The sequence below is a fragment of the Echeneis naucrates genome, chromosome 19 (genome assembly GCF_900963305.1).
Source record: "Echeneis naucrates chromosome 19, fEcheNa1.1, whole genome shotgun sequence".
NCBI classification, from domain to species: domain Eukaryota; kingdom Metazoa; phylum Chordata; class Actinopteri; order Carangiformes; family Echeneidae; genus Echeneis; species Echeneis naucrates.
Window position 1 is genome coordinate 2177863 of NC_042529.1, and position 114476 is coordinate 2292338.

General features: G+C 44.6%; 1 protein-coding gene across 2 annotated transcripts; it reads left to right on the top strand.

Annotated features, from left to right (window-relative positions):
• The first annotated feature begins 340 nt into the window (after positions 1 to 340).
• thrab (thyroid hormone receptor alpha b) lies at positions 341 to 101550 on the top strand. 2 transcript variants are annotated; one of them, XM_029528544.1, is made up of 11 exons: positions 341 to 470; positions 16048 to 16128; positions 42459 to 42537; positions 75101 to 75562; positions 82493 to 82554; positions 86094 to 86194; positions 87084 to 87231; positions 87430 to 87635; positions 93810 to 93956; positions 95879 to 96137; positions 96858 to 101550. In XM_029528544.1, exons 4-11 carry the CDS (start codon positions 75507 to 75509, stop codon positions 97106 to 97108), a joined length of 1230 nt encoding a protein of 409 aa, XP_029384404.1. In that variant the 5' UTR covers positions 341 to 470; positions 16048 to 16128; positions 42459 to 42537; positions 75101 to 75506; the 3' UTR covers positions 97109 to 101550. The 2 variants fall into 2 exon arrangements, with proteins under 2 accessions (XP_029384404.1, XP_029384405.1); XM_029528545.1 differs by lacking the exons at positions 341 to 470; positions 16048 to 16128; positions 42459 to 42537 and having other exon boundaries at positions 75507 to 75527; positions 82490 to 82550; positions 86091 to 86194.
• The last annotated feature ends 12926 nt before the right edge of the window (positions 101551 to 114476 follow it).

The following is a 114476-nucleotide window of genomic DNA, read 5'->3' on the forward strand; positions in this document are numbered from 1 at the left end:
TTTTTTTTTTTTTAACTGCAAAAGAGAATAAAAATAATAAAACTAAACAAGAATAACACAAAAAGCCGGCTGTAGGCAGGAAAAGGAGAAGGGTCGACTTTTTTATTTTCTTTTCTTTTTTTATTTATTTATTATTATTTTTTTTTTTTTTTTTTTGGGGGGGGGGGGGGGGGGAGGGAAACAGCCGTGTGAGCCCGGAGGAGAAGGATCATTTTGACGGTGCAGCGGCGGAGGAACCGGCGGAGGAACCGGGAGAGACTCCACGGTGGACTCCGGCTGGTCGGTCGGTTCGCTCGGAGAAGAAGCGGGGGTTGGGGGTGGTGGGGGTAAAGGGGGGGTGTCGGATCATCCAGAGCCGCCGCTTGCACTTGTGCACAACCCGGAGAAGCCCCCCCCTCCACCCCACACACAGCTGACTTTCTGCCCCAAATACCCGGCGACCGGAGAGGAGAGAGGGGGAGCAGCCGCCGGTGAGTGTCCGCTCTCCGTGCACAGCCCGATCGGGGCTGCATGCATGTTGTTGTTGTTGTTGTTGTTGTTGTTGCTGTTGTTGTTGTTGTTTGGAGCTGAGGCTCAGGAGTTTTGACAGATGGGACCGGCTGCACGGTCCTGGTGGGTGTGTGTCCACTGTTGTGTCGCCCTGCCGGATGCTCCCGTGCAGCAGTCATCATGGAGCCCTTTGGCTGCTGTTGCGCAGCTCGCAGGCCCCGAACTTGGATTTATTCCTGCTGCACTCCGGAGCGCGCATGGGTCCGCTCGTGCACGCGCACGCCTACAGATCACTGATCGATCGGGATCATTGGCTCCCTCACAGCCATGATGCCCCTCTCTGAGTGTCTCTGCTGCTCACTCTGTCTGACCCCTCCTGCAAAAGTAACTTTGAGATACGTGCCGGTATTCTCATTCCAGCAGCGTTTATCTGAAGGGAAATTAACGTCAACTTGAATTTTCCTGCCTGACAAACGTTTTCAAACAGAATCCGGTGAGTGCAGCAGCTCTCGTGTGTGTCATTAATATTCATAAAAGTCCTGCAGAGGATTATTGGCACTTGGAGGTGATTAGTCTCCGCTCCAGCCCTGTTGGGATGCAGAATGTTTTGGGTCAGGGCTGGATATGTAATCGGCACAGATGCTCTCAGGGAGTTCACCGGACGTGTACGCGCTGATTCTGCAGGAACTGGGATGACACCGGGGATTATAATCCTCATAAGGAGCCACATCACAGAGCTGTAGTGATGAAATGCCCCCCCCCTCAGCCTCCGGGGGCTGAAAACTTTAACCCTCCGAGCTGGGAGACTCCGGACGTTTCAAAGGTTGTTGTCCCTGTAAAGTATTTCCAGAAGAGATTTCTGAAAGTTTTATCGCTTCTTATCATCATTGTGTTATCGTCATTGCTGCAGAGTCTTCAGGTTTTGCTCTGACAGATAATTTGAGTCGGATCAGATGCCCACCGTGTATTAATCATTATCCCTCCGTTCAAACCGTGTTCTCTCCGCGGGTTGATTATTAGCTCAGGACTAACCCACCATTCAAGTATAAACATTTTCCGTCAGCATCCAGTTGGAAAAGCACCCAGTGTGGGACATGGAAGTCATTTTAAAAAACACAACAGCTAACCAAAGGCACATGTGGAGTACTCATCTGAACATTTAGATGCCCCCCCCCAGCATAAATATTGTTCCCATGTATTGAGAGGAAATATTGGCTGCGGTCCTGCCGACTGATGTAACTGCACATGAGTTTTATTCTCTGTCCTCTCCAGTTGGGGCTCCTTCAGGGGGCCAGAGGTGACCTTCTTCAGTCTTTCCCTGCAGCGAGCACCCCAGCGGGCCTCTCTTTTTGTGACCCTGTTTCTGTCTGTCTTTCTTCCTGGCCTCCTCGTCCCTCCCTCCCTCCTCACTAACCCCCGACTCCCACTCCCATCTAACCCTAACCCTCTTGGTCTCTCGGTTAGGCAGCAGCACTGAAGGCTTAGCAACGCGCGGCGTTCACTTATATAACCTCGGCTGTACGGCTGATGTCCTGGTCTCTGTCTGTTGTATAATGATGTCAGAGCTGTCTAGAGAGGCAGAGGGCATGCTGGGTAGGCCAATATGTCAAGAGCTATTCCTGAGCTCACTGTGGTGAGTGGGCTGAGCTGCAGGGTTGCCTCCCATTTCCTCCCTTTTCTTTTTTTTTTTTTTAAGTCATCTTGTGGGGGGGGGGGGGGGGGGGGTGTGACCGACACATCCCACAATAAGGAATGTCTTTGACACAACTGTCCCGAGGCAGCAGCTTCACACTTCGCCCCCATTTGTCAGAGCAGATAACTCAAGACGTCGTCGCTGTGACGTGGCAACTCCCAGGTCAGCGGCGCTGACTTGGGCAGAGGTTAGCATCACGTGTGCTTCCTCCTGCTCCACAACTGCACATCCTACATGTTCTTCAGCCGCCTTTTGACCCGAGCTGACTGCTCATCATTTCGAAGCCGGGCCCCGAAGGGCTTTATCACGTTGTCTGTGTTTTCGTCTATGACTAATTAGATTATAGCGCCCATATGCTATAGACTTGTAGGTTGGGTCGGAATGAATTCAGCCAGGGCAAAACGCAGCCAACCAAAAAATGTTACTTCTTCATTCCGGGTTCCTGCACTGCAGCTGAGCTAATAGATTTTGTGCCGGTTTGAATTATGTCTTGTTTAAACCAACGTTCTGTGTTTGGACGCATCCTGCCGACAAAGCCACCTTCATAAAGGAGCACGTTGAATAGAGATGTTTGAGTAAACAAATTAACTTCTCTGTACATGTAGAGATTGCTCAGATGAGTAACCAAACAACAGACGTCTTTGTCTGTTTATGCCCGAGCATCATTATGAATACTAATTAACTGTCCAAGCATGAAAGAAATCATGATGGATGATCTTCTGAATCGGGGGAACTGTAGAGGAGGCTGCCAGTCACTGATTGAGAGCAGCGGACCGCTCACAAACCTCCTCTTGTTTCGCCATGCTCAGTTTTCGTGGAGAATGTACAGCGTTTACGGCCTGTTGCCTCGACTGAAAGAAACAGAAATGACAGAAATACCAAACGGAGCTCCAATGTAAACAAAGAAACAGTGTCGCTTCCGCAGCGGCTGTCCACAAAAGACTGACAGGTTGACTTTTGCTTTTTATTTTGTTCTTGTTTTGATGAAATCTCTGTGACATTGTGAACTTGACTCTGAAAAGTCGAAAGCAACATGTTTGTTTTTTAATGTTTTCGTTTCATGAAGACAAACACCTGCGGCGCTCAAAGCCACCACTGTGGTGGTAGCTGTTTCAGTAGCTGTTTCCAGGACCACAAAGTTTGCCATGATAACACACACGGACTCACAATCAGAGAGAGTACCAGCCACATGTGTACCATATATATAGGCACATTTACTTTTGTGCGTTTTTCGTTTTTTTTTTTTTTTTTTGGATTATTTCTCACTTAATGTGCTCAGCCTTTCTTCAAAGCGCAAATGTGGACTCGTATGAAGTCTGTTGAGCTGCAGATATTAGTCCTCAAAAAGTAGGTCAAGTCTGCTGATATCTATACACACAAAGACATACACACACACACACACCCACGTATGGGCTTAAAATGGTCGCACACATTTGGCCTCCTGTGTAAATCAGTAAGAATAATAAATGACGTGCATCCTCTGGTCCTGGTCCTGGTCCTCTGATCCATGGAGGAAAGTCACTGCTGTGCCCTGCTGTAAGACCTGGCACGCACGCACGCACACACACACACACACACACACCGGTGGGTCAAACCTTGTTAGCTGAGAAGAATGAAGCTAACTTTGTGCGCCATTGTCGCCCTGCTTGTGTTGCGTTCAAACTCTTGAGGCTCCACTGCTGATAAGCATGCTGTCATGGTGAAACATGACAAGAGATTATCAGGGAGCTCCACACCGGCCTTCCCACAGAGCACTGGGGGGGTCCTGCTGTCTTCAACCCAACCCCTCCCCCCGCCCCCACGACACCACCTTTAGCACACTTGCAGACACATGACATCAGATGTCGAGCAGCCGCTCCCAAGTTTGTGGCTTGTTGTTAGTGTTTTTTTTTTTTTTTTTTTTGCTCTTTGTGTGTTTGATTTCACACGTCTTTGTAGTTTTTTTTTTTTTTTTTTTTTTTTTCCAGTTGTTTCTGTTGAGCGGTGGTTTTCATGCAGATGGCTGCCAGAGGCTCTTCTTTGTCTTTTTTTGTTTCATTTCTTTGCCCCATTGAACTTTTGTGACTCTCTGCTGAGCCAGCTCGAGCTCGATCAGCCTCCAGCTCATCAGGGTAAATAATAACTTGTAAAAATGAACTTTTATTGGCCAAACAGGAGCGGAGCTGGGGTTTTTTTTTTTATGCAGCCACACTTCATTCTTATTAACACCAGCTTGGCTCTTTCTAGGCACAACTGGGGCCACTCACAACTGGCTTCTCATCAACAAGAATACTTGGCAGTGAAGCCCGTCAGGTTTATTTTTGTCAGGGTGAAGCTGAGCACTTTACGAGGAGGAGCCCATCTGACGTTTGCTGACACCGAGCTGCCTCGCTCACTTCACCTCTTCCCGCCTCTGTTTACTCTGCAGTATCAAAATTTAGTCACAACACATTTGCAAACATATTAAACAGGCAGATCCAAAGACAATAAATCCTGTCATAAACACTGAGACATGGAGGGATTTCCTTCATGCGGATTAGATATTAATATCATGACAATAATGACGACAATAAACATGATTTATGGAGCATGTTTCATAGAAGAGGTGTAACTTAAAGTGCTTCACAAAACAAAAAAGGGGGTAGCGGGGGGGTGAAATTGCACATTCAAGCAAGGGCACACGAGGAGATAATAAAATTAGACAATAAAAAGGCAGTAGATAAAACAATAGATTAAACTGGCAATAACATCTCCAGGCTCTGTGGCTCCGAGGCTGAAGATAATCAGTGTGTAGTCGGAGTACCTGAGACGATTTAGTGTGTGATTATGAGTTGGTATAAAAAATAAATAAATAAATAAATAAATAAAGAAGGAATTTACTCAAAATTAACAACTGTTGTTTCAACAGGATTAGCTCTTTCCTGCCTTTGCTCAAGATCTCTGCATTTAAAGAACAAACACCTGCTGGAACTCTAACATTGTTTTCTGCTCTTAATATATGAAATGTCCAGAAATAATAATAATAATAATAATAATAATAAAGAAAACATGCTTATCACAAGCTGCCAGAGCTGCTCCAAACGTAAAGAAAATCTCTGTGTGGTTGCTCTTTTCACTTGCAAAACCAACCGTGATAAGAAACACTTTTGCAAAGCATTTGCGCCCTGACTCACTGTACAGTAGACAGACCAATAAATTTACCACAACCGGCCCCCTCCCAGCTGTTTATGGAGCCAATAGAGTTAAAATAGACGTGATAAGATACAAAAGAATTAATCTGTGACACTTGGAAATTTTCCATTCCTCCTTGTATTGTCTGCTGAGGTAATGAATAACTCCTGTATGCAAAGATGCTTCTCTAAAAGCCCACAATTAGACTTTTGGCTGGAACCCAAGTCCCACTACAGCTGCTCCGCTGTATAAGGGTCAGTATTTTATTACTGCGGGGGCGGGGCAGCGGGGGGGGGCATGAGTATAGAATAGTTTCACCTCTTTTATCTGAAAGATCCCACCAGAGTAAGTTTAACACTTCTCTCCTGCTGTTGTAAATTAAACTTCACCAGGATTTAGTTTAGTTTAGTTTTTAGTTTTTTTTGGGGGGTGAAGCTGGAGTGTTGTTGTTGTTTTGTTTTTTTTTTTATTATTTTTTTCAGAGTTTTGTCTTTTAAAGGCTCCTCTGAATCTGGAGCTGGATAAATGGCCGTGTCGGCTGAAAGAAAGGCCCGAGTTTTATTGCTCCCTGTTTTGTAATCTGTCATGCTTGAGGGAACTTGGATGGACATGCTCCAGTGCCTGACGGTCTGGCAAACGTCTACAAAGCTCCACCTCTCGGTCATTGTATTTTTTTTTTTTCTCTCATTGGGGTTGGAGCTCAGCCCACTAGTGATGCCACACACCTTCAGGAGTTGTCCTACTGTAATTACAAGACTAAAATAAAGACCAATAGCTGTACAATTGGCCTTCAGAATGGAAACATGCAGTTTCTCGTTCGGGCCACGGTTTTACAGTCGAGAACTGAACGAGGCTTGATTGTGCTGATTCTGTGAAATGTTTGTTTGGATTCATTTTAAACTGGGAATAAGTTACTTAATGATCATTGATATTAAAGTTAGATGTACCAGTTTGATTTTATACAACAAGAGGCAGCTTTAGACTGATGGAAGCTCGAAATCACAAACATTATGTGTCTCAATTATCCGTGTTTATCAATTACTTTGAACTGCAGTATTATGATAATAGTATTTGTTGTGGTCTCATGTTTGAATAGAAAAGCACAAAACACACAAAGATAAAGATGAAGCTGACTGATTGCATCCTCACGTTATGATTATTATTGTTTATTTACTTCAAATCTCTAGATCTTGTGATACGTATTGCCGTTGTGAATTCTTTCGGCTACGAATATCTGATGTGATGTGGCGCTGGAAAAAGGTTTTAAAATTTGGGATTTGTGCTTCATCATGGTTTCATACCTCCAGTTACAGAGCACAGCTCTCCTGTTAATTTACAGCGAGGTGCTCCCTCGGCTCAGGAATGCCCCAGATTTCCGTCACATGTCTGGTTTTTGCAGCACTCAGGTCACAACCTTGTCTGACTGGGGCAACAAATGTGTACCTGTGTGTGTGCGACATAGTCATTCCTCTGGCTGAAGAAGTAGACTTTGGTTTATATTATGACTGTCTGTGAGGTTAAAGATCACTGCAGAGTTTAGTTGGACTCTTTTGAAGTGTGACTGACGGTGACCCGCTCCGCTGGCCCCCATCGCCACCGTCCAACAAGAACTCCTCTGTTTTACAGATCCGACGTCACACCCAAATCTGTGCACATATGGTGATATATATATATTTTATTTTTCATGGAGTCAGGGCAGTGCTTTTGTTGAAGGAATCGCCATCAGCTAGGTGTGTGTCTGTGTGTGATTGACAAATGAGTGTGGAAATTGTGTGCCAGTGTGTTACAGCTGCAGGTGGGTGCGTTGGGGTTTTGTGGAGAGGCAAGTTCGGCAACAGGAAACAGGAGTGAGTCACCTTTTTGACAGTTGGTTGATGCCAAAGCCGCTTGTGATTCATCTTTAACTTTCTCTAGTTGCTGCACAAACCGACGTTCTTGCTGTTCTAGACTGTCCCAGTTTTATTATTATAGAATGGAAAACATTAAAGATGATTGATTATTGTGATTAACCTCAGTTTGAGCTTTTTTTGCAGTGAATGTTTGTTGTGGTTTGAGAATATCCAAGTAACCAGTCAAGAAAATAATTATTAGTTGGAAACTTAACCGTTGCATTTTTTTTCACATTTAAAGCTGCTCAAAGGAAAGATGAGAGCATGATTAACTAGAATAAACTGCTATTTAGAGGAAAGCGTGCAATTCAAATGTCCACGGTTATCCTCTTCACGAGAGTCATCACATTTGTTTCAGTCATTAGAGTCCTTGTGCTGGAGTGATGCCTTCAGTGTGCTCAGGAATGGATTCATGTGGAAGGTGTGTGTTGCACTCTTGAAAAGGAAGTTTGTTCTGGTAGAGGTGTGAAAATAGCAAATAATCAAACTAAATAATGGAGTAACTGCCCTTGCGCTGGCAGTCTGCCCATAAAAACAAAACGAGGAAAAAAAAAATCTAACATAATTAAATCCTCATTTCTCAGCAGACGGCTGCACAAGGGCGGTCTGTTGCTCATGAGCTCTGTGATTAAACCTCCGACAGCTTGAAGTATTAGTTGGGGAACAATGTGGGACACAGAAACAAACATCAACTTGACTTTATATGAGCACACAGTCCTGCACACAACCTGAATCTGTTGTGATCCAGTTTGAATCAGGAATTTTTACCCCCCCCCCCCCCCGCCTACTTACTTGGAAAACCTCCAAGGATGTTTTAGGGCTATAAAGTTTGGATGACAGCAGGTGCCACAGAGCCAGGAGTGCTTCATCTCCACCTTCATCGGTGCTGGCCAAGTAGATGGATGGAGAGCTGGGAGGTCCAAACTGCCAACCTAAAGCCAAGTGCCTTGAGGCAGTTGTGTGTTTGTGTACACATGTGTTTTCCTGCATGAGGATGGAGAGACTTGCTGATCTGGCGAGGCGTGCACATTCCTCATCTGAGTCAATCAATCAACAATGGCTGGCATACAGTAGTTAGTGTAATCCAAGTTGATATACTTTCTAGCAGATGTTGAAAGTAAAACCTCTTATTTTTCTTCTTCTTCTTTTTTGCAAACTTGCATGTGTTGGCATGCAGCAACATGCTGTGCTGTACGTGGATATTTGTGTGTGTGTGTGTGTGTTAGCTGTGCAGGACGGGCTCATGTTTCTCTCAGCATAGCTGGCCCAGATAGGAAACTCAGCAGGCGAAGTGTGAGGCAATCATGGCGCACACCACTGACCCGCAGTAGCTCTGGCTTAAAAAAACTGGAATTCAGGGTCACTCCATGCAGCCTCTGGCCCCCCCACCGATACAAGTGATACTGTTTGTTTGGGATGCCCGCCAGGTCCCTCTCCTGCCAATGGAGATTGTGTGTGAAGTCAACCCTCAACAAAGGATCCAAACTTAATCACACATTAAACACACATACGCACACAGTCTTAAAGCAAACATTTCATACGCTTGAGCCATTTTGTTTTTAAATCCCCCTGGAAAAAAAAGAAAAACAACAACAAATCCCTCAGTCTCAAATCAACCACACACGCACACAAAAAAAATATAATCCATTGTGGTTTTTGCTTCTTGACGCAACTCGGTTCAGCTCAGGTCCGTTCAGTTCAGGCCAAGTTTAAAACAACAAAAAGGGATTCTTCTGCCATCAAGTTAGTCGGACCTGTACAGTCCAGTCAGTTAGCGTTCCTGCGACGCCGTCGGACAATGGAGCCTCATATTTACCTTAGAATGCTACTCATTGTTGCGCTTTGTCCTCCGGCTAAAGTAGAAACACGTGAATTGGAAATCAGTGCAGGCCATGCGTTTCTGTCTGGGTGCTCACAAGCACACAACCTCCCGTCATGCTGGCGGAAGCACCTGTAGATATTCTGGGCGAAAGCTCGCCGCAGCTCTCCAAAACTGTCGACGAAAACACGCTGCGGTTGATTGCGTTGGCGGTCGGACTTCCAGTTGGTTTTTCATCCAGCCAGCTCTTTGTTTGTACAGCTCTGTCTAAACTGTCTCCAGCGACTGTTTAATGTTGTGCCCGACAACAGCTGTTTAATGCAAGACGACACTAAGTGGAGCTCGACGCCTGCAACAACCTTGTGTAGCTGGAACAACTTCCTGTATCAGAAGAAATGTTTGTGGAGTTCGACAGCGAAGCGTATTTCATCTAGTTTATTTAATCATTATATAACGAGAATATAATACCATAGCATTGTTTGTCCGCATCTCCCAAAAAGAACAAACATCTGTACGAGACAAAGGAGGCTCTTCAGCTGCTAGACTTTCCACTTCTGATCGTAATTCACTGGAAATGAGTTTGACTCTGCTGTAAATCTGGTAGAAACTTCACAGTGGTGTGAAAATGAACAGCCAGAGGAATCATGTCGGCCTGTGGAAGATTCTGGATGAACGTCCAGGCTGTGGGCCCCGAGAAGTGGCTCCAAAAGCTGCCTGTGCTCTCTCTGCCGTGCCCCTGACCCTTGTCCAGGTTGGACGGACTCCAGCTGGCCCCCACTTCCACATCTGTAGTCCTGCTCTGTGCCAGTGCAGGCAGCACTGACCCCCACTGACCTTGTACTCGAGTCTGCATTTGTGTGTGTGTGTGTGAGAGAGAGAGAGAGCTATAAAGACAGAGCATTAGAGCGAGAGATGGTATACAGATCATGAGTTAATGTATTCAGAGTGTGAAGCTACACTGTTCACACTCCAGTGCTTCCCCTTGTTAGTCCTGCATGTGCATGTGCGCGCGCTTTAATATGCGACGCACGACACACCGGTGTCAGTGGGTCGGGGGGCGGGGCTTCTGTTGACCCTCTGTCCACTTGTTTTTCCAGTTTCTCACCAGAGTAAACTCTGCAGCAGCTACTGTACATCCACTGGGAAGACTCCACCGCCTGCTTTGCATGGCTGAACGCAAATTATGTATTCCCAAACCATATGTTTCCATTTTGATTCGATACGTTCAAGGCAGCCTGGTTTCCTTTATATTTTATTTCAGCGTGTTATTTAAGGATTCGTTTGTCCAAATTAACAAGAAGGCATATTTTCTAGGTCACTGTGCAGTATTTTTTTTCTTTTTTAAGCAATAACCATTGAACATATTTCCTTTGACCAACGACCTTGAGTCCCCAGTTCAGTGTTTTATCCAGCCACACATTAGCTCCACTTTTTTTTTTTTTTTTTTTATTACACACACCATTTTGCACACCGTGCATTAGGTTTCCTGCCTTCAGTGCACCAAAGCTGGTTTCTATTGTGAAATAGTCTTGGTGTTGGCTGTTACCTGCGGGGTTGATTGAACGTGCTGTTACCACGGTAACCACACATGTCTCCTCGTCATCGGGGGATCCACTGAATCCTAGACGATTATGATTTTCAAGTTTTCATTTGTGTCACACAATGTGTGCAAAACTACACTTGACAACACAAACCGGCCACTTCTGTGGAATTTGTGTGTTTGGAGAAATCCATCTCTGACTATTAGACTAAAACAATGGGATGTTATTTGTGTTTTAAAGGGTAAAAAAAAAAGAGAAGAGCTGCAACTTTAAAGGAACTTGCAGGTGCAGATATAAATAAAATGGAGATGCTGGCAGATTATTATGTGACATGAGATCGCTCATCTCCCGATGACATTATGTAATTACGCATTGGTTAAACATCATTTTATGACTCCATTTCATTCTTCAGAAATGGATGAATGAAATAGATTTGTGTCTCTACATTTAACAGCTGCGCCATCAGATTTTATTATTAGAGAGGAGCACCAGTGTACTTCCAGGGCCTGAGTAATTGATTATAAAATTGAGTCTGTTGAAAAACTGGCTCTTCATTACACATATGGATGAACATGTAGACACACACACACACACACACACACATTAAATCCCCCACAGAGAATATCAAACACTTTCTAGCTCAGGCGTAGCTTGTTGTGTTTTATCCTTCCAGTGACTGCAGTGCATTGCTGCAGATCAGGTTTCCATATGTGGGTGTGCACGTTGTTGTGCAGTGTGTGTAGGTTTGAGTCCAGTGGCATTGCCTTTCATAGGAAACGCACAACCTCGTTGCAGCACCACTGAGTCATAGTGCTTCTCTGCTGTAGCTTAGAGGAAGGAAGGAAATTAGAGAGAAAGGAGGAGAGAGGGAAGAGAGCGAAGGCAGAAAATGGGTCAGACATCTGAGAGCCAGACATTCCTATTTCTGCGTTGGGTGTCAAGACATTATCCAATTTCTTTTTCTCACTTTGTCTCTTTTCAAATGCATTTTTAATTTGTTTTTCTTTTTGCTCCCCACTTTTCTTGGCCAAGGTAAAAAGACAAAGACAGTGGAGTTATTATGCACGTCTGCAGAGGACGGTCCTTAATTTGGACACAGCTCAGCTGATCATTGGCTCTGTTACAGTGTGTGCTAGAACGTGTCAGAGGTTGTGTACTGGCAAAGCTTTTAAACTATGCAAACCAGCTGATTACTATAAAAGTAAAAGCGCAGTGGATTGGTTCTGACTTATTCTACACACGGAGGAACAATGAATTGGATTAGAGCTGGAATGAGACTTAATGGAGTACACACTGCACTCATCTGTTACAGTCACAATAAAGGAAATCAAGTTTATTCTCTGAAAGGCAATCGAGGCAGGAGGACCAGCTAAGTGGCTGAAATGGAAATGGAGTCTTCTCGGTGGCACATCTGAAATGAGGATCTCTCTCTCATGTGCTGTGATTTGTATTTAAGTAACTCAGGCTGATTTACATATCCATGAAAAATGGCATGGATCTTAGTCAGCGATGAGGTTTGTAAAGTGTCAACGAGCCTCCAAAGCTTCCTATTCGGAGGTCTCTCTCTGGCCTCCGCAGGATTTAGTCCACACGTGTCTGAAAGTCCCAGTTGTGAGCGTGACAGCGGCTCCGAGAGTCCCCTCGCCGTTCATTCAGCGTTAAACGCCTCACAGCGAGACCTTTAATTAGTGAAGGCAAGAAAAGTCGATCCAGGATCCAGTTTATTTGTACTGCTGCTGTAAAGAGACTGGAGCTGATTATTTTCTTACAGTTCCCCACAGGCCGAAGTGATGGTCCAACAAACAAGACTTAAAGGGACAAAATCATCTAGTGCTTCAGTTGACAGTTATACAAAACAGAGGAAATGCTCATGTTTGAGGTGAAGTTTGGTTTTGATCAATGGTTGCAAATCGGTAAACAAAAATAAACCAAGTTAAAGCTGGTTAAAATGGCATGTCTGATCCCAGAGTTTACGTCTGATGAAGTCTGGAAAAAATGTATAATTGAACTAACAAAAGAAACAGCATTTTCCCTCCCAGTTCTATTTTTCAAAAAGCAAAAGCTTGACGTTACAACATAAACCCCTGGCAAACGGCTCCGTCCCGGAAATCAGATCTGTCGCAAGCGATTAACGAAGGCTGCAGTCTGCTTTTAACAGATGCTGTCACTTTAGATTTAATTTATTGTGAACACTGAGCGTCATTGTCTGCGTGCAAAATTGTCATCTACGGGAATGGGCTCGCGAATTCGCCAGACACGCTCCACAATAACTCACTAAGTGTGATGCTTTCACATGAAAACAAAAAAGCTGAAGTTTCTTATTCTATGTGTGATGGATTCAGCAGACAGCACCAAAGGAAAAAAGACTCTTTCACTAACAGTCACACTGAAAATATGATGATTGATAATTGCACATCAGACAGGCGGGCTTATAGAAACTGAATATAAAAGTACCTCCTTCAAATTTGCGACCAATGAAAGTGTGACTCAACAAGGTGAGCAGTGTGTCATCTGCTTCACTGTGCTCCAGACGTTTGTCAGTTTTAGCTGCAATATAAATCAAGATCTCAGATTCACGTTCAAGAGTGTTTTTGAAAGTTGAGTTGTCCTTCATTCTTTTTTTCAGTCACAGAAAAAAAAACAAAAACCCAACCAAACAAACAAACCTCATTCCTCCTATCCATCAGCAGATAAATGATGTAAATAAATCAGTCGATTTAACTGGCTCAGCATGTAACATTACAGAAAGAGCTCCATTCAAAGCCATCGACTGCTGTGAGGATAATAATGTCCTGAAGCGCAAACATAATTTGCAATACGGATCGTTATCTGTCTTGTACAGTCAGCCTAATGCAGTAATCTGCCAAAAGTCTCTGTTTACATTCAGATGTGGCCATGTGATGGAGGGGAAAGTTTTTCTTTCATTTCTAAAACATCAAGGGTCCACACAATAATCTGCGGTGGCCATCTGCCGACCCTCGAAATCAAACGCTTTTGGCTCTGCTTTGCTGTGAAATTACGTCAAAAGACCAGAAATCGTGTTTCAGGCAAAATGATTCATTCTCTTTGCTATCAAAGCACAGAGGTGAGAAAGAAAGCGACAGTATTTTTTTTTAGTCCATCTATCAAAGCCACGCTGCAGAGTAGATCTGGATCAAACAGCGTAAATATTACACTTTCTGATGGCTGACTTTGGTCTGAACAACAACGATGCCGACTTTCTTTAGTGACTCTCTGTGCTGAATTAAAAGATGCCGTAAAGCTTCTGCACGTGTTTGAATCATTATTCTACTCCTGTTTGGGAAATATTAACCCGGAGCTCTGTCATTCTGGTTAAAATAAAACGGAGCACATATCATAAACGGCTGCGAGCGCTGTCAGGTTTAACCCCGGCCTCTCCTGCACCTCCCCTGGCAGCTGAGATCTGTCTTAGCGTACGGATTAGCTGACGAGCGGGGCCGTGGCTGCTGATGGAAACAAGCTGCTTAAAGAAATGTTCACTTCAGTGCTCGACCTCAGACCTGAGTTGTGAGGGGCTTTCAGCCTCAGTCTCTGGTGAATAATTCTCTAATATATAGCCGTCCTTCGACTGGCGCTACACCATCCCACTGTTTCCGCTGTATCGCTGAAGATGAAGACGTAGTTTGAGCCCTTGAGTGCTTTGTGTTAAAAATTGAAGGCGCTTAATGGACTTCGCAGCTGTTGGAAATGTGAAGGAGCATATACAACGGAAATCTGAGTTGAATTGTTTGTATAGGCACCGCTGTCACCACAGTAAATAAAAAAATTAGCTGCTGAGCTGGAATAAATAAAAGAAAATTGTGATTAAATGGTTGCTGTGGCTAAAAGTGTGCGATGCTTAGCTACATAATTTGCCTGAGGGGAAATAGAAAAACAATGCTGCTGTAATAATGTCCAAAAATCATCAAGTATGTTTTTCAAAAGCAAGTGTGTTTTAAATGTTTAACTCATTATCTGCCACTAAGTTATTTCTGAGTGTTTGCTAACCTAAAAATGGTATCAAAGACTTACCAAATGCTCAGTTCACTGTAACACAATGAGACTGAACAGCTTCTGTGTCATATGTGAGGAAACTGATCTCAAAAGCCCCCCAGTTCAGCTGAACTCGTCCTCCTGACAAAACAATCGGTCACGTTTGTGTGTCCCAGAATGGTTTCATTATCTTCTGGGTGTCAGATAGGGGCTGCCTCGTGTGTGCGCCGCCTGCCAAGGTGGAAAGGTGAGAAGCTTCTTGGCTGAATGTCATCAGATAACAATACAAGCTGAAAAACATTATCTGCTATTCCACAGACTGACTGACTGATATGTTTATGTTTGAACATACCGCTCTTTGCAATTGCTTTTAATGTCAAAAGCATTTATCTTTCATAGATTCACGCATAAAAACACTAAATAAACCTGAAATTGGTTATAATATTAATTTTCAATGAATCTTTTGATAATTTTTAACTGCTGATTGTTTGGATGATTTAAAAAAAAAATAAAAATGTAGTTGTCGCAGATGAATCGCCATCACGGCTCAGCCTTGGGCGACGCTACGTGATCCGGGCCACCCCCTTCTGTCATTGTGATAATATTGAATGTAACATGATGCAGGTTTGGAGATCAGGGAACAATAGTGAGCTGGCAGGAGCTGACACACGGATCGTTACCTGACTGCTGCCAATTCAACGTGCTTTTGCATACGTGGCAGAATGAATGAGATTTACTCTGTTCAGGACAGAACAGCAGTGCAGGTATCTGCAGGTGTGTTAAACGTGTGAGCTTGGCAACATTTCGGAAAATTTACACGCACAAGTGCATTCTCATCTTAAGACAGCCAATTATTCACTTTTGCTGTCAGCGTTGTGACATCCAGAGTTCAGGCATGAGTGATAATAATATTAATTTTGGCCAAGCCAGCTGGTTAATGTGGCCTGAAGCCTTTTTCTTTTACAATGGTTGAACCGCAGGTGTAAATAATAGGCCTTGTTGTGTGGAGAGCAAAGAAGAGCCGGAGAGATGACAGAGCGAGTACCTGCAGTGCATTCCTGAGCCCGTTCAGGGTTTAGCCAGGTTCCTGCTTTGATTCCTTTGGCGGGCCTAAACCTTAAGTCAGACACTTCATTTAACTGAAGGATTAGATTACTAAACCTTTTAGAGGTAAGCTGGTCGCATGAAAATCTAACATTGGTGTGCATAGACGACAAAACCTTGCACCTCCTTTGGGGATTTTCCTCCCTTGAACTCTTTAGACTCCTCCCATGTCATCCCTGACTTGGCAGGACATGCATGCATCAGAGGCCATGTGGATTTCCCTGCGCAACAGTTGCAGGTATCTGTCTCTGTCTCCGAGGGGTCGCCGTCTTTTTTTTTTTTTTTTTTTTTTTTTGTGCTCGAGGATTTTTTTTCTTTATTTGGAAAAAGGAATGTGAAGGAATCAAGGACTGTCTGTTGTGATTGCAGGCTTCCCTGACCAATGTTGGGATGAAAACAAGGATCAGGAGTAGAGACACAACACTGAAGTGAAGGCGACCAAACTCCAAGGTAAGACGTGCCCTCCTTGCTCTGCTGACTCCCTCCAGCCTCTGCATGCTGTTCATTAACCTGTATCAGTGAGATCTGGGAGTGTACAGTTTCACTGATATCTCAGTAGTGTCACAGAGTCAGTGGGTGGGTGGTTTCATTTTTCCCATGCTTGGTATGCTGTAATTTCCACAGGTGCAGATATCAGATCTGATGTCGGCACATATGACATGTTTGTCAGCTTTCCACACTGAGATTGTCCAGCAAATTGGAAAATGATCAAAAATGGATCAGCATCAGCATCCAAATGCCAAGAAGCTGCAGCTCATCTTTCCTCCTTTCTGGCTGAAGTATGAGCTCATCTTTCTCTGTCCCCAGCGCCGGGATGATATATGATGTAACGCTGCAGCTTGGTGTGTTGTATCAGCCTTGACATCAGGAAAAAGGGCTGTAATCTCACACTTTGCCTGACTTCACCTCTGTGCAGCGCGTCCACATCGCTGCACTTTATTTGGATAATGAGGATGAGAAATCACTTCTTGCTGACAAACAGTAAATGGTCGCAGAGGAATTGGCTTGCCACTGGAACGGCGTTTTCCAGGCCACTTTCTCTTTACGATCGCTGGCGACGGGCCAGCGTGGTGTTGCACGGTTCACAGAGTCCGGGCTGCAACAGTCAGCGCTCCTCCTGCAGAGCGATACACTGCTCTCTGTTGAACTTGCACTTTTTCCCCTCTTGCAGCCGCCGCTCCTCTCCACGGCCGGGAAAGCTGCGCCTCACCGATGTCGCTTGGTGGCAGTTTTTCCCGTTCACTGATGATCCTTTTGGTCGTGATTCCTCAGTTCTTCACGGTGTGTGAACACGTGCAGCAGGGCAGAGCGGTTAGTGTGAAGATTGAGTTCCGCCAGCGTTTTAGGAAATGACTCCCGACTCCTTTATGGCCACAACTCTGCTGTGTTTCACTGTTTAATTTGGCTCTGCAGTCACGGGTTTGTTGGCGGAGGAGGCAGAAACACACAGCTTTGAGCAACAGCCAAACGAAAGTCCGCAACTAATATCTGCAAACTGGAAGTGAGATGAAATGCTGATAAATGCTGAAACCGACTGACTTCTGCATATTCTCGCTCCATAAATCAGCACTTTAAATTCAATTTGCTTAATTGGCTGATATTTGTCACATCAGACTGTGAGGCTCGTAAGAGAGAAGTGACACTTCTCTCCCCAACAACAACAAAAAAAAGAAAATCCAATTCTCTCTGGTTTTATTTTAACCCTTTGGCAAGTTTCCCAAAAGGGAGCAGGTGTTCTTAGGAGATCAATATTTAACGTCTAGATGTAAATGAAATCAGCTGGATCAGTTTTTTCCTGTTTCTCTTTGTGGATGGGAATCATCTTCAGTCAAACTAAAACGAATTCGGAGAGTCCTGGAATCAGAAGGAGGGGACTGGAGTCGGAGGGAGGAGACGGTGGGCTGGTCTGTCGCTCACATCCTGCCCTCGGTGTTCTCAGGTGGCAGAGAGAACAAGCCGAGCCCCTCCCTGCCCATCTGTCATGCCCATCAGGGGAATCAGTTTCCCACACACACACACACACACACGTCTCTCCACCCCCATCTGGGCATGCATTCACATTCGCCAACACAAACACAAACACGTACACACACAATCAAATTGACAAATATGCACAGAGCCACAGATAGATACAAACGGATCCACAGACAATCTCTGTGCCACTGTGGGCTCGGTGCCAGCAGTTGAATGACTTTTACTCGCCACAGTTCGACTCACCACCTGGCTGGGTAATCCCACCGCTCGCTTTTGGGCAGCTCCCGTACTAAACCTCAGTTTCAATTTGAGAGATTGAATTTCTCAAGTGGCCGTTTTAGCCGCCACCGCCACCGCCACCACCACCACCGCCCCGGCTCGGACGGGAAGGAGTAAGCTTTATGAGCCTCATAGCAACAGAGGAAGGAGACCCAATGACATTTAAAGTGAAACCAATACAGCCAGACGGATGTACCGCTCAAGCTGTCGCTGCATTTCTGCCCTCTGCTCTCCTGTCTGCGACATTTGAATAAGCTTTTTTTTTTTTTTTTTTTTTAATATGATAATCAATGGATTAACCTAATAACCTGCCCTGAGGCCCTCGGATGTCTAGACAGAACACAGAAGTGGCAATTTGATTTTAGTCAGCAAAGTAGCTGGGGATTAATTTAAAAAGACAATTACCAAGCATGATGCTAAATGTCATTTCCAGGAACTTGGGGGAAACAATGAGTGAAGAATGAATCGGCTTTGTCTTTGTGCTGCCTAATTTCCGGTTGTGTTGATGTTGTTGGTTCGCTGCTTTACCTGCGCTGCCGGCGGCGTGACACTGCGACCTGTCCTTGTTGTGAAGGGCAGAAGGGAGCAGCTGTAATGTCAGGTTGCAGCATCGTGGCGCTGGAGTGGGTGGTATTTCATGAAAGTGTGCGGTTTCTTGGACAGCTCTTTCATTCACTGAAGGGAAGTGGTTTTTGCCTCGTCTCAGCAAAGCACAGAATGTTCCTCTTTTGCAGCTCTTTGTTTGTACTCTGTTATTTCATTCATTCCTGCGAAATCGTATCAAAGCGTGCATTAAATTGAGGCCTGTTCGGGGTCAGAGGGAAGCGGAAAGGCGCAAACCGCATTTGGCAGCGATTAGAAAGTGTTTCTGGTGTAATGTTAGGTAATATTGTTCCAACTTACCTCTCTATTAGCTCTGCTTGTGTTTGCTCCTTTTCAATTGTCTTTTAACTTTGATATGAAGTTTGGACTCAGTAACAGGCCACAGCAGCAGCAGCAGCCAAAAGTAATCTGAGACTTGACATAATGTAGTGGTCATATAGGCTGGCATGTCTCCACCCCACATAGCATTTTTTTAAATTTGATTATGATTGGGTTTGTTGGTCTGAAGTTATGTCAGATTTGATTCATCAGCTTCCTTGTTCCTTAAGCTTTTTATGTAAATATACCCTGTGCAGTTTCCTATAAACAAACTCATGTTTACATTCATTGCTCCTCACCAAAACACGCTCTGTGTATTCTTGGGACCTTAGAAACGTTCTGCATGCATTTTTTTCTGCATGAAACATTTGCAGCAGCGATATTCGGCCATCATCATCACGATCAGTCGGTCAGTGAAACGGCAGGAAACTGTAGCCAGGACTGACTCTTTGAGGCTTGAACTGCTGATAAAACATTAATCAGACGGCAGTTTCTTCATTCATCGTTTTTTTCCTCTGTGTACTTTGTTGCCCTGTAAGAAAAAGAAAAACATCCAGTCTTCACAGTTGAGAAACTGAGCCCAGCATATGTTTGACATTTCTCTAATAATTGATTTGATTTGTTGCGGCCTGCGTCACACACAAGCTTGTTTTCTTGTAATCTAACACCGTCTGAATTGGTTCAAACAATAGACACATTTTGCACCAGTCGAAAACTCCCCACTGTACAACTTTAGAGACTGATGGGCTGAAATACGCTGAAGGAATGAGACGTCACGCTCAGCTCAGAGGACAGGCGGCACACTTTTTTATTGCTGGTCTGCAGATTCTGCTCTTAAAGTATATTTCTCCCGCAGCGAGAGCTTCTGTCTGATAACTCCGATGCCGCCGCGGATTTCAGGCCACGGCGAGATGGCAGATCATCAGATCTGATATGTTGATTCCAGCGTGTATCGTGGCTGCTGAAATGTTTGCTTTGCTGCTGACAAATCTTCCCGCAATTTCCTACGTGAGCGGCAGCACCCTCGGGCCTCCGCTCAGAAAGAGCTACATCCGTGTTGCACATCGATGCGGTTCCTCGTCAGGCTCGGCCGGCCGCTGCAGCAGCGGCTCCTGTCACGCAGCCAACTGGATATCATGGTGCGAAACAGATATGATTGTATCAGCTGCTGTGCAGCTTTCTGACTTACAATGAACGGTTTCTTTTTTGCAAACCAGACTGGATGCATTGTTCACTCTTGTCAGTATGACAGGAATTACAAATATTTGGAGTCCGACATTTCAATACATTTACATACTTGAGCACATTTTCTGAAAGCCCTCCAGCTTTTTAGGGTCCGAATTCTCAATGACCTCCTATTTTTCCAGCTGTGCTGCCGACAGCAGGCTGTTTACAGTGACAGTCGTCGCTGTAAATGAAACCACAGATGTTAAAGCACTACCTGCTCCCGGAGTTATGTGCTGCAGCGCTGTGAGGCTTCTGTGACAGCTGAATGTTGATGTCTTGGACCTGGTGTATCCATTTCTAATTCCAGGGCCTGATAAGACATCTGATATAGCTGGTAATGAAACATGGTAAAGACTCTGTGGTAATCACATCATGGCAGGGCTTGCTGTTAAGACATCAGCTATGTCTAACACCCCTCCGATGACCCCGTCCCCTCCCCCGTCTGACCCTTACACCCCTACTGTTGAGTCACATCATTAAAATGCATATAAACACAGAAATACTCCCACTTTTTGTCTCATGTGGAGAAATGCGTAATATGAAAAGGATTTTAATATGCATAAATAGAAAATGACAAATGAAAACAAACAATGCTTAAAGTTATTATGTGTTAGTACTAAACAAGTTGTTTTCAAACATCCTCCCACGCTGGATTATTGCACATTGTAGATGGAAAGAATCAATATACACAAACACAAACCAACCGATGGCATTGAACTCAGCGCACACTGCAGAAAACTGTACGGGCTATATTGAGTCTTTTTATTGGCCGGCCACGTAAACATTCCTGATGAATCCGTATTTATCTCTGAAAGATTTAAAGCTAAATGTTTCACTGGGGTCACAGATCTGCTGTCAGTGAGTGAGTGTTTATCGCAGCTGCGTGTATGCTCAGAGTATATATGTTCTGAAAGATGCGGCCCAATGCCTTCATTACATTTAGTGCCCCCCCCCCACCATGTACTCTTTCCACACGGTGGTGTCAGTTAAGGCGCCGAACAGGTGCAGCAGCAGGCGATAAGAAGACCCACCACCCCACCACCCCCACCCTCCAGTCTGCAAAGCGCCACCAACATTTGTATCAGGAGGAAAATGGGTTCAAAGTACTCGACCACTCCAAACGCCTTTTCTTCTTCTGCACGTCTGTCCGGACTCACAGAATGTTCACAGTCAAGACTTTCACTGCAGCTCTGACTCTTAACGTGGTTTCAGTCTGCGTCTCAGTGTTGACTAAATACTGACGTCATGATGTTGCCTTTTCATTGAACCCTTTTAGACGTTTGTGGGAAAGTGTGTCATGATTAGCTAATGAATTCTGGAGTTACCGTGCAGTCTGTTCAACTGTGGATCAAAGTTAATGTTTGTATCAGGATCAGAACATCTATCTATCGATCTGTACTCGTGCTGGGCGTTAAATGGATTTATTAATGCATTCAAATGTTGAGTTTCGGATGATTTGTTTTGAATGAAAATGGGGTTCCTGGAGTTCAGAGTGGGCTGAGCTTGTTATCAGCTGCAGTGATGTGCAGTCGGGGTTCCCCATCTCAGACAGCTAATTACGGCAACTCCACCTGGACAAAAATGGCATCAGATCTTTTATACTTTTGCCACTTGAACCCAGAGAGGAATTTTTTTGTTCAAATCCCAGAGCAGAAAATCAAAACTCAAAGCAAAACCCCATTAAAATCGTTAATTGAGATTGTACTCACGATGTCTCTCACCTCGAGTTAAGGACAAAACGAGCTGAGTGTCTGCTTTCAGAGTTTAATAAATAAGATGGCGGTGTGGATAAGCAGCCCTGTGCAGTATCGTGTTTGAAAAGAAAGGTCTGAATGGAGGCAGCGCATGTAAGAACACGTTGGGACATATGGTTCTATATCTGCTGTTTATGACTGCAGATTGTTGTGTGTATATAAGTGCGGTCAGCAGGATCTGATAGTATGCACTATGGTGAGCAGCAGTTTTCACTGAGGCGTGGGCGTAAGGAGTCGGTGTTAATTTCAAAGCTCCCTTCTGCCCAAGAAAGGCTCTCTTTCTCTTCATCCAGGGCACCTCAATGTGACTCAAAACAAAAGCCGGCATATTTATTATGCACGTATTGCGGTAAACACGAGTTCAAAGCTCCCCACACACTGTACATTTCCGTAATGAAGACCAGACCACTCTTAGCCGACCAGCAAATGCACAGGAAGAAATAACATAACACAAAGAACAAAAGAATTTGAGAAAGAGAGGAGGGCAGAAATAGATTCAGAGTGGTGGGCAGCATTAAGCAGTTTAGAGAGGGGCATTCCAGCGCTTTTGTTGTTGGGCCACAAGAATTCCAGTCTTCCCTGCTCGCTCCTACTCCTCTGCCCCACATCTGAAATGAACTTTAGGTGACTCCAATAAAGGCAGAGAAGAGGAAGAGTATTTAATGCCCGGGGTTAGGAACGCTGGCTCAGTTGGATTGAGTGGACGCTTTTTCAGCTACGACACCGACTCGCAGTCTGGATCAAGTTTTACGCAAACATGTGGAAGAGTTTCGGGAAGTTTCTGTCCCCTAATGGTGTCTCTATTAAAGACAGAAGGAACAAACGTGGTGGGGCAGGCGAAAGCGCGCTGCAGATAAAAAAAAAATTAAAAAAAATCTGCCTCATCCGTGCTAAGGTTGAACGTGTGTGTGAATCTCCTCTCAGCAGGTACAGAGGGGATGGGCACAGGAATGCGTCGGTATACCTTTTGTGTTGTGTTTGAATGAGTTCCAGATCGCTGAACTGTGTTCTGCACCTCCTCATTAAAGACGCAGGCTGGTTTCAACATGCCATGACTACTTAAAGCCGTATTGGGACATTTTCCCTCCATAACTGGGAGCTGAGAAGGCGAACAGACAACTATAGATGACATAATTAAAAAGACACGCCAGGTTTTTGTTTTTTGTTTTTTTTTTTAATTTACTTGGTTGGTCGGGCGTTAGCTGAGCGTTGGCTTTGTTTCCTTGCCAGCACGAGTGGGATCATTAATAATATCAGAAGAATACAGAGATAAGACGTATGACTCGTGTTATCCTACAAATTAGTCCCAAATGACTGGAGAGGTCTCGTTGGCTTTCTAATTTTGTTTGGCTTTATTACACTAATTGCTCATGTGGCCTTTTGGAGAAGCACTTCCTGTGTGAAAGCTGTGCCAGCACGGCTTCACACACCTCCCGTCCTGTCTGTGTCTGTGTGTGTGTGTTTGTAATCTAAATGCATTTCATTTAATCTGATGGATTTAAAGCCGTTATCACCCTTGACCTATGACCTCTCTGCACACTGTGTCAATCTGCTCCTTTTCCAGCAGCTTTGGTGAAGTTGGTGCTTTGAGCGCTAAAACCGACCTGACAATTTCCAAAAACTCTCCAAATTTCTTCCGTGCAGCTCAAATTACTGTCACAGCTTTGATTCTGTGTGGCTGCGTTCACGTGTCCTTGTGTGGTCTGTTTGTCCTCAACATCTTCGACTATGTGTGCACGCCAAAGGCCGTGTGAGTCCCTGTCTGTAAACGTGATATTGTGTGAGGCCGCCACCCCCTCCCACCTCCATCCCCCCAGTCTGGATAATCCCAACACTCTCCATACGCTCATGCATGCAGCGGGGGGAGACGAATGCAGAGGCATGCCTGGAGATGTGGTCAGGAGAGGCCTGTGTTTTATGGAACATACTGTACTAAGCTTGCGCCGCTGCAGTGGAGGTGCTATAAATAGAAGGTGCTGATAAAGAGGAAGGGGGAGTAAAAAAAAAACACACACAAAAAAAAAAAAAAAACAACAAAAAAAAAACAAAAAAGGAGGGCTGGGGGGCGTTCAGTGTGAAGCAGACTCACCTAGCCGGTTCCTGCTAGAACGCTGCAAGTCCAGGCTGAACAAAAAACCGACACGAAGGAGCACAAGAGCTTATTTCCAAGAAAAGAATTAAAGGCAGCGGCTTTCTCAGATCCGCTCTTTAATTTATGTGTTTATGTTCACGGTTAGAGTTTCAACGCTTGATGGATTTATGATTTTCATTAGGGAAGTAACCTACGCTCATATACATTCAGCCGCCACGGAGGTCCATTAGAGTCGCCCGTCCACATCTACAGCAGATGTTTATCAGAGTCTAGAAAAACAGCGGCGTAAAATTCATCAGTGTTAAAACACATGACGGAGAGGCTTCAATGGGGTCGGGTTCTTTTCAAATGTACGTGACTGCAGGACCCTGGGGGTCTGAGTCTGGACCTGATCAGAACTCCGGGGTATTTAGACTGGATCCAGAATGAGTCCGACTCTGAGCAGACACAAATACACAAAACTGGTGGAGTATCCATCAATCAGAGAGCAGGTGGTCATTTTTCCTGCCCTTCGCATTCCCACACCGTTTTTTTCCACACACATTTTTGACACACAATATAATCAGAGCTGATAGGAAGCTCGACACCCGTCTAACAGATGTATGTTAGGAATCATAACCTGTATGAAGAGTATGAACAGCAGACGCTGGTGGACTCCAGAGATCTGCTGTACACTTCCAGGACAACCAGCAGTTCAAGTCACCGTATGTTTTCCTGGATTAGCCATTTAGCTGCTTGTCTTGTTGCTATTTTGTAAAGAAGAACAGATCTTGGCTCTTAGTTAGCAGTGCTGATATTAAATAATCAGCTTGATCTAGTTTTGGAATTCTTCAGGAAGCCGCAGCTCGGCTCTCAGGCTTAAAGAATGTTCAAATCAGGAAAATGTGAATGTCCCCGATGTGCTGGCTGGTTTTCTGGAGGTTGAACATCAGGGATGAGATGAGTCTTGACCCCCGTTGGCGGGCAGCCCATTCTCACGAAAGATGGATTTTTTGTGTTCTCAGTGGCTGAGAATGGGACTTGCGTCGATGGCTGAGGACGGGGAGCTTCTTTTGGTTAGCCTCAGATAAAAGTGACATGTATCAGAAGACGAGATAAGAAGCGGAGTCTTTTTCTAGATGTAACATGAAAAAGCTCGCAGATTTTAGGCCTTTAGCAGAGTAAAGAAAAACTTGTTTGTGAAGATTTCTGCAAATGATGAATTCCCTTTGTAAGCCTGTGTGCTCTTCCACAGCGCTAATACATATTGAACACACTCGGCCCCAAGGTTGCACAACATGAGGCTAAAAAAACATGAACGGAAAAGATGGTGTAATTTCCAGCTTTTCCTCGGAACCTTCCACCGCAGCAAGCGTGAATTGGGAAAGAAGCTCAGCGCTCTTTTCATTTCTGTGATTTCACCTTGAGCGTCTTTTACCCATTCGGGTCCTTCAGACTTCTTTCTGCGCCACACGAGCTCGTTACTTCAGCTTGAAGAGGCGAAATCCTCAGCTGACACCTCGGCCTCTTAAACGACACCCTAACCCATTTTTATGACCTTGTTTTTCTGCTATTTTTTCTTTTCTCTCCTCCTCTCTCTCCTTGACCCTCATCTCGTCTCATCCCTTTAATTCTACCTTGGACCTCCATAACTCCATCGTATGAACTGTCTGGTGCACATTGTAACACCAGCGTTCCCATTTGGATTGCTGCCATTCCCTCATTCCCAGAATATTGTTTTACCATAGAAACCCGGCATGTCTGCTCTCTCTCTCTTCTTCTCTCTCACACACTTAGTTCATATTCACCACATTCCCCTTTTCCCTCTCTCTCTTTTTTTTCTTATCCCGCTTTCTTTTTCTTTGTACGCCAATCCTCGGCTGGTTTTTATGGTCGCCCCCCCACAACTCTCTCTCTCTGCTTCTGTGTTCCTTCAGGAATTTTGGCTCGTGTTCAACAATCCTAAATCAACTACAGACCGCTCGAGCACCCTGGGCCCCTTCGCTCCACGTCTGTCACCCCACATGTTGACCCCGGGGAGTGTTTTTTTGTGTGGGGAGAGGGAGCTGACAATCAGCCCGCTGACAACCTGCCCCAAGACGGTTTTAGAGACCGTCAGATCGCCCCTCTTTTGCGGCCCCCTCATTTCGCTCTCTTTCTTCCCTCCGTCTGTCACTTTCCCACTCTTTTACTTCCCGGTTTGCTCCGTCGTGTCGCTACCTGATAAATCGTTCGGTGGTGTTTTACGAACCTCAGTGACCCACATTACTCTACTTCTCCGATGGTCAGCTTCACACCGGCTGCCTCACACTTTAAATCAAACTTTTTTCTCATAAAGATTACGTTTAATGCTTTACATTCATCTCGTAAGTTACATTCCTGCTGCCATTTTCCAAAGAGCTCACACAATAATAGAAATGTGATATTACAGCGGGAGCGATTAAATTAAAGGCCGCCTTTGACCCACTTTGAATAAATGAAGGGAAAATGGACCGAAGGTATAAAATGAGGAGAATAAAACTGTGCAGACTCATAAACCTCAGATACTGTAAGTAGATTTTTACTTGTTCTAAAGAAATTGTGCCTAATTGTGCCAATTGTTGTGTAAAGTAATTTCGCTTTGGGTTGATAAATAATTTTTGCTTTTTGGAGGGAAGAAATGAAGTAAAGTAATATAAAATATCTGGAGACCGTGCAGCCCACAACAGCGTCATTCTTTGCTCCTGCTTCATGTGCATCGCATTTTCATCGTAGTTTTCCTCCAAAGCACACCCCGCTCTGCGATTCCTTTGTGAAGATGAAAAAAACAAAGCAAAAACCCGACAACAAACAAAGTCAAGTGAAAAGAAATTTGTTGTACAGATGTTGTCTGTCCTGGAGCCAAAACCGTAATCTTCCCTTCACCTCTGCGAGCCACTTCACTCCCATTTCCTCATCTTCTGCGTCTTTGTTTTGTTTTGTACTTGTTTTTTTTTGCATCCCATTCAGTGAATGCGAATTAAAATACTCCCTCTAATTGTTTTACTGATGATGTAGTTTAGGGTTAAGATCTGCTAAGCCCCATTAACACAGTGGTTCCTCAGCTCTGTTTTAATGTGGCCTCATGTAAATAAGATGTGGCGTGTACGGGGCTGCTCAAAGCAGCCTGCAAGGTTTTGTTTTTTGTTTTTTTTATGGTGTGAGATGATCAGATGACAAGCCTGCAGCACATTAGTCCAGTGATTTAGTGAGTTTGGCTGCGGCGCCATCCTTATCCCCTCCTGCCTGGACTCCCTCGCTCATTCATCCCTCTATAGTATGCATCTGTGGTCGTCCATTGTATTTGGTCTGGTTCAGATTTCCAGTTTGGTGGCTCCTCAGAGGGGCCGAGAACACATGTGCAGAGCGGATGTGTTGTCTTGCACGCTTGCAGCCAAACTGGCTCCCGTGCATCTTTACCAAGAGACTGGAACATATGTCGCTGCAGAATTTGGTACCGTGCCGATAGATGTAAACACTTTGGCCTCAGTTTCCAGGTACATTTAAAAAACAACACTATTAGAAGTAATCCAAAAATGTGGGCCGAAATGAAGCCAAAGAAAAAAACCACTGAGCCTATAATTTTTAAGACAGTCCTTACGCACATGGAACTTTATAGTCCTGTGGTCATTTAAAAAGCATCAAATTCAGGATTGAGGTATTTTTTGCGAGCGTGCGTGCGCCAGGATAAACTCTGGACACCACCAAGTTCCCTTTAGGTGTTCATCCTTTGTTGATGCTGGTTTCTCTTCTCGATTGGGATAAACGTGTCCTCACTCATCCATCCATCATCTCGCTGTGTTTCCACTCCGTTTACAGTCAATGTAAATTCAAGTGTGTTTATCCAACCTAAGTCCGTGGCGGCCGGCGCTCAGAGCCAAACGCGGTTAACAGAGCGTTCCTAACTTGTTTAGGGATTTAATTTTTTCAGTCTTATTACATTAGAACTTGTCCATTTTGATCTAAGGAGTCAACACATGAGCGGCTCAGAAGAAACTGCCTATAGTGTTCTGTTTCTAGGCCATTTCACACAGAGCTGGTCTGTTTCACATCCCCAATGTATTCAGCTCTTCAAATACTCACGGGCTTGTTGTTGTGCTCATCGCAACTGTTCGTGAGACAATTGACAAATCAGAGCTTTGTCGGAGCGATTAAGAACGGGGGACATCATCCTCCCGCCTATCCACTTAAATCTATCCACTGAAAATGAATTTATTTATTGCATTATTTTATTTATGGTGTGGATTGATTGTGTTAACCACTGTTACAAACCAACGCCTCCCCTCGGCTCTGCATCCACATTCATCAAAAATAGCGACCACAAAATGGCAACATGTGTGAATCTTTCCACATGTTTCGACAGTCATCGTGCAAAACTGTAGTTACGGCGACTTCAACCGCAACTTCGTTGTTGACTTTAGAACAGCGTGGACGCCAACTGAGATGAAGAAAACTAACAACCCCCACTCACCTGAAATCATCGCAGCGCCTGATGGCACAAAGTAATTCACCTCTGCGTTTATGTGCTCCTGAAATCTTGTGACAAATCTGGATATTTGCATCTAACTAGCAATCAGCAAACAAGCTAACTGGCCCTCGGTGTTCTGACACTGAAACTTAAACTGCTTATCTGCGCCCACGACCAACAGTGACTGCTGTTACATCTCAACGGTCTTCATTTCTTTGATTAACCTCCCAGACGCTGCGTCCCTGACCGTTTTCATAAAGGGACACAGCACACCTTCTGTTAATTAGTTCGAGCAAAACTAAATAAAGATAACCTTTCCAAAACAGGAAATTGTGTAACTACACAAACGGCTCTTACAGAGCAGTAGAAGCTGTTGCATCGGGTGCTTAAAAGTCTTCTTTTAAACGCAAACGCTCCAGTCCAGCAGACTTCTGAGTATTTCAGGTGTGTTGTGGTCACTTTTGAATGTTTTTGTCTCTCCAACTCTTAATCAACAACAAGCCTGTCTCTCTTTAATGTCACTCAGCTGGCAACGGCTCTAAATTAAAATAATTATCTGACATCACCAGATGAGCGGATCGGTTTTCAACATTTCAGGAACTGCTGTCAGATGTCGTTGACAAAAGCCGGCAGGATTTTTTTGATCCTGGGTTCACAGAAAATATTTCCACTTTATCGTGGATTTGATCACAGATCATGTAGCTGTCACATCTCCGGTTCTCTGAGCACAAAGGGCAAGCCTACAGTTACTCCTGGAGGAGTGCCTCTCTGTCGGAGACACCCGACCCAACCAAAACACGGCAGCTCATATGTTGAGCCATCAATTATGCACTGTGCGATCGGCATCACATATTCTGTAATTGAGGCTGGACGGTTTTTATAAATTCAGATTTGGCTCTGAGGGTGCTCCACCTTCAGTAGCTGGTATTAAACAGGGGAAGGATGATGTTAGCAGAATTTCATATATCATGTGATCCACCAGCTCCATTGAGCTCAGCTCTAAAATACTTCTAATGCCTTCACGGTAGATTTCCACCAACTTAAGCTGTTAAATAATAATAATGAAAAGGGAAAAGTATCTCCCAGGACGACTGTGTGACAGCAGTAATCCACAGGCTCATGGGAAATGAGTTTTCTCTGCTGCGGCTGCTGCAGGTGTGCAGTATTGGATGCATACCTGCGGGAAATTGTTGGCTAGCTGCTGCTCGGCCGTTTGCACGACACCGTTCGGTATCTGTGCGGCGCCTCACAACGCTTTTGTTGTTGCTCTGGCTTAAAAAAGCAAAAAGCAACACAGCACATGCACACGATCAGAACTTGGCAGAGCTGTCAGTCAGAGTGCAAGCCAGTACTGACGCCTTTTCCTGCTGCCTGTCAGGCGCCCGTCTGTTCCCCCGCCAGGCCTCTACTCCAGTGTTGTTGTGCTTATCTGGCCCAGAGAGCAAGGGAGGTGGGAACTGGCTTGAACTGATGACAAAGTCAAAGTTAGTCCAGATCAGCTGGGAGACTTTGGCTGCTGTGCGTTCATCAAGCTGCAGCTGAGCCCCTGAATATCTTTCACTGGGAAACTGGAGACCCGACACTGCAGGGCGTACTATGGCGGAGTTTATTTACCGCGCTTGTTTTTGTTTTGATTCCTCCCAGCCTTGATTTCAAATTGTATTCCTGCTGTAGAGAATGTGACTGGAAAAGCCTGAGAAGTTAATCTGAGCGATTTAATTTCCCCTTTGACAACAACCTGAGATTCACATGCATCTGAAATTGCCCTAATTTTGCATATTTCCTGGCAAGAACATGTAGCATGCATAATGCACTGGAACGCTTTCAAACCAGATACAGATATATGAAAATGTGAAAACAGGATTTTTGTCATTTAAAGATGACTTCATAAAATTTTTTAAAATGCAGTAATTATGTTTTAATTCTGAAATTAACAAATTAAAGTGTCGCTGGTCTTTTATTCTGACATTCTGTACTCTTGATATTTGACACATTTTGTCACCATTGATCTTCTGCTTTAATACCTTGGCTCTACTCATCTGCAGTCCCTTTCACTTCAAGGTTAGGAGTAGCCTGTTGTGCAGGCTGGTGGGGTTTGTGTTGTATGACATGTGCAGCATGTTGTTAGTCCCGGGGGAGGCACCGCCCCGACCTCATCCACACATGAGGAGCTGCTGGAGGACTCTGAATCCAGGGTTCACGGGAGCAATGTCAGCGGGGGGGGGGGGAAACGCTCCCATGAAATCAGCTTCCGTCCTCCCATCGCCTTTCATAAACAGAAGCATTAGTCAAAAATTCACCTGACCTCGTGTCAGCCTACATTCAGCAGCTTGTCTGTCTCCCAGAGTGCTTTATGGATTGACAGTGGCCTTTCCGCTGGAAGACGGGAGGTAGGACGTGGAGGTCAGGTGGCTTCGGGCTGGGTAATAATTTTTCTGCTGCAGCTGGCAACCGTCCCACTGTGCCTTCTTCTTCACACCCCACTCTCCCTCCAAACCCTTGTTGACCTGCAAAAATGGTATCTATGTTTATTGTGTTAGCTGCAATTTTCCTCCGGTGTTGTGGGCATGAATTCTACTTCACATCTTGAACCAAATCACTGACAGTGAAATCATTTCACAACAGAAGGAGGGGGCGGGGTGTCTGTGAGTCATAATTAAAGCAAACACCACTTTGGTTATTGCAGCTTTCACATATCTGTTATTGTGTTGATGCAGGTTTTGAAAAAAATGTGACATTTGCTTGGCGTGTCTTTCTTTTCTTTTTTTCAAACATCCACAGCGTTGGGGCTGCGAAAAAGGCGCATTAATGCTTGTGTGTGTGTGCGTGAATGAATGGGATTCACAGCGTAGGGTGGGACAACACCCCCCCACACACACACTAACGCTGCCCACTGCCATGGTCACGTACGTACTGTGGTGTACAGCAGGGTAGCAATAAAAGCTAAAACAAATACGGGTGTGTCTGCTCCATGTCCTGTCACAGAATTCAGCTTTTCTTGCACAACTATGAAATGAAAGTGTTTTATCAGAAAGCAAAACAGTGTGTTATATTTAGACAGGCCAGGAGGGGCGCGCTGTTTGAGATATCATCAACGAACTGGGGCACGGTGTCAACATGTACGCAGCGCGCTGGAGGAGGTTGTTAAGGTGGAATGACGCATTCGCTGATGTGATTTGTCAGTTGGTCTCTGGCTCCTTTATGGATGCCTTTTCTTGCAGCTAGCTGATTATTGGCTGATTAAATGCTCTGAGCACCAGGTGACGTCTCTGAATGGCTTGCTTTGTCTAAAACATTTAGATAAAAATGTAGGAAGTGTTTTTTCCTTTGATACTGAGAGACAGAATTACTTCACATCTTTGGCAGTTTTTCGTTTTAGATGAACCTGTTTTGAAACAAACGCATCCTGTTGCATTGTCAATTGTGAAAAATGATGACATTATTCAACACAAAGATAGGCAGGAGCTGCGCACGACATCCAACCAGGCTGTGCAGACACCACAGTGACTGCGCTTGGTTTTCCTCAGTCGCTTTTGTTTTTCCAGCACCAACCTTTCTCTGAGCTGCTGCTGTTGCTGCTCTGTATCCGTTTGACGTTGATTGTGAGAACAGACTGGAGGCGCCTACGGCAAAGCAATGGCAATATCTCGTCCCAGAAGTGCAGCATAATATGGCGTCTCCTCTTACAGTCACTCAAAATCACTTTTACATTCAGAGTAATGCAAATTACCAGAAACCGGCCTCAGGGCGTAACCATGTTTAATAGTACGTCCTTCAGATCACCCAAGCTGTCGAAATATGGATATTAAATTTTTAAAAACCAAAAGCAAAGTAGTGTTGGTGTGAAATTTTGATTTCTGCTTGCCTGGTCGTTAAATATAAAGCTCCAGGCAGGACACGCTGAGCTTGGCTTAGCTTACTTTAGCTTTAAGGGCTTGGCTCTGTCTGAAAATAAAATTTAAATCACCTATCAGCATGTTAATATAAAATTGCTCTAAAACGGCACACAACCTGCAAAACCACATAAATGAGCTAATTAGGCAGATTAATGTGTGCTTGTGTGCTAAGCTAACAGGCTAAAAGCGATTAGCACAACAGGGAATCCAGTTAAAGTTGTGAAGAATAAAACTTAACACTTCTTCATGTGAGCTGCGGTTCATTTTTAATGCTCCCCGTGAATCCTGACTTCATTTTATTGCATTAATCGTGCCCCCATCAAACCTGCTGTTGCTCTCTGACACCCCTGGAATTTGTTTTTTGGTTTCTGATGCTCTAAATTTGCTCTCGTCCTCATCCGTCTGTGCTGCTGAGTCGTCGTATCCACAGAGCTGAGGGAGGCACGTGCACAGCTAGAAAAAGAGAGAGAAGGGAGAAGCCTCAGAGGCCTTGTATGATTTTGTACTGTGTGTTTCACAATGCAGAGGAGAATGGAAAATCCAGGCAGCGAGATACAAGAGCCCAGAAGAGAATAAAGGAAGATGCAGAATATAAGAGGTTTGAAGCTTGAAAGCGTTTGCCAAAGAGCGCCGTTCCCGTGACAGTGTGAAATCTATATCATCCTCTGCCGTCGCAGATTTTCAGGGAAATGAAGGTTTTCTGTGAGGTGAAGGGCTTTTGTTTGAATACATTTATTGGCCATCCTCTGAGAAAATAAGGACGATGTTATGATCCAGGATTTGTCTCTTCAAACAACACAGTTATAAAATCACCGACTGCTCTGCACTTTCTAATAATAACCACAAATATTTCTGTTGTTAGCCACCATTGGCAGTGATCCCTCCTCATGTCAACTTAGAAAAAAAAAAAAAACTCCTTAAGTAACTTATGTTGTGAATTGGCACAGAAGTTTATACACCAATAAGATATCACATAATTTATCGATAGACTTTATCGCGTCACGCCCGAATACAACGGCAGTTTCACTGGAAATCGATTCTTCTGTGTTGCTTTAAAACAGTAAGCCCAGACGATAAGCGGAGCTGTGCAGCCTCAGTTTTTAAAGAAGAAAGCAGAATTGATTTCCTGTTATGCTGGAAAGTGTTTGAGATTTATTTACCGTTTTTATGGCAGTGAAGTTGGATTCTAAAGATTTTTTTTTATACTGTTGATAAAGATCTTAACCAAAAAAAGAATTATTTTGTGCCGTGTCCTGACATTGAGCTTTAAATCATGTAATTCTGATTAGAAATGTTTAATGTGTCTATAGATTCAATCTCAGGGGTGCGTGAGGGAAATATCGGCTGCAGTGAGCTGGAAAATTGTACAGTCTAAAATAAAGTATTAAAATAAAATGTGAATCCGTAAAGTTGGCGCTTGTGTCTTCGCAAAATATTCTACCACATGACTAAGACTGAAAAATTGACTTTTTTTAAGAATGCACGCTGAGTTTGGGACAAATAATCAATACGACCAGAAAGCTCCGTCTTTCTCTCATGACATTCTTGACGGAGAAATGATGGTGCTGTTGTTTTGCAGCTCCGTCTTTGTGTGTATATGGATTAAAATTTCATCTTTGACGCATCTGCTGATGCTGCTGCATGATGTCGCTTGTCTCGTGTCCGGTTCTGGGCTCGTCGTTGGGGCTGGTTCCTGTTTTAGCGCTCATTTCTTATCTTTGCAGCTGCACACGTGATGATTTATCACAGCCTTGTGTCTGTGGCTGTGGCAAGATACCATCTTCAACCAAATATCATGTTAATACCTTATCAAGGGGTTCTTTTGATTCATAGACACATCAGGGTGACTGCTGCTCTGATGGCCAGTGACAGATCAACTCTGCAGCAAACTGTGTGATTCTGTTCACTTCCATGCCCCTTTTGTTTTTAGTATTTGTGCAGCGGAGAGGAGGGAAAGTTTCAATTTGAAACAAAAGGCAGTAAAAAACGGTTGCAGATGGGGCAGAAACAGATACAGGCCGACAGATAAAAGACGCGTAGCCACATGTGGCAACATTTAGTGGTGTCACACAGTTTATGGGGTTGATACTTTCAACCACAATCCGTTTTATTATGTGTTGAAACCACCATAGTTTTAAAAACTTTATTTATTTATTGATATGTTTATTTATGGGCGTGCTTGTGATTGCTACCTGTTCAGATCAGTAAGCCAAACCAAACCAAGCCAAAAAAAAAAAAAAAAAAAGACAGCCGATAAAGTTTTGAACGCCAAACACGTGATGTGCTGGAATCTGCTCGTCTCTCATCACGTATGTTCTGAAGCCACTAACTAAGGAGCTGAGCAGCAGTGGCCCCTGCAGTGTGCTGGGTTATGTTAATGACACGGCTGCACAAAGGAACTGTCTGCTTTAATTATGGAAGAGTGTCGGGCTCATGGCTCCTGCTCCCCTTTCTGTTTCTTTGATATTATTTCCTCTCCTTGCACGCAGTTCCTTCCTTTTTTTTCCCCCCCGCAGCTCCTCTAATGTTGCCACTTTGATTTCCCCTCTCCTCTCCCCACTCTGAGCAGAGGTGGACTAATCCTGTGAATCAGATGTGTCACCTGCTCTGAGCAGGAATGAATAGGCCCTAGATTACCGCCGGACACTAATCGCATTTAGCCTCCTCGATGATAGCTTCTGTCCCAGGCCGGGCTCTGCGGCCGAGGCGATTTAATACATCTCTTCAGCTCTGTTTGGGCCCAGCTGTTGCTGGCATGCACCTGTGGAGTTTCCTCCTTCCTTTTACTTCCCAGATTGTGCAGTGGGAAGCTTGTTGCGTGGTCATAAACAAATTTAGGATTTGCACAAAGGGGGAGGAGTCAAGTTTGTTTTTAAAACACAACTGCAGGCCAAGAATAGCCTGCAGGTCAGAAACACCAATGTCACTTACACAACACAAGAAGTGTGACAGGCAAGACAAACACAAACCACCCGCTGTGCCGGCAGCTCTGAGAGCTCACTAATCATCGCATTTTATCCTGTTCGTTTAATCCACTGAAGTGATACTAGAGCATGACAACGGAAGACAGAGGCCATGAGATCCAAAGACCTATTAGAAAACAGAAGTCAGACATTTAAATAATCAGAAAATGCATTTAGTGTCACACAAGGTTTGCAATTCTTCTTCCTCATGTCGGTTTGTGTCCTGCGGGATTTGAGCCGGCGTAGCTGCTGGTGGCGCCAGTCTTGGATTTACATTTCCTCATTAGTGCTTTTATCTCACATGTGAGGGACATCAGTGAGGTTTCAGTGCAGTTAACTGTGAAGTGCATTAGATCTTATGAGTAACTATCAGCTGCGCAGTCACGGTTGCTTTGATTCTGAAGATCTGAAGCATCCTCCTCGGCAAGAAGATGGGAAGAATCGTCGGGGGGGGGGCGGGGCAAGGTGATGAAGAACTTCCTGTTCATCGCATACACACCAGTGCAGCACCTCCAGTATTAACAGCACATGTGAAACAGTAAATTAAATTAGGCAGCTCCGCTCAGAACTTGATAAGTGGAACCGGTGACTAGAGACCGAAGACAATGCGAAATTATTTGTGTAGCAAATTTCATTAACAGAAGTCATTAAAAGTGTAGCTTGAAGCATGTTTGATATATGATAATTATATGGACTGGCAACGCATCTGGGACATACATGATAATGTGCTAATTATCCGTGGGACCCAGCAGAGACCATATTTTATGCCTATCTGACCTCCCTGCTGGTTTATAAGACTCAAATGAGAAAATTGCAGATGTGAGTGATCAGGAGAGTAAAAGCAAACGGAATTTAAGGAAATTAAACCTGTTTTTAAAATCCAATTGTAAGCAGCAGTAATTAAGCCCCCCTCCCCCCCCCCCCCTTTTAGTCCCTCACTCCTTTTCTTAACGCATTAATCATGCAAATAGTGTGGAGGGCACGGGAGGAAAGCTATCTGCATCTTCACCAACAGTAAATTTTCACTTTGACAGGCCTTGTTGTATTGTCTTCTTCCTGTTCACTGTGACGCCTCCGCCTCTGCCTCCACCCCCCAACACCACGACCACCACCACCCTTCTGTTTCCTTGAATCATCCAGCTATGCAGCCCCTTATCAACGAGGCCTTGTGCTCCTCGGCCTTTCAGTCTCGGTGCCTGTGTATCTTCGGCCCCCTTCGTTGCTATCATCCTCCTCATCTCTCTGCGCGTTATGACTCCTCCCCGTATAGTTAATTCAGTTTCACGCCGGAACAAGATGGCCACCCTTGGAGTGACACTGTGAACATGTCGCAGTTGCTCACCCCCTTCGCCCCTCCCAACCTGCAGATACTGAGGCCCAGATGGCCTGAAGGACGTTTACTGTAGTTAGTGTGTGAGGGTTCGGGTCACGCATACTGAGGTACGTGTGAATAACACTCCTCACACATGGCACAAGAATCAGTCCCTGACGTTTGAGCTTCCATCTTAAGGTTTGTAATTTGAAGAATACAATAAAACCCAGAACATGTTTTGTTTGGAGCTTTGTGAAGCGACCAGAGTGCGCCGCTGTGATGCCGAAGTTGATGAAGTGAGATCCAGTTTGACTGAAAGTACAACCAAGAAACTGTCAATTACTGTAAATTCATCCTATTAGTTCAATAAAATATTCAGTCCTCCATTCGTTGTGTCTCTGCAAATACGAAGTGGCATGTTTATTCAATTACTGACTGTATGGCCGTAAGATGCACATAATTTGCCCTTGGAATTAACAATAAAGCTCAGACTGATCTTTAATTAATTCAATGATTATTTTTAGCCAGAGGAGGTTCAACAGCAGCCGCTGGGCTCCTTTGAACAAAATGAATGGAATAAGATAGACTTGATGCTTAAAAGAAGCGTTTTGTGGTTGGCTGTACATGAAGTGTGAGTGAAATATGAGCCATTTAAGTGGCCTGACAACTACTTGGCTCCGTCCGGCTGCGATGGAACAAAAGCCGTTTTGTTTGTCGAACTAACGTTCATCTTTTTAAAGTGTCGCAGTGTTTGCCGGAGTCGCATTAAATGGGGCAGCACCCTCTCAGCTCGGGAGGTTCAGTTGGTTGATCAATTGGATCCCCCATTTTCTCCGATTCTCTTCCAACCATGAGCAGTTTTGTCTTTTCAGTTTCCTGCTCACCCTCCGCTGCCAGAAAACTTCGCGCTCCCTTCGGCTGCTGGCACTGATGCTCACAAACCTCTGCCATTGTTTGATATTATTTTTCCTTCATGCCCCCGCTCTGTGTGGGTTGAGTTGTTGCTGCTTTGGCTTCCACACAAGAAGAGGGGGGGGGGTTGAATCCAACTACGTATTTTGGTTGGTTTAGTGTGAAGTGCCATGTGAGGAGGTGATATGGTGTGAAGGTGGTGATGAAAGGGATGCAAGTACCGTTAAAGAACCCCATTTTGATGTGAACGCTTTACACCAGATTGGTTTCAAACTCTTTACCACAAAAACAAAACAAAACAAAAGCCATGATGCAATGTGCTGCGCCTAAGTGGACGAGGGGTCTCTTTGCTGGCGTTTTGCTGTGAATGCTCTCCACACAGCACAGATAAGTAGATAATCTACCCTCCTGCGATGCACACTTCAAACATTTCATTAGCAGATCACCTCCACTAATTTCTGGAGACATCTGTTTCTCAGACTTCCTGCCAATCTATTATAAAGTCTTTTGCTGACATAACTGGGGCAATTTGGGGCTTTGCATGTTAAAACGACATTTTAGCCTTGCAAGGCTCGGTCTGCATCGTCAGAAAATTATCTCCCTGAAGGCAGAACAGCAGGGCAGGATCTGATCTTTTCCATCCACCATCCGTCATAGTCCTGACAGCCCAGTGAATCCCCCCCCAACTCCTCCCAGCCAGCAGTTCAAAGCCTTACATTTACCATCAGAGAGGGAGGAGGGGGGGGGGCGGGGGTGTACTGGTGAACTTGGGGGCCCACTGACAGAATTTACCCTCAAGATGTTTCCAGTTGGATGTTCTCTGAAGTGGGAAAGTCTTTCTCTGCCTCTGTTTCAGACTTCCTCACGTCCACTGTGGGTGTTTTATCTGCTGAGATCTTACTGGCATTCTTTAAGTCACTGGGAGGAAGCGGCTGAAGCACACATGGCAGAAAACAGCAGTCTCTCTGAGCGCTCAGCAAAGACGTCTCAAATGTAGAACTTTGCCACGAGGCTTCTAATCGAGATGCCTCTGCTGTCGCTTTTTTTTTTTTTTCTCAACTGATTTTTTTCGGTGTAGCGGGGGAAAGACTCGGTTCCATAAGAGCCTCAGAAGTGTTTCATTGGCCTTCCTGAATGTGTCTGAATGAGAGCTGGCGGTCAGATTGTTAAAACGTCATCTTACTATATTTACAGTTAAGTTTGTTTTTTGTTTTTTTTTACAGCTTCCCGTTGAAAAGGCGAGGATGTAGTGGTGACGTGGCAGACATGGTCAGATAGGCATCGAACAAGCAGCCGCGGCAGGAGACTCGGCCTTTGATGGATCTTATCAAAGCCTCTCCTTTTGTTTTTCTGGAATCCTTCCAGGCCGGTATGGTTAATTTGAAACGATCAGACAATTATTCCCGTTGAGAGGATTCTTCGTGGCATCGTGCGCTCCGGTGAAATGAAACACATTCTGACAGCAGCAGAGCCCCCAAACACCTCCTGCACCTTCGTGTTGCGGTCTGGCATCTGTTGTGTCTCTGTTACGCTGCTTATTTTCTGTTTGTGTGTTTTTAAGCCCGACAAGGAACGCCACAACCGAAGATGTGCTTTGTCCTGCTTATTTTAATCAGATAAATAAATCACGTTGCGTTGTCACAGAGGTGGATTTGGTGATCAAAAGTCGGGGGACTCCTACAACACTTTTTTTATCCCAAAGGTCAAAGGTCAACGTTAGTCTGACGTCAAAATGCTCTGCACAACACCGTGCAGAGCACCTGTGGATCTTCAGGGCAGCTGTGTGTGATGCTTCCAGCCTTTCACATCATATACACAACACACGCAACCAATTAATAAGAGGTAATCACTATCATATCACGGTGCGTTAACCTCGCAACCTCATATGCTTTACTGTGTTTGCTCAGTTGACAGGAAATAGGAAGTTGCCTGTTTACATCTTAGTCTGTTGTGGCTTTATTGTCAATGCATCTGCACCTTCTAAACTTGCTTGAAGTGTTGGTATCAAGTTATTATTAGGCTGCACATCCTCAAGTGATGTTGTGTATGTTGCTCAGAGGTTTTTGTAAGTTCAAGTCAGTTCACTTTGGAAAAGTCTGCTCTCACCAAAAAGGATAAAAACACGTAATTTGATGCAATCTGTCTTTCATTAGAGCTTCATGCTGCTGCTTTTCTGTCCAGCTTTTGTAGCCTCACCCCCCTAACTCAAAGCAATCATCTGGGTTTTGTTCTCCCTCCAGAATAAAACGCTCCTTCGAGAGTAATTTGACCTTTATGTGTAAAATGAGCGGAGCGCCCCTTTAAAGTCACATTATTGATGAACCTTCATCTGACATTCAGCCGTTCCCCAGATATAGACCAACAGGATGATTACCTTCTTGTAGGTCAGCCCCTCCCCAGCAATCTAGTGTAAGCACCACCTGGAGGATTCATACTCACAGTTCTGGTTAACCACCGGTTAGGTTTCTGCTGTGAAAACCAACACAACATGGCAGCTGAGAAATTCTCTCTCACTCCCACATCTTTTTTTTCTTCCCCCATCTCCTTAGTTCAGAGCACTCAAATTATATTATTAGTTAGTTTTAGGCCCAGCAGGAGGGCTTCTGCATTGAGCTTCCTTATTGTTTGCCCAGTTCCCCCCACCACACGGCCTGCAGAAGAAGAAGAGCCCTCCAGCTAATTCAAAACTTGCCAGTGGAATTTCACTGTGACAAAGGGAGCCATACATGGTGGCAGGATGGCGAAAAGGCCGCGCTGGCGGCAGCGATAGCGTTGCTCAGAGGAGTTAGCAAAGTGAGCTTCACTTTGAAGCTCGCCTTCATCGCAAAGACATCGAAAAGCCTTCGGCCCGATGCGACGCTGCCGCTCTGCTGTCAGTGCCCCCTCGCTCCGCCTCTGTTTGGTCCTCTTCTTCAATCTGAGCAGGCTGTCAGCACAGGGGCTAAATAGTTGACCTCCCATCTCAACATGTTGTCTTCAGTGGGTTGATTTAGTCTCTCAAACTCTCCTTCTCACTTCCTCACTGTATATCTGCTGTGACTGGTACATAGATCCCCAGTGTATATGACCTTTGACCTCATCTATTAGTAAAATTATTTATACTTTGTGGCTCCTGCGCTACTTTGCACTTACATCCATTAAACCACCCATTCCTCCCATCCTCTTGTCCTTCCTGCACTATTTCTGGAGGAAAATTGATTCTTTATGTTCAGCCGGAGGGGAGTTCCCCTCATCTGGCCTGCCGAGTGCAGCTCGTCCTTTTCTTTTCCTCCACTAGGGCGAGGAGAACATTTATACAAACATACAACATTAATACGTCAGGATGTGGGGGATTTTCTGGATTGTCCCTTCAGAAACATGACTGTGGAAGCTTCATCTTGACTTTGGAAACAACAGCTGACCAGAAATAAAAAAGAAAAAAAAATTCCTGACAGGATCTTTGGAAAATCTAGTAATTGAAATAATTGAGCTTCACTTTCTGCTGCAGCCTGTGATGGTCTTCAGCAGGCATTAGCAGCTTCTTCTTTCCCCTCTCGTCTCAAAGCACTTTAGGTGGTTTCCTTTCCTTCCTCTTTCTCAGATTTTTCTGTTTATGGATTCCATCTCATGAAATTTCTCTTGTCGTCGCTGCTGAGCGGCTGTCTGCTGTGACCAGCATGCCATCTAACGCTCACGGGTTTCCTTCTCCATGCTGAATTTTTATGGTGACATGCACTATAATGAGTTGTAGCAAAGATAAATTTCCTGTAAAAGCTTAGATACAGTTTGTCAGCACCATGTCATCTGCTAATAGATTCATCATTAAGCTGTAATTATTCAACCTCACTCGAGAATAGACACATTGTTCGGCCCCGATCTGCTTTTCGTTTCGCGTTTAACGGAAACTGTCTGACGGGAACTTAAGCCACAAGTTGGGTCGGCTCAGAACAACAAGGTAACGGCTATCATTGCACTGAACCGTCACGCGTTGTGTTACTTTTTGGATTAAAAAAAAAAAAAAAGAGAAGAAGCTTCCTTGCTGCGAATAACGCGGGCAATTTGACAGCACTGATGTATAAAGGCTTTGCTTCTTACTGAGAAGATGAGAATATCTTCACCGCTCTCATATCTGTCTGTAAAATCACTCCACGAGCATCCAAAAACAGGAAAGTGTTGCGTGGGTGGATCAACTATTGTTCTTAAGGATGGAGTTCACATTACAGAGAACATGAGTTATAACATTTATTTACTGGCAGTCTGTTTCAGCCAGTCGAGTGATATTCATGTCGGCCTCTTCATCTCACTCTGTCAAAGAAAATGCTAAATGTTCCATATTTCTTACCTCATTACGACATTTGAAGCAGCTTTAGAATAAGAGTGCTGCAGAACTTCGTATGTCAGTCGGTGGGTTCGTCAACATCAGTCACATCGGGGTGGTGGAAGTCTGTAGCATGTGTGCTCATATCTATCTGATGCCGATTCTGCAGGAGTCGGGGTGACATTAGAACCTGCAGAGGCGGCAGTGGGAGGTTGTTTCTGCACCAATTATGGCGTGACTGTGACGCAGTCCCATAGATAAATGTTTGGCTTTCATGTCTGTCCGCGAGGTAAACAAGCTGAGGCTCCCGAGGCCAGAGTTACACTTTCACACAAGGATGGAGTGGAGAGAGAGACGCGAGGAGAGGAAATCAATGGAGAGGAAGAGGAGCGGAGGATAGGCGGACAGAAGGGAGAGTGCAAAACGGTGTCAGAGAGGAAAAAGTGTTCAAAGGGAGAAGAAATAGGAGACAAAGGTGAGGACGTGAACAGATGAAGGGGAGGAAGAAAAGCACGAGGGTTCAGGGCAGATTTCAGCAGGAGGGTGGGCGGGTGTCCTGGCTGGCCTTTGTACTGTATGGCCCTGTTTGTTTTCTATATGCTATTTCCCTCCCTCTCTCTCCTCCTCCTGCCCTCCACCCTTCGGTCTCAGCTGCTCACCCACCCTAACAATCCTCTTTTTATTCCAGGGCGGAGACAAGGCGGCCCACACAACGCAGGAGGCCTGGGGAAATCATTAACCGCACACAAACTCACACAATATGGCTGGTAGGTTACGTTCTGCCCATCTGCCCTGAGTTCAGTGCATATGTGTTTATTATTCGGGAGGAATTTCCACAGACTGCTTTGGTGCTGCTGCTGTTTGTGTAATGATTCATTATCTTTGTCTTGATTGTGTGGTGTGATCCGTCATGTGCGCTGCTTCTTCCAATTACTCTTCTCTAATTTATAACCAGGAAGATAACATTGCTCCGTTTGATGAGCTGCCACAGGTATCAGATCGGCAGCGTCGTCTCTTAACTTTTGCAAATCGCATTTAGGAACTTTTAGAGTCGGATTTTCTCCCTGAAATTGCTCCAAACCGCGTCAGCCATTGAACTTAAAAAAGGAGCGCTTTCCTTTGTGCTGACAAGAAGTAAAAGTGTGTTGTGAATATTTTGTTAACAGAGCAGTGTGCGACTCCAGCCAAACAGAAAACATCGGCTGGTTAACGTGGTGCAACGTTTTGCAGCTAAGGAAGTTTGTGTCGCCTCTTGAGTTTGTACTGGGAAGAAAAAAAAAAAAACAGAACTAAAGGAGAGAGGTGTTAAGAAACGTGGGAGTAAATGTTGAGCAGAATTTTTCCGGTTGTTGTTTTGTGGTTAGAGATGAGAACACGTCTTATCTCACTTTCAGTTCTCCATTAATAAAGCTAAATGTCGATCAAGTCTCACTAAAGGAGAAACAGAGACCTTTTTAACAGAGTGACAGTGTGTTCACACACACAGATATATATATGTAATATAATATATATATATATATATATATCATATATTTTCCGGAGTGTTGATGCTGGAAAATGCGTGACATTGATATATGCTTATATCTTTTGCAGAGTGCTGGTGTTTTCCAGACTCAACATTTTTTTCCCAACAGCAGACTGACTGTGTGTTGAGATTAATGCTGAATCTGAGTCTTAATATCTATGTCAGCTGCAGCGACTGGGCCAAAGAGGAAATGATAAATCTTTCATTACAAGTCTTTGACGCTGTGTCACAGTGAAGCCTTGTGCAGCCTCATGTTACATAATGAATCGCAGCAGTATTATTAAGAGGAGCGCACAGAGTGATTGATTGCTGTAGCTTTTTGATTGTGATCCTCTTCATTTATCAGATGGATGAGAGGTCTGAGCTCATATTTGAAACCAGACCCTGTGATTTATTTGGCAGTTGGACACTGATTGCTTTATCTCTGATAGTGAGTTCACTCCTTATCTATTTCATAGCGCAACTTAGCACATCTGACCTGCCTAAGAAAGTGTATTTGTTGTGTTCATGTGCTGATATTTGGGCTCATTTTGAGCGTGATGTAGAAATATAGGAAAGAACAATATTTCATGTTTTGTAAAATATAAGAAACAAAAGTAAAACCTTGCACAGATTAGATATAAATGCATTTCAGATTATTATTACTATTATTATAATTTTTTTTTTTTACCTCGCAAGATTTGATGCTGTGCTTACTGCAGATGTAGCCTCACACCTACAGTATATAATGAACATAATGGCTTTAAAGGCTTCATGTGTCATTATGTATTGTGAGGTTTTAATGGCCTCTGAAGACAAGGCCACCGAAGTAAAAAATTTTCCTCAGCAGAAAAGGCAGGAAATTGAAATAAATGTGTTGTCGCTTGAGTGATGGAGCCATGCGGCCATCTTAAATTTAGAGGAAAAGACTCGCTTCGCCGCTCCACTCCATGCACAGCTGGAGAAAATGGGGAAGTGCATAAATGAGGTTTAATCCCGCTCTAAGTCCCCACAGCATTAGTGAAGCAGCAGAGGCAGATAATGCATCGCCGCTCGGGCAGAGTCCAATGGAATAACCCCCAGAGTTGTTTGGACAGATGTTTGGTGAGAAAGGTTTTAATGGTGGAGAGCTCACGGCGGACCAAAGGGGGCTGGCGTCAGTCGCAGGCTCCACTTGTACTCATGGGAACCGGGCACAGGTGATACTGAACTGAGCCATATGTGAATGCTGCCATGACTCAGAAGGGGAACATCACGTTAATTAATCGTCGGAGGGTTGAGGGAGTCTGTGTGTATCTGCCTGTCAATCCACAAATCAGCACCTCCATGTGTGTCAATATTTGCACATCAGATTTGTTTGTGTTTCTGCTTTAAAAAACACTTGCCCGTATTGTTGATGGTTTTGATGCTATTGTAAATAAATGGCAGTGAGGTGGTTTGAGCGCTTTGAGGTCGGCGGGGGATTCGTGGTCTGACTGAAGGTTCATATTTTGCAAGCGTTCTTCATCCAGTATGATACTGAAGTGAATACACGACTGTTGACAGACACCCAAGGACTGTTAAATAATTAATTTATAATCAGATATGTGGAGTGCAGCAGTTGATTAAATCCATCCAGAACAACTCAGGATGCTGTAAAACCTAAAAAGACTGCACGTCATCTCCGCTCTCATCTTCGCTCTTAAGCTGAAGGCCACAACATGTGTGATTCCTCCACAGGAAGAGTAGTTGGAGGCAGTGGGGATATTTTAGAAGGTGCATTTCTTCCCAGGAAGTGAGTGTTTCAGTTCAGGGATGGAAACGGAGCAGGCACTTCAAAGTTCAGGGGTTGTCGTGCACATGTGGAGGGGGCTCGGAGGGTTCCTGGCTGTGTGTGCGCTGTTTAGTGCCTGTGTGTGTCGTTAAGCAGGAGCCAGGCGGGGTGGGATCAGTCTCCCATCACTGGGCTACAGGCAAGCATTCTTAACACCTCATAAATATCACCTGGTGCTATAGGAGCGCCGCTGACATAGCTGTGTGTGCGAAACGTACAGCATGCACATTTATTAGTGGGTGCCATGTCCACTTATATATTTATAATGTATATATATATACAGTACAGGCCAAAAGTTTGGACGCACTTTGTCATTCGACTGAATAGGAAAGTGTAAATATAAAAGTATGTTAAATTGCACATGCACAGTAAAGCCAGAGGCCAAGCGCCAGTCACGTCAACATCAGCGCTGGAATTGGGAAAAACACGGTGATGCATAATCTGTCTTTCAGAACAGAGCCGCTTATTGAAAATGATTTCTGTTTGAACAAAGAGGAGGAATAACTCCAACTAAAAATAAGACAATCCGGCTTTGTTGCATCTGAGTTACACTAACAGAAGCCTCCTGTGTCTCGTGGCTTTATGTTGGGATTTGATGTTCTCCTCCCTCTACAGGTGCTGCAGTGAAAGAACATCTGTACTCAAATCTGGGTTAGAAAGTGCTGTTGTATTTTTGTTCGTTGCAGCATTAAGGAAGAAGTTACACTCTGAGGAGAGTGTTTCTTTCTGATGTTGCTATCATGTTTAAGACGGGGCAGTAAGAGGCTGATGCTAATATAGAAGGAACACAGACTAATCCCCATGAATTTGGAAGTCATTGTTTTCCACTGTGGCTAAAATAATTTGCCACTCTGAAACAGTCATTTCAGTTTTACCCATCTTCTGTTTTGACGTGCAAAAGTGGAGTGAAGTTAATCTTTGGCAGCGAGCGCGCAGAATCCACCCTCTTTGAATTAATCTGCTCCACAGTAGCCCGAGTAAAACTAATCCCTCCTCTGATTTCTCCTGTTTCTCATCACAATCCATCGATTCAGGGTTATTTTTTTTTTTTTTTGTCCAAACTTAGTTTAAAGTCTTGACGTTATGCAAAACAGTAGAGCCCCTTTTTCACGCTGAATATTATTCTGTGGATTTTCACATTATGCCTGCTGTGACAGTCTGTCAACTCACATTCTCGATACACTGAGCCAGGCGATGACTTATCCCAAAAAAAAAAAAACAGGGCAGAGTTGTCAACTCACTGCTGGCATGGTGTTGAAGTGTTGAATAGAAATGAGCTTTTGTTTGGCTTAATTGTGTCTTGTATTTCTCTGTGATACTTTTAATAACTCCGATTTGATATTTGGTGGGATTTTTTGAACTATGAAACTGAATTCTTCCCAGATTAATGTTTTGGGTTTTTTTTTTTTTTTTGGTCGATTATGTTTTCTGTAAACACAGCCCAGGTGCGCTCTGCACAGGAGCAGAAAAATATCAGTTTCCATTTGGTTTTGCATGAAGAAAATGACATTTAATTATTTGTGCTTTCTCATTTTCTCATCAGCCTAAAAGCTGGATGTAATTACCGTGCGTGGCGCAGCGTGCGGGGTGTTTGGTTTATCTCTGCGGTTGTTGAGGACGTGTGCTCTCAGCGAACTGCTGTCCAGGACGGATTCACTGCGTTACAGCCAGAGTCTATCGTTTACTCCCCGACTTGTGTACTTTTCTATCAGGATCCACAGGTGGACCTCGAGGTTTTGTCACTTTATTGTACTCCACTAAAAGGATTCCTGAAGGGAGCGGGGAGCATTCTGCTTTGATTTCAGAAGCGGTAAAACTTTTCTTCAGGAATCAGTAACGCCTGGACGAGAGTTCAGGGAAAGAAAAAAGCTTTCTTCTCCTCCGGAGCACCTGCTGTGTCTTTATAAAAGCAAGAAAATTAACGAGGACTGATGTTCCCACTCAGCGCAGCTCCGACTCAAACAAACAAACAGTGACTTTAATTAACACAAGACACACAGCTGGGTTCCATAGAATCTGTTTTTGGGAAAGTTTGACAGGTAAGCCTCCTTTAAAGGAAAACTCAGTCTGCCTGCCTGAGGCATCATGGGAACTGTCGAGCATTCTTCCAATTTACCTCAGCCAGCTCACCTCTGACTGAGGAGCTGTTTATTCGCCAGGACTTGACTTTGTGTGTGTGTGTGTTTTTAGAGATGACCAGTTTTGTGTTTGGTTTTTATTTTGGAGAGGCACAATGTGACCAAATGTTATATCCAAATCTCAGGAGCTCCAAGTTTTTAGATGACATTGTCACAGTGCTAAAAAGTGAGTCACATCATCATGAGTGACTTTTTTTTTTTTTTTTTTTTTTCAGTGAAAACAAACTGAAATCGTCTAAAGTAGTTTCGAGGTCATTGACATCAGCGCTGACTTTCTTGCCTCGTCACGCTGGCTCAGCGCAGCAGCGTTGAGAGGACAACACGCTGCGCTGCGGCCACTTCCTCTTTTTCACATGGCTGTGCTTGACGCACACCGGCCTGCGAAGGTTTGCACAGAAAGCAGAAGCCAGTTGCTCACAAGAAAAATGAACAGTTTGACTAGAATGATGTCACTGTGGTGTTAAATCTGTTGACATTTAGGACTTCAGCTATTAGAGCCGTTATTGTTTCATTTGGTGAACGTTTGCGTTCTATGAAAAAGCTCATTTAAAGACATAAAACCTGCACTTCCTTAGTGAAGATTAAAGGAATAAGAAGAACTTCATTTTTTCAGATTTTTACTTTTTTTTTTTTTTCTTGTGAAATACTGGGTGCTTTTTTATGTTTGTAGTCTCGAAAAGCCCTTCAGATGAATTAACAAGGACAAGGAATAATCAGGCTTTGGTTGAACGGCTCGGATGACATCAAGGTCACACTCCATTGTGAGGAACCACGAGGAGAATATGAATAATTTTAAGGGAATTACAACTCCGACTCTGATTGTTTAATGTCACTGACATTAAATAAATTCAGGACAGCTCATTTTAAGTAGTGCCTTGTATAACTTTTATGTGTGTGTGTGTGTGTGTGTGTGTGTGTGTGTGGCTGCATGCACAGGCACACACATTGCTAAAAATACAGTGTAGAGCTCTGCCAAAATTAAGAATAACACAACACGTAAACACACACACAGGCAGGCAGGCAGCGGGGCTTATGGCTGACAGCAGTGGCTCAGTGGCAGTGTGTTTGAACCGTGACACACACACGCACACACACACACACACACACGCACACACACACACACACACACACACACACTGATAGGGGGGATCTTGGCTTCGTCAGCCTGAATCCATCTTTGCTGGTCTCCTTCAGAGAATTATCAGCTGAACTAACTAGCTGTCTGATGCCATCCTGTCCGCGGCTCATTGATCACCGGCTCCCTCCCCCGGCCCCCGACCCCCTGTCGGCCCCCCCGTTGCTGCTCGGTGGGGGCTATTTGCTGGCAGCTCAGAGGGAACGGTTTCCTGGCAAACAGGAGTGAGTCTGGGCAGGGATAGAGTGTGTTCTGTGTGGCCGGGCCCGGGCGCTTGCGGCGACTGAAGCGAGCAAATGTTCAAACTTAAAGGAGAGATGGCATACATTAGGGCAGAAAATATACGGCGCTGACCTCGCAGCTGACCGCCGCACTTTACTGCCGCCGCCGATGTTTTTGAGTGAGTGTGGTTATTTGCAGCTGTCAGGCACAAGTGAGGCCCTATTTTGTGGCGGCTGAAGACCAGACTCATTCATTTCTCCTGTGGCATTTTGATTTGTATTTGAGGATGTCAGCTCCCCTCCAGCTCCGCCTCTACGTTCAGTTCAGGAAGGGGGGGGGGGCTCTCTGCCTTCTATTCCCAGACCTGGTTAGCATTAATGAGCTGTTATGTTAGCCACTTGCAGCGGTGCCTTAACCACAGCTCTTCTCTCTGAGGCATCGTGTGGAGCGACCCTGACGGTTCTATATTTCATGTGCTGCTGCTGGAATCTGCTCAGGGGCAGCATCATACAGGGGCTTTTGCTCTAATTCATCCAGCATTAAAGGATAAGGCCGCTGTTATTCCTTCTTATTTATCCTCAATAAATCTCACCGAAAGACCAAAACCAACAATCAAAGTCCACTTACCAAATTCCCCATGCTGTCTGCGGCACTCACCCTACAGCCCGTTTGGTTGCTGTTGAAGATTAATACGCGTTCAGATGCTCGTGATTATTTCCAGTTTGTTTTCATAGTAATGGAGATACACGACCCACCAGCGCAACGATGTGACGCCATGATGTGTTTTCAGCAGACTTTGGTCAATAAAGGAGCTGTGTGACACAGTTGTATTTTCTTCTTTCCACGTCATTGGATAAAAATTTGAAAAACATCCTCTGGTTGCTAGTTGCGTAGAGCATCGTTGTGTTGCACCTCAGCATGCCTGAGGTGTGCTAGCACAGTGGTCCCTGCCACTAATTGGACAACAATTTGTCTGCCATAATTGCAAACAGATTATTTCTGTTCTGTCTGCTGCAGTTTCCTGCCAGGATGTATCAGCAGAACCAGAGGAGGCTTCGTGCTGTTTTGCATCAGCGTTTGTTCAGCGCTATGTGAGGATTTGCAGCCGGCCGGAATCCTGACTGATCATTCATCTTTCAGAAATAATTGTTTTGTTTTGCTTTTTCATTAGAAATCCCCTTTGAGGTCAGAGGCCCAGACTCTCTTTTCTCTTTTTAAGCCCACTGACATCAGATAATGTACCAGAACAATCAAACCTCCCCCTCCTCTCCCGCCTCCTCCCTGTTTCTCTCTCCCTCTCTCTCCTGCTGCGGTAGTGTCAAGTGTAATGACTCGTCCACGCCGTCTCGCTGCTTATCTTTTGGCTCATCTCGCTGCTCCTCACATGCCTGCTGTCATCTCGCTCGCTTCTCAAGCAGAGACACAGCGATGCTGTTCACCAAGAGTGCCATCTTATTAGGAGCCCCAGACTTGGAGAGGTCCCAGAAAAGTGTGTGTGCGTGCGTGCAGCCTGCTACACAACTGTTTTTCGACATGCTTGCGTGTGTTCCTTTTCCCGTTTACGGTCCCCAACAGGACTTCAAAATGTGACAGAAGGTAAATATTCACACGCTGTAATTTATCCCGAAACCGCATCTGCATTGGAGGAGCCAACATTGTGTGTTTAAAAACATCTGGAGTCACGGCATAAAGAAAACCTTGTCACAGCTTCCTCCCTCTATTGGAGCAGCCAGCAGAAAGGTATCCAGACTTGTCAACATGTATTTCGTGCTTTTCCATGTGCTGTATTTCGTCTGCTCCGATGACATCAGAGCCTGTACGGGGGGCGGGGCTTAGGCCGATCAAACGTCCCCGCCAGAACACCAACGGCTGCCTGGCCACTGTCCCATCAGTCAGCTCGTAACTGTCATCAAGGGGACGGGGGATGTGGCGGCTTCGTGGACAGAAACACGTTGAGAGGACTTTTATCCTGCTCAGTGGGATCCAGTGGGAGGTAAAAGTTTACTCCCGGTCTGGGACGGTTATATAAGTTAGCGCCTGGTTTCTTTAACTAGCAGCTGGGGCCCGGTGTGGTCGACAGGCCTACATCTGGCCGGAGTGTACACGACGGTAAACTTGGATTTCACGCTCAGAAATGTCTTTCTTTCCGCGCTGTAAAGTTGTAAGACTACAGGAGCTGGTGACTATGTGCTTTGGGATTCCAGGAAAAAAAAAAAAACAAAAATAAAAAACCAATCTGGATAGTTCTAGAAAATGTACAAAAGTGTGTATGAAATTATGGAAATCACAAGTATTTTCATAATTAATCAGCTGCTCGTGGCTGCTCAGGGTCGTGATGCGTCCCGCGGTTTTTGGGTGAGGCATTACAAACTCCGGCTGCACAACCAAACAACGTTCAACCCTGTAGAAGTCCAAATAAGTAAAAACATCAGACTCAGTCTTCAGGAACTGCTTGTTGTCTGAAGCTGCTTAAAGGAAATTCAATTACACTTAAAGGTCCATTTGGAACGGAGTCATCGGGCAGTAATATCAACCTTGTCATAGATGGAGGGATTGCTCAAAACAAAGGACTCTGTCTGCACTCAAGCGACAGCAACTCATTTAATTCCCCGTTTCCAGGGCTTTCTGAGGGGGTGGCGGTTTGAAACAGCGAAAGGCAGCAAGACATAAATAAGCAGAAGCAGAGACTGTTATGTGAAAGTCTTTTTGATAACGAGAAGCTGCTGAGAAATCTCCCAGAATTTGAAATAGTTAATCGATTTTTGTCTTGCCAGGAACGTACGGAGTTAAAACAACATCACAGTAAATGGCTGATTAGTGTTCAGTGGTGGCTCGAGTACAGCGCACACACACACACACACACACACACACACACACACACACACACACACACACACACTCATAAGAGAGACATATAAACCAAATACCTAATGATGTGGATTATTAGAGCCCACCCACAGCACGAGCTGGACCAAAGTCTTATCTGTTTGATCAGATAATTACCTCTATTATGCACACACACTGCCACACACTACCCATGAGACCAGATTTATGCAGTTAGCCGCTGGGCCCCCGCCCCTTTCCCTCTTTACTGTCCCTTTTCCTCGCTTCTTCCTCACGTCTTTATTCCTGACCTCAGAGCAGCCTTGGCAGCTTGTGACTTATAGAAATAAAACAAGGTCTGGAAACTATTTAAAAAAAATTGGATAAGTGGCCTTGTGACTTGTTAAATTTATATCAGTCCTCTCCGTGGCACACTACAGGACGCTCCCCGGCACATTTAATGAAGAGGGTGAGGTAGGAAATGTGCGATTTTTGCTGTGTGGAAATTGTTCATTTACAGCAGCGTTATTTAAGTGCTGCTCCTGGGCACTAAGGTTTCCTCAAGTATTTGGCTTTGGACTTCCCCCTGAATCAACGTCTGAGCTTTGACTCAGCGACTCATGTCTGAGTGATATAATTCGAAACCGACCGGATGGAATGTCATTATGTTCATGGATTTACCTTCAGCGTTGCCGGAGGGACGTTGGAAGCGTCTCCACGTGTATTAAATAGATTTTTGCTAATATCTATGGCTCTCAGGCAACAAAGCCAATTTATTTTAGCAGCCACATTTCCCTCTAGCACCAACAGCAGCAGTCTACATCATCAAATTGCCCGTTAACCAGGTGTACTTTGGTCGTTTCAACATTACAAAGAGCCCTAAATCCAAACTAACATGATATTTTATAATATTACATCATAATGAGCATGTTAGCATGTGGCTAAACTGTGAAAATGGTAATTTTCTGACTTCACATCTCCCCCCTGGTTTTCTCTTTTCCTCTCTCCTTCACCCCTCCTTTGTGACTCTGCAGAAGGAATCGCACACACTTCCTCCCTGTTAATTGGGGTAATCGATGACGAGCCTGTCAGTGCATTACCCATAATGCTGTAGGTTACCGAGTGCACGCTCTCCCACGTCCGGAGCGGCTGCTGCCGGGAAAGATGATGGTTATTACCCAGCAGTGGTGCCTGGAGTTCTGCTCAGTGCCTAATGGCTTCAACTTTAACCTATATTAAGTAACTGCAATGCACAAAGACAACAACCTGAGCCATTAGCAGCTTCTATGGGTATTGTATTCTGGACCAGAGGGAGCGAGATTATTACAGCAGAGACTCTCTGTGCCAACAAATACATCTAATACCTTTTATGACTTTGACTATGGATTTCTTTGGGTAGGTTGATGATATTTTACATACTTGGTTTATGTATTTTGGTACTTTATAGTCGTCGGTCAGAAAAGGCTGAGCTGGAATTCCCCCTATGCGAGCCATGTGCCGTTTGCAGGCCCCTGTTTACTCATCTCGCAACACTGCAGTTTTACATTTCCATAATTTAATTCGGGCCCTTATAAAAGCCAGCTAAGCAGAACGAGCTGGATCACATCCCCAAACCGCACGGTAAGATTTCTAATTTTAGCAGATCATTAGAAAATATTTATTTTGCCCCCTGCCCCCCTCCCTTGCCAACCTCTTTCTCTCTCCACAAGCTTTTGAATGTCATTCAATATTGTGTCCACAGTCATACATCAGTGGCCGTGCGGTGTGTAGATGGAAAAGCTCTTATAGGTGGTCTGAGATGAGGTTTCCACTATGGGATAAGTGTGTGGTTTAACGGGCGGGCTCTTGGAAAAGCCACATAAAAAATGAAAAAATCTTCCAAGTCCACGACCAGAAGAACGTCTCGGACTCAAATGGACAAACTCAGAACTTAAACATTTCTTCTCCGCGTTGTTATTGCTTAGAAGAGAAGCTCTTCTTTGGGTGGCTGTCACCTCGCCTCCCCTCATGAAGTAGCTCACCAAGATCTTATCAATGAAACATAAATGTAGGTGTGAGCGCTGTGTTTTCACACAGATACACTCTTGGCAGCTGTCGTCTGCAGTCCTCAGTCCAGCACCGGTATGTGTGTATTTGTCTTTACGTGTATGTGGGCATGTTTGTGTGTCTGTGTGTTCGTGGGGGCGGGTGTACAGTCACATTACAGACATGCAAACCTCTAATTGCCCGGTCAGGAAGGCTGGGAACTTGTGCCAGAAGCCTCAGTAAGCGTTTCAAAGAGGGCGTGTCGTGGGTATGTGCCGCTTTTGTCCAATTGTCTTGCAGCTCTGTCAGGAAGTTGCGGTTTGATCACGTGGTACTGCGGCGACAAGGGAACTGAAAGTATAACGCACAGAGAGGAGACGGGCTGTTTGGTGCAGCCTCTGTAATTGATTTAATACTTTTCTTTAATTATAGATGCTGTGGCATAAAATGAGGCAGATAGCTTTACACATGTTTGTAGTAATTGCAGGGGTGTGAGACCACGTTGGAGAAACGCAAGCGCACAAAAATATGCATGCATGTGCGTGCGCGCGCGCACACACACAGATAAAAAAAAAAAAAGAAAAAAAAAAAGACAAACTTATCTGTGCGGACCGGCTGTGAGAAATGTGTTCTCGTCTTTCAAAGCAGAGCAACGTCGCACACAGAGTGAGTGCTGCTATACTAATGTTCTCCTCACTGTCACAAAATGGACTGACACTTTATGAAGGCGTTTTCCTCACACACCAAGACGCACAAAAGGCATCACAAGCCACCCAGCGTACTCGGCTATCCTGAGAGAAGATTGAATGGCAGCAGCCATTATCTTCCTGCCCAAATAGCTGCACAATGATGCTTTTGCGTGGCGACGGAACGGTATAACAAAAGAATCATAAAACAGCAGCAGAGGAGCGCCGACATTGTCAGGAGAGTATTTTGATACGCAGGTAATGGGTTTGAGTTTCACAGAAATCTCAGCAAAAAGCTGACTGAAATATGTCTCCATCCCTGAGGGAGAAACATACACCCCCTGTGCACCACCTCTGAAATCAACACCAGGTTTTTTAATTTAAAAAACAAAAAAACTACTTGCCTTTGCAGAAGAATTGGCGCTCGGATTAATTAATAAAGATCCCTCGCCACATTAAGACTGAGATGCTGTAATGCCTTCACTTAATTGCATCTTTTTCTTCTTTGTCTTACCACCAAACGCGGCCTCAGCCACTCAAATCACATCAGAACAATGGCTCGATATCAAACAGGCTCCCGATTCGCTGCCAGTTTGGTTTATTCAAAGCAAAAGCAGTAGTGTCTAAACTAGCATTAAGCTCTCCTGTTTTTTCTCTGCAACCTGGCATGCGAGACTGCTTTTTCATCAAACATAACATTCGTCTCATGTGACGAGTCAGAACGCTTTAAATTGAAGCTCTACATCTGCCTCTCCTGTCTTTGCTAAATGTTTCATAACACTTTATCATTTCTATGAAAGTCTTAGCGGCATTGAAAACCGGCGCACAACTGTAGCTGAATAACAGCGGCGGGTTAATATCAGCAGATTTGTCTTCTTACTCATTGCACACCAGCTCTGTGTCCACATCATAACACGACATGCATTAGTATAATATAAGGTGCAAAAGTTCCTGCAGCCAACTGCCCCATGTGTCAGCCTCGTCAGTAATATGTTAATCTGATTGCTGTATTATTCAGGCGCACCTCGTAATGATATGTGTAATTTTCTTTGGAGTCGTGTGCGGCTGCAAAGAAAGGAGAGCAAGCTCTTTGCCCCCAGCAGAGAAGGGAAGAAAAGGCATTTTATTCAATCAGAAATTCAGTTTGCAGCCAGAAGGGCTGGTTTAACCCCCGAGAAGCTCACCGCGTGGCATTTCCTGCTCTGGGATGGTGCTTTCCAGATTCGAGGAAATTGATTTAATGGCTCAAAAGGCTACCTACACTGTGGAGACTTTGCTCTTCCTGTCCCCGATCACCCAGTTCTCATTTGTGCACATCATTTCTTTTATTTTCTCCGCAGCAGGTATAGTCTCGGAATGTTTCGGAAAATACATGCAGATGCTTCAGTTTGCTGCAGCTGCAGGAGATGGCTGAATAAAATGGGTTTTTGTCTGGTCTGATAAAGAGTTGGGCCTGAGATCAATAGCAGTGGTAATCCAACACCTGCCGCCTGAGGCCCAGCAAGGTGTTCAATTAACTGGAGCTGCTGCACACAAACACACATGGGGGTGATTCTACTAAACACCGACGCCGCTCAGCTGCATCAATACAGTTGTCCAAACTGTGCAGGCAGAAGCATCAGCCCAGCTTGACCTGCTCTGGAAAAGAACTCCAGTCCACGTCGTCCTCAGTGTCTCTGATCCGAGAGAACGGTGCTCACACAGGTTCATGTGATTGTTCTGTTAGAGTCCCCGAGACTTCTGGGAGAGCTGACCCCCCGTAGCCACTGAAACAACAAGGTGGACACACAAAATGCAAACTTTCCGCACTCATAGATCAAGCTAGAGGAGGAGTTACGAGGATGCCTAACCTTTGATCCCATTTCATAATATTTAATCATTATTTATATATAGTGCTCACTAGATATCACTGGATTTGGAAAAAAGATTCAGTCATGATTTAACAATATTTGAGATACTGGATCATTTGATCAGTAAGCAAAGCTAAAGATTGCATGTGTTCTGTGTTCTGCAAATAACATTAGATTGATTAGATTAGATGAGATATAATCTAATTTGGCATTACGTCAGAACATCTGTTGACTTTTTTAGTTTATGAAATGAAATTTAATATATGCATTATAAAACTCTATTATATAGTCATTGTTAGTATCAAATGTTACCCTTGAGTCCAAGAATAACGGTTGTACTGTAGAGAAATGCCTTGAGTCTCGTGATCTGAACTGTTTTAAGTTGTGGCACATGTCCTGTTTGTGTGCAGCTGTTGTGTGAGGGTGTGTACCTACAACATGTGAGCATTCAGTTTAATGGACTCCTCTCTCCCAACTGTTAAAGTCCAGCATATAGATGGATCACAGGTGGGAGTCAAACTGCCAACCCTGAGGTCACTTCCAGCCTACATTACAAACAAAGTCATTGTGTACATAAAAACATGTGCAACGAGTCTCATGGCTGAACATGTAATTTAATATTCTTTTGCCTGTTTTTTACTTTTTCCACTTAATTCTTAAAGATCACACAAGCATGCAAACGTTTGGCTAACTCGCCCTCTGTTGGGACTTTTGTTATGTAAAGAGAAAACATCAATGGATGCTGCAGATGACCTCATATTTGTAATCCCACGTGGCCGTTCGGTGACAGACGCTCCCAAGCTGTGAGCTTCCTCGAATGGCACCCCATTTAAAGTGCAATTAATTTAACGCGGACATAACAGTGACATGAGCGGAGACTCCAAAACAGCCTGCGTGACAGTTAATAAAGATAACTCTGAGGTTTTGACTAATGAGGAAGGTAATTATATCGCCACATACAATGTGATTAGCTGTAGCATACAAAGGTCAGAGCAGGGACACGCACACAGACACACACATGCTCCCTTCACCAGTGCTCAGGGACTGTTAGCAAAGGGAAGCAGGATGGCTCCAATCCTCCTTCCTGGTCCCCAAAGGTCCCATGTTTCCTTAATGCTTCCCATCTGACACGTCCACACATGTCTGGCTATGTTATTTAACGGCGTAGAAAAGCCGGCGTCTGCTTCATTACCTCACATGATCTCGTACAGTGTGTGTCTGAGTGTGACACTTGAGGCCGTGCAGCGTGATATCTGGGTTATCTATTTGGACCGCTTGTTAAGTCGTGGAGAAGCCTTGAGGGGGCGGTGATTATGAGTCACCGCGGTCTGAATGCTTCCCCTTCTCGCCTTTACGACACTGAGATGAATAATTGAAAAGCATTGTGTTGCTAATTTAAAGCAACATCGATGCACTTCTGGATTGATGTGCAGGACTGTACACGACTTGCAGAGTGCATTCTTTCAATATTTGTGCACAAAAATATTAAGATCTGGGAGTTGGTCACCTCTTGGAGCCAGAGGGGTTTTCATGCATAATCATCATATCAACTGTGGAGAATGTGACTAATGTGGAATCTTAGAATATCCTCTCTTGTCCTAAATATTCTTTGTTGAGGGGATTAGAGAGTGTATACAGGATTTTTGGCAAAGCTGCTTTGAATGTATCGCAGCTGAACGGTTTCAGCCGCGGTGCAGTTTGTTAGTTGTATGAAGTCACAGTTTGCTGACTTTTCTTTCAATCCCTGGATTAAAACTGGTAATGGGTTATGGTTCATTGCTTATCCAACAGAGGCAACAAGAGGGTACTGGCATCATTATATCAGCTTCACAAATAATGCATCGATGTTCAAAAGCTCAGTAAATAACGTCCCCATAGGGGCACAGCATTCAAAGCGCCGGCTCCAACTTCAGTGAGATCAAAGACAGAGCGTTTGATTTATAGTCCAATTACGCAGCAAAAGATAAAAACTCTCCAGTAAAAACTTTCCACATGCTCTGAAAAAAGTGTATTTTCACCCAAACTGTCGCCAATTGTGTTGATTTATAATTGTTGTGGCTCCCACTCGATCGCTCAGTTAGTTTTTTTTCTCAAAAAGTTTCTGCCAATGCAGGTCCTGGATTTAAAATGATAAATATGTCATGCAGCTCTTAGCATTCGATCAATAATTTTGTGACTTCACCGTAACGCTGCACATCCTCGGAGGCTTTAATACTTCACTGTTTCGCCAAAAGTCCTGAGCTGCAAAACAGCAGTTCTGCAAACATTAAAGGGAATATTTAAAATACAAAAAAATGACTTTGATAAGAGCCGCCTCATTTACTTGCTCAAACAATCCTCACTTATGCATGTTTGCTTCAGGCAACATAGACGGACACTCCGCCCAAATCCGCTCATTGATGTTTTATAATGTTGCTTTCTCGCTTTCTTGAACAAAATCAACAAAGTTTGATTGATCACAGGCAGCTTGTCCTTCAGTTTTCTACACCATGAAAATCGCCGTTCACGTTGAAACCGACCTGTCACAGTAAGATGGAATTTCAGGACAGTGACATTGAACTTACTGGAAATGATTATTTAATACCTGTTCGCTAAATAAAAGTGTCAGATGCAGGCAGGAGTGTGACTCCAAAGATAATGTTGTGTTTGGGTCTTTGTCTCCCTGCTGCCACGTTTTTGTTGACGTGCTGTTTGGGTGAGCTTGTCCCGACTCAACGTTCCGCACGTGCTGCTCCGCGATTCGCTTCTTTGTCGTGAAAATGTTCTTTGGCGCTCGCTGAGACTGAAAATAAAACCAACCTCAGCTAGAAGGAGAAGGTGCCGTAAGTCACACCGGGTATCTGATGATCACTCACAATCGCACCTGTTGCTTTCTCCAAACAATCTCAGGCTGCCTGAAGAAGAAAGGTGTCCTGTGTGCAGATGCTGTGTAAGGTGTTTGTCTTTGGGGCATTAAATCTCCGTGTTGTGAAGAAGGGCACCTGTTGTTGTTGTTGTTGTTGTTGTTGTTCATCCTGCAGCTTTTCCACTAAACGCTCTCGCTCGCTGACATCAAAAGGTGAGCACGATGCCTCGTAGCTGCGTCTCGTACACAGCTCCCCATCACCACCACACCTCTGTGCAGAAGTATCGGACCCCTCCAGGTGTGATATTTTATTCAGCAGAAACTACCTGCTTTCAAATTCCCAATCTTCTTAAGCGGGGATATTGTCGCAGTAGGTAGCTCCTGCCTCTCGACCCGGTGCAGCTCGGCGCTGAAATGGAAGCTTCGGGAAGCTCTTATTGAGAAAGCAGGAGCAGTGAGCTGCAGCTGCTCGCTGCACATTACGGGCACATTGTCCAGCCAATTTCACCAGTTAACAATAGTCTGGGGATTGGAAACATCTTGTTTGGAGAGTTTAGTGTCCAGCAGCTGTGGATGCAAGATAAAAGTTTGCAGGTTTATGGGGATTTACATTAGAGGATACAGCTGAGATAAGATAATAAAAGTGAGGCAGGATGTTGAGAGGGAGCTGAGCTGAGAAGTAAAGCTTTTAATTTGCTGCTCGGTTTGCTTTCAGGCTTCAGGTGTTATTGAAAGCTAACAGGTGAGGACCTGAACAGCTCGGAGCGGCTCCTCTGCTTCTCAGAGCTGGAAGGAGTCGGATGAGGTTGCGTGGGACTCTAATAAATACACTCCCTGGATGCCTCCCAGCGGGCTTCCCAGGAACGCCCAACTGGGACAGACCCAGAAGGTACTACAGCATCGCTATTTCCCATCTAGCCTTGGAATCCCTGAGGCCCCCCCGGAAGAGCTGCAGGATGGATGTAGCTGTAGATAAAGAGGCCTGAGCTGCTGCAGACTACCAGGAGCTGGATCTGGTTCAGGTGGATTTAACCACAAGAAACAGAAACAATAAGACAATGACATGAAAAACAGAATGTGATCAATAACGTGTTCTTTGATTGGACCATGTTCTGCATCATCTGCAAAAATATACACTTTCATGCACCTCAGTGGAGTAACTTATACTCTATGCATGATTTCTGTACATTAAGGGACAACAGGAACATCTTCAGGGCTGATTTGTTCCACTAAGTCACACCGATGAAATCTGATAGGTGTGAAATCATATGAGCTAAATACAGGGTGTGTTATAGATAATGTCATCCCCTTGATTTGTCTTCACACAACACTTGTGTGTATCTTATTTCAGTTTTTCTTTTGGCCATCGGGGAAGAGGAGAGGCAGTATCATGAAACAAAACTAAGATGCTTTGTAAAAGAAGAAAAAGAAGAAGAATCTTGTATCTGCCCCAGATTATCTGAGTCCATGACGTGTAATCACGCAGCACTCGTGACAAAGGAAAAAGGAAGACGAGATCACCACCAGCAGCAAAAGCCTGCCAGTCAACGTTATTATTAATGGCTCTGCAGCGACCTGTACATCTAACCGATATGAGCTCTGCTGGCATGTTAACATTAATCGACTGCCCATTAGTCTAATGACACGTCACATTAGCTCGGGGCAGCCCGCGCAGGCCTGCTGGTTGTGATAAGGCTGCTGAAGCGGCCTGTTTGTCTTTGAGTGCAGCTGTTGGAGGAGGGCTGTGGTCGCAGCATAATGGGCCCTTTTACGGTCTACATGCGAACAGATGCAGAGGCAGCCATCGACAGCACGTGTAGCTGTAGCCGATGTTTATTTGGTTCTCTACGAGTTTTTTAATTACTTATCTAACAGAGGAACTTTGGTGGCGGTTGAATGGCTGTAGACGTTAATTAATCTCTCCCTCTGTGGATGGCGCTGGCGATCGGAACGAAGATAAAGGCAAGGTTATTTTTACTCCGCCATTCGCACATGGAGGCCAATCCTTTACGAGACAAGAAAGAAAAAAAAAAAAGAATCCTGTAATGCATTAAAATGGAATAAAATATTTCATAAAATAAGAAATGCAGGTGTAGCGTCATTCATCGAGATTTGAAATAACCGGACCGACCTCCAGCTTGTGTCGTGGCCTGAGTGACCCAGAATGTGTCGCCATCTCCAGGTCTATATCGTAGAACTGATATTTATCATGAAGTCTTGAGCTTTCACTGATTCTACACAGACCCCCTATAGATCTGTTATCTTATACAATCTCTCTGCATATCTTCTGCATCTTCCGCTGCAAGGCTTCCCCCTCTGTCGCTATCTTCCGCTCTCATCTCTGTTTCTCTTGATTGAATGCTGAGCTATCTGATCTGCAGTGAATAGCATTGTAACACAAAAAAATACTCCCCAGAGTGATCCTTTCTATCCATTTAACGTTTTGTTTGTATGATTTATTCTTTTGAGTGCCAGCTCAGGTGTGTTGCCTTAATAAGTCTTGAATGTGCAAACATCCTGTGGCTGTATGAGCAGTAAATCGAATGTTTCCTGGAATCTTGTTATCTTGTTGCTTGACATTTTAAGAATTTTTCAGGTCCGACGCACCAACAAAAGCTGAGGAGCAGCCTCGAGCGCTCAGAAATTGTACGATAGAAAACCTTCTCCTCTTGTTGGACTGGAGTGTGAGCACATGCCTCTCAGGAAGTGAAGTGCACATCTGGACAGCGTGTAGTCTCCCCATTGAACATTATCTGATATCAGCGCTGCACGTCTGCAGCGAGCTATGAGCTTGATTTCAGCGATCATTGCAAGAAAATCTCCTTTCCAACACGACTCCACACTCAGCTTAAGCAGAGAAAATCCTACATGTGCCCGCTGTAGCTTAGTGTCCCATGGTAACTTATCATCCCCCATCATATCTCTGTCTATGTTGCTGACGGCACATTTAAATCTCGACTATAGATCCCAGCAGCCCCATGTTCCACCGCCAGACTTAATGGAGCTCAGTGGTGGATTTATTTCACCTGGGATCTCTGGGAAGACAGTGAAGAATAACATCTTTTTAGCTTCATTCCCCGAGCGCCCAGCCGAAGTGCTTCAGCCAAACAAAGGCCACGTTTGATCCCAACTATACGAGTCCTTATATCGGCCCCGGTGTCCCTACTTGACTAATGAGAGCTGAGGGATCGGCTGCCGGCTGCGCGCTAGATGCCAGATCACACATCCCACACTGTGTGGGCCTGGAAAAGGCCGTCACTGCAGCTAATTGATTGTACATCGGACTGTTTGTCTTTGATGACTTGGTTGGGGCAAATTGATGAATGAAGGCATTAATATAACAATAGCAGAGAGTATATGATGGCAAGAAATCCGCTCTGCATTTCTATCTATGGCTATAACGGCCTCTGGTATGTTTAGCATCGTTAGCATGTTTTTTTTTTTTTTTCTTCCTCACTTGGTGGCCTTCACTCAGACGTTTGAGGCGATGGTTGGATACAGCTTAAGATAAGTCGAGCGCTGGGTGTTGTGTTGAAAACGATGATATATTATTGGCACTTGTTAATCCAGACTGTTGTTTTTCTGGGATGTTTGGATTCAACCTCATGCGCTGCCACTCAAATGTATACAGATCATGGCTGCTGGCGTGAAGTCGGCCGCACCGCCATTCAGTCTCCGCCTGCTTTGTGTTTCTCCAACAGCCGCCTTCCTTTCTGTCTTCCATACTCAGCTTCCTCTTTTGTCTCCACTTTCTCTTTGATTCAGAGGAGTCTCCGGGGTACGAGCAGGCAGGGGTCGTGGGGCCAAATGAAGGCAGTGCTGAATAGTTATTTTATCTATGAGGTTGGAGGAGAGTGTGTGTTTTGTGTGCATGTTTTGTGTGTGCACTTCTTGGGAATACTTAAACAGCTCAAAGGTCGGCGTTGAACTTGAGTGCACTGGACCCCTCTGACCTTTTGTGTGTCTATACAGTATGTGTTGGCGTGTTTATGCATGCATGTTGTTCTGTGTGTGTTGGCACCTGCACAATTTTGTGTATGTGTGACTGGAATTTTTTTGACGTGTTGTGCTATTTTGACCTGCTGTAGTTTCTTCTCATTTTTATCGATGAGCACATGGGCATCGCTGACTTCGCCTCGGGGGGAGGGGGGAGGGGGGTTCACTGCTCAGATGAGAACTAACCAAGTACACACGATGTTCCATTTGTCCGAGAAGCTTTTCATCCACCCTCCAGGTTAATAGACCGACAAACTGAGCGCTTTCTTATTTGCGGTTTTGTCCAAACACGTTTCTTTTAGCTGCAGACAGCGTTCATGTGTCTCATTAATCCACATTCATCCTTCTTTCTCTCCTTCTTCCATTCATCCACATTTACTGACCTTTTTTCTTTGCACATTTAATGTTAAACTCTCAGGCGAAGTAATCTCCCCCGTTATATTTAATGGAGCGTGCACAGCTATGCTTGATTGTTTGTGCACTCAAGTTTTAATTTGCAGGCGTGAGGACAAAAGGAAATAATATTGTAAAGGAGAAATGCCTATCTTAACTGAAGCCTAAGCTCTTTTTGGTATTCAAAAACATTGTTTGTTTGCTTGTACCTAAAGGGCACACACACACACAAGGACTGACAGGTCTCTGTCCAGGTGCTCTGATTTCAGTTTGTTTCACAGTTTGCAGGACGTTGTGTGTGTGCAGAGCCTTCACACTGATCCGCAGCAGCAGTGTTACTCTCAACTGCAAACCAACATTACAAGTATTGTGACATCACATCGAGTGATAAAAGGATGAAGTGGAAACTGGAACGCCTCCTGTAGTCTTTTTCAGTTAATAAAAATATTTCCATATTTATAGAACGTGTAAATGTCATTTTAGGAAACTCTAACAAGGTAACTGCAAGGTGAGTCTTTTGCAGGCAAACCAAAACAGAATATTATACGCAGAATGTTTATATCTTAAAACGTGCCTGTGGGGATCTTTAGCAGCAGCAGTATAATTTACTTTGTACTCCACAAATCCAGCCAACGCACACTCAGTAGAATACACATCGTTCCCATTTACATGAATTCTGCATATTATAAAGGGAAGAGAGGAAGATCACCCGAGCACACATCCTGTAGCAGCCACAGATAGTCTGCCCTACAGCTCCAACACACCCAATCATTACCGACCCAGGCAGAGACGCCAAGTGGAGGTGGCGGTGACGGGCCCTTCCTCCTACTCCCTCCACCTAAGTACAGAGCGAGCTCCTTCCGTTCCTGCCACATGAAGTTTCCTTCACTTTGGCATTGTGGGCGTGTGGCTGCAGGCTTAATTGGAAAAGTGATAAGTTCAAGGCTTGATTGTGCTTCAGCCACGAGTGGATTCTCTCTGGCTCCGTCCGCTAAACGTGTTCAAAAAGGGGGCCAAACGTTCCACGTGTAAAATGTTTTGTCAGTTGCTAGGCAAAGGGAATTAACTGCAGCGATGACAGATGATAAATCTTCATCAGTTGTAGGAAAACATGTAGCTTGCCCCTGAGGTGAGTGTGAGGCAGGTGGCGCCTGTCTGAACACACATCCTGAAGAAGAACACACTTTTTCCTTCCACTGTGAAATAGACAGGGACAGGTTTGGTTAGCATAAAATCCAACCTGACTCGCAACCTCAAACACGTCTCTATCTTCTTTTTTCATCTCCTCACGCACACAGAGGATGTGACATGTACAGGCAGCCGCAGCGACTCAGTTCTCCTCGGGTTCTTTAGGCTAACACACAATGGCAGCAAGATCTGGACGGACTTAGAAAAATACCCCTCGTGCACGTACGCTGTTGTGTCTGTTGGCCGAGGGCTCGGTGTGCTCTATCTTTGCGTCAGTGTGTGTGTGTGTGTGTGTGTGTGTGCTCCATGAAAAGAAAACACAGAATGCATGGAAAAGATGAAATGATTGAGTAACTGTTTCATTTCATTCCTCTGGGATGTTTACAATGAAAATTCCACCCTCGACTCTGGTCGTATTCTTCCTCTCCGTCTCTGCTCACTTTCTCTTCTCTCACTCTGTTTCTTATCACCAACTCACATTTGTGAGTCAGAAAAAACTTTAAACTGCCCGTCTTCTTTATCTGCTCTGACAGCGTTCAGACAACAGGGGCGGCTCTAAACCGCGAGGTGTGCTTGCCCTTTTGGAACCGCTGCATGTGAGCAGCATGTGTACCGGAGCCTGACTGGCTGTGTTTGTGTTGCTGTGCACATGTGGGCATCTAGACGCTGGGTGTTGTGTATGAGGAGGGCTCGGTGCTAATCAGATCCAGGACCACACAGGCACTGAGGTGGGAGCCGGTGGGAATCGGGGCCCCTGGCCCCCGGTGCCCCAACCCCGACTCTCTGCCAAGAAAATCACCTTCCAGGCTGTTGGCTCCACCTTACAGCCCCAAAGTTCTCCTCCTCATTTACCACCTTCTCCTCTTTCACAGGTTCTGCCGTGTCCAGTCAGGGAAAAAATGGGGATTATAGAGTGTGTGTGTTGGGGGGGGGGGGGGCAGTTATGACTCTGAGGCTGGGGGGCCTCTCACTCATTATGCCCCTGGGTGGGTGAGGGGGACCACATAAAGAAATGTGTTGGTCCTTTGTGAGTGTATCTGTGGTCTCTTTACAGTATGTGTTTTATTGCTCATTACAGAGGTGTCTGAGATGTGGAGATGAATGGAAAAGCTCAGGGTGGGGTGGGGGGTTGGTGGGGGGGGGTACGCAGGTACGTGCACATCTGTGTCTTAAAAACATCTGTATCTCCATTCATGTACAGTTCTCCAGGTTCGTTTCTTTCTCGGAAGAAGTTTGGAGGAGCCATTGTGGACCCATCCCCCCACCCCCACCCCCCCCCCAGACCTCTTCCTGGACCCCCACCAACCTAAAGCTGCACCTCTGGGCCATGCTCTTGGTTTTTCCTGGCTGAAGTCTGCAGCCCGATAGAGACAAAAACAAACATACCTGTTTTAGTGAAGAAACCAGACGAGCTGCAGGCTGCACCTTAATGTCCCCCCCCTCCTCCTCGCAACCCATCGAACAGCCAGCTGCCCCCCCCCGCCGCCCTTCCCCAACAGAAAACCATCCCAATTTGTTGAGGCTTCACTATTTTGCTTGATAAATTTGCACATATTTATTTATATAATTTTATTTGTGCGTCTGACGCGAGGCTGGTTTGTTTTATTTGAGCTGCGGCTGGTTTCCTGGATCCCAGCCCTGTTTGTAAACTCCAAGAAACTGGGCGCACAACACAAGCACACCGAAACAGACACACACATGCACGCAGCAGCCACTGTTGGGCTTCTGCTGTGAACAAAGTGCGCACACAAACACAGGATTTCTGTTGTTTCACCACCACTTTGGGAGACGGGCATCTGTGGGTCCGTGTGTTTCTGAATGTGTTTTCATGTTAAACAAACAGCCCTTTAAAGTTAATGCTCCTGTGTGTTAACTCACCAGAGAAGGCTGCGACATTGCTGTCCAGCTTTCCGTTATAACTGTGAGAGAAAAAGAACACGAAGAAGAACAATAACACGTAATCATGTGCGAAACAGGAAAAAGTCAGACGAAAGAAACACAAAAATCAAACAGGCCAAAAGCACTAAAGTAGAAAACGATTCATCAGTCAGTATTTTCTATTTGAGAACGGATTCACTTCTTGCGGTCTCGTTTTGCAGGACCTTAGTTATTGAATCCAACGTCTGCAGATTGTCCTGTTATTGCAAATGTCATTTTCATTTTGAGAGCCCTTTGAACGGCCAGCTTATTGTGGGTTTGTGTGTGTCGGAAAAAGCGAAGACAAACACACCACTGTTTTTGTTTTGTTTTGTTTTTTTTTTTGTTTCTCAGTAAGTGGGAAACATATGTGGACCATTTTCGATATTCCTCATGAACCTGTCCTTTTGGGGGTTTCCCTGTCTCTCCATCGCTGATCTGGGAAAAGGAGTGCTCTCCTTGGGCTGTTGGCATGGCAACAGCACCTGTGTGGGTGCACCAGAGAGATGAAGCAACAGGAAGGGGAGGGAAGGCCGTGATTGCTCACATTGCTGGCACAGTTGGATAAAGTCACGTAGTCCCAGGCTGTGTGCGTGTGTGTGTGTGTGTGTGTGTGTGTGCGTGCACACACAGTGGTGCTGCAGGTTAGGCTCCGTGCCCACACACATCACACACACAGCTTCTAACTCCGGCCCACTATGTCAGCGCTGCCAACTCAATCTGCCTAATGTCGGACACACACTCGTGTGTACTCTAACACACACATTAATAAAGAAATACACACACACATGCAGTGGAAGTGGAATTCCCTCGTCTCCTACTCTATCTAATTATACCGCCTGCACCTGCTGACACACACAAGTACAACACAAACTCGCACCTTTCCTGCCTTTCCAGAATTAGATTTGGGCTGCCTCTTTCCTCCACACTGGGATTCAGCCAGTGTGTGTGTGTGCACATTAAAGTAACAATCTCTTTAAAACTTTTAAATTAAGTTTTTGCTCCCGCATGTTTCATCATCAGGGATGTTTTAATGCCTCGTATTGAAAGCAAGTATTGTTCCAGAAGTTAATTTGCGAAACCGCAGATGTGCAAACAGACACAGCAAGTGGAAACTGTACAAACCTTCCTTATCAAGTGCCTTTAAGTTAAGCTGTAAATCTTTAACCTGCTACCTTAAAAAAACAAAACAAAACACTGGCCTTGTTAGAATTAGACGTTTCCATTAGCTGTGAGGAAATGAACAAGTGTAGGGAAGCGGACATCTCCGGGAAAATAATCGTGGAAAGCACACACAGACACAGCGTCCAGTTTCAGAGTGCAGTTTTTCTTAAGGTCGTCTGAAGGGAGGAAGGCAGGAAAGGCAGGAACAGAGTGGGGGGGAGGGGAGGGCAGATTATCTGGGTTTTTGAATGCTGCACGTCGAGCTGAACAAAAGGCGGTGATCTGCAGATAGTTTGATCCCTTTAAAGGACAGTAAAGAATGTCAATGTGTCAGGGGACTCTGCAGGACTTGTGGGTCGACCTTAAGGGGAGAAAAAAAAATCTGCAAGTAGAGGAAAAGAGATGAAGTTAAAAAAAAAAAAAAAGAGAGAGAGTGAAGTGAGCTGGATTTGTTTTCCAAATGCAGTCACATTCTTGGCAGCACCTTAACTTGTCCTGGCCAAGGGAGGGTGGGAAGAGGAGGGATGAGTGAGGTAGAGAGAAAAGAGGAGCTGGACGTGGGAGAGAGAAAGAGCAGATTGTTTTTCTCTGCCTCCCCCCTGCTCCCCTCTTTCCTCTCCTCACTGCCTCGTAGATAAAAAGTTAATATTATCTGTGGGTTTCCATCCATCGTCGGCCGACAAGCAGACGCACGTCTTTGTCTTGTGGAGGTATATGTTACCTCATTTAGCCCCCGCTGGCAAAATGTACCATTTCATGTTTACAGTTACACAATCCAGAAACAGAACATCCACGGATATTCCGCTCGCTCCCAGCCGAGCTTGGCTGTCTGTGTATACAGTGACGCTTTAAAAATAAATCCAGCATACTTTTTTTTTCCAGTTCGTGCAGAAAATGCCACCACTGTCTGCATTACGTTCATCTTTTTTTAGAAAAAAAAAATCCCAAAATAGCAGACTGTCGATCACAACCCGTGTGATGAATCTGCGTCATTGTGCACTGACTTTTTTTTTTTGGCATTTGAAGCCACAAAACACAGTTTTGTGAGTGAGCTGAATGTTTTTTCACCCATTTATAGAAAAATTAATGCGCAGTCAGTCATCGAGTAAAAAAGACAAATATTTGCAGGTTGTAGCTTCTCAAATATGAAAAGTTTCTGCACCTCTTTGCTTGACATGATTGGAAATAGGATCTGTTTGAGTTGTGGATGTGTGGTCGAACAAAACAAACAATTTGACCGCATCACTTTGGACTGCCGGAGCTTGTGATTGGTTTTTTCGTTGCTTTTTGACACCTTGAAGGTAAAATTATGGATTTAGCAAATAAAAAAAAAAAAAGAAAGAAAGAAAAGAAAAACTGACAAAAGACTGAGAAGAGACAAATATCTCACATCTTGTATCTCTGCTTGTTTGTGTTTACGTGCTGTCTGCCGCAGAGAGCGAGCTGCTTCGTGTTGGTTTTACTGAGAGGGAGGACGGCCCGGTCTGATGACGTGCAGAGCAAATGTTAAGATGCCATGAGTAAATTTATGTCTTCGCCCGCTCATCGTGCCAGGCGCCAGCCAGCTGTGCCTCGCTGTGCCACTGGTCTTCCCTTCACACCCGCCACCCCCTTCACCAACTGCTGCTGACGAACCCCGGAGTTTCCCGGTGGCTGCGTGCTCTGACAGCCTCTTGTGGCTGGAAAAAGGCCTAAAAGAGCTGCCGCCTGCCCGTTTTGTGTGAGAACTCGTTCGGCTCGCAGCCAGCCTGCTTTGTCGAGTTCCTTCAGACTCCGTCCTTCCTCGGCGTCTTCCCCTCCGTCTGCCTCTGGGGGCCTTGTTGGAATGGTGGATGTTTTATGAGAGAGGCCCCTGGGCTCAGACTTGTAAAAGGCCCCTACCGCTCACAAGACTGAAAGAGATAACTGTGAACGGTGTCTCAGTGTGTACCGATGACCAGCCGTTGTTTTCATATCACTTTGTAGTGATTGTTGTTTTGTGTTTTTTTGTTATGGTTGTTTGGCTGGTGTTTTTGGTCTTTATATTCTCTTCAGGGTCACTTTGTATCTCTGCTCATCTTTCCTAGTCTTTACGTGGACAGTGTCCTGTGGGTCAGTTCGATAACACATCCACAGCTACAGTGTTGCTAATCTGGGATCAAAGCTTGTGTAGCTGTCGCAGAGGTCCAACGTTCCCGGGAGTTTTGTTTTAGAAACCTTATCACGATATTTACCATCAGCGGCATGCAGATAACCCCGAGAGTGGTGACGTGAATAGATTTCTTTGAGAAATCTGTAAAGAGGGCAAAAATAATGATGAAAGACAAATGATTTAGATAATGGGAAACGTTTGGAAGCGGCAGAGAGATTAAGTGAAACAGAAACAGATCTACTGCAGTGTGCTGCCATGTGGCTCTGAGCCCAGTGTGTCCTATGTGCCCTTGGCTGGTGCAGGTTTATCTATAGTCACACTCGAATCAGGCAAACTCTCTGTGCAGGAATAGGAAACATGCTGTTTAAATTAAAAGAATGATTGTTTGGCATCTGAAGTCACGACGCAGAACGTCATGAGCGCTGCTGATCGTAGTTTGAAAGTGAAACTGTGTCAAAGTTCAAACGGCTTGAAAGCAGGGATTTGTGTCTCGCTGTTTTTCTTTTCCTGCATGGAGCGCGACGAGCTGCTGAGTCAGGTGTCGCTGCTCCCACTGCGAATAAGAAACCCGGACAGTTGGCATGTTTTGCCTTTTATCCCACAAGCACAAAACCCCAAATCACCACGTGTGCATACGGACGGACGGAAGGAAGTTGAATATTAACATTTTTTATGAACGTGGGCGTCGGCGTTTGTGCGTACTCAAAACTTCAAGGTGACATCCAGAGAGACGCCTGCACAGGTCACATTTAGTCACTTCTCTTTGCTGTGATCTATTAGCACCTATTAATAATCCCCTGACAGTAATTAGGCTGGCGAGAGAGTGAGCAGAGCCTGAGCATGAAACGTGATCCTTTTGCCTTTGACAGCCTGTGACCCTGGGGTACTAACACCCACCCCCACCCCACCCCCGCCCCCACCTCTTTTCCACCCTCATTTCCTCCATGAGCACACTGCATACGCCACATCCACAACTTGGCCCTGCCTTGCTCCATCACTTAACCACTAATTGCACGGGCCACCTCTGGGAGTCAGGAGCACTGACCTCCACATTTACTGCCACAGTGTGAATTTTAACAAGGGTTCTTCTCAGGAGCTTAAAGGGCTGCAACGTTTTTCACTGCAGTCGGGGAGCATTCTGCTGCAGAATCTTTCCGCCTTTATGGGGATAGTTCACCCAACAATTGTTAATGTGGTTGTTTGAAATGAAAAGAAGTGAACCTTGAACACTTTAGGTTTTATTTTTCTCTGTACATTAAGAAAAATGACACATCCGAGCTGACGTGCTGCTGCAGGTCTGAACATGCCGGCAGCCGCAGCATGGAGCTTTAACTGCTATCTTGGAGACTTAATCCTTTTTGTGTGTGTCTGTGTGTGTGACATTTTCTGTGACATTTTAATGGGTTGCACCTTGAGGAGCGAGGGAAAAGGAGATTGGGCCAAAAGAGCAGGACGTCTTCCTCCAAAGGGAGAATCAGCTGAGCATTTTTCTTCAAGCCATTAGTGAACATAGTTGAGTTTTGTTGAGTTTATTTAGTGTTTTTGCTTTGTTGGAATATTGACCAGACGGTCTTTTTCAGCTCTGATGAATGTCTCCCAAACGGCATCATTTGTTGGAGTATTAGTCAGCTCATATAAGATGAGAAACGACCCTGAACGTCATTGCCTGGGCAACTGTTGAGACGGCTAAGTGGGTTGTAATGCCGTTTTTATGAAGAACCATTGAGTTTGTTGCACTGACTATGAGCTGAACCGGCGAACTTTAAATGACATGAGGCGTCCATGTTTGTTTTGTTTTCAAGCACATCTCCATTCCTGAGAGCTAAGCTGTGTGTGTGTGTGTGTGTGTGTGAGAAAACTGAAAATTTCCCAGCCTGAAAGCAGAAAAATGGGCCCCGCTGGAGGGGAACTCTGAGATACTAATGAGGAAGGGGTGAGCGCTGCTTGTTTGGTTCGGCCACAAGACGAAAAGCAACAAAAATCAGCATCAATCCTCTTCAACTCTTTCAGCTAATGGTGTCAGCAGTACAGCTCACAAACGACCAAAGTGCGCTCAGTTCACTTAATTTTTCTTCTCAGAGGAGAAACCACGTTCCTAAATATTGTTTCAGCACCCTGTCCAAGCACAGCCTAAACATCCCTGAAGTCTAATGATTCCTTCCTGCTGCAGAGCTGCATTTCACACCACCCGGCTCTGTTAAGGCTTTGTTCAGATGAACAGAGGGGATATGGATCTCTTTGGCCTGAAACAGAGGAGAAAGAGGAGTATGTCATATTTAGTTGATTCGCAGCTTCTACGGGCATCAACATGCATTCACTAGTTATTCTTTTGATGCATTTTAAAGTCTGTATTTCAGAGCGCGCAATTAAAGGTGAACCCTGCTCCAGGGAGAATGCCGGTTTTCGCAGGCCCAATTAAAATTTGGAGGCTGTTACTGGGAAGGGAAGAATCTCAAGGTGCATGTGGCTGAGCCATGTGAGTTGTAATGTGTGTGTGTGATGCTCACTATAAAAAGGTAACGTTATTTAAAGCATTTGAGAACTTGTGCTCCTGTGTGTTCTCACAGGAAATGTGACACTTTGCTTGTGAACCACTAGGTTGACTTATTCTCAGTGATTAAGAATCACAAGATGCAAAAATGTAAGCATCAGAAATGTGATGGGTAGATGTGCAATCTGTGGAGGCCGCACACCGGCACGCCTAAATCCGATCCTGCAGCCCTCCTTCAAGCTCTGCAGCGCTGCCAGATGTGTTTAACAATTATTTATTCGACACCGAGTATACAGATGGACAGAAGAGAGGCAGCACTTCTTAACTCTGCCTCTTGGATATGGTTATTGATTAGCATTCGTGCCACAATCCAGAATGTTTGCATAGTGATTTTCATGAACGTGCATTTTCAAATAAACTGGCTTCCCTCTCGATCCTTTATTTCCTGTTTGCCCTTCTGTCAGTCTGTCAGAGTTCTGAAAATGAGGGGATCTCGTGGTCACAAAAGATTTGCTCATACAGCGATCAGCTCGTTGATTATTAACTGATGCAGACAGGACTTTATCTATAAGCATATATATTTATATACTGTCCTTAAAGAGCTGAAACGGTTTAAATTTACCTTTTAACACACCCTGTTCTCTTCCTGTCATTTGTCCCAGAGCTCTGATAACTTGGGTTTATTTTTCCTTCATTCCAACTGCGGCATAATTCAAGTCTCTTTTCTTCCCCCTCTCCTGTATGCACTGTTATCCCACTTTCTTTCTTTCTCCTTTCATCCTTATCTCCTACTTCTCACTTTCCTTCCTCAAACATGCTGTGGACTCTGTCTCTGTGCCCAGACCACTTGACAAACTGACCCTGGAAATAGGGGACGTTAACATTAACATAACTCTCTGGGTGGGAACGAGCAGGAGGGAGCATATGGAAGGACGCAGTGTGAAAGAATATGGCTGCCAGGGAGGTTAATCTGACTTCTATTTTTGTGTACTGTTCTGGAAATATGTCAGTTTCTTCTTATCCTTAAATCATTTCTTTGTTTTCCCGAGATCTAAGAAAAATAGACGATGTGCTGTAAAATGTAATATTTGATGTTAAAGGCATCCAACTAAAACTCAAACTTTAATCTGCAAGAAATGGAATTAGAAGTTTAGATTTTTCTGCTGTGATACATTCATGTATATTTTTGGCTAAGTGATAAATGGATAAAACACAAACTACTAATCATTTCATGTGGAAATTTAAAGCTTCCATTTTCCAGCATGTCAGACATTAAACATTATACAGAAATGGTCATAAATGAGCAGCAACGCACCCCCGATGTGAAGCATCACCCTGAGCTTCTTTTGAACGTCCATGTTTTTCCCAATGAGGCGGGACATTTGCTCATTAATTTGCTCCTACTTGGAATTAATTTCAATTAATCAGCAAATCCATCAATGGGTCCTTTATTCGTATCTGTCCTCTCTGTCCCGCTGTGATAAACAACAAATTGTTTGTGCTGCAAACACAAACAACAGCAGCGAGGCCCTTTAACGATGTGATAGAGAGGAGGCTTCTGATTGGCCACACTCCATGAGGGGGGACACGTTATTCCTGGTTATGTCATCGGCGTCCTGTTTCGCCACAGTCGGTCCTGCCGGGGTCAGAGTCAACTCTCCCTGACCTTTCTCATGACAATGAGCGGAGTCGCCCTGCGGCTCCCTGACAGCAGTTTGTGTTTGTGTGCGACTGTGTGATTGTGTGTTTGCTGTTCTAGTTGTTTTTTTTTTTTTTTTTTTGTTTTTTCATGTGGAGGCAGAGTGAATGGGCTGAGGCCAAATAGCTGGAATTGATCCATATAAAGGAAAACAAATCACACTTTATCTGTTTAATGTGATGCAGCTTTTTATTGCGTCTCCCATATGCGGTAGCTTCTTATCTCCACCTCAGAGAAATGTGCTCTGTCATTGTTATGCCCCTTCAAAGCTTTATACAAACCTTGTTAACACGGATCTGAGTGTACTTGAAGTGCATGTGATAGTCAGTTCCTTAAAGCTCCATAAAGGCTAATGTATAACTAAGGGGCACTCTTGCTTTTCAACCCCTTAAATGCCGTTTCCATAAAGTGTCGTCCATAAAATGTCAGGATTAGAATAATCTGAGTAAAAATGCTTTTAAAGTTTCGACATTGTCGCACATTGAACGTTTTTAGGATGTGGATCAGACGCTTTCCGCTGCAAAGAGAATATGGAGGTGATGAAATGCTGCTTTGCCTCCAGACGGGAAGTTGTTTTGAATGTATGTATAATCTCTCAATTAGGCGTAAAAGCAATAATAATATCAGTCATGTCCGAGGCCATGTTAATGTCCTGGATCCCACTGTTCCGGATTAGAAAGGCATTCAACCACGGATTAGTGGGGGAAGGATAAAGCCTTCCTTGGACAGCAGCAGAGGGAGGCAGGGGCGGACAGATCAGGACCTTTTGAGTACTTATGCATACGCGCACACACACACACACACACACACACACACACACACTTAAGATCGATTCAGCTGCTCATCCTCAGGCTACTTAACCCCGCGTAAGAGGTGTCAGTGCAGGGGCAGATTTCCAGGAAGCATCCAGCCGTAGCAGCAACAATTGAAGGTGACACAGCTTCACCTCCGACCTCCAGGCCACCGAATCTGGTCTTTAACGCTGTGTCTGACTCGGCTAGCGGCAGCGTGACGGGAAAGCCTCCGTTTCACGTGACTGCGGGTCATTTAATGCTGGAAGGAATGTGGGACATGGGAGAATTAGTTTGGGTGACAGTGTAGACACAACATGTGGTGGAGCATTTAGGGAAGCTATCTTTGGAATGACCCGAGAAATGTATTTAACAAAACTCAGCGAGTCACAACTTGCTGAGTTTTGGATGTTTTCTGGGTTAAACTTCATCAAATAATCACATTTGAGGATTCAGAACTTTTTTTGTGTGCGACGTTTGTCAACATAACGCCTGACTGTGTTCTTTCTCCTCCTCCAGACTGGATCCCGCTCCACGCTCCCTATCCTTGAGGCCCCAATCCAACCCCACCCCACCCCACCCCACCCCCCTTCCTTCCCCAACCCCTCCGGCCCCAGGGCCTGCAGATTTACCCCGGCAGAGAATCCATCATCTTCCATATCTTTCAGCTTTACACGGAGCTACAAAAACGCCAACCTCAAAGGGGGTCAGCTCCTTTTGGTGACCCCCATCCCCGCCCCTTCCCCTTTCCCTCTTTTCCTCCCTCCCTCCCTCCCTCCCTCCTCCTTCCTCCCAAGCCCTCAGGGACGGGACCCTGGCATGTTTCACTGACTGACCCCTCCCGACCGGCGAATGACAAGTGTGCATCCGAGGGTGGGGCTTGCCTCAGTCTCTCATAATTGGCTGCTGGATGGAATTAAGGTGAATGGAACACATGCCCAAGGAGCAGGACTCTAACCCATCAGAGGGAGAAGAGAAACGGTGAGCTGCACTTTTCCAGCTTTTTCACATCGGGGGCGGGTGTCATGAAGTCGCTGTACTGATGTTACTTATGGAGGAGGTTTTCTGAGGACATCCAAAAGAGAATCTTTTATTTTTCTGTCGAGTCTTTCTCGTGGTGTTTGGTTTTCACAAGTTAAACACAGCGGCCGCCCTTTTTCTCTCTCTCTCTCTCTCTCCCCTGCTGCTCCAGACTTGTTTTCAGAGAACTAAGGCCCGCAGCTACATCTGACCCCGCCGGCGCTCCTCCCCCTTACCCCTTCGTTTCTTGAGAAGCAGAGCCGCCCAAACACAAACAAACACGGCCCTGTATAAGCCCCCTTCTCATTAATGAAAACATAATATTAGTAGAATGGAGCCTCGCTCAGAGAGGAAGGGGCCCTCTGTGTGGAAGAGGCCTGCGGCTAAAAGGAAAGGGTTATCAGTCATTATCAGTCTGCTTTGTCTCCTTTGATTTAAAACGTTAAATTAATAAATGATAATCTCTCTCTGGGAATGACTGAAGTTCTCATCCTGATCACGTGTCTGTAAGTATAAATAGCGGCCTGGTATGAATCCTGATTGTAGGACGCTTCTGTTTAATCACAACACTCACTGCTGAATCTTCTCTGTCTGGAGAATTACACGTACATTCTGCCGGTTCACGTTTTTCCCCACCTTGCATACGGCCCGAGCCAGCTGCCAAGATTGCAGCATCAGATTCCCCTCCATGTGTTGTGTTACAAGCTTGCATTAAGAAAGTCAATCCGCAGCCGTGGTGGATTCCTCAGCTAGCGGGGACACCTGTCAGGAGATTAACAGCTTTGTCGCTGGGGGACGGTGACAGTTGGTGCAGCCACGGACGCAGCAGTGAATTCACAGGCCTGTTTCGGTCGACATGCTCGGGTGAAAGTGTCCCGTGTGGAGAGGAAAACACCTGCACTCGCTGCTGGCTGCAGCGTTTTGCACCTCAGGGATAATTAAAAGCCTAAAGCACTGAGCTCTTGGAGGCTTCATACCAAAGCATTCCCTGTTTAGGGTCGATATCAGTGTGCGTGGGTGTTTGTCTGGCACGATGGTGGGCTTTATTAGCTCGCTGCCCCTCCCTCTGCATGTTGTCAGGCTGTCAGTTTGAACTGTAGCTCTTTGAAGTGATGCTTTCGTGAGGCGGAGGCAAAGAAAAGAACACTCAACACTTGTTTCGCCGTTCTCTGGCCATTTTTCTTCTGTGGAAATATTTCACATGTTGGATTTCACTTTATCTGGGCTTCCTGAGTCGACAACAGAGGAGAGCTCTCTTCTCTTCTTTCCTCCTGAAGCTCAGCGGCCCATTAGGATGCATACGTCGTCGTACCGTTTACGTCGTGGGTTTAGTTAAAATATGGATATGTAGCTGCAACACTTTGAACATGTCACCACATCTGATGCAACACGGCTTGCACCATGTTGCATTAACAGTGGCGCTGGCTTGCACCATAGTTTTAGTATGCTGTGTTGCGGTGGGGTTGTTGTTTTCCTCCATAGTCCTCTCAGAGCCTGAGAACCACCAGAGCTTGGTGACAATGAGTGATCTTCAAGACTTAATTACTTAGCAACTCGAATGCAGCGCCTGCATGCTTTTCTTTCCTTTTTTAATCCCACTTCTTCTTTTTAAACTTGTTGCTCATCTGAAATTCATATTCAAAACAGGTACAAGCTGTTTTTCCTGACTGCAAACAGCACAAAGACGGATGATAATAACTGCAGTATTCATGTCAGGAAACAAAGTAATCTGTGCATCTGGAGGGAAGAAGATCAATCTACACAAACAGGCATTACCGCCTTTAATGTCAGCACAGCTCCTGCCTCCCTGTGCTGCCACAGCACAGCACAGTTTGTCTGAAAACGTAAACAAGATTCAGCTTTTCCTTCCCCTGGATGAGGATGTCCTGCCATTCTGGGGTTAATGGCATTGTTTCCTCTCTCGCTGCAGGTTTTATGACTTTCCGTGTCATATGGAGAATTGAATATTAAGTTTCAAGGCTTTAAAAGCCAATGAATCATTTCAGGGTTGGGTGTCGCTGTATGTTTCTGAAAAGACAAAGGCATTTCATTTGTGTTAACGTGCTTAATGCGGGATTGTGGCTGTGTCCATAAAGAACGTGTGAGGTGCAGGTGGTGTGCACAGAGTATGAAATGAATAGTCCTGTTAGCAATAGATCATCAGAGCGAAGCAGGCTTTTACAGCCTGTGTGTCACCTCCGCTAATCATTCAGTCATTCATCTTCTTCCTCTTATCTGTTATCGCGGGGGGTCCTGGAGCCAATCCCAGCTCACACTGGGTGAGGGCAGGGTCACCCTGGACAGGTCAACAGTCCATCACAGGGACACACAAAGACAGACAGAGACCAACAACCTCTCTGACAATTTAGAGTCACCAGTGAACGGCCCCCCTCACCAGGCAGTAAAAGCCTGCTTCCCTCAGGAAACCCAGCCAGGCACGGGGAGAGACTCCACACAGAGAGGCTCCGGCCCGGGAACCGAACCCCCGACCTTCTTCTTCTTGTGGGGCACAACAATGCTAACCACGATGCTATTATTGTTCCTGATTTTGTACACGAGAAGTTCAGCTTGCAATCTGTGCAAGCTGCGACATTTACAAGCCCACATTGTCCGAAACTGTTGTTTTTTAACAGCCCAACAAAAAGGACAGAAAGGGAAAACAGAAGGTGGCCATTGATCCATTAATGCTGAAGTTGAGCTGCTACATTACGACCCCAGTTGGATAATAACTGTGAATTGATAACACATTGCTCTGTAATTCTCTGGTTCTCTGTTGAATTTATGTTTTTCATTTAAACCAACTCCCACAAAACAGACAAAGCCACTGGGAGTCGGAGTCAAAGTCATGAATTGGCTCCATGCAGATTATAAACTGGAAGATATCCAGCTCATCAGTGGCAGGACTGGAGGTGTTGAGTCATTAACAAGTGAAAATACAGTACGGCAATGGAAACATGCTGATGTAGCTGCAGATATTTGGTGGTTAATCCAGACGCATGGCTTCTCCATGAAACATCAATCTGGGCTCGGTCGATTCTCTCAGCTAAAGAGCTCTTTACGCCTTTTTATCCATTTTAAAATCATTTCATTTACATTGTCAAATAGGCCTTTTCAACACCGTATGCAGTTTGATTATTTTTATTTTATATCAATAAAGAGGGATTTAGAAGTAAACTACATACCACATGTACATTTCTGGTGTGAAATAAATCCAGCTAGATGCCGTTCTCTGTCTGCAGGATGTATCAGGCTGTATCTATTAAAGGATTTAGCTGATTGTTTATGATTATTATTATAATAATTGTTGCTCGGGCAGAGGGAGTTGTCTTGCTTTGGCTCAGAGGCCGTGTTATATCCCCTTCCAGCTCGGCCTGTAATCTACACAGTGGTGGGACACATGAAGGAACAAATTATCCATTAGAGTGGGATGTATAGTGCTGGACAGACGCAGCTGGAGACGTGCTGAACAAAAGGCTACAGTTGGGCTCCAAACACAGGACAGACGCTGTTATGGACCTAATTCTCTGGACTATTCTGAGTGCATCTGTATATTTCTGACTGTTTAAAGAGCACGAGCTTCAAAGCAGGTCCGGCCACCCAGATAATAAAAGGAACATATCTCAATCCGTTTTTTAACAACAGGTGCACGCTTCTTCCTGTTTGAGCAAAATCCAGAAATCACACTGTTAAAGGAAAATCTTCAAAAAATTAAACTGACTGCGAAGGACAGAAAAAGGAGTCAGAGATGTTTGGAACATTGTTGCTTTTGATGCTTTTGTTGGCTTTGTTGGTCACAAAAAAAAGGTTTGCAATAACACCAACTTCATCCCTTAAGCGTGTCAGCTTAGGTGGATCTTTAAGGATTCAGTACGGATTGCTGTTTTGCTGCACCTCCTTCACAGCTCTCGCTGTCATGCGTGCTGTTTTAGGCTTAATGAAACCTGCACTTGTCTCAGGCCTCACGAGAGCGCTCACTTACCTGGGAGCAGAGCAATTACCTGTTCCACTCGCCCCCACAGTCACTGTCAGAGTCGCGGGTTATGTCAAAGCTGGCTTTCGGGGTAAACTGGGTGGTACCGGCAGCAGAGCGAGGAAGTCCTGCAGATTAGGGGGGAAGGAGAGAGTGGGATTAAGAGGCAGGGTGAATATGAGCGGGTCAGCAGGCTAAGCATACTATACATACCCAAGCAGAGACATCAGGGTGTAGCAGAGTGAGAAAACAGACTGAGCTGCTCCTCTGTTGCATATTTTACAGTCCCGCTGCGCCCCTCAGGTCAGAGCTCCAGGTCTTTTCTCATGTCATCTGTGTTTGTTTTGACCTTTTCAACACGCGTTTCATTTTGCGACACATAATGCACCGGCGTTCTTGTTCTTACGCACTAGCTGAAGTTTTAAAGCCACAGAGAATAAGAGAAAAGAAGAAGTGTAAGGGGGGGGGGGTGGAGTGGGGTCAAGTTGCTGGGAGGCACAGTGTGGGGAACTATGCATATTTAGAGGTGTGTTGAAATCCAGATCCCTTCAGAGTTTAAGAGCTGGAAATTGAAAAGTGTTCAGTCTGCATGATGTTTTCATCACTGGCTGTGTGATGCAGTCTGAGATGATGCCCGGCTGCCTGCTTCTTGTATGACCGAGATTTGTTGTTGTTTTATGGACAAAAGACAGGAAGTAAAATTTTGTTTCGTGCCTTTTCCTTGTTGTCTGAGGGGCCACTCAACAATCAGCAGTGATTTGGCACTTGAAATGAGCAGACTGATTGATTGACTGATTGAGTAGTTCTCTCCAGCTCTTTCCCTTCAGAGCTCCTCGAGTGGCGAATCGCTGTTTGAGGTCCCTGCCAGGAGCGCTGAGCTGTTTTAGCTTTCATTAGTGCTATTTCGGGATCATCGGATGTTAATGGCGGGTTCGAGCTGGAGCTTATTATCTGTCATTATGATACCATCGCTGTGCCAGTTCTCGGGATGTTCGTTCACTCGTTCATCTTGTTCTGCTTATCTGTTTCCGGGTCGTGGGTGGGGGGTGTTGAAACAAAACAAAGCTCCCTAAAACGTGGCATCTGTGACATCTCAGATTATCAAGGACTTGTTGTCGCAGCACAGAGATGCTTGGAAGCTTCAATTGTCAAGTGAGTGACAGAGACCTGAATAAAGAGAAGCTTTTTTTTTTTTTTTCCTTATATTTACACTGTGCTGCTGCACAGGAAGACTGAACTGTCACGGAGCTGACAGTTTGATGGCTGCTGCCTCCAGCAGCTGTGTGGAGTGATCTGGAAAGTATAGCTGTCAGAAGGAGAGACATTTACCTCTGAGTGGCAGTGAAAACCCACCTTGTTTTTCTGCTGCTGTACATCTGAGCGGATGGAAAGCGATGCCCGCGTTCATAGACTCCACAGATCATCCTCACTTGTTACACGATGACGTCTGCGCCACGCAGCCTTCGGTGACAGTTGTCATCGTCGGATGATCTCCTTTCTTTCCTCAAAACACAAACAGTGTAACCAAAATGAGTGAGAGAGTGAGAATCAGGATGAATCAAACTCAACTGGCTATTTAAGAGCTCAATTAAACGCCCCGTTAGGCCGTTTGATGTACTCAAGCCGTAGCTGTGAGCAGGATGGTGCTGTGATCCAAGCCAAGTTGGAATTTAGGCTCAGTTAACAAACACTGTTATCTTTCCGAGAAACTGACAGTGTGCCGGTGTTAAAGGTATAAAAAAATAATAAAACACTGACTCAAAGGAAAAAAAAATTAAATAAAGCCGTTGTCGTTCTCTTTCAGACCTTCGACCAGTTAAATTTAGAACAAAAGAGTCACTCCAATTATCAGGAAGGATAGAAACCTATAAAAATAAAAAAAACTATAAAAAAATAATAAACAAGATGGAGTAAAGCATGCTAACAGCTCCACAAAGAAACCTGTTAATGTTTCAAAAGGTCAAACATCAGGAAGGAGAGGAGAGGAGATAATAAAAAACTGGGACTCAGTCAGAGGGCAGATAGAAACCATCAGGTTTTATTTACGACGCTGTCCCGTTCCCTCTGCTGGGGCGGGAATTAAAGTCCCCGGTCCAACCCGGGCGGGCTGACTTTAGGGATTCAAACATCTCCAACACGGAGATGGAGCGCTCACTAACTGTTGTGAAAACCTCTCCTCCGTCTCTGCGCGTTCATAATTCCCCTCAGAGCCACCAGCTCCCATCTTTGCTTTACATGCCTTTCACATGTGTCATTGTGATTTGCAGGTGTGCGTGTGTGTGTTTGTGCGTCTGTGGCCGAGCGCTTCTTTGAGTGCCATCGATTAACATTATAGTGGCCGTCTTTGTTTCCACTGTAATTGTGTGGCTTCTCCCTTGCGTTGCCAGATAATTAGAGAGGTTTTCGGGGGCTTTAATTGTGCTTCCCCCCTCAAAAAGCTTTTTCTTTGCTTTGATTTACTTCCCGAGCATCGTCGAGCAAAACACAACTGTGTTTGTTTTTCTGGAGCAATAAATTCTCCCTTCTCCTTTCATCTGTGGCATCAACCTTTGGCCCGGAGACCTCCGCGTCTTCTCTGTAGAAATAAAATGAATTCCTGCCTGTTCTGAGTTTATATGTTCCATGTTCCATGTCTCAGCTGTACGAATGCATGCTACAACTAAGTAGCTGAATTAGCTGATTTTCCACTGTGGTTTGTTTTTTGTTTGTTTTGTTTTGTTTATGTGGCCAAACTGTACAAACTGCTTCAACAATCTGGCTGAGATTCCATCTTCACATCAGAATAGCCGTGATCCAGACAATCCAGTTTGGATTGCAAAACATTTAACCGAAGTTGACAGTGTGCTTTTTTTTTTTTTTTCTTTCCCCATATTGATTTCTGTTTTCTCTCCCTGTTCTCTCGATCCCTTCTGCTCTCTCAGGTGGCTCAATGGCCCGAAAAGGAAGAGGAAGAACAGCCAATGTTCGGTGAAAAGTATGACTGGTGAGTAACTGATGGATCATGTTGTAATGAACTGCAAGGAAACAACTCAGCCCCCGTCTTCTCTGAGGAGTGAATGAATTCCTAAATCTCTCAAGTTTCTTTCTTTCTTTTTTTTTTTTTTACATGAACCTCATCTTGAAAATATTTTTCAATCTATTTTGCAATCTTCATGAGAAAGGAAGCTTGTAGCCGTCAGCTGGATGCGAAAAGCGGCTGAGCGACAGAGCACCTCAATTTTTTCCCCCCCAATGAGAAAAAAGCTAAACATCTTGGCGTCTGTTATCAATGAGCTGACGCAGCGTATCGTCGTATTGAGTGACGGCTCCAAACCCCTCCGAAGCTGAGAGAGAGAGAGTCTTCAGGATTGATTTGGCATTTATAAAATACATGTCCTGTCTTTTCCACATGTTCTCCCTCCCAGCAGGCTTGTTGCCTGCCTCTGTGCATCACCGCTGGAATCTTGTACCATTTTCTACCTGCTATGGTCCATTTGAACTGGGAAAGTATGACAATATGTTGGCCTTTGTGTGTGTGTGTGTGGGGGGGGGGCTCTTAACCAGACTGGAGATGCTTTAAGACTTACACACACCTTGATATTTGTATTTCGACCTGGTCTGTGGACACACACAGCTGGATGTGGTGCCATTGTCGAAGCAGCACATTGGAGGCAGCACATTAATTGGTGAAATTTACAACAGAACGGTTTCTGCTCTAAATTTAAACGGGCTCTAACACAGTGAAATAAGGCTGCTCGGGCTATTTGAAGTCCCAGATATAGAGATGCTCGGAATGTAATGTGTATTGAAAATGCAGTTTCCTGAGTGATGAATGAATCAGTTCCAGTGTTGAAGTGATTAGCGTTGTTGCTGTCGTTTGACATTTTAAAGGCTGAGCCAATCAATAGTTTTTTGGAAATGATTGATGAAATTATTACATTAGGAGGGAAGAGAGACATTTATCAGCCAAATCTGCACTTTAGTTTTTACATCATTTTACATTTTGGCATCTTTTAGCTCGATGTGTCAAAAGTAATGATGGAGACCAAAGCAAAGCTAAGAAAAAAAGTGAATATTGCACTTTTGTTTATCAAGCAGAATCGAAGTTGTCTCCAAAAAATGTTAATGTTGCGCCTTGATAGAAATTCAGATTGCGGAGGTTTTTAAGGTCCATGAAATGTTTTCATTTGACTCAGTCATTTCACTCGTCTTTTTTTTTTTTTTTTTTCATCTTCTCCGATTTGAGGATTTGCAACATTTCTCCATTTCTTAACACAATAAACTGAATCCCCAAGCAATTAGAAGATGATGACTAAGGCTTTGTGATGCTGCGATGGGAATTTTGCAGACTAAACAATAAATCAAAGGAATCAAAACAAAATCTGCAGATTCGGTGATGACGGGGATAATCATTACCTGCAGCTTTAGTTCATTTCCCTCCGTTTATTTTGTAGATTGAACCCATTTTTGTTGTAATTGCGACCAAGTGTTGGAATTTGAATAAACCAGTTTTTTCCTCGCAGTCGGAGGAGCTCAGCAGCTGTTGTTTCATCTCCAGCCTTTGTGTACAGTGGGAGTCTCGTCTCCCGGCGTCTTCGTTGTTTACCATCTCAAATATCACCTCGCCGGTGTTGTTGTCATGTACGGACCTCAGAGACACAATCCCAAGATCCCTGCAGGGACTCCCGATCCATACACGCTTTGATAAGGCTAAATAGCAAATGTTATGTTGGAGAAACTAGCACAGACAAACTGTTTATCTTGACTCAGCCGCACTAGGGGAAAAAAATAAAACAAATAAAAAGATGCTTCACTTTCCTGGTATTTGTTGGTGGCGGTATTGCAGGGCCTGCCATGGGAGGGGCGGGAAGCCAGAGCCAGAGAGCTGCAGCAGTATTGATTTTGGGCTTGGCTTCCAAACACAGGCGCAGCAGACTGGCTCGGGGATCCGGTTGCTGCTAATGCTTGTTCTGCCAACGCGCTGGAGCTGACATTTTTCCTATATGATCATTCTTTGATGTCCTTGTTATCTTTCATTTGGCCTGTCTCTCCTCTCTCTCCTCTTACTCCCCCGCTTCTCCTCCTCCTGTGTCCTTCCAAATGTAACTTCTTTTTAGTCCTCTGGCCAAAGTTCTCCTTTTTTCATCATCATCCATCATTTTCTTTCACTTTTTTATTAGCAAAACCTTTTTATTGAACTCAAGTTTCCATCTGTTTCCATTTTTTTCTGTCTCATTTAAATGCTCACCATGTTTCCCAATTGATTTTTTTTTGTCCTTATCAGCAAAAAGAAATCAAGAATGATTCAATATTTTATAAAAATCAATTTACTTAAAATGTCACTTCTGACCCGTCGGTGCTGCCTCTCGTCTGGTTTTATCTCTTTCCCGCCATCCTCTACTTGCCCTTTCCCTCCTCCTCTAAAATCTGTAACAAAGCCAAAAGACAAGATCCCAACTGACTCTCCCCACGCCTTGGCACGGCAGACACACACACGTGATGTACATCCCTACCATGAAGATCCACCTTTGTGTGTGTTTGTGGTGAGACTTGCAGCCCCCTCCCACTTTCTTAACTACAGGTGAATGGAAGTGAATTGAAATCGGCTCTTTCCTGCGTCTGTCTGCGCTCACTCCCTCAGCTTCACCCAGGCAATATGGAAAAAGAACAAACTGTCCCAGTCCCAAATTAAAACGGAGGGACGGCTGCCGAGAGAAGAAGAGCAATTTAAATACTGTAAAGGAACATCAGTCAGCACTGAAGCAGAACTACCTTATATTCGATAACATATAATTATTATAAGTTACGAAAGAAGATGCATTTAACATCCAAAAGCCATTTAGACTTGGGCCAAAGTTTTCAAATATTGCTTCTGGAATAAAGAAAACATTACAGCCTTAAATTTAGTTGTCCAGTTTTAGTCTATTAAAAGACACATCAGTCATCGAGATGGTAATTAGACAGAGGACGTCCCTGCGTCGCAGCTCTCCGCATCTGTGAGCCTCGGCAAAGACAAATTTGCATTACGCTGTGATACTCTTTTCTTTACATCGTGCATCTCAAGGACAGCGCGTACAGAGCTTGGCGGTCGTGGTCTGCGACCGAAGCCATCGTGTGGGCGTGGATGAATTTACTGCACGCGTCTCGCTAAAAGAGCTGCGGGCCCTCAAAGCTTCCACGTCAAACTTTATTGGAAGCGGACTAAATTTATGTTTACATTTAGTATTTCTCTCCCGAAACAACTTATATGTGACCTCAAGGCCTGACAAGTGTGCTGAACGGATCCTCCTCTCCCATAAAGCTTTTTCAGATCAGCACTTTGAAGGTGCAGAAAACAAACATTCCTCCGCGGCGATCAAAAAGAAGGAACTGATTGTGCGGCCCTGCAGCTCAGATACCATACGGCCAAAATAACGAATATCCTCTGAAGACGCATGTGGTTGGCTGCCTTTATGGCTCATATCCTGTGTGTTTGTATATTTATATATGTATGTGTGTGTGTGATGTTGCTCTGTCTAACTTTATTTGCGCTCTGTATTTTAGGGTACATCCCCAGCTACCTCGAAAAGGATGAGCCATGTGTGGTGTGTGGCGACAAGGCCACAGGTTACCACTACCGCTGCATTACATGCGAGGGCTGCAAGGTAGGTGACCCACCGAGCTCATAACCCGCCTCATATCTTCCACAAAAGCTGATGTTGAGCCACAGAGGTCAGCGGCTTCATCGGCACACACAGTTCTGCGTTGTCTCCGGTGCACACACACACACAGACGGTCGTTTAATTCATATTGCCGTCGTACATTCACGCAAGCACACAACAAGGTCGTAGACGCTCTGTGTAAAGTCGCATAAAGATGATATATTAACATATTTACATAAAAGCTGTCCGCGCATCACATCAGTTCTGGGCTTTGTGTTATTTGTCTTCTTTGCTGTCAGGCAGGCGCACGATCAGCCGGCTTCTGTTCTCCTGTTTGTTCATCTCTGACGTGGCGTCTCAGGCAACCCTGAAGGGATTGTGATTAAATTTAGTGGCCAATTGTGTGTTTGATGTATGATTCATTGCGCAGCTCCTTTGAAATTAGCACATTTATTTTGGTCCGTGTGCAGATGAACACAGACGTCTCTTCACTGAGCAGAATGAGACCTTCAATCTAATAATACAGACTCCGTCCACCGAAATAAGTTTCTGCGTGTGTTCACACAAAAAATCGGACCAGTTGTTCGGTTATTTCACATTTTTAAATCTTTTCCAGCGCACACAGAAGGAGACTGAAGGCAGCGCTGCGATTGCATTTACAGTAAACTGCCAGCAAGTTAGGTTACATTTCACGGTTATCTGAAGGACAGTGACACTAATTTTTTGGATTTGTCTGTTCATTTCACTCCCACGCTACTGCCTCAGATTCAGCTGAGCTGCGATGTGACTCTTGATGCTTTTAATTCTCCCCTCAGTGAAACTCCAGCTCCTCTGTTCACTGATCATCCTTCTCGACCTCCAACATCGGCTCATCCATGTTTTCTTCCTGCAGGGTTTCTTCCGCAGGACCATTCAGAAGAACCTCCATCCCACCTACTCCTGTAAATACGATTGCTGTTGCATCATTGACAAGATCACCCGCAACCAGTGTCAGCTCTGCCGCTTCAAGAAATGCATCGCAGTGGGCATGGCCATGGACTGTGAGTGTGGCACTAAACGCACACACACACACACACAGCGTGGTGTAATAGTGATGTATAGTGGTGATTTTATATAGACGGTTTGTGATGATTTATGTAGAAGCTGCACCTTCAGATGAAAAGCAAACTTAAGAAAACATCCAAACGGCTGCTTTCAATTTCACTTTCACTTTTTCTTCCTCCCCCGCCTCGCCCTAGTGGTGCTGGATGACTCGAAGCGGGTGGCAAAACGGCGCCTGATAGAGGAGAACAGGGAGCGGCGCAAGAAGGAGGAAATGGTGAAATCCCTCCTGAACCGTCCAGAGCCCACCGGAGCTGAGTGGGAGCTAATCCGCCTGGTGACTGAGGCCCATCGGCACACCAACGCTCAGGGCGCACAGTGGAAACAGAAGCGCAAATTCCTGGTAAGACGACGTGTGAAACTGGCCGACATCTGTCACATCCACAGAAATGCAACTTTGGCAACTTGGGATCATAATTTTATGATAACGCTGCCCATTGCCAAGAAGAAGAAATGCAGCAATGATGTCACTGAAAGGATGAAAGAAAAGCAGTCAGACGAGTTTAGTCGGATTAGTATGAACCACATTATGTGGGGGTGAAACTGAGAGCGTCTGCTTTTGTCTCTTATCGTTCAAGAAGACTGGGTGTGGACGTTGATTAGGAAAAGTAAAAATACTTTACCAGACCGACCCAGAGGTTTGTTGAAAACCTTGTGTTTCCTGCTTTTTTTTTTTTTTTTCTAGATGTACATCTCAAACGGCATCCAAAATGGCAGAAAGAAGGATGGAAGGACAATTTTCCTCTAAATTCTCCATCAATGGCACCATGCAGAAGCATTAAATAAAATACTGAACTAAAAAGTGTATTTCCCCTCTTTAAATAGAGAACGAGGTCACACTGTGAACCGCTGCCTCAGTGCTGGTGTGTCGAATCTTCTGTTTCTCGGACGCCAACAACAGAAATTTATGGATTATGTTCTCGCACAAACATGCAGAAATGATAGGGTTTCATTTTATCAGAGCGAGCTCGGCTCTCTCCTCTTACGTCTCAGTTACAGTAGCTCTTTATAACTTTATCGCTCTGTCTCTCCAGCAGTTGGGGGGGTTTATTCATCTTAATCCTTCTGGGCTCTTAACCAGATCCCAGATCTTAGCCAGTCCCTTCATAGTTCTCATTGACACCTTGATTCTCTCCTTCCTCTTTAATCTCTTTCCCTTCTTCTCGTCTTTGTTTCTTCTCCTGCGGGCCCTCGGGGTCTACCCTAACTTTCTCCTCTCCATTCTGCCCCGTCTCTTTTCAGCGAGCTCCCCGCTTATCTCGGCCCGGGCAAATCCTCAGTCATGAGTGCTCATCCGGAATTTGGCAGCGGTGTTGGCAGGCAGAGTTTCCCTCGCTCTCAAAGTGTCTTCCACCCGTATTAGTGCTCAGATTTGACACGGACAGTCCCCGATAGTCACGCCCCAAACACAGACGGACCCTGACCTCATATTTTGGCCGAGGATTATCTGAGACACTGACAGAAATTGAATTGATCGTCGACGGGCTGAGGTCAGATCAGGGGCATTGAGGTGTAGGTGCAGATGAGGGCTGGGGGGTTAGATGAGCGAAATGAGAGGCGTTCATCTGGAGGGGTTGAAAGCACTTGTGGTGTGGTGGCAAGTGTTGTGGAGGGAGTTGCTAGGCAACAAGTACAAGTACGATTGATGGGAAACGGGCCACATGGGGATTACGCCGGCGAGGAGGAGTAAAGCTGCAAGCACACAGGAAGATGTGTAAGAATTTCTGCAGATAGAAAGGAAACATGAAAGTCAGTTTTTGTTTTTGCGAAGTAGCTTCGTAAATACGGATTTAAGGAAAGAATGCGTTTCTAAAGAACCCTTCAGAGTTGTAAATGGAGCCGCACTAGACTGGGATACTGTATATTTTAGCCCTCAGCTCAGTTCATCTAAAAGGATACACAGTTCTATTTCATACGGGCTTCACTCTCTAATGGGGCTCCGGAGGCTGCAGCCACTGAACCCTGAATATCTAAATTTACATGCTAAACCAACCAGGATGAGCCAGCTCAGCCCTTTGGGGATCTCTGCCATGAAACAACAGCAGTGGCACCGCGTGTCGCACTGTACTTCGGCTCACAAATGATGACTCCCCCGCTCAGGGATGACTGGGCAGGCTGATGAAGCTAAGCACTGCTGCCATTTTTAGATGAAAGAGAATGAACACCAGCACGGCCCCTGATTAAATATCTACGGGGAGGTTTACAAGAGACAAACAACCTCACCTGCACTTTGATCCAAAATGCATCCACGTCATTATCTGTTGAGGTGATTTCACATGTTGACAGGCAAACTACTCAGCTTCATTAGATTATTATTGGGTTCATATTGCAAGTCATGACTCCCAATCAAGATAAAAGAGCATTTGAGTTAAGTCATTAGCTCATTTTATATCCTGTTTGCATTTTTGTGACCGGTTTAATTGGAGGAGGAGCAGTTTGATGCTGAAATGATGGTCTGTTGGTCATAAACAGTCCAATGTTTCAGGGTTGTTTTTTTTTTCCCCATACCAAACAGCTGCACCAATATTGAAACCTGCTTCACTCTCGCCCATTGTATAGTTTGGCTGAATGCAGCAAAGCCTTTAGAAGTGCGCGCACACACACACACACACTGGTCTGAGGTAAAGAGTTATTTCTCTCCCACATTTTGTGGTCTGGCATCTGGAAACAGGTTTTAGCTCAGATTCAGTACATACAGCTGTATCTCTACTTGTGCGTCTACATGTCAGTCCAAAAATAGTCTGAATTATTTGGTTGCTTAGTGTGTTAAATATAAGTTGAATTTCTGAGTGAATTCTTACAAGGCAACAGGCCACCAAACTTCAAAACAACGAGCTGTGATGACAGCACATGACTGATATAAGCAAAAACACATATTAGAGACAATAAATAAAGTTGTTGTGTATGTGTGCATGAGTCAATATGCATGCCGATGTACTAAGCTGTGTTTGCAGGCATGTACAAACATTTCTGTCAGGGCGAGAATCCAACAGAGATGCGGTGTCAGTTGTGTGTATCCAAGATCAACAATCCAAGGCCCATGGAGGAGAAATACGGCTGCACAAAGGCAAAAGAAAAGAAAAAATCACCTCCCCTTGTGGCCATATGGAATAAATTTACATTTCTGTCAGTTCTGTCAGTTCTCTCCATAACTGCACAGCTTACTGATAATAACAAATATTTACTCACATACAGGACGCTCTGCAACTGTCCCTCGTAGCTTTCTACTAAAGGTCTGTCTGTCTGTCTGTCTGTCTGTCTGTCTGTCTGTCTGGCACTCCAAGAATTTTATTTAGTTTTCAGGGGCCAAATGAAGCATAAACCCAACTGGCAGCCTTTCTAATCACACAAATTTTCAATTGTGAACTTGTGAACTTTATCCACATTAGTTTGCTATTGGTGTCTGTAAAACTAAGCAGAGAGGACAGCTCAGCTGGCCGGCTTAAAATGTTCTGCTCAGATATTATACCAAAACACAACAATCAGAAACAGAGACGGCTGTGATTGAGAGCCTGGGGAACATATGGTTTTGGTTGAATGCAGGCGTTTGGAGTTAAACATTCAAAAAACATCATTTTTTGAACCGCGTACCTGGAGATCTGCGCCCATCAGGCGATTGTTGTGGATTTTCTTCTCCCTTCGTCTGCTGTCCAACAGATTTTATCAATCACTAACTTCAGGGTTCACAGGAATCAACATTAAGACACAAGAGGAAGGAAATTTAATATTTAATCACATAATTTGAACCCTTAAGAAACAGAACTGAATGTTTGCTGACAGAATGTAACCCTTTTGTTCCGTGTTCCTTCAGTTTTAAAGATCGGTCAGTTAAATAGACTGTCTGGTTTTATTTCTCAGGATTACTTTAAAAAGTTGCTTTCAAAACACCGAACCAACTAAGCTTATCAGGAAAGTTTCCACTGGCACGGTGGAGCAACCGTGTACCTGCTTCCACTCCCCTCCTAGCTAATCAGGCCTTTAAACTCCTACTGTGATGATTAAATAAACTATTTTTATCAAGCTGTAATTTCAAGTCTATTAAAACCGGCTCTGTAATAATGGCCAGCGGTGATGGGGAGACGAAAAAGGTTCAGCTTGATGTGTCTCGACTGCTTTAATTCAATAAAGTAAACTCTGTAGTCCTGAATCATAACTTCAACACTTTGTTGTTCTGTTCAGACTTATTCAAGTGTTATAGTCCCAGTTCAGTTCAGTTTATCCATTTTCCCCAAAATGCTACCATTAATTCACATCACACTGAGGCCGTTATAAATAAGATATCATTGAATTCACGTTTGATTGTATGAACTTTTCCACCGAAGCTGAGTCTGTAAATTATAGTCAGTGCTCTTTAAAGTCACAACTGAGTTCTTAGTATTGTCCAAGAACTTTGATGTCTCTGTAAAGTATCAACCGTTTCATATTATGGGAAAGTAAAAAACTTTTAACGGCCTCAGACAGCATCTCTGAGGCAGCTGCCTCCTGACGCTCCGTAATATCTTCTCCTCCAAGTAATGCAGAAACAGAACGATAAACCTTTTCTTTCCCTCCCCACTTACAATATATCTTAATCACATAAAACACGACCCAGACGTACGGCTCTGAGCGCAGAGACGAGACAGACAGATTAAAACGTATATGGCCTTTATTTCTCTCCTGCTGGAACACAAACTCCAGAATTAATCCGCCTGATAAAAGGTCAACAGTCGTCATATGAATAATGAACTTGCAGTAAAACGTTTCCTCCCCTCGCTGGAAAGATTGATGATTCTCTCAGCGTAATATGGATCGTGTCAAAGTCCAAATATTTGGTGCTTCTTCTTGGGATGGTTTGAAAGTTTTTGTGTTGTCCATACGTGCCAGAAAAAGACGTAATCCTTCGCCCGCTCGCCGGATATGGCTGGGCGTTTCTCGAGATGCTGCCCAGAAGTCTGTGCAGTTAATAAAATGGCTTTAACAGCTCAAAGAAAATCACATCAGTCTAATCACAAGATGCGTTCTGGTCACTAAAAGTGTAAAAACTTCAGCAGCACCTGACGTTTTTATGGCTGATGGTGGGTTCAGTGTAAGTTTTGTATCTTACAGTTAAAGATTTGATTCACCGGATCTGCAGAGAAGTGAGATTTAAATTTAAACTTCGTGGTAGTTTTGATCGCAGAGAGTCCTCCATGTGTTTCCAATGTGGATTATTCAGACTTACGGGAAAAAGAGGTTGCAGTTTTTGCTTTACATGCCATTTTTCAATTCTGTCAACACCTCCGTTGCTTCGGGGGTTGAGGTGGAAATCTTAGATATCTTAAAACCTGTGAAAATAAAACCAAAGCTATCTGGATGGCCGGACGCCATTGGAGCCATGTGAGGTGTTAAAGTCTCCGTGTTTATTTCCAACGCCTGTGCCAGTTATGATTCTGTGACTCTCAGCTGACCCTGCGCCGTCTTTGTCTTGAGGTTTTGTGTAGCGTGGTTCGGCAGCTCGCTGTCCGTGTCGCTCTCCCGACAACTATACACTCAACGCTGGAGTGAAAAATACCGGTGACCTCCACCAGTGAAACCAATGCTTTGTTTTGGCTCACGTACGACGAGCGTTTCAGTCCATCATGTTTTTACAGTCATTTAAATTTTCCGCCGGCGGAGCAGAGACATGGTGAAGTTTTCCTGATTTACAGATTTGTTTCCCTTTTGGATTATGATTGATGGTTCCTTGCGTGTTGTGATTATTCCTTTACTTTCATCTCCTTCCATTTATTGTTGAAGTCATGTCTGAAGAAATGATTCCAGCTTTGACACCCACTTTACTCGGCGAAGCACGGAACAATATTGTTCGTTGTCACAGCCTCAGTTCACACATCTCTGTAAATATATGCATTACTGATTTGTAGACCTCCGTATCTCTCTGGTGACACGTCCCATTCCTTCCACGCAGCAAAATCTGCTCCCTCTATCTAATAAATCCACATTAATTTCCCTCCCGAGGCAAGTGAGGAGCAGGAGGAGTATAAACTTATTTAAAACTGTGCCGCTGCCTCTCCTGTTTTTTCACTCAGAGCTGCACTCCGCATTCGTCAGTCCCTCGGTTGTCTAATTCAATTCTTTTGTTCTCTTTAATTCTCATTCTGCCGTCACCACCTCATTCTAATCTACTCGATTAATCTACCAGGTATAAAACTTTATACAGTATCTTCCTTATGTAAATGAATCTCTCCAACAGTGCCAGTTGATGTGAATGCTCTCTGTGTTTTATATCATTTCTAATCATTTGGTGCTCTATTGGATATTCTTGGCAGCTTGCTGAATATCCGAGTCCAAATGAGCAGTTGACAGTTTTGTTGTTGTTGTTTTGCAGTTTTTGGAAAGAATGGTGTTCAGCTGCACTGAAGGAAAAAGATGCATTTGGTTTTGGATATATCAGAGCCAGACTGGGCCAGCTCTTTACCGCTCTCCTTTGCTTACCTCACCTCTAATTTCATTTTCAACCGTGCTCTAATCAGCCACCCGTGCTCATTTCCCCCCCCTGCAGCCGGACAAAATTGGCCAGTCCCCGGTTGCCCCCACATCAGACGGAGACAAGGTGGACCTCGAGGCCTTCAGCGAGTTCACCAAGATCATCACTCCTGCCATCACCCGCGTTGTCGACTTTGCCAAAAAACTGCCCATGTTCTCTGAGGTGAGTGTTGGTTAATGACTTCAAGCAGCAGAAGGCGTGTGTGTGTGTGTGTGCGTGTGTGTGTGTGTGTGTGTGTGTGTGTCTGGAGGGGCAGATCTGAGGTCTGACAGGTTGAAATGACTGTAACACACAGCAGACACGTGTGATGTAGGAGGTCAGTTCCTCGAGTAGAATTAGCGGCTCCTCAGTTGGAGGAAAACCACAACAAAATGTTGTGTGCAAGTGGAGACCGGCGCTTACAACTTAATAGCACAGTGTGATAAACACACAAACGCATCGTGTCGTGTGGCTTGTTGGTGCTGACAATCAGAGATGCACTTGAGTGTGTAATCATGTCGCTCATCTCCGCTGCCTGTAATGAGACCTTGTGTGATGGGACGATTATCAGGATGGCTGTCATTGTGTAGTGAGGCCGCTGCAGTTTGTGTGTGGGAGTCGACAATATAATGAATTGCACTGGATGGAAAGTTTGAGATCATTCATCACTGAAACTTTTGAAATTGGAGGTCTTCACTTTTTCAATCAGCATATTTTAACATAAAATTAATTCCCATTGTTCTATTATGACATAAATCTCACTAATTAAAGAAATGTGTAAACTAATTTTGCTGCTGGATATTCTTTTAATTATAGAGATGAAGAAATCAAACCGTAGCAGATTAGCGGTCCAGCCTTTAGTGTCCCAAACATAAAATCAGTCATCGTATTTAAGTTGTCTTTTATTCCCTTTCCAATAAATTTCTTTATGAACGGGGCCTTTTCATTTGGATGGCAGAGGCGGAGCCAGACAACCTGTTCAGCCTACATGAGATCTGTTCATGTGACTGCTGTGAATTAATGACAGTAACGCGCTGGAACAAAGCCGGCTGGGAAAAAAAAAAAAAAAAGAATCTATTACTTTGCCGTGAAGCAATACAGCAGTAACACAGCATTTACTTTTAACACGCCCCGCAGGTACAAATTTACAAGACAGATCAAGCCAATGAATGCCAATTAGTCTACTCGGCAATCAAAAGCAGCACAATAAGAAACAAGCGTACATTACGGTGAGATTTAATTTGCCACAGCAGTCTGTAGATTTAATCATATGGGCTCCAACCCAGAGATTCTAATATCCATGTAAATCAGATACATTAGTCATCATCTGTGTTCACCGTGTCTCGTCCCCCGCTCGTTGGTGTATCACTTCAGGTTTATGGGAATAAAGAACAAAAAGGTCCAGTTCTGTAGAAACAGACCAATGAGGTCAGCGTCACGCTTCTTCAAAAGAAAAAAATGTAAAATAAAGTCAGCCTATAGATGAAACTCTTCACGTCTCGAGGAGAGATTTGTGTTTGGTCACCTCCTTTTAACGGAGGCCTCATCTGACTTTAAATGATTCAATATTTCCGTTGTACGAAACAAACTGCAGCTATTCAACTTCACAAAAATAATTTTTTCCCATTTTTATCCAAATAGCCTGAATATATCTCATCATTTTTACTTTTGAAGTCTTTATTTGCTTTCATCATATTTTAATGGCAAGTTATTCACAAGTACAGTACAGGCCAAAAGTTTGGTTCTCATTTAAATGAATAGGAAAGTGTGTCCAAACGTTTGGCCTGTACTGTATGTCACTATATATGTAGCTCTTCTCAGATATCTGCTTTTATGTAAAAGCATAATTAAAGTTACTGGTATAAATATGACAAGAGTCAGAGGCAAGATGAAGCAAGAACAGATTCACTGAGCAGAAGCAGAATTAAGATCGATTGAATCTAATCTCCGTTATTCTATCCTTTGTCTCTCCCTCTTTTTTCCTGGTATTCAACAATGCTTATTCATTTTTTTGTTTGCGTGGGGAAAATCTAACTGTGCAGAAATGTGTGTTCATGTTGTGTAGCTTTGTCTAAACCTTTTGAACAAAAACCTTTGTCGACCAGCTGCCTTGTGAAGACCAGATCATCCTGTTGAAGGGCTGCTGCATGGAGATCATGTCGCTGCGGGCCGCCATGCGCTACGACCCCGACAGCGAGACGCTGACGCTGAGCGGGGAGATGGCCGTGAAGCGCGAGCAGCTGAAGAACGGCGGGCTAGGTGTGGTGTCGGACGCCATCTTCGATCTGGGCAAGAGCCTGGCGCAGTTCAACCTGGACGACACGGAGGTGGCGCTGCTGCAGGCCGTGCTGCTCATGAGCTCAGGTTGTTACCAAGCTTCGGCTTCTTCACTCTGCTGTAACAGGCCTAGTCCACCAGCTGGAGCTCACCAACGTAAATGTAAAAATTCAGTCTTCTGTGCAGAGAAATCCACCATCCCGTGACGCTCGGTATTCCAGCCGTTGATATAAACGGGGCATGTTGTGGCTCAACGTGAACTGAAATGTAACCACGTCAAAAGTTCACGCAAACATTCAGTGTTGAAAGGAGGAATTTTAAAGCTCATACTGTGAATGTGATCAAAGAGCCCAAAGTCAGCTTGTCACATGATATCAAATCAGAATCAGAGGTGCCTAAAAATCCTCGGAGGGAAACTGCTCTTTGGTAGCAAATCTTCTTATAGTTAAGGAGTTGTGAAGTCTGATAGAAGCGGGAATGAGTGATTTTCTGCACCGTAGATGGATTGACTGTCCACTGCTGTGGTTTCTCTGATCCTCTGGGGTGTTATGAAGTATTTCAAGATGGCCTCTGCCTTCCTCACAGGTTTGAGGAATGCAAACAAAGAGAGGAACGCCTGAGAAAGCAGTGGGATTATTCTCGGGGCATTCAGGGCTCATTTGTGAAATATAGAATAGTTTATTTGTTTCAAGCGGATAATCATCAATACATTTCCTGATAGTGAATGCTTTTATACACTCACACATGCTCTCTCCTTCCTCTCCCTCTGCTCTCACACTTCCTGCCTCCCACCACTCACCCACACAGACCGCTCTGGCCTGACCTGCGTGGACAAGATCGAGAAGTGCCAGGAAACCTACCTGCTAGCGTTCGAGCACTACATCAACTACCGCAAGCACAACATTCCCCATTTCTGGCCGAAGCTCCTGATGAAGGTGACGGACCTGCGGATGATCGGGGCGTGCCACGCCAGCCGCTTCCTTCACATGAAGGTGGAGTGTCCCAACGAACTCTTCCCTCCGCTCTTCCTGGAGGTCTTCGAGGACCAGGAGGTGTGAACACTCTTGCCGACGAGGCAAAAGGGAAGAGGAAGTTGGAGCAAAATTGGGAGATGGGAAGGGCCATCATTTTATTATAGGGGAAGGATGGAGGGAGAGTCCTCTCGGCAGGAACCTGCATTTCTCCGACATCACAGTCACAGGATGTGGTTTTGAAAAACTGGAAACAACAAAAACAGCAACAACACACCAGCAACAGGAGAGTCAAGCAAACAGGATTTTGTTTTTCTGAACACCCTCTCCTCCTTTTACTTACCCCTATTTCAAAATCCGTGTGGGGGCCCTTCTGTCTGAGCATGATGTCTTATCTAGCAAGAGTTGTAGCCATTTGCCAAGACTTACATCCCATGTGCAAACACACACAGACACACACACAGATACATATGCACTCAGCCACAGCCTGTTCCACCTCAGTACTTCAGAGCAGCACTCTTTGCGGGAGTCTGTTCCCCGTCTCTCCGGTGCTTTGTAGTGGTCACAGATTTTACACGTTTTAGAAGCCCGTGTCTCAGCACCTCTCAGTATTATTTCTGAATAATTGTTAAGGCAGCGTTTCAGAAAATATAGTCAACGGTGACATGTTATCACACTCACTGCAAGAAAACACAATCAGGAACACAAAGAAAACAAAACAAAAAAAAAAACACTGCACATGGAAATTCCAGTAGATGCTTATTATTCTGATGTTTAGTGGCTGTAGTTATGCTACCAGAGCTAGTTATTGTTATCAGTTTCTCAACTTAATCTGAGCCGTTACAGCTTTTTGAAGAGCTGCTTGGATCACAGTCAACCCGGTGCTATATTTATATAAGGCTACTCCAGTTTTAGGAAATTTTGTTGTCTACTTATGAAAACCGTGCAGAACATGGCTCCATATATACCTTCATGTTTGTCATTGGACCGGCTCCTGTGACATATAGTACCTGCACACACACACACACACACACACACACCCATGAGCAGACTTGCCTAGTCACTGCTCGTGCTGCTTGTGCCAGCAACCTGGCGTCTTATGAATGACAATTAAGCCCTTCTCTCTCCGCGGAGTTAGTGCATTGAGAAAGAGAAGAGAAGAGAAGGAGACACTTGGCGGCAGAGATAGAGGGAGGAAACGAGATTTAATATCTGGACTGCGGATTCAAAATCAGGGGTGAAGAAGTAAATCTCCCAAACCAGGCCTCCAAAGAGGTTTTGAATAGCAGCAACCACCAGCATGACAGCAAAGCTCATCGTACACACACACACACACACACTCTTTCTTTGTATTTTCTCTCTCTTTCTCACACACACACACACACGCACATATATACATAGAAACAACACACAACATCACCTCAGAGTAACATGAATGCCTCATTTTACTGTATACACTGCGTGGCAGTGTTTATATACAGCCCTAACCTGCAGGGTTTGTACAGAGTCCTCAAAGACTCAGCTCAGTGTGGCCCCTCCAGGCTTCCATACACACATGCCTTTTTTTTTTTTTTTTTTTTTAAACCATGGGCGTCACTGAGAGCAGGCAAATGCCAAGAAGGCTACCATTTACCTCAATGCGGACACACCCCCAGGCTGGGGCAGCAATACTGCCCCTGTGGTGTCAGGCACTACCTCACCTCTGTGGACACAGGGCAGCTGCCCACAGCCTACACTCAGACATACACCATTCAAGCGCACGTGTAAGTTAACACACAAATGTGCAGAATTTTTTCCATAGGTGCACACTTGTAGTACTGGAAAAAAAAAACACTCACAGCATACGCACGCACCCTCAGTGCTATCACTTGGTTAAAATGAAATACCACTGAAGACAGGAGGGCCGGCCATCCACCTGGGGGGGGTTCCACCCGCTCCAGGGAATGGTACCCATTACATTCGGGTTATCTCTTTTTGTTATATGGGACCAAGTGTCATCTTTTGAAAAATTGGATTTAACATGTTTCTGGCAAAACAGAAACTGACTCACTCACAGAAGCAACGAAGGACATTGCAGATGTGCAGCCCACCAGGCACCCATCTGAAGAAGTAACCAGAGGATGGATGGATGACAGAGCAACACAAAACCAGTGGCGGCCACGACCGTTGGATGAGCGTGCATAGAAAGGGCGGTCTCTGTCTGCGTCATGGCGATCTTCCACAGTCCACCTACGATAGCTGACAATAGTGCTCAGTAAACATATTCATGGAAATAAGCTTTCCTTCACGCACGAACAGTGCATTAGACCTCAAAAGACGGGATGTCCTCAACCGAAATGAAACGACTCCACCGCTCTTTTAGTCTCAGTGCTCAGCACTGGAACAGCGATACATCCTGGCCAAAATCCACGGCAGACATCAGAGCGTACAGCCAAATAACCAATGTTGATTTGAATACAAAAGCCCACTCTGTTCATTCCAATTCTGGGGCCAAGCCAAATCGAACTGGCTATACACATTGTACATGGACAGAAAGAAAGAAAAGAGACTTGAGAAAATCTATTTTATATTCGACGCCAAGCAGTAGTTCATACTGGGCACTTGTACAGGATGGGTAATGTGCACCCTTCAGAAGTACCGAAGCAGCAGCAGGGATCACAGGTAACCGTCAACCGGAGCACGATGGCAGCATCTGGCCTGACTCTCAGAAGGAGTCCTTCCTCAAGCACTTCACCCCCCCCCACCCCCTCACCCCCCAGCCCTGTACCACCTGCCCTTCCTCCGGCCGCGTACAGCGCCCTCCCTGGAGCCTAGCTCAGACTGAATGCACCCCACCACCATCATAACAGCCCCCACTCAGCCAGGCTGGTGGGAGTTTTTGCACTACTGCAGTAGTCCTCCCTTTTATCCTCGTTGTGCTCGTTATCCTGAACCTGAACGGGCACCATGACCTGCTCTGTGTAACAGAGGCTGGCAGTCGCAGTGGGCTCAGTCCCAAACCTGTCTTGTTGTCAGTATTAGACCAACAGCACATAACCCCCCCCCCCATCCCATCCCATGGAGAGACATCCCTGTGTGGAAGAGCATGGAGGGCTGTGTAGCACTTATTCTCCCTGTAGTAATCATTTCCATATCATCCCTCCTACAGCAGTCAGCCGGTGACATTTCAATTCTGAGCCTTCCTCCCTTTCACCCCCCCCCCCCTTTCCCTGAGCACCCTAGCTATCTTATCGCTCACTGCAGGGTGACACCCCCATCCCCCAGCTTGGCCCAGAATCACTGACACAGAATGGGATCTAGGCCTCTCCCTTGTGAGACAAGGCTGGCCATAACTGCCCTTTAGAGCGGCGCCACCAAATGAATGTGAACGGCAAAGCAGCAGCAGCAGCAGCAGCAGCAGCAGCAGCAATGGCGGCGGCGGCGGGAAGGAGAGACTCGAGTGCGAGAATGTGAGTGAGGATGCGACAGACCACGAGCACGCAGGACAGGAAACCAACAGCCAAGGGCCTCGGTCCTCACTGCCATCACAGACATGGGTGAGAGAAGGCGGCGTGGTCGGCTGTAGAGACGATGTTAACGAACACTCGGAGGGGAGGAAGTGGAGAACTCCCCTTCGTCCCCCACAACAGCCCCACGTGAGCCCCCCCACCTGCTCCCATGCCAGCTGACCACCCCAAATGTCCCCCCCACCTCAGCTCCCTCAGAAAGGATAACCTCCAACTTTGATAGGAGAAGATCAGGAACAGGTCCGTTCAAGAGATGCAGGTTTGGAAATCCAACACGTCCTTGCAAAAGAACAGACAACAACAAAAAAGACGGTGACATCCTTTGTTCTCATGAGCTGACTGGGTATGTGAGCGACAGTCTGGGTTAAAATGCTGCTTTACCTTCTGATTCTGATTTAGATTAAGAAAAATAGATATATGAAATGATTATAAATCCATAAAACAAAAACAAAAGAGATGACTTAAAAAAAAAAGACTCCTGAATAAAATTATTGGAGATTTTTCATTTTATCATTTTCTTATTTTTCTGGTTGTTTTTTGATGCTTAAACTGCTCTGTGTAAAAGAGGGGGGAAAAACAGCTGTAGTCACTTTTTGACCATGCGTGCAGTGTAATATAGAAAATATTTCACTTCTTTTTCACATCTATAGTTTGTGTTGATAAGCCAACTGATCTGTTTGTCTGTGTGTCTGTCCAGTTGTCCGTCCCCTCTTATCAGGAGGAAATTACAACCAACAAAACAGGAATTTCTTTTTTTTAATATATATATATCTACATAGATATATACATATTGTTTTGTTCGTTTGGTTTCTCTTTTTTTTATGAAATACAACTTTGGAGGAAAAAAAACACAACTAGGAAAAATAATGCAACAGAAACTGAAAATACAAAAAAAAAAAAAAAAGACTGAAACACAATCTTGTCATACCTCACACAACACAAAACTCAAAGGAACTTGGGAGGAGTAATATTTTGCAGGCACATGTGAACGTTCAGAGATGCATTTATAGATTTAAAAAAAAATGTATATGTTAAGATAATATGTGCTTGTGTGTACGCATCAGTAGAAGTTACAAAAGAACTCTTCCCTCAAGCTTTGGTGCTCTTTATCTTATCCATTCAGTTCTCCGACGACGGGAGACGCAACGCAAACGTGAAACAACGTTGTGAGATCCTCGGCTAATGTGAGCGCTTCTCCATCTTAAAGGCAGTCTACAGACAGTCCATTTAAAATGTGAACGGCCCAGAGACTGAGGGATCATTGCTTTTGTAATGCCTGAGTGTTTTATGGTATTGAATGTAGCTGACAGGAGGGGGCTGGACCTGAGCCCGGCACCCACAACCTAACTTCCACACACCAGCAGAGAGGATAGTGGTGTCACATAGAGGTTACAAAAACAACCAACAAAACAGAATATATATTGCCCGTCTGCAAGGTGCAATACTATGTTATGTATTTTTGTATATCTTCTGTTTTGATTTTTATTTTCGTTTCATTCGCATTTTATTTTGGCCATAACCAAGGATGTAAATACATAAACATGCAACTCAGCAGAGTAAATTTATCCGCTCCATCCCACTGTCATGTCCGAAGAACAAAAGTAATGTGTAATGCTTCTTACATCAGTATGCATGCGTGCATGCAGATCCATATTCAGAAGTGCCCCGTGACATGAATCATAAACCCTGTGCCTCCTCTTGTTTGCAAAGAGATTCGTACCCCTAATGTCTTCATAACAACATAACACGCTAGTCATGAATGCCTACAGATGTGTGTGAGTGTGTGTGTGATCACCTCTGGAATCGGATTCAGTTCTTCCAAACTATCGACGTGAGCGTCACCGGCGGCCACGGTCGGCTGAACGCCGTCGTCACTGTGAATGTCAGCTGACCTGGCTGCTACACGCTCACCTTATAGTTGGAAAAGCCCAAATTGGAGTTCCCCTCTTGTCCACCAGCCTGCAGCCTCCCAGACGCCAGCCTTAAAATCTCACAAGCTCAGTTTTTGGCATGAGGTAGCCAAGAGAACCTGGACCAGTTTACAGGTGGGGCTTGTACAGACACCCCCCCAACTTTATTTTGTGTCATTTCTCCTTGCTGTGTCGGTGGGACTTTTCTGTAAACACACCTGAAGCTGAATAGAAATCAAAACAATCTCTAACTCGCGAACATGCAGACAAATGAACGTACAACAAATGAGACAAAGTTAAAATGCCTTTACGCCCCCCCCCCCCCCCCCCCCCCCCCCCCCGCCGTTTGTAATCATTACAGACGCATTTTCATCCCAGCTGTTTTTTATATTTGTAATTGGTCAGCGGAGTCTTTGGTGATCGTGACAGTTTCAGCTGGTTTTTAACTCTCACTAGTTAGAGCTTCTTTTCTGCCAAGGCAGGAATGTCAACCCTTTCTGCAGCAGTTTTGGCAGCCCACAGCAAAGCAAAGCGTGGTTTTTCAAGGCTGGCTCTGCGGGGCCTTGAAGCTTCATCCCTCCATGTTGTCACATCGGACAAGGGTGGAGATTGTGATGTTGTTTTGTTTGGTTTCATGGTTGTGTTTGGTCCCCTCCATGCCAAATGTAGAGTTTGTGAAGACATGCAAGTAGCAAAATGTCTATGCAATTTCCCTCCAACCTCCCTCCAAAATGTAAGCTCAGTGCAACAACAATGAGCCGCTTTTGCTTATGGAATCAAATTTAGCCCAGCTTGGATTCCAGAGGTTCTTTGCTTGACCTAAAGACCCTTGCTACGTTGTGTGGGCGAGGGTCCGGACTGTCCGTATGAGCTGGCCTGTAGCCCAGCGGGCTGGCTGGCCCCTCAGGCTCCGCCACGCTTTGCTGCGGTAGTCCTGGTCCCGGAGAACCAGGAGGAAGGGTACTGGGGATGTTGTGGAGAATAAGGATTCTACAAGATGTGCTGTTGTTTGTTATCTGCTCAGAAAGTGGTGTGTGTGCATGTATATGTGTGGTGTTGTTGCGTTTGGGTGCTACTCTCCTAAAGCAATGCTCTCATTGTTTGGTGGGTTGAATGTTAAGTCCAAGATTTAAGACGAGCTCCTAAATTCAGTCTTTCTGCAATATATCTGTGAAGCTTTAATTTAATTTTATTTATTTTATTTTATTTTTTTTTTTTTTTGGGGGATTCCTGAGACCAAGTTAATGTAACATTAAAGAACATTCTGGGTGGCTGACGTCCATCAGTGGGGTCTATGTAGCATGAACACGTTTACTCAACCCATTATCTGTGATTTTGAGATTAATGAAAAGGATTGGATCTGATTTGCGATTTAAAAAAAAAAAAAACACTAACACCTCCCCACTGGAGACGCACCTCTGCACCCCGCTGACCATCACTTGTATTTAAGCACTTATGTAAAAAGCACTTTGAAAGGCCCAAACCAACCCGCGATAGGTGGGAGAACCTTTGGTGGTAATATCTGCCACAAGATTTTTTGTTTTTGTTATTATTCTAAATTGCACCCAAGCCAAATGCCTTTTGCACCGTTTAATGTTTTTAAATTAGTTTAACCCCAGAACAAACAGAGCTGCAGCCTTTAGGCAGACACAGTCGACTAACTAGAAAGTTTACAATTATCTGTAATGAAGTGCAATAAGTGAGTGAGTGAACCTTTTGGCGTATTTCTTGTCTAATTAGATCTTTTTTTTTTTTTTTCATACATACTAATTCTATAATTGATTTTTCAAAATGCACCCACCCGTGAGAGCATAAGCGAAAACCCACTCCAGACACACACACACACGCATGCACGTACACAAACACAGACCACTTTTTGTGACTGGGTAAAGGAAGCTATTGAAGGATTCTCTCAGGTAAAAGAACATTTTCTAATAAATGATGATGAACCATAGAAGAAAACCCATTGTTAGCTCATCTTTTTTATTTAAATTTTTTTGTCTCAATTCTCAATTTGCAATCATTAATGAACCTTTATTTTTCTCCTTTGTGTTCGGTCCTGGACGAAGTGTGTAACATCCAGGCTTCAAAACATTGGACCCTGAGTCAACCATAAAGAATTACACCCTCATTGCTTTCTTAACCCTGAGAGCAAACACGTTTGTGTGTGGAATCTGGGAGAGTGATGTGTCCGTCTGTTTGCGAGTTTGTTGGGGTTCAGTGCTGCATCGTGTTGAAGTCCTGAAGTAAATGAAATGTTGGGAATGAAGAGCGATTTAAAAAAAAAAAAAAAAAAAAAAAAAAAGATAAATCAAGGTGATGTATGTCAAAACTTTGACATAATTTTGACCTACAAATCATTTTGATTTAAAGGCACATCACCTTAAGTTCTTTGTGAGATTTATTGTGACATAATTTGGATTTTTAAAGTAAAATATTTCATTTCATTAATTTCATATTTATCATCCCTAGCTTTTTAATTTTTTATTACCAACAGCAATGTGCTGCCAACCACAGTGAAAATTTAGATTTTATTTTTTTTCTTTACTTACTTAGGCCAGCTCCAGAAATCCAGCTTGAGCATATGATCCTAAATAAATCACATTTTGACATTTCTCTTAAACACATGCAAGAATGTACTAAAGCAAATTCAGCCCTTACTGCCAGTAACAGCTTAGGCTTTGCTCTTTCTTCCTTTACGGTCAAAGTGCCATCAGCAATACTCGCTCTCCCTCACCCATTTGGCTAATGGTGAGCATATAGCAGTTCATGGCTCCCATCCAAGCCGGGCATCATCCACCCTCGGGGGGGGACAGGAGGAGGGGAGGGGGCAGACGAACTGGCTTTGTTCTTCCATTCCCAGGCCTGTTCTATTTCAGTGTGCTCACTGTTAAAACTTGTAATGTACTAAAAGGCTGGCATGGCTAAAACTGAGGCTCTGCATGTACCGAGGGGCGACAAGTTGAAGGAAAAACCCTGAATATAACCAAGTGGAGACGCTGCCGCAGAAATGCATGACATTGTGTAGTTGAGCAGTGCACATCCCGTGACGAACGCGCTGTGGTGGCTTTAAAATGTGCTTACAGACCGAGTTGGTTCACGTTGTTGGAGTCAAGATGGGGCGAGATAAAGATGAAGAAAGACGAGCGTTAAAGAGCTCAGTGGTGCGTGAAGCCACAGGCCCAGGTCTTCAGAGCTTTGGAGAAAAACGATTCTGGCCTGATGAGTCATCCTTCACCATATTCTCTGCATGGACACGAAGAGAGCAGCGACGGGGATCCAGTGCTTCTTTTAGGCTGTCGGGGGGCCATTTGGCTGCCATAGTGTAGCTTCTCGTGAAGGGTCGCTGCAAATCGAGGCTAACTGAGTCCTGAGTGACCATCTCCATCCCGATGAGGGCGTGGTCTCCTCCGGAACAGCAGTGGTACAATTTGATGGTTGGATCAGTACGAAAACGAGTTGTGTCCAGAGTTACAAAGCCGTTGGCGGCAGCTCGACACGTTGCGTTGGTTTTTCCTTCACTTTGTCACCCGCCTTTATGTAACAGTGTGCATGTGAATGTCAGTGCTCGTGTTCAAGGGAACTGTGAACGTCTGTGCTGCTGATTTCTTATCGACCCGTCTCGTCCCCCCCCCCCTCACCCCCAACCATCCCCCATATAAAGCACCTTTTTAGGCTGTGATGTTTGACAGAAGTCTGTAAAACAGAGTCCTGTCATTTCTCTTGAAGAATGTAGCCAATATTGTGTTCAGCAGGATGGCAGAGAGTAAACAGGGAGGTGGCGGGGGGGATTTGGGAATCATTTTCATGCGAGTGTGGGGCAGTTGTGAGAGATGAAACATAAATTGCATGGGTGGGTAATATTTCAAAAGAAAAGCTGCAACAATTCGCACAAACAAAAGCCCGACTGTTGTTTTGCAGAGCCAAGCAGTTTACTGACATAGTTGCAGTCCAAAGCTGCGCAATTTGGTTTCTGTTTTCAAATGATGGCCTTATTGATTGCTTTTGTGTCCCACCTCCTCTGTGGCATTTCTCTACAGCAGGAGTCGTGCAGGCATAGAATTTATTATGAAGGGTTGCACTTGGAAAATGCACACTCTGGATTTTGATCTCTGGTAAAGAGTGAATTAGAGTGCTGGGTGGTAGCAGTCAAGGACTCCCGAGAGTTCATTTTTAGGTTGTTATACATAATATTAAATGGCTGAATCTGAGCTTCTAGTCCCCACATGGCCACATTAGCACAAATATAAATAAAAATAAAAACTATTTGAGCTTATTCGCCAAACAAGATGAGCAAAGTGCACGTGGGATGCAAATTTTCCAAACACGAAAAAGATTTTTAAATCGACTGTTTCACACACGATGTGTTGACGAGGCGTGAGGGGGTGTTTTAACAGAGTTCTCCTCGCCCCCCTCCCTTATGGATCTTCTATCACTGTGATCTGACCGCAGGATGAGTAGGTCTGAGTGGACGCCTGCTTTTCCACTAAATCCCAGGACAGGAACTAACGGCACCGATCAGCCGTGCTTCAGCGTCAACTTGCAAGTTGTTTTGTGCTGCTCAGACTATCTACAAGGAGATTTATAGTCATGTGGATATTTTTGTAAAGAGGTGGGAAAATCACATGCCTAGACAGCTAAGAATGTACACAAAAGAGCTGATTTATTCGTAATCTATCAAGCAGATAAAGAGGTCAGAGGTTAGATAAATGACTTGAATTGTACCGGGAGTTGGGGGGTTTCTGTGCTGATGAGAAAAATATGCAATATTTTTGCAATGTTTGTCAGTCAGGTTGAAATTAAGGTTTTGAACTGGTTCAGAACTGCTCAGGTTTGATAAACCAGCCTTAAAAGGTGCCCCCCCCCCTCCCTCCTCCCCTCCTCTCTCTATCTGGAGTTCTTTTCCTCCCACGTTCTCGGTCCAACATGTTTCCTTTATCCTCCGCTCTGTCAAACACACTCTGCTCAGCTCTCCCAGCACATGCAGTACATAAAGCCTACTGTTGTATGCAAAAACCAGAGGAAATGCTCTCTGCTCACCAAACCCAACACAAGGGATCAAATCATCCACCATTTCTCCACTCTTATAGCAGGTCCAGGCCACTTTACACAGCACCAGCAAACCACCGACACACTCCTCCGTGAGGCTTCGTGTCCACTGAGAGCGTCTTCTGGACTGTTCCACCGATATGCTCACGTTGTGGACAACAGAAAGGACTCAGTGCTGCATGTACAGAACGCTTAGCATGCTCATAGTACGTTCACTCAGTGACCAGTGTCTCTCTTGTGGACACGGGATCCTTCATCATGTCTGGAGCAGTTGGTGCTGGTCTATGTTTCCACGTCTTGTTCTTATTTTGTACAAACGTCTATGAGCTCTTTGTGTCTGTATTGACTGTTTTACTCTCCACCTTTCCTGTCAGAAAGAAAAAAGACAAGTGCATCAGAGAAAAACCTTGGAAGATCTGAATGAATGGACCGTAAGCATCGACAGTGTGCAGGACTTTGTTTAGACAAAACAGAGTTGAGGTTTAAGGTCTGGACAACACGTTTCAACCAGAACACATTTTACAAATTATGGAAGTGTGTTGAAGTGAATCTGTTCCTCTTTGATTTGTTGATTCTTTTGGTATTTCTGTCATATTTCTGAAGGACCTTATCCAACCCACTCAGTGTATCTACGACTAAATAGGACTCCTTTCCTTTAAACCAGCGGTAAATATTTAGCAAAACATAAACACGCAAACAAATCTTCACCGCTTTGTCTTGTCAACCTGTTGTCAAACTATAAGCCAGACACGTCCTATTATCTTCAGACAGCTATTGACAACAAATGTCACTTGTCCTGATCCAAGACTTATGTGTCTGTCACGTGTCATTTCAGCCAATCAGCAGCTCCTAAGCGTCACTAGTGGAGCGGCGAGGGCAACCATCTTAATGATAGAAAGGAAAAAAAACAGGAATTGGTCGAACACTGAAATGTCCCACGTAATGAAGAGAAAGAAAAGTCTTTAGATTGACACTTCGCCATTTAAAATCAGAGACTGATTTCTTCCACTTATGCTTTGAATTTTAAAATTAAATGAGTTTTTCCCTCATCGTGGTCCACAACCAATCTCTCCACCAACTTTGGTGCAAATTTGTTCTGTACTTTCTGGCCCACTGGCAAAAAACTAGATGAGGTGAAAATTAAAAAAAAAAAAAAAGAGTGAGTGCTGCCAGCTTTTATTTGGTCCCAACATTTTCCCTCCAGACTGCTGTTATTAAAGAGACTTCTCTAAAAGTGCTGAGGTCAAAACAATGTTAATTGTGAATTAAATTTTAAACTATCCATATAGTTAGATAATTGCGAAACAACTTTCCCAGAGACAGACATTCTTAGGAAACACTAACGAGCACGGGGACAAAACCTGAAGTCAGAAAATCTGGCAAGCATTATTCACTCACTCATCACCTAAATGACTGAGTGTCTGCCTGGTCCGGATAAAAAACAAAATGTTACAACTTACAAGTTGCTGAAAAGATTGCCAACCATCCATAGACTTTGCATTTTCCACATTTGAATTTTTTCCATGATGAATTCTTTCTTGGATCTCGTGGCCGTCTGATGTATCCAGGTTTTCGTACGTCACAGTCCTGGATCAGAGCTGAGCTGTGACACACGAAAGAAAGATTTCTGGAGAGGATCAAAAAGACGAAGAATAAAATCCAGATGGAAATCTGATATAAGATAAAACAGTGAGCTTACAGTGCATAACAGCAGTACAACATAAGCTCGAGTCTGCTGCAAAACAATAGGAAGAGCATGCTGGGAAAAACATGGCCATTTACTGTACAAAGACAGGAGGTCTTCCCACAGTCCACCTTCTCTGACTCAGATTTGGTGTTTCCTCGATCCTCAGCCTCTTCACGTCGGTGCAGGTCGAATCAGACATCTGAAATCTGATTGTATGATTTTATGACCCAGGTTTCGCTCTTTACCTCTTTTTCTTTTACTAACTCTCAGCTGACATCGCTGTCGCAGGCACGCAAAGCAAAGGAACAAAATTCAGGATTCATTCCCATGAAGCACAGGGACAAACAAACATGCAAGAAGATGCAGTCGAGCTTTAGGCAACACTCTGGGTTATCAACACGCGCACACAGACACACAACGCCCTGGTCCTTCAAACAAACACACACACACACACACATACGCAGGAAACCTCCGAATATCTACTGTGATCTCCTCTCACACCACCCACACCTCCATCACACCAAACCCCCTTCTTACCTGGACCGGCCCTCCTCTGCGATGACCTAATCCCTTCCTGGTCCTGAGCACCCACTTTTCCCCTCCTCCTCCTCCTCCTCCGAGTCCAGTGGGTGGTGTGATGTCAGGTTTTTGTGGTGGGCTGCTTACGACAGGTCCAGACAATCAGCGTGTTTGTAAATGTCAATGTGTGATTTTCAAATCTTTGTTTATGGTCAGGGTTTCAAAGGAAGATATTTTTATGGTAATTGTCGCTGGTCTATTTTACTATATATTTATGTAATAAATATGTGACTAAATTTACATCTCACTGGCTCTTTGGTCTATTATTGGCTCTCAGTACTTCAGCCAGCTTTATAATGTGCTGGATGGTTTACATTAACGGACTAATAAATGAAACCAACAAAACCCAGCTCTTGTTATGACCTCATTGTCTCTTTTTTAAATGCTGTTGTGAGTGCTTGGGGAAATAATTGCAGAAGTGTTGTTGATTAGTCTAGCCACTGCTGCTTCAGCTCAGTGAAATCAGAGCCAACACAATCCTGATTCCTCACACAGACATCAGCAGTATTGGTTGTCTTTACAAGTGACTCTGAATTGATCATAAGACCGACATGACAGATAAAAAGTCCATTAGCACTTTAAAAACATGAAGCAGCTTTCAGTGAGAATAGATGGAAATGTAAATCCCCCCCCCCCCCCCCCCCCTCAGTTAGACTGAGGACGGCTCTGCTTGCCAGCGGTATGCGAGCACCTCCCCTCGGTGAAAAAACATTTGCATAATTGAAGAGCAGTGTTGTTTTACACTTGTATGGAGCAGATGCATGTAAAGTTGGTGGAGCTGAGATAATGGCTAAATGAGGAGTCAACGAGATTTGTCTGGTCAAATCAGTGTTGGAGTGGAGAGGCGGGTTGCTGACAGCACTCCTCAGTTCATCAACATGTCACAACACATCCTGTCTGATTTATCGACAGATCAAATCAGATGTCTCCTCCTGCGCAGTGAGGTCTCCCAGTGAGAGACAGACGGTCACAAGGCAGCAACTGCTAAGTTTTTACCCCAGAATGATTTCCGCGTCACAGATGGGAAGGCTGCATGCTAAGCCAAAAAAAAAAAAAAAAAAAATGCTGTTTAATTCAGTGAATCTCTGTTGATAACATGTTACGCCCCCACAGTGAGATTTATTCTTCTGTTTTATGAAATGCTGGGTGTGGAGGGGAGGTAGGGGGGTTATTACACCTACCTTGTAAATCTTCATGCCATGGGTTTATCATCCATGCTTTTGCTGCAAGTTTTGGCAATTCAGATTAGCAGCTCAGCAAATTGTAGAGAGCTCATCATCAGCTCCCAAGTGACACCTTAAACTCAGGCGGCACAAACATGGAGTTCTCTGTCCCAAGGAAGCCTCGTGGAGCGGAAGAGTTTTCAGTTTCCAGGCTGAAAGATCAGATGATGTTGTGGATTAAAGGTCTATGGTGAAGGCTGAAGATCTAACAATCACTGGAAGGTGACCCGTTCAACGTTGTGTCACTGTCGTGTCACATTTTGTCACGTCAGTCGGTAATCAACAATAATTTTAACGTAATGATTTGTGCTGCTTTAAAAAAAAGAACGAGCTTTAAAGATACTCCGCTTCTTACTTTTTTAGGGATGACAATCATGCGTTACTGTTCCTGGTTTATCTTTGTGTCGGCCTACTTAGCGAACTCAGTGTTATATGACCTGATAATCAGTGAGCTTTGTGATTGTGCAGGCTTCATTTTTCCAGATGTAACCAGTTGTGTATGAAGGAATAAACTATGATTCATGCTTCTCTGCTGTGCATGAGGAGTAGTAGCTGTAGTTTGCCAGTGAAAGGTCAGATCTGTCTCGTCTGGAAAAGTGTGTAATTGGGCCTATTACTGTGAAGTAAGTGATGTGAGTGCCTTGAAGGCTGCACTTTTTTAAGAACACATTTTTTTAATTAATTTGATGTAACCAGGGTGGATCTTTTCAGGCGAAGTTCATCATGTGTGTGTGTGGAAGCTGTTGTGGGGGCTGTGATCTCACAAAGGCAGCTTTTCGGCCAACCAATCCCTCGCTAGCTATTTGGACGATAGCCCAGCCCCCTCGGATCACCCTCCTCCTTTCCTCTCTCTCCCTCTCTTGTGTGTGTCATATGCACACACACACACACACACACAAACACGCTCTCTCTCACATACACACACTTTATGCTCCATGCTCTGTCATAGCAGGAATTTTCCACTCGGCAGCAGGAGAACATTGCAGCCAGCTGTGCTGTCAATTGCAGTATATGCTGCAGACACTCTTCTCCATCCAACCCACTTTTCCTGGCTTTCCTCATGTGCATACATGCATGCACGCAAGCACGGCTACACGAAGCACATGGTGTACCGTAAGTGGTCTGTGCACGCCGGCCAGCAGCAGGAGTCTTCATTTTCACCCCTGTTCATTTCCTCGTTGTTGCAGAAATGGCTTTAAAGAACTTAATGCAAACGTGAACGTGTGTGCTCTGTACACTCTGTACCGCGACAGCAGAGCAGAAGAATGCAAATCTAACTATGGAGACCCAGGGGAGACAGGATGGCCTAGTAACACCTCCCCCTCCGTCTCTCCCTCTGTTTCTTTCACTCTTTTGTACACACTCTTCTTCTACAGAATCTTTCATGGATCAGATCCAAGAGTTGGCCTCTTTTCTTCTTCATCTCATCTCTATTTCTGAGTCTGTCTAATCGCACCCTGTTTGTGCCTTCAACACTCATCAGAGGAATCATGTATAAGCTCTTAAAGGACATCAAAACAACTATGTACACGTAGCATGTGTTCTGTATACATTAGCTGCTTATGTAAGTGAGCCCCCCCCCTCCTTCCCCCCTCTCCTGTTGCCCATGCATTTCCCAGCTTCCTCTCAAATCAGGTCAGGTGAGGACGGCAGAGCGAGAGAACTGGCCCTATACAACCTGGTCATTGGAAATATACACATGATCTCTAAGGTCTGCACCGCCCAGGGGAGTCAAGGGGAAAGAAAAGGGGTATTTAAGGAAAGGTTTTCATAAACATTGGCTGGATTTGTAGAAATCTGCATAAATGAACATGGAAAGAAAATAAAAATATTCTTTATGAATTTTAAGAACCACACTCCAAAGTACCAGCATGGTGCCGGCCGTTTCAATTTCTCATTGCTGTCGATGCTGATCACCCAGAGCTACTTTATATAAACTCTACACTTCAAAATGTTATAGCGTCTATGGTTTTGATCTGTGGGGTTGTTAGCGCCAGGCCTCCTAGGTGTACTTAAAGGAATTCATAATGGAGTCGTTTGGCAGTTCTTATTCATTTTCTTTATGAAAGTTAGATGAAAATATCGATGTTGCTTATCTCTACTGTGGATTATAGAGCTAGGGCCTGCAGACATTTTCCTTAGTATGAAGACACAGTGCAGAAGGAAGCAGCTACCATGGCTCTCCGTTGTGTTTAAATAGTCACTGAGTAGCTCTAAAGCTCAGAGGTTGTTTACCCTGTTTGATTTGTCCATCCACGTTCCCAGAATGCCACTGCTCCTGCCTGTTCTTCACTAATAGACATTGTTACCCACAAAACTGCAAATTGTTGTTTCCACATTACACTGTGGATGATTTGAAGAAACAAGATTTATTGTGTTAGCTTGTGAACCCTCAAGAAAGAAATGTAACATCCCAGGGTGTTCAAATTATATTTCAAGATTAAAGTCAAATTTAGACAATCTTTGCACATTTAAAATGACCAAAAAAAGTCCATGAAGAAATATTTTTTCCCAGTTTGAAGGGGGAAGAACGTGTCTGGCCTGCACAGAGTCCTCACTTTAACCTCAGCCAACAACTTCTAACTGAGAGTCAGACCTTCATACAGCGGCAGTGTTTGACCTGGCAAACGCTCTTGCGGCCGAATGTAGCGTAGAAAATCCCTGCAGTCAATCACTGCAGAGGAGCACAGAGGCTTTTATAGCAGGACATTAACACCTACGGTTTTGGAATGAGGTATTTAACAATCATTTGCGGATGAGAGGTTTAATTGTCTTCACACTTTTGACCAAGGTTATATGCTGTGAAGCTTTGGCAAACAGGTTGCATAAATTTTGCTTGTTTGTGCACACTCAAGTTACTTCCAGAATTGTTCTAAAAATTTATTTTACTTTACAAAACCAGCACCCATGAGGCGGAGGGCTAAATAATTTCCAGATTGTATTATTACAGTACCAGGGGGAGAAATACTTGGAAGTAAAAATGCAGTGACTTGGAAAACTATCATGTGATTCTTCTGAGGAACGTGACCTCCTGGGATGGAAGGATCTCTGAGAGAATCCATTACTGCCTAAGTCAACATAGTGTAGGAGGACATAAAAATGTAAAATGTATGCTTTTTAAAGAACCATTAGTGGGAATGTCATAAATGCAAAGTAAAAAAAAAAATATTACCAAAGATTATGTTAAGTGCTCTTCTTGTGTATCATAGAAAGACAGACATAATCTTCCTAAGTGTCAGAGGTTATGTGAGCATGACAATCGTGAAAGAATATTAAAGGCTTCTTGATCAGAAATTAGGAACTAATCTGTTTAGCAGTTGCTGTGTTTATAGATGGGTAATGAGGATTAAATTTGATAAGGAGATTAGAGGTAGGGGGGTTTGTGTTAATATGTGCTAGACTTCACAGGACTATAAGTCAAGGAGTTGAGGATGTGCTGGGCGGTTTATGGAGGGTTATACCAGGACAAGGGGAGGCAGGCTGTCTACCCTGTCCTGCAAA

What these genes read in the sequence shown, in the direction of transcription:
- thrab (XM_029528544.1), top strand. Translation starts at nt 75,507, where the DNA reads ATGGAACACATGCCCAAGGAGCAGGACTCTAACCCATCAGAGGGAGAA. An exon ending in TTCGGTGAAAAGTATGACTG is followed by an intron (nt 82,555 to 86,093) that starts GTGAGTAACTGA and finishes TCTGTATTTTAG; the next exon opens with GGTACATCCCCAGCTACCTC. An exon ending in TTACATGCGAGGGCTGCAAG is followed by an intron (nt 86,195 to 87,083) that starts GTAGGTGACCCA and finishes TTCTTCCTGCAG; the next exon opens with GGTTTCTTCCGCAGGACCAT.